A 103,957-nucleotide genomic window follows, 5' to 3' on the forward strand; every position below is an offset into this window, starting at 1 on the left:
CTTGTCATGGGCAAAAATATTTTCCTTACTCACAATGAGCATTAAATGACTTGCCAAATGTAATTCATATAATTTCAAATGCCAACTCGTTGTTTATTTGTTTGCTCTAGAAAATCGATTTCCGTAATAAAGAGCATAAAAGCGTAACATAAAATTTGTGTGGATATAGTTAAAATAATTTGTGAATGTAATTCAGAGTGGCGGCGTGAACGAGTGGTGAACGAGTAGGACTGGTAAGCTAAAAAAATGCTGTCCGCGTGAGTTCAAACCCCGTCACGGTAAACCGTTTTTTCCATGTGCAAGAAATTTAACATTCATTGCTTAGTACTTGTTGGTTACAGGAACGGATTCGAGAATGTTTTAATAAGCTTACAAGGTTTCCAATACAACTAAAATAAATTAGTAGGAAGATAAACTAAATAGTTTGTGTATGTTTGGTCCAAATGCTACAAGTACTGTTAAATAAAGCGTGATTATAAAACCACTTTTTTAGATATACTTATTATAGGCGGGAAATTTATGTTAATGTAATGTAAATTATACCAGTCTAAAATGTCGTTCCAGATACATAGATCTATTAAAATATTTATTATTACTATCTGTTGCATGTTGAAATTAAAAATATACTATGGTACATATTGTATATATGAGACAATTAATTAAAGATTATATTGAGAAACGTCATTCTATATTGATGACAAAACAAATTTCAGATCAATCGACTTATTGCTCCTGATAGTAATAGGCAGCATAAAAATGTATAATTATGTTGACATAAATTTGGCTAGATATGTTTGAATCAAGAAAATTAATTAAATTGGTATCTAAGGCATATCAATACTCAGTTTTGTCTAAAATCCATTAAGATTGAAGAAGAAAGTGGATCGCTCTTAAAGTAGAATTCCTGCTTATTATGCCAATGTTAAACAATGTAGGAAAACCCAATCAAAGCACTTTTTTTAAAATTACAGGTCGTGCTTTATTCTGTCAAGTTTAATTGAATTAGCTACATACTCTAATAATGACCATTGAAATGTGTTTAATATACGAAATAAAAACAACCTTAAATATAAAATTCGAATTTTTCTATGAGTCACGTGTCTTATGGATCATACATTAAGTAGAATATAAAATTTAAAGTGGAAATTTATTTTTACTTTATCTTGCACACTATCAATGAATTCCTTTTGGATGAGCATAGTGCTACAATTTGCTATTATAATTACAAGGTGAATTTTACTTCATATGAGTGTCAATCTGATTTTATTAATACACAAACAATATCAGACTTACAGTTATGTTTAAATTCAGCTAATTTTAATATTATTCTAATATATATATAATTATTATAACATATTGGCCAAGGCATGTTCGACATTTTTGTAGATTGGGTGATGTCTTTTAACTATTTGAAAGCCTGGCTTTTATTCAAACATTGTAGGAGAAAAACCATAATTACATTTTAGAATCACATTTGGACACCACGCCACTCTTTTTAACAGAACGTCCGTCAGATTACAATTTAAAGTACGTCATTATATGAACACTGCATAGTTTACGTTAATTGCCTATAACTGAACTCATCGGACAACTGCTATTTCATTTTCCATTTCTATTTAGTATACGCATTAAATTCATTGTGTTTAGATAAAAAGATAACGTACACGGGAACCTCCTAATGACAAAATATAATTGATGTATTGACAATTAAATGGAAAGAATATCTAATGGGTTAAATTGGAAAATGAAACAATAAGAAGGATTTATCAATGCTTTGAGTGCTTTTTCAATTGAAATCTGAAACACGTATATACATGCGTTGTTTTGTTTATGTCAGTGTTTCATTCACTTGATTCTGAATTTAAAGGTATATTTAAAGTCACTAACTGTTCATGATATTAGGCTATGTCAAGTCTGAAATGTAAGAAACAAAAGTTTGATTGGATAATAGCGAATAGACAGCAAAATATAAGTGATGTGGTTTTTATCAAATAAGATCTAGTTCTAAAACTTAAAGGAAAAATATATTTCAACTTTTTTCTGTCTCATTGTATATCAATCATCAATATTCCAAGATCCTGCTTATTAGGAAATATTTTTTTACTAATGCATTGAATGTATTTGCAAACACAGACTTCTGTCGTTTCTCGCGTGGATGTTCTCGATGTCTTTATTGTTATACGTCGCTTTTCATGGAATGGCATGAAAGTGTCACATTGAAGGTTCCATGATAACCGCCGTATGAACACATCTGCAATTTCAAAAGTTCACCATTACCATGATAAAATGTTGAATTCTGCTTTAGCCCTAGGGGCATGGAAGGTTACTTGCACTTTCCATGGCTCAATCAAACCGAGCCTGCAACATTTTCAATTTTGTCGTTTTGTGCGTTCTTTACGGATTATTTTGCCTCAATTTTATAATTGCATCACTATAAATATCGGAGATGATATAGATATATTGAAAGTAACACATTATGAAAGAACGAACAAAAGTAATTACTACATTTTCATCCAGATACATTACAAAATCTGAATAGATCTATCAATGCATATTTCCATTTACTAATTCTGCTGTATTTGATAAGCTGTTTATGGTGTCCACGTCATCTTTACATCATTATCAAAGCTTCGACCGTTGATCCTCATGTTTTGTTACTGAACACTTTAGATAAATTGTTTTGAAATTAAGTGTTTCGTACCACACAAATTTGTCTCAACACCCTTTTGCAACATTGCTTAGATATCTGGAATGCTTATTTATAACTTCAGCAATATTTAGACAAAAGCTTACAATTTTGTCATAGATTTTTTCATAACTATTCTCCCTGTCACATTTACAAAGACTGACGTTTTTTGTACATTTTCAAGCACTGACAACTTTGGAGCATGTATATAGCTCTTATTCTTGTTTATGAAAAATATGAAAAAAAGCTTTTAAAATTTCATTATATGATTTACTACAAAAATACAATAGTGTGTATAATTGATTTACCTTATATGATCAAAAGTTATAATTGTTTTGATCAATAGTTTTAAAATGATGGGATGACATGTGTTTAGAACATAACTTGCTGGTGATGTATCACAACATAGCATTTAGCAAAAATAAATCGTGGTCAAACAGGTTTTGAAATATCTTTAGGTAGGAGTTTTGTTATGTTTGTATATGATAATTAATTATTAATGTTTATGAGTAACATATCCACATTGTAAATGAAGATAAAATCTTTAGGTATTTTACATATACGATTAATATATTAGAAAATATTAGAATAAGTTTTCATAATTGACTTTTTCTAGAAACTAAATTGACAATTATTTTGCAATCATTATTCATTGTTCTTTGTGAGGGATTAGATTAACTGTTAACCAATTTGAAAAAATACCGGTATTCTACTTTAAGTTGTTTTGGACATTTGTTAAAATACTCTTACAGTTATCTAAAAATTTGTACAGTTTCAAATAACATTGACAGCTAAGAAGTTATACTCCGGACAAGCATATTCTAATATATGATTCTGATTCATTGAGGGAGATAATTAAACAGTAAGCAAGGTAAAATAATAGTTTTGGTGGTCCGCATTTCTTATTACTAAGTAAAATATATCATGTATGTATGAAGTTTATGCTTGATGAGGGCCCATTCCGCCCGGTAAGGCACAAAATGAAGCTTTCGCTGTCGAGTATGGACCCCGGACATGCTCACCAGTAATGCCATTGAAAGTTAATTTTGAAGCACAAATTGGCGATAATATATTTCCATACAATTTCCACGGAGTATTAGCCAAAGATACGAATTTTGAGCCAAATGTAGTCACTGCACGGCGGTCAATGAGTACCTAATTACACAGTTAGTTACCTGAGACAAATATGAAAGGAGGTAGCCCTTAAAAGGGCTGTTGGTACCAAGCAAAGGGTATGCATTACAAGCTTTCATTCGTACTAGGGGCTCACGCACCCTAGTACCTCATCCTCGTCGACTCAGAGCCTACTTTGTAGGGCCACTCCCCTCGGCTTTAGTCAGAACACCAGCAGTTAACTTCATGCAAGCTAAGTCGTACCGCCTTAAACGTTACCATGAGCTGTAGAAAGCATGCGAACTTGCCGTCGTACACGTAGCATGGTTCTACACTCATCTGCCGATTTCCAGTGTCTTCTCAACGACGTACACGTACCGACGGAGAGAGAAGTAATATATGTCACTTTTTGAAGTGTTAATCACTTCCCAAGTTATTCTCCAGACAAGCATTTTTAAATACAATAAAAGGAGAGAATTAAAAAATAACGCATGGTAGAGAACTGCACTTCACTAATATCTATCACCTTCAAGGTCAAGGTCATAAAAGACCCAAGGTCAATTTGAGTTATACATGCAGGTCTTATCCTAAAGAAAAGTGTGTTTAAATATGAGACCAATCTATTCAATAATAACGTAATAGCCAGTTACAACAAAAAATATATTGTTGTTATGTTCAAGTATAAATCCTTTCCATAAATAAATATTATTCCACATGTCTGGTTGGTCACAAGTGTTGTTTTGTCCACAGATGAATCGAATCCGTACATAAATTATAAAATTATGTTAATTTAACCAAAATGCATTACTCATTTGAGTAAAAGTCATTTTACGCTCAATGTCAAGTTCAATTCAATCTTTTAGAATGTCTTGTTTAACAGGTTGTTTTGTCCAAGTATGAAACATATCGATTGATAAATTACAAAGTTACAGCCAATTATATAACAATAATAAGTAAAAAATAAATAATTTAACCTTCAAGGTCAAGGTCATACATTAATCAAGGTCAATTTGAGATTGATATACAATGAAGGCCCTGACCTAAAAGATGTTGTGTTAAAAAGTAAATCAATTAATAAATAACAAAGTTTTAGCCAGTTAGAGAAAAAATAATGAAAAAAAATCATTAATTTGACCTTACTAGCCAAGGTCAATTTAAGGTCAAGGTCACAACTAAATTATTCAATATTTTGTTTGGTAGCAAGTCTTGTTTTGTCCAAGTTAAAAAAAAACAACAATTTTATGACAATTTAACAAAAATTAAATAATTTGACCTTGACGTTCAATGTCATTTAAAACTCAAGGTCAATGCCAGTTCACATTTTTGAAGGTCTTGTCCAAAATGTTGTTATGAAGTAATCCATTTATTAATTACAAAGTAGCAGTCAATTATAGCAAAAACCAGTGAAAATTTAATAATTTAACCTTCAACGTCAAGGTCATTACAGATCAGAGGTCAATTTGAGTTTAATGAAGGTCTTAACCTTTTACCCCATGAGTAGTTTGCGAAAAATGGCCATATTCATTGAAAAGCCTCCTGTAACAAGTTCAAACTGCTATGAAACTATGAAAAATGCTTCAATACTGATGAAACTTGGCACAAATGTTGACTAGATCATAGCCTCTGTAACAGCATGCTAAATCGTAAAATTTCCTGTTACCATGGCAACGGGGGGGGGGGCGTCTCAAAATTGCCAAAAATCACTATTTTGCATTGTTTTTTTCCATCAAAACTGATTTCAAAGTGCTGCAACTTCTCAATGAATTGAGATGGAGTAAAAGGCTTTTCAGCGTCGGCTACTTGTTACCCTAAGATCGACCTGAGGCCATTTTTAGCCCGTCACATGTCCAAAATTTTCTTGGCGACGAGGGGGACTACCGCCCCCTTTAGACCCCCCCCCCCCAAACCGGGGGGGGCACATCCCCCTTCTCGCAACGCCCTCATGTAATATTTGGATGGGGGCGGCGCCGAATAAGTGGTCACTTTTTTAACAACATTTCTCAAACGAAAAACAGTGATTTGGGCCTAGATAGGGCATTTTTTTCACTGTTTGAGGCCTCAAAATGGGGGACAAAAAGCCGTAGAAACACGTCTATATAAGGGAAAAGGTTAAAGAATGTTCTGTTATAATATAAAGTCAATCCAAATCGATTCAATAATAAAGTTATAGCCGGTTACAGCATAAAGAAAATTTAAAATGTCAATAATTTGACAAAGTCATTACTGATTGAATGTCAAGATCAATCAGATTAACTTGGAGATCTATCCTAAAAGATTATTATGTTTAAATTTGAAGACAAATCATTCAAAAATATCAAAATTATTGCCACTAATTGCGAAAAACAAGCATAATTTAGACATTTTGACCTCGAAGGTCAAGGTCATTTATGGATGAAGGTCAAGGTTAGTCTGATCTACTTAACGGTCTTGGCCCAGGGGTTGTTATGGACAATTTATGAAGACAATGCATGAAGACTTTAAAAAGTTAAAATCAAAATACAAGTTTTTTTGTTTTTGATGTTGTTTTAAGTCGAACTAAAATCATAACTCTGACAAAAATAATTTAACCGGAAAATACCGACGATATGCATTAGACTTGCTGTAAAGTTTGGATTAAATTGCAGCAGTAGTTTTCAAAAAAGTTGTCCGGACAAGTTTTGTGACAGACAGACCATGGCGAAGAAGTGGTCTCTGTATGTCGCCACGACTCTGTACATGCGATACAAAAAACAACAACAACAAAAAAAAAAAAAAAAAAAAAAAAAAAAAAAAAAAAAAACGGGAATCATATTTATTCACACTGTTCAATTTTGACTCGTTCAATATTTTATTTATTTATTCGTATTGAATTTTAACTACGAAGATATGAATAAATAACTTATTATACCGGTAGTCAAATCAATTAAGATATGAAGTATAGGTAACATGATACCTCGTCGCTATAACATTAACATAACACCGATTTTATCAATTAAAAACATCATTTTGGAAAACTAAAAAGCTTGTTAGATTTTATAGTTCTTATAGTTCTTATAATTTTATAAATAATGGAGGATATTGAAGAACTAGCAGAAAGTAAAGACTATGAAAACTACAAAAGTGTTGATACAGCATTGAGCTTAATCGGTCAATGTTTAGAACCATATACTGTGCAAATACTTCAATCTGTTCATGATAAAATCAAACAGAAACTTGCAGGTTATCATCAATGTAACCAGCGATGCAGTGAACATTACCATTACCACAGGTATGATTATTTAAATATATCAAAATTTTTAAATGTTTCTTTCATTGTATTGGCTTTTGTTTAAAATTGAACAGGTTAACTATGATATATTCACAATACCTGTCTCATACAGCAGCTTATTTTGTTTTGATATTTCTTTGTAACTAACCATAATTCCGTAGTTAAACTAAGAAAAAGTATGACAGTCTGTTTCTCTTTAAAGAATTCTGTCAAATATTTACATGAGCACAAGTATTGCCCAACAATATTGACATAGCACTTCATTAATTTTCGTAAAGGTCACTGTAAAACACAAGTATATAACGAATGTACCGATATATTTGTTAACTTCACACAACAAAGAGATGTGGTGTATCATAAATTGGTATTATAAACACACGACGCCAGTGTTAGTGAGAATGCGTTTATTAACGGGAAACGTGAAACGTGAAACGTGAAACGTCAAACGTGGAACGATTCTCTGTACAAAAGAGAATAAAAATAAATCATTACATAAAATACAAAGATAATTACATGTATATCAAAACATAAAAATAAACGTACGATCATCAATCAAAACATTTGTATTTACCTCTCAAATAAACTAAACATATTTTACTTAAATAGAGCTCTAATTACAGTACACTTAAATAATCTTATTTAAGATACATTCAATAAAATCCTAATATAAATTATCATTTTTAAACAAATAAATAAACATACCAACTATTGCGGCGTTTTAAATGTATCGTCGTGATGCTTATAAACTGTATGAACGTGTTTAAATTTGTTATGATCATTGCATTTCCGCCCAGATAAAATATGACGTAACGCGGCGTCTTAAGCCGCGCCAAACGTTAACGTTAAATTTGGTAACAAAAAATATCACTAAATAAGAAAACGATATTATGTGAATAAAATAGATGTAAGAAAGAGAAAAAATGTAACTATGTAACACAATATATAATGTTAATCTTAATAAATTCAAAGAAGAATTTAATAGGTATAGTTGCTGGACTACTGATCTGAAATTCTCTGATTCAATATCTAATCAACACCAGGCATTTTTTATTGTATTTTGGAATATACTAGCAAGAATTAATTTGAAATCGTTTTACTACATCCGGTTTTAAGATACCCTTTAAGAAGTGTGTTTATACAGTTATTTTTTTTATTGCATTACATTATCTTTTATTAATAAAAAGGACAGCGCGTTAATAACTCAAATTAACTAGAACTGTCACTGTCATGGCGTGAATACCCCTACATACCACTTTGTCAGAATCAACAGTGGACATTCAGAGCTCAAGGACAACCTCCCTGCCAAATCTGAGGTTACTAAGCCAGAGCATAGCTAGGTTATGTATTCTACATGTTTCAAATGTAAACATGTCAAAATCAATACACTGCGGACAGGCATTCTTGAGCATTTGAGCAGACAAGCTTATTATAGTAACAAGAGGACCCAGATGACCCTGAATCGCTCACCTGAGAAATAGGTTAAACGGTCAAAGTGGAGCCCCTTTTCACCCCATGAGAAATAGCGCAGAAAAAACACGCGAAAAACACCAGAGTTCTTTATGGAATTTATTTCTTTGAACAACTTTGGTAGACCTTCATGCAAGTAACATCCCTGCAAAGTTTCATCAAAGGCCAATTGGTTCAGGAGAAGAAGTTGTTTAAAGAAATTGTTGACGCACGGACTCACGCACGAACGGACGATAGACGACAGACAATGGGCCATCACAAAAGCTCACCTTGAGGACACTGTCCTCAGGTCAGCTAAAAAACCATGTGACCTTGATCTTTGACACAGTCACCAAAAAATCAATAGGGGTCATCGCCTAATCATAAACAACCTCAATACCATATTAAGACTGTTGACCAAAGCATTCTTAAGCAATTGAGCGGACAAGCTTTTTCAGTCAAGGCCCCTGTGACCTTGACCTTTGACCCAGATGACTTTAAAATCAACAGGGGTCACCTAGTGGTAATGATCAACATTTACGCCAAATATGAAGACTGTGGGTCAAAGGTTTCTTAAATTATTGGGTGGACAAACTTTTTGAAGTCAGGGTCCCTGTGACATTTACCTTTGACCAAGTGACCTCAAAATCAATTGGGTCATCTACTAATCATGACTAACCTCCATGCCAAATATAAAGACTGTGGTTCAAAGGATTCTTAAGTTATTGGGCGGACAAGGTTTTTTTAGTCAAGGCCAATGTGACCTTGACCTTCAACCCAGTGACCTCACAATCAAAAGGGATCATTTGCTATTCATGGCTAACCTCATTGCCAATATGAAGACTGTGGGTTAATGGAATCTTACGTTATTAAGCGGACAAGCTTTTTTAGTCATGTCCCCTGTGACCTTGACCTGGTGACCTCAAAATCAATAGGGATCATCTATTACTCAAGACCAAACAAAATATGAAGACTGTTGGTCAAAAGAATCTTAAGTTATTTGGTGGACAAGCTTTTTTTTAGTCAAGGCCCCTGTGACCTTGACCTTTATACCAGTCACTTCAAAATAACTTGAAAACACCCAATGGTCATGATCAACCTCCATGCAAAATATGAAGACTGTGGGTTAAAGGTTTCTTAAGTTATTGGGTGGAAAAACTTTTTAAAGTCAAGGTCCCTGTGACCTTGACCTATGACCCAGTGATCTCAAAATCAAAAGGGGTCATCTACTAATCATGAAAAATATCCATGCCAAATATGAAGATTGTGAGTCAAAGTTATCTTAAGTTATTGAGCGGATGTTTTTTAGTCAAGGCCCATTGACCTTGACCTTTGACCCAGTGACCTCAAAATCAATAGGAATCATTCGTTAATCATGACTAACCTCCATGCCAAATATGAACACTGTGGGTCAAAGGAATTTTAAGTTATTAGGTGGACAAGCATTTTTTAGACAAGGCCCCTGTGACCTTGACCTTTGACCCAGTGATCTCAAAATCAATTGGGGTCATCTTCTAATCATGACTTACCTTCATGCCAAATATGAAGACTGTGGGTCAAGGGAATCTTCAGTTATTACACGGAAAAAGTTTTTGTAATCAAGGCCCCTGTTACCTTGACATTTGACCTGATGACCTCAAAAACAATAGAGGTCATCTATAATAATGACCAATTTCTAAATACAAAATATGAAGACTGTGGGTCAAAAGAATCTTAAGTTATTGAGCGGAAAAGCTTTTTTAGTCAATGTCCCTGTGACATTGACCTTTGACTTGATGACCTCAAAATCAATAGGGATGGGATCATCTGGTTATCATGACCAATCTAAATAGTAAATATGATGACTGTGGGTCAAAGGAATCATAAGTTATTTGGCGGATAATAAAAAACCGATGGACGCCGGTCGGCCGGACGGGGTGACGGTCGAACGGCCGGACGGCCAAGCTGATTCCAGTATACCCCCTTACAACTTTGTTGTGCGGGGTATAAAAATACTACACAGGTAAAATACACGTAAATAACTCAAAACGTTTTGCACGATTGTAGAGAGAAATGGCAATTTTAAAATTAAAAAAAAAGGAAAAGAAATTGAACCAGGATTCGATCCTATATTTTCTCGAAGTGAAAGATTTTACCGACTGGGTTAAGCGGGATTTGTTAATTAAGACCATTTAACAACTGCAGATCTATTTACGGAATTTACCAACTAAAGGGTCAATTGCAAGAGTGCTAGGTCAATATTGTTTGACAATAACACATACTTGAATCATTTACAAAATGTTATGTATCATAAACTAGCCAAAAATAGAACCCTTAATGGTGTCTATGGTGGCATATTTGTTTTGTATGAACTGTTTCAACGTCAGATAGCCTTTAATTAACCTTAAATTATGTTCTATAGAAGTACACCCTTGATATAACAAGAGCGATCAGTAATCACATGTGTCGCCTCATGATGGCCAATTTCATGTTGGGACAAAGTTTGTGACAGACGGACAGACAGACGGACAGTGCACAACTAGACTTGGTACTGATCATTCCTGTAAAGTTTGGATAAAATTGCACCAGTAGTTTATGAGGAGTAGTCCGGACAAGCTTTTGCGTATCTGGCAACACACAGAAAAAACACCTTTTTATCAAAGGGCCATAACTCGGCCAAAAATCATTCAACCGGAAAACCCGTGCAATATGCGCAAGGACTTGAGCTACTGATCAATCCTGTAAAGTTTCATTGAAATTGCTTTAGTGATATAAGAGAAGTAGTCTGGACAAACTTTAAAAATAACAATTATTAAAGGGCCATAACTCTGAAAAAAATCATTGAACCGGAAAATGCTGATAATATGCACAACTACCCTTGGTACTGATCATTCCTGTAAAGTTTAGATGAAATTGCACCAGTAGTTTATGAGGAGTAGTCCGGACAAGCTTTTGTGTATCTGGCAACACACAGAAAATACACCTTTTTTATCAAAGGGCCATAACTCGGCCAAAAATCATTCAACCGGAAAACCCGTGCAATATGCGCAAGGACTTGAGCTACAGATCAATCCTGTAAAGTTTCATTGAAATTGCTTTAGTGGTATAAGAGAAGTAGTCCGGACAAACTTTAAAATTAAAAATTATTAAAGGGCCATAACTCTGCCAAAAATCATTGAACCGGAAAATGCTGACAATATGCACAACTAGACTTGGTACTGATCATTCCTGTAAAGTTTGTATAAAATTGCACCAGTAGTTTATGAGGAGTAGTCCGGACAAGTTTTGTGACGGACAGACGGACAGACAGACGGACGGACAGACAGACGACGGAGAAGTGATCCCTATATGTCGCCACTACTCCGTAGAGGCGACACAAAAAGCATTATTTATCTTCTTTTTGTAATGATTGTCATACCCATGTCTTAACGGTAAAGGCACGTGTCATTGAGCACACATTGTATTGCTTGTATACTATGCTCAACATGTTTACCATATCGTCAAAAAGCAATTGTTATAAAAAGATTCATCATGATCATTATTAGATCGTTTAAAACATTACACACCTCCTCTATTGTTTGTCACAGGTCTATATTTTTTGGATAGACCTGTTTAAACAAAAGATAGTCCGTTATGAGGTATATCTTTTGCACGTGCACTGGTCTGTTCTAGTCAGACAGACTAGGGCCCGTATTCAGAATCGATACTTACACTCACACTCAATGAGTAAATCCCATATAATTGCCTAACGGTTAAGACAGTCCTCACCTTTCTGTAAAGTGGTATTCAGATTATAAAGTAAGCGTCGAGTGAACTCAGGAAAGTTGAGAATCTGTGAATTTAGGAGGGGGCTACCTTGAGGTGTCCTCAATTAAATAATACTGAATACCACTTAGTTTTAAGTATTGATTTTGAATTTATTTTGTCCCATAAACATTTAAGTGCGTCAAATACGCGAACTGACAGTATTTTAGAAAATAAATGTTGAAAAACAGATACTTAGGAATAGAGATGATCCCATTAAATTTATATCAGAAGTTGAATTTTATCAAATATTTTGATTTTCAAAGGGGTGTACCCAGTGTGATACAATTAGTATGAACAAGAGTGTATTCAGCTCGCGGGATACCAGTACTTATGCCAAAAAAGAAATTAATTGATATAATTTCAAATTGGAAATTTCTTGAATTTCCTTTTATACATGAAAATGACTTTGCATGTGTTTGTCAATGTTACCAACAGTGAGTTTGGATAATTTGTCGTATTCTTCTAAATATAGGCATATGTATAACAGTTAGATACAAGTTATATCACCCTGTTTGAATTTTGGGATTGACATAGAATTCCCAATCCATATATGTTTGAAGAAATTTAAAAAAAATGACAGAAAAAACAATGGCATAAAGTGAGCGTTGACGTCCGTCTGAGTATTTTAATTAAAAAAACAACAATCAAAATCCAGGTAGCAAAACAATATCTTGAACATTTGTTTAGCATGATTTATGTAAAATACACTTTACTAAACGAGTATGGTGTTTCATTACTTAGATCCAGTTTGTAACTTTAATAACAGCTGATAATGAATTACCGCCCACAGTCGTAAGGTATTCCAGCATCACAATCAAACAGGGTCGTCTTGTTTGTTTGTTTTTGTTGTTTTAAGGGGGGACTTATGTATAAAATCATTGACTTTTGATTCAAGAAATTAAAAAGATTAGGATTATATCTTGCAAATACGAACAACAGTCTTGTTAAAAGCACGTTATGCATCTTTCTATTTTAATTCTTTAAAAAAATAATCAAAAACTATTTATAGTTGCACTGAACGTGCAGTAATGTGTTATGATGGTAGAAAAATGTTAACAATGTAGTATTTTGACTTTAATTCAAAATGATAATGCAATAAGTTATACCCTTTGCAAAAGTTGAAATTTTGAAAATAAAAGTGATAGAATTTCTGAGGCATAATGGGCCTTTAACATGTCATAAGATGATTAAAAAGGGAAACGTCACTGTGTATTGCAAACAAAAATTGCATTGACATAAAAATTGGATGCTACTTTTAAAATAAATGTAAAGCTATTGAAATGTTTTTTGTTTTTTTTTGTTTTTGTTGTTTTTTTTTTCAGTTCTAAATGCCTGTCATAAGCCTTTCACTACTTTCTTAGCTTTTTTTTCGTCCTATCTTTCAAATTTTCCAACATTATTTTGCTATTTTGGCATTTTTTGCTATTTTACTACTTGAAAACATTTAAATACTCTTTAAATGTCTCTGCATGCTTTTGTTTTATCGAACACACGTATAATTATTTAAAATCGTTTTTTTTTCTTTTCTTTTAAATTAAGATTTTTAATAATTAATTCTTTAACAAAATTGTTCGACTTCGGTGAAATACACTCTTTTAAACGACATGATTACACTTTTACAATGTATAGTAAGTGATGTTATGCAATAAAACCGATCGGTCAACTTTTGAAGTCTCCCTCACGAGAGAACAAAACCAATACCACTTTACACATTGTGAGTTACCTACCATATGTCTACTCCAGCGTTACTTGAGGCGACCTTTCGTGAGTTTGAGTCGAGATTGAGATTGAGTATCGTTTCTGAATACGGGCCTAGGTCATGAAATGCACGTGAAAAAATAGACCTGCCTATGCGCAGACAAAGAAAACATGAAATGCAATCAAAAATTAAAACCCTTTTAACTAAGCAATCATTCGAGCACCCCTATATTAGATCTTTCAATAAAAAAATGGATAGCATATCAAAGTTAAGAAACAATTAACATTTATTCTTTTTAAAGTAATAGTAATTCTGCCATTAAGTTCATAATATAACACAATGGATGCTTAAAGTTCATATCTATGAAACTATATAGCAGAAATCACAGCATACTCATTACAATTTTAAAATGTAAATAAAGTTAGTAGTGATTTAGTTTAAAACATTTTATGACGAACGATCATATTTTATTCTAGAAGATCTATATAATCTGCTATATAAAATATAGTATCTCACACTTTCCAACAATATACATATGTAAGTCTTTCGTGGTCTGCTGGGTATCCACACATTACCGGACAGTTGCCCCATCGAAAGTTTGCTCTCTTTCCTTTTTGCAGTGGCGGTCATTTGCCACCTCATATCTTTGGAAGGGGCGGACATTTTCCCCCTCCCCTCCCTGTTCTAAAAATATTTATTGTTGAATTGTTTGCTACCACAATTCATCGCCTATTTTCAAAATTTCATTGTGCTTAAATACACAAAAACTCTCGCGCAAATTTATGAAAGTCAAAATAGCATCCATAAATAAATAAAAACTAAAATGTTTCCATTGGCATACAAAAAAAATCTATACACGAGATGGCAAGTGACAAGTCACAACGGCAAAAAAGGGGGCAAACGTCCGGGGGGGGCAACTGCCCGGGGGCAAATGTCCTAGAATCTGCATTGTCTGATACGAAATACTATAAACATAATCATTCATTCTTCAACATACCTTTTATTACAGATCTATTAACTTTATTATTGACAAATTGCACATTGAGACTTTTTTAAAGTGAAGGCAAATTTAATTGCAAAATATATATATTGTATTTTTATTTTATAATAAGCAGAACATTGATAAAAGCTTACCTGTATAAGCGTTGTGTTAAAGATAATATTTGTGCATTTCATCAAATGCTTTGGATCAGCCATTGCTCAAGCCAATATAGTTTTAACGGTGTGTAAGTTGGATATTGACCTCGTACATCGATCTTTCTGTTCAGGAAAGGCCTGGTCACGAATTTCATGAAACACACGAAATTCGTGACCAGGTCTTTCCAAAACAGAAATATCCCGTACTCGGTCGATATCCTATACAGAAAATGTATACAGTAGATGTGTATGTTAAACTCTAAATCTTCATATCTAGTGGAAATGTTTATACATTGTTTGATATTTGATGACTACTAACTTGAAAATCGAGATGGCTATCGATATTGAACCGTGTCTACCCGATTAAACGCAATTTATATCATGCATGCGTTTTTGCTTGTGTCGTGTTTGGTGATCCTATCAGATTTTCCCCTGTTAACTTATTTTTTCTGAAGTTTTTCACAAAATTATTTTTCTCTCCCGTCGAATTACAGATGGTGTCCAACATGTTCTGCGTGGAGGACAGAACTAACCAAATTCTTACAGAATCCTGGAGCTAAGATTAAATGGCGGAACATGAAGAGTTGGAGTTGGCCAATAGATGTCCAAAATATCTCAGAAGTGTTTCTACCAATTTCATGGAAAAATAATGCAATTCATCTGAAGGATATATCAACAGCTTTAAGCATTTGGACAAACTGCTCCGAGTTTCCACTTTCTATTGTGCTTGACATCAACCCTATTAAAGAACTAAGAAACGACTTTGCTCATAAACACAAATCAAGCCAAAAGATTGGAGCTGTAGAAACTGAAAACATATTCATAACAATGTTTGACACATTGAAGGTTCCAGACATTAAAGCAGTCATTCCTATGTACACTCAATTAAAACAAAGTCTAAAGAAGCTGCGAAGGCATGGAATGAAATCTAAGGAATTTATTGAAGCAGTTAGTATAATGAAAGGGTTATTGAAGGAAAAAGATTATGAAAAAGATATGAATTCAATAAAGAAAGACATGAGTCAAATTCGCGAATACATGAAATTGATACTGGTTGTAATTCTAAGCATAATTGTAATATTTCTGGCTGCCATGGTTTACCCATATAAAGAACGCTTCCATTCAATCATCCATGCAGGCGAACCAGTACGGCTTTACAGAGCAACAAATAAAGGTATACAATTATAGACTTTATTAGCATCTTCTGCGAAATTTATATTTTAGTTCATCAAATAAAAAATAAAAATTATATATAGTTTTATGTAGGAGTGTCATTGCGACATAGATATATCGTGGATATTCAACAGTCGATTCAATATCGATTGAGAGGTTAAGAATATCTATACAATTAAGAATCCATTTCAAATAATCTCTTTATTTTTCTGAAGAAAATAGTCACTTCTGAAGAAAATTGTGACTTTTTCCACCGTTTCTTGGCTGGTTGGGAACCTGGATTTATTTTTCATTGAGGTCATTGGAACTCTATACCAAGAAAATATATACTTTCTATTAGTTCTGTAATATTACGTTACATAGTTGTGATTACTAAATCAAGCATATCTGACACCATGGTAACAGTTTTAGTAAGTATGTATCTCCAAATACTTTCCAATACACTAGCTATTTAATTCGATAAATCGATATATCGTTGATATTTGGCTTCAGATATATCGGTTAAAAATTCCCATCAATGACAGTCCTAGCCAGTTCTATGGTAAGATTGCTAATTTCAAAATATTTATTAATACAACTGTAGTTATAATTTATTCATTGCAGGTTGTCTATCAGATCAGCCATACCCCTTGTTTCCCGAGGCGATTCGGATGCATGGGTACATTTCAAAACATTCAAACTTTGTTGGTCGTGAATGGTTATTTGAACGCCTTGAACGTAGAATAGAAATTAATAAAACTATTAAAGGTGTATTAATAATAGCTGACATGGGTTATGGAAAATCAGCGATAATGAAAGATATAATTTGTGCCTCATCTGATCATGCAAGTTACAATTTAAAAAAACAATTAGCGGCTTATTACATTTGCCGATTTGATTCGTTAATCACAAAAAAGAAGCACATTTTCATCCGGCGATTAGCATCGATGTTTTTCGTGGAACATACCAGGCTTTTCAGACGTTCTGCGTGAGCATGAAAAGATTTGTATAGATCTTTTTCGCCCGGATAAATGTGAGGAAGATCCTATTGGATGTATGAATCATTGTTTGATATCCCCTTTGATGAGTTTACGTGCTGAACATAACGCTTCCTTTTTGATTTTGGTCGACGCTTTGGATGAATGTGATGAAAACCACCATGATGGTGGCATCGCTTACTTGTTGAAATCAAAGATGCATTTATTTCCAAGCTGGATACATTTCATACTGACTTGTAGGAAAACATCATATTGTTCTCAACTGACCAATCAAATGTATACTTTGAGTCTTAATTCCAATGATTCAGAAAATCAAAATGATTTGAAAATGTATTTTAGCACTCACAAAACTTCAAATGTTCGAGAAAACTTTCCAAATTTTCTTCTTGCGACGTTTCCTGTTGATATGCCGACAAAAGATTATCTCTCATTGGATATATTCTATGAAGAACAGTTTAGAAGACATTTTGGCGATGGCTTCGAGAGTGTTAGAGAGATATTAGAGATATTATGCGCATCCTTCGAAGCTTTAGAAGAACGTGAATTACAAAAAATGATTTCTCATTTCAATTCATACAAAACCAGCAGTTATGAAGGCTTGCTTTATAATTTATCAGAATTTATACATACAATCAAAGGAGAAATTCATCTCTGGCATTCATCTTTAAAACGTTGGTTGATAAATACAAAATCGAGGTTTAAAATAGATGTCGCAAAGGGTCATCATTATATTGCCAGCTACATTTTAAGACAAAAAGAAATAGAAGGGGATATGATAGATTTAGTTAATTTGGTACTTCATGCAGCTCTTGCAGAACAATTCAGTACAGACTGCCTTAACACGTTTGATGTAATGAAAATCAATGAAGATGTAACAAAACATAACTATCCTTTGCACCGCCTTGCCCGCCGTTTTGACAACTTTCTAGCAACAAAGCATCTTATAAAGCACTTTCCAAACTTAGAGCAAAGAGACAGCTTAAATGTTACACCGATATTTGTGGCTGCTACACATGGCAATCTAAATACACTAAGGGCACTAGTTCAAGCCAAATCCAATACAAATTTTAGGACACACTCATATATGCATGTTATACACCTTGACCTAGCTATAAAAATATCATTGGAAACACATCACTGGGATTACGGTATATTAGACATATCAGCGCAAAACGGGCATCTGGCAGTGGTAAAGTATATTGTCGAGAATTTGAATTATAATTTGATAAAAATGAATGGTATGAACCTGCTGCCAATTCATTTGTCTTGCAAGTATGGTCATGTTGGAATCGTCAAGTACCTGTATACGAAACATAATTGGACGATAGATACATTGTGCCTTTACTTTGCATCTGAGAACGGACATGTTGAACTAGTTTCTTATCTTTTAGAGATTGGTATCGAAGATAAATGTAAACCATGTAAAACATATCTTCATTTCATCCCAAGAGGAAAATCTCGAATTCAAGGCACCGCGATCATTTCAACTTCTGATGAAGAGTATCGACACAAATACGTTTTATATGATGACTGGAATCAGATCGCGTGTGAAACAGCGCTGCATGTAGCAGTTCGGAATAATCACTTTCATGTCGTAAAATTACTTATGAAAGACAAGTTTTCTAAGAATACTTCACTATGTTTTGATAGGGGTGGAAGGACACCGCTTATGTCAGCGCTGCAATACAACCGTTCTGATATTGCAAAAGTAATATTTGAAAATATGAATGTAAATTTAAGTTCAAAAAGTAGAAAACCAATACATGTAAAAGATATTACACAATTAAGCGGTGTGGAAAGAAAGGAATTAAACACTTACTATATTTGTGATAGATGTACAATAATACATGTAGCTGCATACTTTGACCGATCGTGGTTTGTTAAATATTTAATCGATCATCACACAGAACTACCTGATGTTAAGGATAATGCAGGATGTCATCCAGCTCATGTGGCCGCCTGTGTCGGAAGCACAAGTTTTTTAAATCGTTTGCTCGAAGTTAATTCAAGCCAAACATTACAGCAAAAATGTGATAATGGTTCAACACCCCTCGAATCAGCTGCCTCTTGCAATTCAATTGAAACTTTTAATATTCTTATGAAATCAACAAAACAAAAACATGCACTTTTAAACAAGGAGATGAGACAATCTATCATATTTAAAGCTTTAAATGGAACTCGGCATGATTTGCAGTTTGCAAATACGCAAATAAATGAAAGCACTCCAATAAATGAAAGCTTTGCATTACAAATTTTAGATGCAATTGAATTTTCCGAAAGTGATCTTGATTCTAAGAACATGCTTCATCAGAACATATTGCATATTGCCATGGAGAGTGGACAAATTGCTGTTATAAACAGATTGTTCTCTAATTATCTAGACAGGTCAAAGCATCTTATTACAGAGAAAGACAGGAATCAAAGAACCCCGATCGATCTAGCTATTGAACGAGTACTTTTCACAGAAAACGTTACTTTCCTAAAACATTATAGTTCTATTGAAAATAGTTTGACTCCTGTTGACTATGTAATATCCTTATCTCTGGACTTTATAGAAAAACATAAGCTTTTTACATACGAGTATATAAAACAACTTCTCCTTAAACTTTTGAAAAAGAACTGCAGTTTAGTAGTAAACAAATATTTACGAACTGATAAAAGATTTCACGGCGACAATGACTTTGTAAAAGATGTTCTTCAACAGGATTCAAGTACATTTGTGTCATCTTACATACTTATGCTGTGGTATTCTTATAGAATCGAGAAGCGTACGGACATTTCCATGTGTATTAACAATTGCCAGAAAGTAACGCAGCAATGTCACATGCATACCGTTGCACTAAAATATGGGGAAATAATTAATATATATAAAGAAATAACAAACGCTGACCTTTCAAAAAATATTGAAAACATAATTATGATGGATTTTAGATTAAATGCTCTTTATCCAGATATGCTCAGTACATGTAATGACGAAGAAGGCTATAATGTTCTAGAAAGGTCAATTCAAGGAAGAAGTGTCGAGCTGGTCAAATTCTTGCTGGGTATTGGTGTTAAAAGTTATAAAAGAAACGTTACAGATTTAATCAAATTAGCAATATATACGAATAAAGCAGATAGAGGTGTATTGGTCCTTTCGTATCCGATTGATACAAATACATCGCTCATTAAAGTAATTAGAAAATCAGGTTTGATGACAGTACTTAAAAACTCAAATCATGTTGACTTCTTAAGAGTAATATCTGAAATAAGCACGAAATATAATAAGTTTAAAAGAGATGATTCAGGGGCATATAAAGATGTTGACATTGTTGTCTCAACACTTGTCAATCATTATCATGGACAATTACTTCCAAAAAACATTTGTTCCCCCAACAGCACACAATTTTCATTGGTACATATAGCTGCAATGCATGGTCTTACATTAACCCTTTCAAACATTTCAACTTATTTTGGGGTTCAAGAATTACTATGTCCAAATTATCATTCTGTAACCCCACTCTTTTTGGCTCAGTTATTGAATCAGAAGGCAGCTGCGCATATGCTATCAAGTTCAGGGTCTCTACGCAACAGTTTTGATATTCATTTAAAGAACTTTTATTTTCATTTCTTTCTCACATTCTTAAAATCAATACACAAAGAAAGAAATGTGTTGTGTGTTTTCCAATACAACAACTTAATTCCTAGAAATATGTACAAAATGCTTAAGGCTTTAATATGCATACGCGAAACTGCTAGAACCTTAAAAGATCGTTGGTCACTTTCGAAAAGTTATTACATGATGAATCTTTACAATCTGTTTCAAATGAAGCAAATTTGTTCAAGTATATGCAACGAAATGGCACGTGAAAAATATATTGAATATAATCAAATTAATAACAAAACAAAGTTTACAAAATATGCGAAGAAAATGGACTTTTATATGCAAAGACTTATGGTGGATAACATACAGATACAATCTAGTTTTGGCAGAGAAATTTTAGATTCTATGATCAAAGAATATGTTTATATAAATACAGAGTGGAATATTAATCCAACACGCATCGGCGAGTACTGTCATAAATATTGGGACAACCGTTGTGAAGTTGGTGAAAAGCTAAGAGAATTCATAGTCAGAGTGCATAAAACATTTGATGAAAGATACACTTTTGGTTTCTTGCGAACCTTGTTGAGGCAATTTTCTTTTCGTATTAAGGTTGATATTTTAGTAGAATTCATTTATATTTCAAGTGGAACCTTCTATCATATAAATTATTTTAACGAGGAGTTAACATCTTATTTTAGCTCTTTTCGATATAAGCCAGCATATAATTACTTATCTGAAATGAAGCAAATGCCATTTTTTCAAGATGCGTTGAACTTGGGACTTAAACATATCAAAAGTAAAGAGGGGTTTTATATCATTCATGAGATTGTAAAATCACTAGAATACATGAATTTTAGCAGGAAAGCTGATGACATTAAACAGGAATACGAGAAGTTTAAACAATATACTTGATCCTTTTTATTAAATGTTCTTGAAATTTTGTCACAAAAATCATCACTTTACTATTAAGTTTATCAAACTTTACTACACTAAATATATTGCAATAAAATTGTTTACATTTATTGCATTCCATATATAAATATTATTATATCTTGATGTTTATCCTTTCTATGTTACCTATTGAAACTGCAACATTTAGACCAAATGTTATATGATCCTCAATGGTTACCACAAAGAATGTAAATAAAATATATAAATATTAACACAAAATAATGAATAAACTTAATATACAATATTGTGTTTATTTTCATTGCATGTATAATTGTGATTAAGTTAAACCAGATGTGTTACTAAAGATGACATATGCCCCTAAAGATTATGCTATGCAGCACAGTCTATGTTAGGTTCAAAATGTTTAACATTTGAGCCACTTGCGGAACTAGACAGGAAAGTAGACATGACCATTCTGCTGCTTTTTTGTTAACAAAATTGTGTAGTGAAATTCTTATTTTATCCACTTATCTGATAATTAGAACTAGAACTCCGCAAGTCGGATGTGTCGCCTTGTGAACAATATAGTTTAGGAGAAATGGCCAGGACAAAAATGAAATACGAAAACTAACAAAGGGCAATAACTCAAAAAATAATAAGTGCAGAGCAGCAGTTTCTATATGCACTGCACTTCTTATCAATAAGATCTATCATTCTATGAAGTTTCAAGTCCATATCTTTTATAATTTATGAGAAATGGCCTGGACAAAAATAAAGTATGAAAATATATAAAGGGTAAAAACTCAAAAATAAGAAATGCAGAGTACCGGTCCTTGTACACTGCAATTATTTTTAATGAGATCTATCATCCTATGAAATTTCATGTGTATAGCTTTTAAGGAAAAATGACCTGGACAAAAATAAAGTATGAAAATTAACAAAGGGCAATAACTCAAAAAATAAGAAATGCAGAGTACTGGTTCTTGGGTACTGCACTTCTTCTTAATGAGATCTATCATCCTATAAAGTTTCAAGTCCATAGCTTTTATACTTTTGGAGAAATGGCCCGGACAAAAATAAAGTATGAAAATTAACAAAGGGAAATTAACTCAAAAATTAGGAAGTGCAGAGTACTTGTTCTTGTGCATTGCACTTCTTCTTAATGAGATCTATCATCCTATGAAGTTTCAAGTCCATAGCTTTTATACATTAGTAGAAATAGCCCGGACAAAAATAAAGTATGAAAATTAACAAAGGGAAATAACTCAAAAATTAGGAAGTGCAGAGTACCGATTCTTGTGCACTGCACTTCTTCTTAATGAGATCTATCATTGTATGAAGTTTGAGGTCCATAGCTTTTATAGTTGAAGAGAAATGGCTCTGACAAAATTAAAGTATGAAAATTTACAAAGGGCAATAACTCAAAAATTAAGAAGTGCAGAGTACCTGTCCTTGTGCACTGCACTTCGTGTTATTGAAAGAAGCATGCATACCAAGTTTGAAGTCAATCCAACTTAAAGTGACTGAGTTATGCTCCAGACAAGCTTTAGGGGACGCTGACGCCGCCTACAAAAGTAATCCCTATATGTAACCTTTTCAAGGCGACACAAAAAGTCAAGTCAGGGATCTATGCATAGTATCAGATCTAGTGCCTGATGCAAGGATGCATGCTGGTTAACATTTGTTACAAGTAATTCAAACAAGAGGGTCATGATAGCCCTTATTGCTTGAGCAATAAACCATTTAAACAAGCTTTTAGACAAATTTCCAGGATAGCCTGGCTATAGACTTAAACCTAGTTTTAAAACTCATATGACCCTTATTCAACTTGCTCTAAAAATTATCAGAACGACTCTTATGACTTCTAGAAAATATTTGGGCTGAAAATACATTTTGAGTGTTAAGTAGGTCTGAAGATTGATGTTATATGCAAAATTTCTACCACGGATATTCGAAGGGCCACAAATCCATCAAATTCCAGCCAAAGCTATGATCGCTGATCATGAATTTTGAGCATTTATATTCAGTCAAAATCCTTGTTAGAGTGGTCATGGGTAGTGGACTTTAATTATGACAAGCAATAATCATAGTAATGCTATCAATCCAAAAGTCCCCTGCCGGTTAGCACCCCAGCAATATTAGAAAGGGCCATTGGTCATTCAATTATGCCATGAATGAATGAATGAATGAACATAAATCTTTTGAGTTCTTAGTTTGTCTATATCTTAGTAATGTGATAAGTTTCCATGCCTATATAAATGAAATTATGTTTATACAAGAGATAATCAGAAGATTCAATTTTCTCAGGATGAGTATTTATAACTAATGTGGCATTGTTTCTCTAATTTAAGTAGATTTTATGGAAAAGTTCTTTAAAAGTGATCTCAGGAAACAGTTTTTCAGAACAGACAGACAGATGAACTAACAGACATTCTGAGGGTAAATCTTAATGGAAGCTAGAAGTTTGAGCAAAATATAATGGTTTCTAGCAAAATATCTAAGTTCAAGGGGGATTCTGGAAATAAGTCAAGCTAGAGCACTGAACCTTCTCCTTAATAATTTGAGAGATAATAATACACATATATATATATGAAGTTTGAAGTATATAAATTAGGAAATGAAGAAGTTTAAAAAAACAACATTTTTTTTCATGAAATTTCTAAGTTCAAGGTGTGTAATTCTAATATTGTTTGTGCTAGAACCTTGTCACATATGTGGTTTATGATCAGAAACATAAATTTGAAGTAAATATCTTAACAAATAAAGAACTTATAGTGAAAAAGCGTAAAAATCTTGATGAGGTGGCCAACGCTTGGTGAGTAGAAACAATATACTCCCTATAGTAAAGATCAACATGATGTGTATTATATCCATACTGCCATCTTTCCATATTTTAAGTTTCATAAAATGTTTTCCATACTTTTTAAGTAATCACAAAATTGTTATTTTGCCATATTTATAAGTTATTTGTTGCCATAGCAACAAAATTTTTCAACATAGAAAGAAAAGAAAAAGATGTGCATATTCTCCAGACTGTCATCTACTCATATTTCAAGTTTCATTTAAATATTTTGAGTACTTTTTGTGCTATCACTGGATCCAGTTTATGTGTTAAATTAGCATATTTTCAGTCTATTTGTTGTCATGTTGTCATAGCAACCAGAGTTTTCAACATAGGATGAAAAGAAATAGACTTGCATAATCTCCATATTGCCATCTATCATTATATCAAGTTTCATAAAAATATTTTCAGTACTTTTTGTGTTATCCCGGGATCCAGTTTTATCGACGGACGACAGACAGACGGACGGACAGAGGGTAAACCTTAAGTCCTCTCCAGTTAAACTGGTAGGGGAATGATAAAAAAAATGTTTTAAGTGAATAGCTTCTACAGTTCTAAAGATTGATGTTGCATGCAGTTTTTGTTTCATTGACAATGGGTCATAATTCAGTAACAGAAATCGCTCACCTGTATAAAGGCCCCAAGGGTGGGGCCAATTTTAACCCATGGGCTTTTATTTGAACAAACTTGGTAGACACCCATTTGAAGATGTTTCATGATACATATCTAAGCTCTAGCTCTAATAAGACTTTTTAAGTTTTTACTATACACATATAGGGAAAAACAATGACCCCCCTCTGGAAGGGCCAATTTTGTCCCCAGGGCTTTCATTTGAACAAACTTAGTAGACATTCACTAGAAGATAATTCATGCTCAATAACTAAACTGTAGCTCTTTGGTTTTTTTTAACAGAAGATTTTTTAAGTTTTTACTATATACATATAAGGAAAATCAATAATCCCCGAGGCGGGGCCAATTTTAACTCCAGGGCCCTTATTTGAACAAAACTGGTAGACACCCATATTGCTAAATATCTTAGCTCTAGCTCTAAAGGTTTTTTAAAAGAAGATTTTTTAAGTTTTTACTATATACATAAAGGGAAAAACAATGACCCCCTGGGGCGGGGCCAATTTTTACCCCAGGGCTTTTATTTGAACAAACTTGGTAGACACCCACTAGAAGATGTTTCATGCTTAATATCTAAGCTCTAGCTATTTGGGTTTTTTAAAAGAAGATTTTTTAAGTTTTTACTATATACAAATAAGGAAAATCAATGACCCCCCGGGGCGGGGCCAATTTTGACCCCAGGGCATTTATTTGAACAAACTTGGTAGACACTGACTAGATGATGTTTCATGCCAAATATTTAAGCTCTAGCTCTTTCGGTTTTCTAAAAGAAGATATTTTAAGTTTTTTCTTTCGGTTGCCATGGCAACCAGAGTTCTGCTTGGAATTAAATTCTTTGAACAATTTTTAAAGTTGACTACCAAAGGAACATTCCTGTGAAGTTTGGATGAAATTGGCTTAGCGGTTTATGAGGAGATTTCGTTTAAAGTGAAAGTTTACGGACGGACGAAAATCGATCACAAGAGCTCACCATGTCACTTTGTGACAGGTGAGCTAAAAATAAAAGACAAGAGTTATGAACCTTGGAAAGTGACATCCAATTATGATCTCACAGACATGTGTGAAGTAAAAAAACAAATTTATTTTGTGACTGACAAGATATGATATCGTACATGAAGTTGCACATAAACTTTCAACCAAATTGTTATATAACAGTTGAGGCTCAGGTAAGAAGGACAGCGAGACTAAACTTACGCTATTACACTTTTGTTTTATTACTCTCATCATACACTTTAAACCACAAAACACCTTATGAAAAAATAGCATTGAAAAAAGTAACTGTTGCCTATTGTTATCCACTGTGGCAACCCAAGTGACTGTTTCTACATACATACAGACAGAAAATGCTTCTCTTCAGAATCTGTGCATCAAATTTAGTTTCAATGAAAATTACCGAGTCTTTTTAAACTAATAATAATGTTTTACAGTATTTTAAATGTATAAGATCATCAACACTTATTTTACAGTGATTTTTGCAGCATTTTTATCTGACACAGAATACGAGTCCCATTTCTTCTCAGGATCGTATGGCTCCCATCGACTAGCAGGAAAAATGTGTTTACTTCTCTCGTACCAACTTCTTATACAAACTTTTCCAGCATGAGACTCTTCCTTCTCTACAGAAGCATCATTAATTATCCGAATATCATCCTTCACGTTAAAATTAAAAAGAGGTCCACTTTTACCACGTGCCTTTGTTACAATGAAATCATAAAATGTGTAATGATGAGGAATGATCAAGTCTTCTTTTACGTACATTAGCTGATCAACTGTCACTGCTTTTAAATCATTAAACTCCCGACGAAGAGTTTCCAAACATTTCTGTAGGAACTGCTGAATACTGTTCCCTTTTTTCATACGTACTTGTCTACGATGGCCAGAGCCATCCCAGTAACTATATGTAATGTCTATTTCCTCATTTTTTACGTGCTCTTGTTTCTGCATCCATTCCTGTGCTATCTGTTCTCTGCAATAATTTCAATATTTAAAAATTAGCTGATAAAAAAATGCTTACATATTAGTTGTAGTCTGGTTTTCTGGGGGTTTATTGTGCTATGTTTCCCTCTTACACACATCATATTTTAAAATCCATTCTACACAAAACAACAAACTTAAGCCTTACAAATTGGTAAAAATATCCACTAATTTCAAATTATATTGTATATAAATTTCCCATAACCTATATTTAGTATACTTTCTGTCACATGAGAGATTTTTCAATTCTGATATTATTAATTGACACAATAACAATATGGTGTCTCATATACATGCTCATAAGGTCCATAATCCTTAAACTAAACAAGCAAATTCGTTGAATTTATATCCCCCGCCGAGTACTGGTTATTATTAACACAACAACTGAAGACATAAGGCTTTATTTATATATTAATCATGGCATAAACAGTAATATTCTTTGAACTTGATAAATATTCAGGGCAATAACAGAGCCATAACTTTGTGTTAAATAGTAAAATCTGGAAATGCCAATGAGATGTATGCAAACTACATAACTAATCAAGGGCCATAAATATGAGTTATAAGTATCAGACTGGAACAAGGCGACTACATGCACATCTCCTCTTAGTATCCCATAAAGTTTCATTGAATTCCAGCCAGTAGTAGCTGAGAAGTAGCGAGGAAACAAATATTTTTCTAGATGGATACTGCATAAGTAATCAAGGGCCATAACTCTGAGTTAAAGTGTCTGACCCGAAGAAGCCGACGATATGCGCATCTCCTCTTGGTATTGAAGGTTCCCATAAAGTTTCGTTGAATTCCAGCCAGTAGTTGCAGAGATGTAGTGCGGAAACGATTTTTACTCTATATGCATACTACATAACTAATCAAGGGCCATAACTCTGAGTTTAAGGGTCTGACCGGAACAAGCCGACGATATGCACATCTCCTCTTGATATTGATGATTCCCATAAAGTTTCGTTGAATTCCAGCCAGTAGTTGCAGAGAACTACTCCGGAAACGATTTTTACTCCATATGCATATTGCTAAACTAATCAAGGGCCAACTCTGAGTTTAAGTGTCTGACCCGAACAAGCCGACGATATGCGCATCTCCTCTTGGTATTGAAGGTTCCCATAAATTTTCGTTGAATTCCAGCTAGTAGTTGCAGAGAAGTAGTGCGGAAACGATTTTTACTCTATATGCATACTACATAACTAATAAAGGGCCATAACTCTGAGTTTAAGGGTCTGACCGGAACAAGCGGATGATATGCCCATTACCTCTTGATATTAATGATTCCCATAAAGTTTCGTTGAATTCCAGCTAGTAGTTGCAGAGAACTACTCCGGAAACGATTTTTACTCTATATGCATACTACATAACTAATAAAGGGCCATAACTCTGAGTTAAAGGGTCGGACCAGAACAAGCCGACGATATGCGCATCTCCTCTTGATATTGATGATTCCCATAAAGTTTGGTTGAATTCCAGCCAGTAGTTGTAGAGAACTACTCCGGAAACGAAATTCGGACGGACGGATGGCCGGACGGAAGGACAACGCCAAAACTATATCCCCCTCCCGATTCCATCGGCGGGGGATAATAAATTAGAAGTAAGCTCAAAGGTGTATATGTATCAATTATCAATACAAACAATAATAATTACAACAACAAGTAAATCAAGAGGAGAGAACACACGATAATAGTTACAGTATAGTTCTCAAGAATGAATCAAACATTAAACACATCTAACAAATGAAAAGACATTATTTAACTCAAAAATACGCTCAGTGTATAGAAAAAGAATATTGCAATGACATCAACAATTATGATGAGTCTCTAAAAACAATGTCTCAGTCCAAATCTGCTGATAAATAATTAAGCTTTAGGTATATTTTAGGTATATTTTCGTAAATTTGACCCATATGCAGGTTTTTTTATTTTAATCTCAGGCATCAGATGTGCCAATGAAACCAATCTGTTCATAATGAAAACCATACAGATTGTCAAAGACACAAGGTCTAGTTTAAGTTTTGAATGGGCCATATTCCATTAAGTTAAAATATAGCATATAGCATATGGGTAGATTGTGTCTAAGTAATAACACTTAAGCTTACAGAATGAATTTTTCACGGCCAAGATTAAAAATATGATAAGGAATACTAACAGTCAGGCAAGAGAAAGACATGCCGATCTATGTCAGTCAAGATATAAAACAATTTGCTCTATGCAACCTTAAATGATGTATTATCAAGGTGATAAATGTTCATATTACTACAGGGCATGTATTTCTAATACTAGAGAGACAAGTGAGACAACCATTTGTTACCCAGTAATTCTCATACAGTAGGGTAGGATTTTGATTAGTATTGATAAAATCCGTAACATTAAAGGAAACTTCTGAAATGCACATTATCAAACATAATAATATTTTTAATATTTATAAAGAAATTGATTGCTAAAATTCTTCCATAATCTTAATGGAAAAAAATGTTGCATCAAATACCCAAAACTCAAATGTACTTCTTTCATAATTTAGTAATAAATTATATACATGTACTTGTAGTATACCTGAGTTTGTTTTCTGCCTCCTCCCTGTCCCTATCTGGTAGGAAACTGGTGTCTACATCAGGATTCATACCTTGATAGAAAAATAAAAGTACCTGTAATTTTGATAATGTTTTGGCAGTTTTGGGTGGTTCTTTTTTGTTTTTCTCTCCCTCTTTTTTTTTTTACAAAATTCCTATCAGTTACATATAGTATGTTTTTATTGGATGGGAAGTTACACCTTTGTATCCTGCATAATAAGCTAAATTTTCCCACAGGTATCTGAAAGTTTCTCAGCTAGAGTTACTTAAATGAATAGTCTAAGACTAATAACATTAGAATATTGTTGGGTGGTACTTAATAGGCCATATGGTGTCATCAAAGCTTTATTGGCAAAGGAAGACCTAAGATGCTATTGAATCAAAGGCCCTCAACCAAACACACATAGCAAATATCATGATAAGAAAATGTGAATTTAAGTCATAATAAAATCAATGTTACCAAAAGATTTCACTCCTGAATTTGTAGACTGAAAAAAAGAGCACCACACAAATACTGTATTCCTGTATATACCGGACACGGCGCTTGAATGATAAAATGCTGAAATCTTGCATTTTTACCCAACAGAATGAACTTTAAAAGGTCCAATTCATCTTTACACACTGATTTATGTATGATAATGAATGAAAAATTTGAAAATCCGGGAAAAATATGATATTTGTCTATTTTCTGATAATAATTTCTGCAAGTGTCTAGAGGTACTGCTCAAATCCTGTATTGAGTTAAATCGGTATAAAATATCTTCTAGCCACAGACATAACAGAATATACATAGATTTGTTATTGACAGACTGTAAACTGGAAGAGAAATTTTCTGTCATAATTACTGATAACAGCCCAGACAGTGAAAATTCATCACCTCTGTCAACGTGTCTTTAAGCCTGCTGTATCTAATGATTCAATAATTGTAAAAAATATGAAATATTGAATAATTCTCCTACCAAGACGTTTCTTTTTATTTAATATATCAACTGGTTCTTTTTCCTCTTCTTCTTCTCCTTCTTCTTCCTCTTCATCTTCCTCCTCGTCTTCATCAGGGTCAAATGATAATGCAGCTATCTGTACATAAAATGAGCCGCGTCATGACAAAACCAACGTAATGTGTCTGCGACCAGCATGGATCCAGACCAGTAAAGTAAACTTATAACATGATATCAAAAGTACACACAAGGAACATAAATTTCTGTTCTGGAGATACATTTATCACTGATGAAGCAATTATGATATGCTAATAAAAGTAATTAGGAATGAAGATATTGTCAAAGTCATTTTTTAAATATCAATTTCAATTCTTTTCTAAATAAAAATATATCAAAGAGCATTAGAAAATTGAATTATTCAACAAATGCCATAATCTAAATCAAATTCAATAATTCTTTTGAAACTTGACAATTAAAAGACTCTTTGAGGGCACTGTTGAAAGTCCATTAATATGTGTAGGTGGAAGGCATTAAACAAAGCATATAATCATCATATAAGGTAGAAATGAAGGTTGTCTGACAATTACTTATCTTAAAACTATAGTTAACATGCTTTGCTTCAAATTCAGAATGCTAATTCTTAGTTATAATTAACAGAACAACAAAAGTAATAAGGTCCAAATTCTGTACAACTTATAATAAATATTGGCCCTGTTCAATTGCATAGAACCTGGTAAGGTTGCATGATGATGTGAGTAGATGAAAAATAAGATGATCACCCATCTCTTCTCAGATGACATTTGATTTTCAATATCACATCTAGACCTCAAAATCTTACAAGTTACCTTCATTTTCTCTTTACGTTTTTTATCTTCTTTCTCCTTCTCAATCAAACGTGCTTCTGCATTTTTCTTTGCTAGTTGTTTCTCTCGCTGTTTTATCAATGTTTCTTGTTTGGCTTTCATTTCATCCAGTGTAACCAAACCTTTGTGGAAACAAAGAAACATGACATATTACAAGTACATGTATCCTATATTGTAAACTCAGCATAGTTGAAATATTATATGCCATTGAAGAGCAAATCAATTGGATGGACATAGAGATAACAATAATTCACATTTACAGCTACATGATACTGCTTAACAACCGATAATGATGATAAATAGCAGGAGAATGTTTATGATCCCATATTACCAATTCAAGAAGAATTTTGCCAGTTTGATAACTCTAGTCAGATTTTTATAAAGGTGAGAGAAACAGGTAATTCTAATAAATGAAAATCTGCAAGATCATGAGACTAATTTCTTTCTTAGCCCTGTTTCCATCATCACACAATTCATATGTTTGAAGTTACACTTAAATGAAAATAATAGCATTAGTATGGAAGCACACTAAAATTCTTTTGTTTTATTATTCGATAATTCCTGAATGTTGAAACATACCAATTGTGTTTGATTTTAATTGCTGTTCAACTGCATCATAATGACTGGCAAATTTGTTTTGAATACTGCCCACACTAAGATCTTCCTCTATCTTCTTTCTCTTCATTTCCATCTCTTCTTGTTCTTTCTGTCGTTTCTTTATCAATATCTGAGCACGACCACCCTCAGACGCAGCTCCTTTGTAGTGAGCCATTTCCTCTTTGCTCAATTTAATATTTTAATCAAATATTAAAAAAAACCTGCAAAGTTAGATAATTTTTGTCTATCATATATAGGGCTGTCATTGACGGAAATTTTTCTATCGATATATCGAGAGACTTTGACAGTAGATACAATGAACAAGAAACATGGCAATGCCATGAAACCAGGTTTTCAATTATCACCATTGTAGATAAATATGTTGTATTTGAAATACAAATACAAGCAACAAACAATGTAACTATGTGCAATGTAAAACATGAATAATGAAGGAGGAATTGCGCACAGAAGAAGTGTTCACTATATATATTCTGTATAAGGAAAAAAAACAAAGGGCCATAATTAGGTAAAAAATTATTCAATCACAAAACCCCGACAATATGTGCCAGGGCACTTGATGACAAAGCTTCCGTGAAAGTTTGAACAAAATCCATTGAGAAAAGTAGGAAGAGTTCAGCACAGAAGAATTTGTTCAATTCTGTATAAGGAAAAAAAACAAAGGGCCATAATTAGGTCAAATATTATCCAATCACAAAACCCTGACAATATGCGCCAGGGCACTTGATGACAAAGCTTCTGTGAAAGTTTGGTCAAAATCCGTTGAGAAATATAGGAGAAGTTGCGCACTGTAGAAATTGTTCACTATATATTCTGTATAAGGAAAAAATATACAAAGGGCCATAATTCGGTCAAATATTATCCAATCACAAAACCCTGACAATATGTGCCAGGCACTTGATAACACAGCTTCTGAGAAAGTTTGGTCAAAATCCGTTGAGAAATGTAGGAGGAGTTGTGCACAGAAGAAATTGTTCACTATATATTCTATAAGGAAAAAAAACAAAGGGCCATAATTAGGTAAAATATTATCCAATCACAAAACCCCGACAATATGCGCCAGGGCACTTGATGAGCAAGCTTCTCTGAAAGTTTGGTCAAAATCCGTTGAGAAATGTAGGAGGAGTTGCGCACAGAAGAAATTGTTCACTATATATTCTATATAAGGAAAAAAAACAAAGGGCCATAATTAGGTCAAATATATACTAATTGCAAAACCCTGACAACATGAGCCAGGGCACTTGATGACAAAGCTTCTGAGAAAGTTTGGTCAAAATCCATTGAGAAATGTAGGAGGTGTTGCGCACAGAAGACATTGTTCACTATATATTCTATATAAGGAAAAAAAACAAAGGGTCATAATTAGGTCAAATATTATCTAATCTCAAAACCCCGACAATATGCGCCAGGGCACTTGATGACAAAGCTTCTGTGAAAGTTTAGTCAAAATCCGTTGAGAAATGTAGGAGGAGTTGCGCACAGAAGAAATTGTTTACGCCTGTCCGCCCATCCGCCCGCCCGCCGACATACCTCAATCTAATAACCAGTTTTTTCCTTCGGAAAACCTGGTTTAAAACCTGGTTAAAAACATGTGTGGAATCATGGTGTTATGTATGCTTTTCTTAGACATTACAAATACTTCAAACTAACAAAAGTTTGTTTTTTTTCTGTTATTTTCGTCACTGACATTATTAAAAAAAGTAGTTTAAAGTTCAAGTTAGCGAAGAGAACTTGAAAGAATGTGACTTCTCTTCTAGGTAAAATAGAAAGGTATATTCACAGTCACTCGATATTTGAAAGTGTGTATCAATATTGTAGCGAACAATGAATATCGATGATGAGATGTTCAATGACAGCCCTAATTATGTATTGCTTTTTACAGATAAATTCAACACATTTGTTAAATATTATACGTGGAATGCCCAAGAGGGCTGTAGCACTCTTAGATAACATGTATGATGTGTGTAAGTTAAATTGAAATCACATTAAAATCAATAAAAAAATGTATGTACAAGTGTAAGACCATTGCTTTTGTAACAACATGCTCAGTCTTAAATTTCCTGTTACCATGGCAACTAGGGGACATCTCAAAATTGCCAAAAATCACTACTTTGCATCGATGTTTTCCATCAAAATTGATTTTCAGCGTTGGTTACATGTTACCTTATGATCGACCTAGGCAGGGATTTACCAACCCTTTTTATATTTGGGGTCCATTGGACGCAGGATCTATGAAAACAGGGGTCCACCACAAAATTTTGGGGGTTCTTTCCCAGACAATTTTCGAAATTGCTGACTGCTCACAGAAGAAGTACACTAAGATTGCAATATAAATGACTATTGTAAACAATTTTAGATTTATTTCTCAAACAAAAACAAAAAACAACTTTTTAGTATTTTGACAAGAAACATTCGTTCATTCGAAGTTCTTATCACTTGTATCTATCTAACCAGACAGACCGGAATGTTGTGTCACATTTCTGTTTTGTGGATTGTTAAGATGATGTACTCGTTCAGTTACAGGCGACGAGACAGGCTCATTGTCATCTCATTTTTGTTTCGGACCACCCCCACCCAAAAACTTCTTAAGTCAGCCTGTTTTGCCATCATTTAAAGTACTGTCATAGATAACAGCAACAACTGAGCGCTCCGACTGATAATAATATCCGGGACACGTGGGTGCTCACTAATGATTGGTTGGTATTTTAAATGCGGAAATTAACTAGCCAATAAACTGATGCGTTACTTTAAATACCAATTGGTGATTCCCATGACCTTCACCACTAACCAAAACATTTTAGATATCGTAAAAATACGGAAAGGAGAGTTACTCTAAACAATTTTTGTGTAATTATTAAAAAATATGGAAATGACAGTTACTTTAGACAATTTTTCTGCGTCCATGTGTACGCAGAATTTATTTTTTGTGCGTACAGGATGGCATTTTATGCGTATATGACGCAGGATCCTTGCTAGGGTCATTTTTAGCCTCTCACAAGTTAAAAATTTCCTCGGTGATGAGGGGGGCTACCGCCCCCCCTTCAAATCCCCAATCAGGAGGGGGCATACACCTTCTGGCAACCCCATGATGTATCTTTTGGATAGGGGGCAGCGCCAAAAAAGTGGTCACTTTTTTAAACAACATTTCTCAAACAAAACAAGTGTTGGGGGCCTAAATAAGGCATTTTTTTTTAACTTAAAAAGGCGTTTAAAGTGTGTATATCTTGTAATGGGTTTTTCAGAGACACTCAGTGTTTCCCACCTAACTAGACGTGTACTGGTAATAAATCAAGTTAATCCTCGCATGTATCAGTCCTATAAAGTAAACTGGGCATGTAAAAGAACCAAGGGGTCTTTTCAATAAGAGCTAGGTAGGGACTGGTTCCCGGATTCCCTTGTAAATCAGCTTTCTCTGAAGTAACTAATCTAAAGTCATGCCCTAAAGTCATGTCTACGTCCCCGCGAGGGGTTTGACATTAAAATTATGGAAGATAGATAGATAAATTAAATGTAGAACAGCTTTCCGCATCAAAGGTAGTACCTTATTTCATATATATATATATTTGTAAAAATATAAAGAACCAAACACTATCATATCAAAATCTATAATTCTGTGGCGTCTGCATCTCAGATGCATCTAAACCACCACATCCTAATTCTTATATACAAATTGTGTGCGTATCCGAAATACGAACAAATATCACATTCCGATTCAAGTTATTCAGGAAAAATGATCAAAGCCAATTTCTTTACAGCTTGGTTACATTTTTTAAAAGAAATATAAAAGTTTTTTAAAATAATCTATGTATACTTTAATTAATGTACATTAAAGTAAAAAAACTTAAAGAAATTAAAAATCGCAATTACCGGAAATTAGGATATTGTGCAAGGATACCCGAAAATTATACTTCCGTAGAAACAAATATGGCGCTCGCAACGCGTCTTCAGCAACCAATCGAAGACAAATCTCCAAGTGACATAACGTTAAACCTTTCATCATTGCAGTTTGAAAGTGCATTAGATCAAGATGAAAAGGAACTCCAATACCTCAGGAAGCGGGCACATGCGTTGACAGTGACGTCATGCGCACAGGCTACTTATCTGGTGTCCATTTTACATGAAGCAAGGTGTTTCTTTCATTTCTTTTGACTATTCATGCGCAATTTTTAAATGAATCTAAATAAGGATATACCGACACGAATATAACCCTTTTACTTGATTTTTCAATCTGTTTTACGTCTGTCTTCCATTTAATAACAAATATATAATATGAAAAAGGCAAAGCCTCAAAGCGAGCTCGATGTACTTTTTACGTGAAATAGCATAAATAATCGCTCATTTTTATTTTAAATGCAGTAACGAGTGCGTGTGACGTCATACGTACTGTGTTAAATGTGGCTCCGCCCCTGTCGTGAAATGAATAACGAGTTTTGAAAACGTTGATAAAACTTTGTTTATTTTCTTTCACTCTATAATTTTTCAAGCGAAATAAAGATTATTTAAAGTGAAATAAATGTAAAACTTAAAACGTTTGCGACATTAAAATAGCGTACTTGATTTGTTTGTTTTGCACGTACTGTTTGGCGCTACATTGTGACGTCACGTAAACAATACTTTAAACGTCTGTACAGCGTTAGCGACTGAATAAAAGATATTGGTGTTCGGATTCATTTTCTTAGTTAGACCATTTTCTTTCATTCTAGATAGTTTTCACAACAAAATTCGACAAAAAAATTGTTGTTTTTTTTTTATCAGATTTCAAGCAAAATGGCGCCTTCGATTTTCATTTTTTATACACAGCTTCCGTTATTCTGGTTCCCTGTCCAATTATGGTTCCCATAGACGTGCGCGGGTGACCAGTCTACACATCCGTTTTCAGTCAGAATTCCTCAGTTTTTATCGTTATCTTTAAATTCGAAAAGTTGCGATGTGTCCAATTCGGTACTTTGGTCGAAAATTTTCAAAACCATCACTTAGCAGGTACTCGCGTTACCGTAAAGCTCGCTTTGCGAGCAGGCCCTTCGGGCCAGCTCGTCGAGGTCGCTATAATATTCTAAATCGCAAAGATTCTTCAAGGTTTATTTTATACCATTAAGATTCAATTTACTCACAGACGCTAAAATTGGGGGTCAGATCCTGTCCCTCAACTTGATACGCCCCTGTAAACACTCTTTCAAAACTATTTTAATATATTAACACGAATGGGACATCTATCACAACAATAAAAATGGTTTTCAAACAATTTTTACATATTTGAAAAAATACCATATACCATCAAGTCTCAATAAAGTACAGGGGCGTATAACATTGAGGGGCAGGATCTGACCCCCAAGCGTCTGTGGGTTTACTTTGAGACAACCTATTTTTGAATTTAAGCATTTGATTTGGCCAAGGGTCAAGGCAGTTGAATGACACAGGCCTCGACTAATCCACTCACCTGCTCACATTTGCAAGTGATAGTTCAGTTCGGGGAGAAAAAAATTTATCAAACTTGCCCGGCAAGAAAAATTCTCCCAATCCAAATGATGTTTTTCTTAATGAATGTAAATGAAGTTATTCGGTAAATCAACCAAACTGCAGATGCCATTTCAATTGCAATACTGGTAAACAAAAACCTGAAATGTCCCTATGATTAAAGTCTAAACGACCCTATGACTAAGACTAAAACAATACCAAACGTGTATGATGAATGATTCTGTAACAACAGCAGCATTCAACAATGTTTTACACATACGCATTTGGTAATGAATTATATTTAGCCATGATGTTGATATTTTAGGCGAGTGCTTTAGAATTTGAATAAAGCTATGTCAAAATTTATATATCAAAAGAATGAAAAGTATTATAATCAATATGTATCGATAATTGAATAAAGTAGATTATACCAATATAGACTGGTAAATAGTAAATTTGAGTCTTGTGTTTTTGATCTTAACAAATTTTGTCCGTCAAAATTTAGGGCAAGTCCATTTTATGAAGGGCAAGCAAGTTTGTATGGTCACAAGGCGTGCAGGGCAAGCAACCCTACATAAAAACATTATGGCCTATGTCAATCTTAATTAGGCTATTGAGAATAATACTTCAATTACCAATTCTGTGTTAATTGTCATGCATGTAAATGTGGCAGGACTGGTGGTGAATACAAATAATACAGATAATAAAAATAGATCTAGATCTACATGTACATGGAAATGTTAAAAATAAAATCATTATTGTTATGAATCTGGTAGTGATGTGATTATGATGATTGGCAAATTTAAATTAATATACATTTGTATGATGTTTACCATGACTTAAATTATGTATGCCATTCATTACAGACAATTAAAAACCTGTTTAAAAAATCCACAAAAGAGATCAACTAGAATTTTACAAGATCAGAGCTCTAGGGATCCATTAAAAATTGGCATTCTAGGATGTGGTAGATTGGGAAGTCAGTTAGCTCATAGCTTTATAACATATGGGAACATTAATCCAAAAGATATTAAGATCTCCACAAGAAGACCAGAAACATTAGGTAAATATATTTTTCTGCCATGTTCTGATTTATGCTATTCTGTTCCGTGTTGTTAAATTTTAGATGTTTGGTAATTGTAAGAACTATAAAGGGACTTGTAATTCAAAGGGAGAGTAGTGACTTAGTTGTTAGTAGTTGACTTAGTATGCCTTTTAAAGCAGGGATTGTGTCTCACCCATGATTCCTCGTATTAATCTAATATTGGGATCGTCAATATTGGTTAGTTCATGGCAGTGTTACCTGCTACATCTACAATTTCCTGCTAAAATTGAAACAATACTGTTTAAACTGTGGTTATTCTACATGCTTTACAGTGAATTTATGTTTCTAATTTGATTATTTGTCTTAGTACCATCAATTTTAATACTAATTAAAATATTGTAATCTACTGCTTTGTATCCCCATTTCACTATTTCGAAAGATCAGAGAATAGTCAACTTTACCAAGAAAGAATTAGTTCACAAGCTAATTTATTGCAATGAGGCTAAATAGATATTTTATCTGCACATATCGGAGCAGCTGACAATTATTAGTCAGTCAGAGCAAGCGTTGCTTAAAGAGAAGCATGAATTAATAGTTTGCCTAAACTGAGACATGTAAAATTTTGAGTAAAATTTTACTTAACAAGGGTTAAAATGCATGGTTGTTGTTGGATTTTATATACATATATACATGAATATAAATATATAATTCATTTGTCAAGAATATTTTACTCTTTTTCAGAATATCTGTTAACAAAAGGAGTTGACTGTTTCCATGACAACATAAAACTAGTGACAACCACACATATTGTATTTCTGTGTGTATTACCATCACAAGTACCTGCCATTGCAGATGAAGTAAAAGCAGAAATTCCACAAACTTTATTTCTATATAGCTTTGCCAGTTCTATAACGGCTAGAAAACTGCGGCAGTTGTTTGGTACAACAAATATTATTCACCCGGACTATACCTGGGATCTAAACAGTAACAATGATGACTGGGACTTTTCAATAAATGTGAACACTGCACTTGAAAATATATCCATAGTTTCAACAACATGTCCTCTAAGAAAACAAAAATGTAAGATATTTAATTTTCTTAGATTTCTTTTGTTTTCTTTTTGTATATTATTTTTCATGCAGTTCATTTACAAATTCTATGGCATGGAACTTCTTTTGTCACTATAACATTAACCTTGAAGGGAAAGACTAGGAAATATAAAGTATGGTCAGGAAATCAAATCATTTATGTTACAAAAAAATATAAACCCTTTCAGTGATAGGTATTTGTCAGTACATTAGGTAGTATACCCATCTCATTCAACAGTGCAGTCTTTACATGAAATGTGTTAATAACAACAAATTGAATAATCAGAATACGTTACAAAAATCTTTTAGGGGCGAGTGGCAATAACGCCTGGCCTAAAGGGACCATCAATATATAGTTAAGCCAGCTTGGACAAGCTTGCAATTAGACTAATCCCTTTCTATAGTAAAATTTTGGCTGCTAAATTTTATATTTTAAGTATTGAATTACTTCACTTAAAACATGCAATTCCACATTTCAACAGAACAATTCCATTACACAATTAGGCAGGTTTATAACTTCAAATTAATTTAAATTCATCCTGGAATATTCTTTTTCTCAGCTGTGATAACAACAAGTCCAAAGGTGGCAGAGCTGATGATATTTGTGTTTGTAAATATGTGTACTCACCTCAAGTTGAACAAACATGATGTTTTGGAGCTATTACACATTGTGATGTTCAACAACACACCAGAATGTCGCCTAGAACTCAATGATTTCATCAGGAAATCTGCTGACAAAGATGAGTATGTCTGCATATTTGCAAAAATCTTTGTACTTTAATAAGAAAATATTAGATGATAAATAAATTACTTCTTATAACAACTTAATCTGACATGTCTGCATGCTTTATTAGATAATTTAATTGTCAGAAACATAGCACATTTAATCATTCAGTACTAGTAGTTAGTTACCTTTCTAATATGATGCAAGAGTCAAACTGTGATTAGTTATTTTCAAAGAAGTTGACAATTTATCAAGCAGTTTCAAACAACACCAGTATGTGCCATCTTTCAGGCTGGTATTCCTGGTTTCTCACATATGTTAATGGTTCAAGGTCTAAAACTTATGGCCAGATGATCATGGGATAAAATTTTAAATAAGTTAAGATGGTAAGGGAAACTGGTCTTTGGTTACCTTCAGGTTACCTCATTTATATGCAAGGAGTGTAAAGCAAAATTTGATTGAGAGCTGTATACACTTTATAGTATCAAATTACCAAGAAAGGTCACCTAAAATACTATATGCAGATTAATTGCAGTTTTTCTGTCCAGAAGTGTCATTTTTTTTTCATATTGCAGAAGTTCAGTATCAAATCAGTCTACTCTCATAAGCATCACCATTGATTGAAATATTATATAAGTTGTTCATGTTTAGAAACAATAGATCTGGATACAGATTGAAAGTAGTCATGTTAACGAAATGAGTTCAAATATTTCACACATACATATGATCCTTTAATAATCAATTTGAGTAAATATAAGATATATTTTCTAATTTCAGAATGTTCCCACCGTTTGATTTGCTTAAAGTATTAGAGAGCAATACAGCAGTTTTGAAGAGGTTGAACCAGTATGAGGGACTTTATGATGCATTTGTTAACAAATACAACCATATATTTGAGGACTATTTGAAACAAAAACTTTACAATGAGATGTATGGAACATAGTCCTGTAATTTACAATTTTATGCAGGACACGAAAATATAACTTGTCCATACATACAATGGAATTTAACATTGTTTTTTCAAATACATATATACAGATGTAAAGACTCTCGTTAGTTAAGATGTTAAAGGTAAAGTTTCACAAAGACCTGAAATCTTGGATTATTTTCTGAATTATACTAAGGTCAGTGGCTTTGTAAAAGTCAAAATGTTTGTTTATTCTGTGCATTTACCAACTCACAATGAGCTGAACAATATGTGAAAAGTAACTTACACTTATGTTAATTCTGTTTTAGAACATTATTTTAAAGCTTTTAACTCAATAGGAATTTGTTCCTATCCAATTTATGCACTATACCTTTTTTTAAGCCCCATTTGGAAATAATAAAATGTTGACATAAATATCATGATAAACTTTGCTAAAATATTGATGCAAATGTTATAAAATATATGATAAAATCAAGAGTCAATGTTCTTTTTTTTTTATTTAATACCTTATTGCTTTAGCTATGACTTTTTCAAAGTGTTGTTTTACAAAGGAGTAGCAACCTCAACATTTTTTCAGTTCTAGATAGCAGACGATTTTAAGTTTGAAGTAAATATAAAGAAATTTAAAAAAAACAACAGCACCGCAAAGGGTGAGCAATATAGTGAATATATGCCCGAATGTATTGTGAAGTAATAAAAATTAATCTCAATAAGGGTAGAGACCCAATGAAGAAACTTGTTTGAAAAATATCATCTTCATTATCATAGTGATACTACACGACATTCAAGGTGGAGGCATTTTTTACCCCAAGTGCATGATTCCTAAAACTTTTATAGAGGTCTACTAGGCAATGTTATATGCTAAATATAGAGGCATAGTATTTACCCACAAAAAGATATGTTTTCTATACCTTATTCTACATAAAGCGTGACTGCCAGAGCAGGGCCAATTTTGACCAAAATAAGACAAATGTGTTTTCCTATACAAAACTAAATTAATTAAAGGACACCCTGGTTGGAGCCATTTTTGACCCAAGGGGCATGATTAATACCAGTTATTTTGCGGTCTACAAAGTGATGTAACATACCAAATATCTAAGCTCTGGGCATGTTGTTTTGCACAATAAGTTTCATATGTGTCTTTCCTGTTTAAGTCTATACAAATCAAATGACCACTGGGGTGGGGTCAACATTATACATAATAGTTATAGTATATGAAACGAGTAAGTTACGAGGATATAACACTGGCTGGGGCGACATCAAGGGGTGTTTCTGCTAAAACAAGCAATTATCATAGTATTGCAAGCAATCCATAAGTCCCCTACCAGTTAGAACCCCATCAACATTCTGAAGAGCCATTCACTAATGTTTCAACTTTTCTCTATTTTAAGTAAATTTGTTGGAAAAGTTCTTTAAAGTGATCACAGGAAACAGTTTTTATGAACAGACGGACTGGAGGACACTTTAAAGTTAATATTTGAAACATCCCTGTTGCCAAACTATAACATTTTTAAAAGCAAAATTCTTAAAGAGGAGATATTGAAAATGCAATTTCATAAAAAATTTCAGCTCTTTTTGACTAATCACAAATTATTGTTATATTTGCCATGTTTTAAGCCTATTTGTTGCCGAGGCAACCAATTTTTTTTCAAAATAGGAAGAAAAGATAAGACATGCATAATCTCCAGACTGCCATCTACCCATATGTTAAGTTTCATGAAAATATTTCCAGTACTTTTTGAGTTATCACTGGATTCAGTTTATGTGTAAAATTTGCCATATTTTCAGTCTATGTAACCAGAATTTTCAACAGGAAGAAAAGAAAAAGACGTGCATAATCTCCAGACTGCCATCTACCTATATTTCAAGGTTCATAAAAATATTTCCAGTACTTTTTGCTTTATCACTGGATCCAGTTTATGTGTAAAATTTGACATATTTTCAGCCTATTTGTTGCCATAGCAACCAGAATTTTCAACTTAGGAAGAAAAGAAAAAGACGTGCATAATCACCAGACTGCCATCTACCCATATTACAATTTTCATAAAAATATTTCCAGTACTTTTTGCGTTGTAACTGGATCCAGTTTATGTGTAAAATTTGCCATATTTTCAGCCTATTTGTTGCCATAGCAACCAAAATTTTCAACATAGGAAGAAAAGAAAAAGACGTGCATAATCTCCATACTGCCATCTACCCATATATCAAGTTTCATAAAAATATTTTAAGTACTTTTCAAGTTATCGCGGGATACAGTTTTGTGGACTGACGGACTGACAGACGGAAGGTAAACCTAAAGTCCCCTCCGGTAAACCGGTAGGGGACTAAAAATGGCAAGGCCGTTAGGCCGAGACAATTTTTTTTGCAGAAACATCCCGAGATGTCCCCCCAGCCAATGTTATATCCCCGTAATTATTGAGTTTCATATACTATAACTGTTTTATCGCAATGACATAATGTTTTCTTTTTTTGTAATAGAAACAAATAAATAAATCGTTAGCTACATTACAGTTATTTATGATAAGGCAGTTTTTTCAAGTTGTTTTCGCTGCCGCAAAAAAAATATACAAAAGACATCCAATGTTAGAGGCGGATTGTAAACTGTTACCAAGATTGATTCAAGATTAAAAGATTGATTCAAGATTAAGTAATATTTCTTTATTTTCTATCCATTCAAAAAATGCAGAGCTGACACAATTTGAAATTGATACAACAGGACTAAGTGTGACCTTGATCTGAGGAAGGTTAAACTTGCGCTCTGCACATCATTTTATCATGGTTAACATTTAAACCAAGTAGGTTCAATTTCCTTTCACCGGTAATCAAAATAATGACCAGATACGAAAACAAATGGACGACCAAGTGCATACAAATACACCAAAATTTTTTGGGGCATTTAAAGTTTAATAGTTATGCAAAATGTCTTTCTATTTCAAAGTGAAAGGGGCATAGCTCTGCCAAAATTCATTAAATCATGACGTGACCTGTGCATTCCTTTGACATATTCATATGTCAAATTTGAGTTTAACAGCACAAATGTTGGTGAGATAATGAACAACAAGAACTGTCGGAGGACAGTAAAGCTCGACTATTCGAAAATTTGTCACAAGGGTGTTTCATTGAGTATAATAATGCTTACCTATATGAATACATAAAATTGTCCGAAAAGGTACAAACTCTTCAAGTTTCAATACATTCCCTTCAGTAGTTATGGAGATACAAGCTTACATACAAAAACTTAACCAAGATTTTCTAAGTCGAAAAAGGGGCATAATTATGAAATAAAACAATTCAGAGTTATGGGACTTGTACCAATCACCTTAGATAATCACAGAGACCAAGTGTGTGAAGTTTCAATCCATTCCCTTCAGTAGTTATGGAGATACCAGCTTACATACAAAAACTTAACCAAGAATTTCTAAGTCGAAAAAGGGGCATAATTATGAAAAAAAGCAAATCAGAGTTATGGGACTTGTGCCAATCATCTTAGATAATCACAGAGAACAAGTGTGTGAAGTTTCAATCCATTCCCTTCAGTAGTTATGGAGATACCAGCTTACATACAAAAACTTAACCAAGATTTTCTAAGTCGAAAAAGGGGCATAATTATGAAATAAAACAATTCAGAGTTATGGGACTTGTGCCAATCATCTTAGATAATCACAGAGAACAAGTGTGTGAAGTTTCAATCCATTCCCTTCAGTAGTTATGGAGATACCAGCTTACATACAAAAACTTAACCAAGATTTTCTAAGTCGAAAAAGGGGCATAATTATGAAATAAAACAATTCAGAGTTATGGGACTTGTGCCAATCATCTTAGATAATCACAGAGAACAAGTGTGTGAAGTTTCAATCCATTCCCTTCAGTAGTTATGGAGATACCAGCTTACATACAAAAACTTAACCACAGGGACGCCGACGCCGACAAATGGGTGACTGCATTAGCTCGATTATTCTGCGAATAGTCGAGCTAAAAACTGGAAAGTTATTTTTTCAAAGTGAAAGGGGCATAACTCTGCCAAAAATCATCGAACCAAGACCAAATTTGAGCTTGACATGCACATTCCTTTGACGTATCCATATGTCAAATTTGAGTTGAATGTGTGCAACCCTTGAATGTGTAATATTGTTGGGGAGGTAATGGTCGGAAACTGAAAAATTTCATAAAGGGGCATTAATGTCAAAAATCATCAGACCATGACCAAATTCGAACTTTACTGAGTTGAATGTGTGCAACCCTTACCAAGATAATGAACGGAAACTGATCATGATGGAAGGGCGGAATGACGGAACAGGGCAACCCTATATGCCCAGGCCAATTTATGGCGGGGGCATAAATACCGGTATATCTTTTTTTTTAGGGTTTGCAATCCATAACATGAATTTTTTCCCAAATTTCATGAATTTTCACGACTGTCTCAAGACTTCTGGAGGGCACTGTATCAATCCATTGACTTACAAAAATTTGCCCAGTGCTGCATTCATGTTGTCCATTGTTAGTTTTGTTAAGGGCATTTTTCTGACAGACAAGACTTCTGAAAGATTTATCTATAGATTTGGTGTTATTTTCACATTCTTCAAATTACAATATATACACAGTGAATTATTCCAAGTTTGAAGTGAACAGCTCTCTTGGTTTTTAAGAAAAGGACCTTAACAAAGCTTTAGCTTAGTGAGCTTGACCTGAAATTGAATGCAACAGGTAATGCTTCTCAAAGTGCATCTGTTTATAACTGGTGTTACACTATGTGTGATAATATACTTTGTCATCATATAAATATACCATGGTGGTTTTTAAAAAATAAACTCTGTAAGTAACAGACATCTTACAAGAGCCAGTGCCGCATGATAATCACACTTGGATATATTTACTAAAAGCTGGTTTATTGCCCTTTCCTTTTTCATGCCTTATGTAACTAACTGGTAAACTTTGAAGGCTTGGAACTTTCTCATCAAAATGAGACTGATTTATGAGTTGATATGCCAATTAAATTGTCAAAGTTTTTACACAAGTCCTTTCTACTTCCACTTATTGATTGACTTTCTCCTGTATCTCGCATATCTTCATATACAATTAACCAGATAGTTTTCAACCTTAGTATACAAAGGACCACATAGCCAAAGTTACAACCAACTTATTGCTAAAACAAGATTAAGACTAGAACTGTGTCCAAAGGACACGGATGCCCCCACTGACAATTTATATATGGTATATAGTGAAAAAATCAACAAAGGGCCATAATTCTGTTAAATTTGGTCACAGCAAAAATTCCTTCCTTTACTACCATCTACACATTAAGGTTGATCATCCCTGGAAGTTTAAGCAAACTCTGCCATCCGGTTTAAGAGGAGTTGCGTTCACAAAATTTCTATATGGCATATAGTGAAAAAAATCAACAAAGGGCCATAATTCTGTTAAATTTGGTCGCAGCAAAAATTCCTTCCTTTACTACCATCTACACATTAAGGTTGATCATCCCTGGAAGTTTAAGCAAAATCTGCCATCCGGTTTAAGAGGAGTTGCGTTCACAAAATTTCTATATGGTATATAGTGAAAAAATCAACAAAGGGCCATAATTTAGTTAAATTTGGTCGCAGCAAAAATTCCTTCCTTTACTACCATCTACACATTAAGGTTGATCATCCCTGTAAGTTTAAGCAAAATCTGCCATCCGGTTTAAGAGGAGTTGCGTTCACAAAATTTCTATATGGTATATAGTGAAAAAATCAACAAAGGGCCATAATTCTGTTAAATTTGGTCGCAGCAAAAATTCCTTCCTTTACTACCATCTACACATTAAGGTTATTCATCCCTGGAAGTTTAAGCAAAATCTGCCATCCGGTTTAAGAGGAGTTGCGTTCACAAAATTTCTATATGGTCTATGGTGAAAAAATCAACAAAGGGCCATAATTCTGTTAAATTTGATCGCAGCAAAAATTCCTTCCTTTACTACCATCTACACATTAAGGTTGATCATCCCTGTAAGTTTAAGCAAAATCTGCCATCCGGTTTAAGAGGAGTTGCGTTCACAAGATTTCGGGACGTACAGACGGACGGACGGACAGACGTACGGACGGACACTCGGACGGACAAGTGCAACGCTATATGCTCCCACTCTGTGGGGGCATAAAAATATAAATTATACTACAGGATCAAACACAACAAATTGTCCATTGAGTAGGAAAATACTTTAATTCAAAGTTTTTGGTTGAAGTCAAAACTTATGTCTATTATAAGAAAAATGTGTTTAAAATTGGCTTAAAATCACCAATATTTATACCTTTAAATTCTTCAGTCTAAACATCAATAATTCTATCATTTAAACTCATTTTCCATTATGCAATTATATATAAAACAACGAGAATGTTGTAAATATGAAATAGACAATAACAAGTTAAAAGACTAAGGCAAAACTTGCATGTAAAGAAACTGTAAAATCATGCACAATGTAAAGAAATAAAATGAAAAAATTTACAACATATGTACAACGGTTTTTACATATATAATACACAGACCTATCTACAGGGTTAGATACTTCATTTACTTTAAAACTAAAATGTAAAATTATTACATGTATAATGCTTTTTAAATAAATACCATTAAAATCTAAAACATGATCACCAAGTTGTATTCCATCAGTTTGTTTTTTTATAGTTTTTTAGTATATATTACATTAAGCTTAGTTAATCTACAGACAACTGCTTCTATCAAGTGCTCTTTTCTCAAGTCAATAATGATTTTTAAAAACATGGAATTGACAGACATAAATAGGAACCAATGATTGTCAAAATTTGTATTAATGAAATGATGCAATAAAAATGAATTTTGATTATAAGTGCTAAATGTTTCTTAAAGATGTTTGTTTTAAAAAATTTGTGAAAATAGCCTTTGATAAAAATAGTATTAGAGAAGATTTACAATTTTACATAAAACATAATGAACAAATCAAAATTTAAAATACTAACTAATTACCATATTTTATGAAAGTTTCCTGAGTATCTTGCCTTTCAAGGAATGCAATACGTTACTAAATACTGAAAAAAATTGTCTCAAAAATGCTCTATTCTATTCCTTCAAAAACTCAATTTGATATTATGAACAGATATTTAAAAAATTCTTTTCTTTGAAGTTAAATGTTTTCTTGAAATATACACTTTACTTTCAAACCCTCTTGAAATTCAGCCAGAATAATTAGTGTATATGCACAAAAAGTGTAGAGCTATTTAATACTAAATAACAATCTCAACAAGATAAAAGTTTACACTTCTTTTTTAATCATTTTAAATAATGAGAATATAAATGGAACAATACCAATTAATTGAGATCATAACTGTTTATTTTTCTAAACTAACTTCAATCCTGCCATTATTGTTTAAATCAAGCACTTCCTTTGTTACATTATAATACCCAGATGGAATGGCAGTGTTAATGTATGTAATGTCAGTATCTAATAAATTCCAGGAATAATCCTATATTTAACCTTCTCACAATAGCGGTCCCAGCTAGCCCCGTACTTCTGCCTACACAGAGCATCATCTCTACGTTCCCGGTGTACAAGCAAGATGAAGAAGTAGATTGGATAGAAGTAAGGCATTATGGATGTAAAACCTGTACAAGAAAAAAGGTTTGTAAACTTCAGAAATCCCGTAATTTTTTAACTTGAATTTTTTTTTTAAAAATTGCCTTAAATACTACTAATCTTAAAATAAAGTTTCTACTACAAAAATGGCTCAGCATATAGCCATTTTTTATGTAACAACTTCTTACAGTCCAAGTATTACTGTAAGAATTTGTTTAACTATACTGAACTCACTTTAAAAAGTATAGGCATGCAAATATCATATGATCATTATATAAAGAAATAAATTTAGTATTTAATAAATTAATCAATTTCAATATAACAACAGTCCATATACAATGTATAATATCGTAACAGCACTTACCACATGGAAGGGACCAAGCTAATGACATAATTATATCCCCAAGGTAGTTTGGTTTCCTACATAATCCCCACCAACCAGACACAAGGAGCTTCTTGTTGGTTCCAGTGCGTATTGTCTCTAGATCTAAAAAGGTAACCAAAGAGATTCAGAAACTTATTCATCCCTTACACTGTTCAACATAAAAATATACCATCCGGTCAGAACAATAGATAGAGCGTTGGAATGACTGGGCTAGTCACAACCCGGGTTTTATCCCCAGACAGGACAGGTCACTTTTGTTGTGATTAATCATGAAAATCTTTCTACTGTCATTCGCACTGTACCTCTGCTTTGGCATGTACAGAAGTGACCAGCTCTTTCAGTCCGTCATTGCATAAGTGAAACTAGTAATCTGCTTGACAGCCTATGCTGGAAACATGCAATAGCTGAAAAGTGCTCTGGTTAATTAAATGCCGCTTACTGGCATGATCCAGAGGGTTAACTACCAACAACAACCACCTCAACGTCAAATTTTTTTTAGTTTTCTGGTAAAAAAAAAAAAAATTGGATTAGAAATGTCTACCCAGAAAAAAGTCTGCCATATAATAATTCTTACAAACGTAAAGCACTGCTTAAATTGTTTTCTGTATTTTTCAGCAAAAAGTAATATTTCTACTTACGTGCAAGAGCTGGGTCATTTGGATTCTTTCTGAAATCATTCTTCTGAGAGTTGCTTCCACGGAATATGTAATATCCAATGACTGTAAAAAAAATGTAAATAGTACATTAATGCAAACAACCTATGATAAATAATAACTTCCACAGCATATTACAACATCCATGCATATGATCACAAATGCTATTTATTTGTTTGCAGCTTATAAATTTCAAAGAGTAAATAAAAATGCATCACATTAATTTAACTTTACCAAAGGTAAGGACAGATTCTTAACAATTTTCCAATGCACACTGAATTCACTTGTTCATAATTATCTTCTTCAATTATTAACTTTTATTAATATTTGCCAAACTTCAACAGTAAAAAAAATCATGCATTAATCCAGGTACTGGAAATTAAACTATCATCATTCAAACAGCAACTCATATGACAGAAATCAACATACCGGACAGGATTCTAACTCACAGAAGTCAGCATCAATGAACACACAGATACAGAAGTTTATATATGAGAGACAGTACATGATTGACTGTCTTTGCCAAATCACTGAATGACTGATAGATCAGAAAACTACATTAATACTACTATATAGAAAGAAAACAGCAACTTACAGTTCAAGAGGGCAATACTAGCTAAACAGTACCAGGGCATTGGATTAGGATGTTCTAGGAGATAGCGACCTTGTAGGCAATACAGAAATGGCACCCAAGCTAGATCTCCTAAACTCAACATGAATCCAAAGCCTTCATAGATGATATCCATGGTTGTCAAGATGGCATCCTGAAATAACAAAACATGGATCAACATGTTATAATGAACTAATCTTATCTGCAGGATTTCAACATCTGAATCTTTATAAATATATTGCTATATTTATATATTAATATATAAGTACAATATGTGCTAAAATGTTTAAATTTGTTAAGTGCTCCCATTAATAATAAGTTGTTTATTAAACCATGAATATCGTAACAATAAATTCAAACTAATAAAAGAGAAACACACACCTCAAACCATAAAGCATCAGCTACATAGAGAGTTTGAAACACAGCTACAGCAACCAAAGCATAATCCAACTGTTTATCCATCTGATAGTCCTTCACAAGGAAAACAAGGTTAATCATCACCCAACCGATGAGGCCTGGTCTCATTTCACAAAAAAACTTGAAATCAAACATTCCAATCCTTGGGTTGAGTTCATGTCCCATGAAGAAGTCGTAGAAAATGTTTCCTGTAGATTTGAGAAGTATATAACAGAGAATTAATCTTGTAGAATATGGCCAATAAAATTTACTGCTCATACTAAGACTAAACATACTCATGTTAGAACAAGAAACATGGCAATAACACGAAACCAGGTTTTCAATTATCAACATTGTAGATAAATATGTTGTATTTGAAATACAAATACAAGCAACAATGTAACTATGTGCAATGTTAAACATGAATAATGTAGGAGGAATTGCCACGAAAGAAGTGTTCACTATATATTCTATATAAGGAAAAAAAACAACAAAGGGCCATAATTAGGTCAAAAATTATCCAATCACAAAACCCCGACAATAATGCGCCAGGGCACTTGATGATAAAGCTTCTGTGAAAGTTTGAACAAAATCCGTTGAGAAATGTAGGACGAGTTGCGTACGGTAGAAATTGTTTACTATATATTCTGTATAAGGAAAAAAACAAAGGGCCATAAGGAAAAAAACAAAGGGCCATAATTAGGTCAAATATTATTTAATCACAAAACCCCGACAATATGTGCCAGGGCACTTGATAACCAAGCTTCTGAGAAAGTTTGGTCAAAATCCGTTGAGAAATGTAGGAGGAGTTGCGCACAAAAGAAATTGTTCACTACATATTCTATATAAGGAAAAAAAAATAGGGCCATAATTAGGTCAAATATTATCCAATCACAAAACCCCCTACAATATGCGCCAGGGCACTTGATGACAAAGCTTTTGTGAAAGTTTGGTCAGAATCCGTTGTGAAATGTAGGAGGAGTTCAGCACAGAAGAAATTGTTCACTATATATTCTATATAAGGAAAAAAAAACAACAAAGGGCCATAATTAGGTCAAATTTTATCCAATCACAAAACCCCGACAATCTGCCCCAGGGTACTTGATGACAAAGCTTCTGTGAAAGTTTGGTCAAAATCCGTTGAGAAATGTAGGAGGAGTTGCGCACAGAAGAAATTGTTCACTACATATTCTATATAAGGAAAAAAACAAAGGGCCATAATTAGGTCAAATATTATCCAATCACAAAACCCCGACAATATGCGCCAGGGCACTTGATAACAAAGCTTCTGTGACAGTTTGGTCAAAATCCGTTGAGAAAAGTAGAAGGAGTTGTGCACAGAAGAAATTGTTTACGCCCGACCGCCCACCCGCCCGTCCGCCCGCAGACATACCTCAATTTAATAACCAGTTTTTTCCTTCGGAAAACCTGGTTAAAAATAGTTCCTACAGAAATTAAAGCAAAAAAAAAAAATCAAGGACTTTTGAAGGACTTTTCAAAGGTCCAAAATGTACATTTAAGCATACCAGATTTAACAATAAGATTCCTTGTTCTTTGTTTATATACACTGGAAGTTTGAAAAGTCAGTTTTAATTGTTCATGAAAGGAAATTATAGTTTGCCTTGCCATTCAAGTACTGTGGGAACTAAGTGAAATGGGAAAAGCTGAGACTCAGGAGGATTGTTCATTTTGGATTTTTAAACAGAAATAACAGGATTGGCCTTCATTTCATTCTTATTTCTATCATTATTGTTCCTATCAGTGTCGTAACATTTTCACTTTCAGCTTTTCAAAAAATGTGGTTTGAGTTTTCTGACAACTACTGCAGATTCATGTCTATCTGAGTTGGAGTCAAATTTTATTGCTGACAAGCACGATTTTACCAAAATCAATATAGTTCTGTCAGACAAGGGACACAACTTACATTGCGTCTATTACTGTTAACACAGCAGATCCATGGGTATTCACTCATTCATTTCAACTTTATCACACTTTTTCCTATCATTAAATGTACTAACTTAATGTTGCCATTAGAATCAAGCAGTTAAACAATGACTGACTGAAATATACCCAGTGCCCACAGTTACAAAGAAGTGTTACCACAAACAAATATATAAGTACAGAAATTGTCAATCTTCTGTGTCAAATGAAATGACAGTGTATAGTTTTTGTATTTTCCAGTGTAATGTGTACATTTTTGCCTATTAAGAACCAGCTGCATAAAATGATTCAAGATGATGATCCCAAAGTTTTTTTTCCAACACAACTTTCAAGGGCTTTTTAAGTCCAAGTTCATTTCAGGTTTTGTTGAAATTTAGGGACTCTTAAAGCCTATATAAGACTTAAAGCCTGTACACACCATGTGAAACATGTGGAGTGGACTTAAAAGAACTCCACTAAGGTCCAAAAGCCTCAAATATATAATTTGAATTTCTTGGTGATATGCAAAATATCATAAGGAAACTTACCCATAAATAAATTGAAAATCATATTTTAATGCTATTCTTAGCCTAATTTGAGTGAAAAACATTGCAATTTTGGGTCATTTTTCACATTATTCTAGGCTGAGCCAATGATCTGAAATTTTACATGTTATTTGTCTAGACCATCTTCTAATGGAACATTAAAGCGGTTTTAAGCTTTTAATTTCCCTTAGAAAAACATTTCTGTGTTGCAACATATCACTGTTAAGGCTTCTTCAAAACAACGTACGAGAGCTATTTATGAGTCAATGATGTTGTTTCTAAAAATAGAAGACCGGAAAATGAGTTGTCCGCTTAAATAATTTAAATAGAGAGAGGACTGGTAGATTAAAACTATTGAGGAGTTACCTTAATGTATATGATTTTATTGACAGCAAATTTCATTTTCCACCGTAATTCTATTGACTTGACAATTTTATGAAACGATTTATCTAAAAATAACATATTTAACCTTAGAAAAGAGGAAAGTCGCTTTTAAGAGATTCCAGTAATGTTTTTTGACATGACCAATTCCAGTAAGGTTTTTTGTCATGACCGGACTGGAATTTTTTTTGGAGATTCACATATCAATCAATCAATGAAGGTCTGGACCAAGAACATGCAGGGTTGTCATTAACTTTTTTTGCAGGTTTGTTTTGAACTTGAGGCGGTCATTTCTGTCTTTATCATGCATAACAAAGAGTGTTTTCTTAATTTTGAGGCGGCCCATAATGCATTATAATGACAACCCTGAACATGTGCAAAAAAATTTAAGCCTTCCCCTTACCCTGTTTTTCCAGAATAATCATTTTTATTGTGCAAAATGACCCAAAACTGCGATGTCATCATACGACCTCAACAGCATGAATTAAATTATTATAATAAATTAATCCTTACCAGTATTGCCAGGAGGTGCTAAGTTTTTAATTGGTCCCCTTCTTGCCTTTATGTACATAAATACAGCCAAAACAAAAGAGAATATGATTGCAGAAGTCATAATCTGCAAGAACTTGTCATACACAATGGTAACAGGAACTTTGTAGTAGACTGCTGCAGCAAAGGCCAACAAACTTACAACAAATGCAAAAAATCCTGGAAGAGAAATAGGAAGAACATCTTAAATTTATGAATTATTACTTTTTCCTGTGCAAATGCTTTATGTTCAAAAATCAACAAATTACTATTTCACAACTTTATTAAAGTAACTTTTTCTTAAGTGTCTAGTGGAAGAGAATTTCAGTAAAATATCAAAGACTAGTCACTGTTATGAAATTATGTACCAGTTCAAACTTCAATTAAGTTACAATCCATATAGAACAGTAACTGTTAAATGATTGCTTTGTACCAAGTTTTTCAAACACTGTTTCAAAAGCAAAATTTTACATTGCGTCTGTTTTTATCTGTTTGGGTTGTCAGACCAAACAAATAATGGTAGCGAAATTTCAGAGCCAATGCTGTTAATTGCAAATGCCTAAAGTAGTAATCCACTTTTTTGAAGCGGTTACTTCCCTTTTTATGTACACTACCACCGAAAAATTCAGGGGAGATCAATGCGTAAAGATTTCAAATGACAGGCGCATTAATTTTCAAGCAAAGTAGTTCCCGAATGGTCGAAGATTTCTAATATTGTTTTATTCTTTATAGATATACATGCTTACAGTAAGCTCCATGATTATTTACATCTGTGTTTAGCAGTAACAAACCCTAATTTAGAATAATATGGTTTTCTTCGGGCTCTTAACATATAACTTCACCCTGGCCGAGGGGTTTGCACGATTGCTTATGAATCGAGAGGTCTCGAGTTCAAATCCCAGTTGAGGCAACTCATTTTTTAATTATTTTTTTTTAAGTCAAATAAACATTGAATTGACTATCAGTGTTGCAATTAGTCTTATAGCCAATTTACTACAGTTAAAACACTAGTTATCCTCTGCTAGAACATTAATATTTCCCCAAATTAGGACTGCAACAATTGACCAGATGTTCGATTCGATTTAAGGCACACAGATTTGATTCATCATTTTCCAGAAATACAACACTGTGCTCCCATGACCAAGTTGAATTAGCCAACCACATGTAGCATAATTAAATTGTAGACTAGTAAGAGAAGTACTAAAACACACATTTTATCGAATCAAATCGAAACTGTTATAGTTGATATAATCAGAAATCGAATTGGTGCCCATTTTTCGATACATCTGAACAAATCGTTGCACCACTACCCAAAATTTGGGTGCTTCTTCTTGTAAGGAAATATGTTTCTTCAACAATAAACAGAAAAAATGTAAACATGGTTTTTCTTACCATTACACCTGTAAGAAAGTCTCTGATTATTTTTGATAGGTAGACCTTGTACTACCTTACCAACAGGAATCAGGGACAGAACAGCTTGAAAAATAAACCATCCAACAAATATAAGTGCGGCTTGTACATCAAAGAAACTAGACCATTTCCCAGGACAGTTGTGAATATTAGTTATGCTGCACTTCTTCTATAAAGACAATAAAGAAATTTCAACATAAATGACATTTGTGCTTTTTACCTGTAATCATATTGTTCACCTTTAGCTATTTACAATATCATGGGTGCAAGTTGAAAATTTGAAAAAACCTGAAAACTGTAATTCATAATCATTTTCCTATATAATCTTATAGTAAAACATGATGAAATTTGTCACAAAAAACCTGAACTTCAGGCATATGCCTGAAAACTTGCACCCATACAATATGGAAAAACTTGACGAAATAAATATAAATACACAAAACAAAATATGAATTCTTACCCAATAATGAAATTATCGGATAGAATAACTTTCTTTGTAAACTTCTTGACCGCCTGAGATGTCAGAATTAAGAGTCTATAATGGAAGGTGCCTATATGTTCACATGACACAGCATCACTTTCATTTTAACCTTACCTTGCTAGAACGGTAAAGGGTCAACTCTGCCCTATACCAACTCGGCACGGGTCAACTCGGCCCACTATTAAAAAACTATATAAGGATATAGATTGTTTAGTTAATAAAAATTTTAAGGAGTAAATTACTATAGAATTATTCAGAAGTACGATCACTTACAAACAGAAATTGAAAAAGTTGGCAGTGTACCTGTACGTATTGTTTGAAGAAAGAGATATCAAGACAATATATGTTAAATATTGATTCATTATTAAATAGAGTTTTTAGATTGAATTTTTGTGACAATAAATGTAATTGTATTTAATACTGTTTGTTCTTTAATACCACCAATGCTGTTTTAACGATATTTTTTTACAAAAACATTTGGAGTACTGTAGGCCAAATATGCATAATAAATTGTAAATTCTTCCTTCCTCTACAAATTCACCTACAAATTGTTATTTTCATCAATAAAACATTTAACTTTCTCAATATCCTAGAGTAGTAGTCTGTTACTGTGAAAATGTTAAACACTGAAAGTTATGATGAAAACATAAAAAGTAATAAAAGAAGTAATAAAAGTAATCATTAACAGTAATATATAATAATGGGCCGAGTTGACCCGTGCCAAGTTAACTCGGGCCGAGTACGTTTTAGGGCCGAGCTGACCCTGATTCTGCTAGAACCAACTGTGATTTGATTTAGTCATCAGTATGGAACTAGCAAACCTGCAGTCTAACAAGTTTCTATATTGTTGGCAAAATAAATCCAACTTTTATTTTGATAGTCCTGACAAGTCCTTTAACAAATTCAGCAGGTTATGGCTTAGGTAATATTGGGGTGTTATGTGAGAGTGTTCAATCTAGAGTGTGCCATTGTTCCTATGGCCCACTAAAAACAAGTTAGCACAATTTATGAACTATATGTGGCCTTTTGCACAATATCTTCGAGTTTTAAAAGGAAATAACTAAATAAGTAATTAATGGGATTTCATAAGGGTACCGTTTCATAATATCACTGTGACGCAGTTTCAAGTTCAAGACTTCTTGTCCCATGTGTTTTACATTAGCAAAGGAAATTAGGAAACAAAACTTATATATTTTGTTTAAAACATACTGTATTAATACTAGACAAAGTACCAGTCAGGAGTTTCAAGTGTGTGTTCTATTCATGTCATCTTCTAAAGGAACATTAAAGCGGTTTTAAGCGTTTTATTTCTGTTAGAAAAACATTTCTGTGTTGCAACACAAACTGATTGAGAATACATTGTATGCTGTTTACAAACGATTAATGCATACCACATTTTACAATATTAACTAGTGGGCTCAATACTGAATATATCCATGAAATCATAAAATTATAAACTGCAATACTGGGAAAGTCTTAAATATTGATACATAAATTACAAATAGTAGACAGTACAAACAATTTTTAAATTACCTTAGAACAAGCCATATTAATGTAATATAATGTGGCTGGTAAGAAGAGCATCATCATGAAGGTTCCAAAAGCACCACCAAACTCTGTGTGCCCTGTCTTTGCATTTTCTTTCTTTTCACTTCTCTCTGGACTTTCAGATGCTCGTTTCCCCACTTCCTGATAATTCAATAAATATTTCATAGCAAACAAGATTATAAGATTCTACAATCTGTCGAAAAACAAAACATCAATCAAAAACAAATAAATTTTATAGTGATTATTTATGATTATTAAAAACCTCAACATCAGTTTTCGTATAACCAGGGCATCCTTAAAAACTTATGAATTTGTCTCTTGTGGATACTTTGTAATACAATTCACAAATGTCAACATTCAGGTTTAAATACCATAAAAGCAGATATTTTTTAAAAATTTGTAGTTAGCATTTTATGTGAAATAACCATGTAGTTCCATTATGCTAAAAATAAATCTTATCTTACTATACCTCATTAGATTTAGATGCTAATCTTGCTGACATTCTTGTTGGTGTTGAAGATTTTGATCTGGCAGTCCTGTTTGGAGTTGCTGCTTTAGGTTTTGTTGTCTTAGGTCTTCCTGGACTCCTTCCCCTTGATCTACTTCTACTACGGCTGCGACTTCTACTCCTAGTTGATCTTGATTTTGAACTTCTAGACCTTGATCTTACCTTTATAATAATAAACAAACTATTAACAAAGTCAGTAAATAACTAGCTGTTTAAGCATACAAAAAATAAAAAAATAAAATTTAAATGTTTTGTACATGTAGTTTAATTCATTTTTAATATCTCAGAGAAATTATGAACACCTAAGGAAGTTACATAACCGTAAGCATGGGGTGCAATCTAAATATAGAAATTTAAATTTCTAATAATAGATCTATTTTACAACATAATTTCATTTACCCCCGATGTCTTCTTCAACGCCATGATGACAGGAGAATTCTCCTCTTCTACCTAAAATAATAAGAAAGAAATAGTTTGCATTTGATTTTTATATTTTTAGGTACGATATATTTAATTTGTACTTAGTTCTGATTCGGAATATACCCCGTCGTGAGCCCCTTAGTAAAAGTTTGTTCAAAACACGGATCAAACGACTGAATGTTCAAACACGGATCAAATGATTGAATGTTCAACTAAGTGTTCTGTATTAATCTTTTTGTAAAGTTCATATAAATCAAATGATATAACGAATTCTGTGTGAAAAAAACAACAACAAAGGCAATCGTATGAAAATCTAGCGTACAAATTTTGTCATCACATTTCGCGCCCAATGACATTAACACCCAAAATGAGAGCGTAGAATCAAGTAAATTGCAGTTAATTTAGACAGATAAATGCTTTAACAAAAGTAATTAACGAAACATTCGATATTTTGATTTAAAGACAACAATCTAAGAATACATACTTGGAAATCCCTTACGACAAAACTAGTTCCGTACACAATAAGCGACGCTTGACACAGTTGGCGGGCAAGATTTTCATTGGTCGGTATCGCTTTCTATTTAACTGCTGTGTTTTGATTGGATAGTCTTATTGGAACAGCCAAAGAGGGCTCCCACGGTGTGACTCATCGGGGTAAATAATAATTATATAATATTGAGTAGCCTCACTGTGTACTAAATAGAGGATATTCAAGTGTTTTCTATAAATACATGATTTATTTTCATCGAGTGGTATGAAAATAAATATTTCATGAGTGGCGGTAGCCACGAGTGAAATATGGTAATTTTCATGCCACAAGATGAAAATAAATCATGTATTTATAGAAAAAACTTGAATTTTCTGTTTATTATATACATTTTTCTCTTTTTTGCGATAAAATTTGAAAGACTTTCCCTTAAATTTTGTGTACTGGCAGAATTTAACAGAAAGTAGTCCGGGAAGACACCAGTGAAAATACGGAAAATATGTTTCACTGCAGTGAAAAATAAATTTTTACAGTGAAAATACGGAAAATGAAAATACGCATTTTATTTCATCAATATTTCTCTATATTTCATTTAGAATCTATAAGTATATAATAAATTGATATTTTATTGTATAAATAACAAGGTCAAACACATTTTAGGTCAAATCAATGCCACTAGCACCTGTGACACGACCCGCATTTTTCCCTATTGAACATAGAAGAACCGAAAGTGTGTGTTTTTATGCTATAAAATCACTGTTTGACGTTCTATATTTAAACATGTGACGTATTCATTATACATGTGACGTAACCACTATAAAATCCGACGCGCTGACAGTAAGTACTGTACGGAAACAAATCAGGCGCAATTTTGCTTAATATCAGGTACGGCAGCATTTATTTGTTGATGTCGTGTTAGAATCGAAATAATATATCCAAATCGGTGAATTTTTCGCTGGATACATCACTGTTTGTCGTTCGGATGTGCATCAATCATTATATCACTCGGGCTACGCCCCCGTGATATAATTCCTGGCATCCGAACTCCAAACAGTGATGTTATTGAGCGGTAAAATCACAGTTTGGGATATATTATTTCTTAAATGAACTACTGCATAAATGAAGCTAAGATATTTTAAAAGGATCTTACGCATTTTCGGATTTTTTTTGCTTATTTTTGTGTGTGTGTGTGGGGGGGGGGGGTATCAAGGAGCTATAGGGGGTATTATATAGTACTATCAGGGTCTTCTATTTGAAAGCTACTGTCAATTTATAATTTATATCAAAACGAAGCACGACTATATCTAATGTATCGATTATTTTAACAGTTTATTAATTTAAGTTTAAATTTAAGCTTTGCTAAAAAGGGAATATATTTATCTCGAAACAATTTATATAGATTATCTTATTCCGTTTGATTCCTTTAAAGAAGATATTTATAATTAAGGGTGTGCATTTCTTTGCAAAGATTCCAACTCGGATATATATATCATTATATGATACCACCTGAAGTATCATGATCATGATGATGTATATATAGATATAGACTTAATTATTACTTGTTTTTTGTTTGTTTGTTGTCATTGGGCTTTTTTGTTGTTGTTTAGTGTATTTTAAATAGTGTATTTTGACAGGCGTTCTCGATTTTACTCAAACCTTAAATGACGACATATACTCTAAGATTTTACGCGAAACGTAATATAAAACAGATATCTCCGACAATATATCAAATTAAAGATGATTATATAAGCTGTTTTCCCTCCCACTGTCCCTCCGTACTTAAACATTTCCCGAGTTCAAAAGTGCGTGAGATAAAGCTACAGGCACGATCAAGATCTTGAAAGAACGTAGCGGAAACTGCCTGTAATTACTTATGGCAGAATGTAGCATGTTCACATAGAGTTAACAAGACTTTATTGCACTTATTTCTGAGAAAAGGCACGTAGAATCCGAGTATCAGACTAAAGATACAACAAGCTTTTGCAGCCCATCATCACAATATAATTTATAATGATAATATCATTACATGATCATTTTAAATATTTCGGATATGCATTAAAGATTCTTTTGTAAAGTTGAATTATTTGTCAACGTACGTACATACGTTCAATTTAGGCTAATATAAAATTTCATTCATACATATAATTCGATCAGGTCATATGTTTAATGATGTCACAGCAAAATATGTGCACAGCCGTACAATACCATTTTAACGGCACGGGTATGTGATAAAAGGTACTCTCATAAAGCACAGCCAATTCATTTTGTCTACTACATGTACATGAATTTCTTTGTTGTAACCGTGCAAAAAAATACTTGACTGTGAATAAACGTTGACTTTTAAAACTTACATCTTACAATTTCAAAGCAGAATAGATAGATAAACGTGTATATTACCTTATTTTTTAGTTGATAAGTAATCCGAGCCAATATAGTACTACAGGCAAATAGTTGTAACACATTGTCAGTGACTCTGATACACTCTACTATTGTAGTAAATTGTAGTAATTCGGTCGGAATGTTTGACTTTTACATGCTATCTTAACCCCATATTCATCTACGAGTTATGCTTCATTCATTGAGAAACCTTATCCATTGCCCTATATAACTACGATACATGTATGAAAAGAATGGTATTTTTACCATTTTTTTAAAAATTTAAGATGATTGACATGTTAATTATAACAGCTGTAACGCATATCTCATAATGTAGGAGTTACGTCAGTGTCGCACCGATCCATCGATGTGGGCACTGGACTGGTCACTGACCTTTCACGAATTAAATCGTATAGCTCTAACATACATTTTTTAGTTCTTTAAGTATGACTTTGATTATTTTACTGACTATAGATAAATATAATATAGCATGGTATGTAAGCTGTTAAAATTTCGATGACAGTACGTTTATGAAACATTCAAAATGTCTTGGATTTTCCATACACTCAATCGTCTCAGATTTTCATCATTCTGTTCCATATGGCTTTATAGGTAGACAATGTGTTGACTCTATTTTATTTAAATAACAGTTTTTCATTGAAATAAAATGTATAAATAAAAGAAAATCAGCATAATACGGATCTGATCATTCTGTACATTTAATGGTTTAAAATGTATTTTGTCCAATGATATATCGTTCCATTTTTCAAATTCTCTGACATGTACATTATTCATTTTGACTTGTCCTAAACTGATTCCATTTCATTAATGCTGACTAACAAACATTAATTCACCTACAGTAATTAATTTGAAGTAAATGACACATATCCGGGGTATCTGATTTTGTTAACGACTGGGTGAACTTATTTAAGAAAAATGTTCAAGGCATTCATTCTTTATCAATAAAACATAAAATGACATATTAAAGTCTTTAAGTGCAATAACAATGCATGTAGCAAAAATGAATAGCATTTTAAAGGGCTCGCAGTGGGCGATCAGAGACTATATTCAAAACTGCATGAACATGAACGAGATCAACCATTGTTTTCCCTTATTTCTACCATAAACATTATTAATATTTGGATTCTATTTACTATTTCAAATATCTTTAATTATCAGCATAATTTACATTATTGGGTTCTTTAAATGGATTTCAATTTTCGTCCGTATCATTTTTTGTATTTACAAATGTTAAATGACTAATGAATTGACAAGTTAAAAGTTAAGACGACAATGTTTATTGTAATCTATAATAAGGTCAACTGAAATGACAAGATATATTTGATAGTTTTATAATTCACCCCAGGCACAATTATGCCTGTGACAATTGACCATTTAAGTTGTAAATAATGGTTACTGATTGTAACTGATAAAATCCTTTAATTGTCAATCTGGTGCCTGGCCAAAAACGTTTAATTTTCAAAAATGATCAACGTAAGATAAAATAAAATATTGTCCCATATAAGTTCATGTCAAACGTCTCGTACCTTGAAAGTTTAGTGTAGTTAACGAAGTACTAGACGATTTTATAAGTCCGTCAGTTTTAAGTTTTCACTTTTTTCTTTACATAAATTTTCGTGTCCATGTTTTTTTTAAAAATGATTTTTATCCCTTTCAAAGGTGGTTTATTTGATTATTTGTAATATATGTACAATATAAGTGACTACAGTGGGAGCAATCATTTATTTAATTTCTTTGTCCTATTTTCTTTACTTCTTCGTTCGCATTTTTCTTTCTCATCTGTACATGTTTTTCCTTCCTAATTAATAGCAATCTATGTAGAAGAAACTATATTTCATATAAAGAACACACGAGTCAAATGATACCTTTCGGAAGCTAACCAAAAGTTTGCCAATTCTTTGAAGTTTGCATGAATAAATGTGAGTGGACATAGAGATGTTTGGACTAACACGGTCAAGTAAACTAGTTCAAGTGCTCTTCAGACTCAAGATATTTTCAATCCTTCCTATCACTTTAATATCAGATACAAAGACATCGCATTTTATGTACCATGTTTTCTTGTCTCACCATTATAGTTGAGCATATCGGGACTTGTTTTAATGAGTTTATATCTGGTATAGAACATAAGCAGACTTTTCTGTTTTTATGGGAGCAAAATCGGAAACGTTTTGAAAAGATCGAAGGAACGTTGCTTATCTGCTGTACACAGTACTGTTGATTTACAACATATTTTACAACATAAAGGCACATGGTCCATAAAAGTCAACTAGTATAGATAAGATGTCAAGGCAATATTTATTCACTCCAGATTTCAGAGGGCAACCATCTTGAACAAAATCATATCTCCGCCTTATATTGACCATTTCCATTTACACCAATTGACGAGTTAATGAAAAGTAACTCGTTCAAACAGCTCCTTTTAAATCCCCTTCATTTTATAAATGTGACCTCTCAAAGTGTCTTCATAAACAGTAAATGATATGATAAAAACGCGTATTTAATTAAAAAGGGGAGGGGGAGGAATAAATTTATAAATAATGAAGTATTTTTCAACATTGAACATATTACAAATAAAGATAAAAATAACTTTCCGATCGTTTCCGTCATACTGGTAACCAGTGACTTGTATCAAGCGTACTTTTTTGACAGGAGTGCTTCTCCAATTCTTTAATTGAATGATTTAGTTAAATACATGTATATTATGTGTTATTGCAGGGACATAAATGAATAAATTTCATATTTCTTTGTTATACCCCTCATCAACCGTTACTTCCTTTATATTGCGAGAAACAAAAGCACAAACGGAAATAAGTCTTTATTTTGCAACTACTTTAGGAAATTCCTAGTATCTGAATCTTGATTTTACTTTAAATAAAATACACGCACGCACACACGCACACATTTCGTATTCCTCATTCGCGCTATTTCAAATCCGAAACTTTCCAGTGTACCAGCTAATTGTTTCTCTAATATTGATTTCAATACAATACATAATTATGTATCATTTTGATTATGATATTTTGCATATGATTTAACCGATATTGATAATTAAGGTTGGATACATTATATCTAATGCAAACATAGCAATTGTAAGTGCCAAAACCTGCTATAACATCCTAAATAAAAGAACATTAGCAATCATAAAATACCCTGTCTTGTATATGTCATATATATTGTCCTAGTGTTACCGTAGTATATTGTTTTGTAAAGTTTCCTTGTTAATTTTAATGTGCTCCGATTTGATAAATCACACACAATTATTTTACAGCCATGTTTAAACTGTGGAGCATTTTGTTTTGGCATATTATTATACTTCAATCCTTTTACATCTTGTTTTAACATGATTAACAAGGATACTTTTAGTTATTTTATCTAATTATGTAGATATAAAAGTGAAATTTGTAGCTAAGGGAGATAAATCTTCAGTGCATAAAACAGTATAGTTACATCTGTGTTATGGGCTGGGGAGTTGTCACCCTTAGAAGTTAACTGTCTCCTGTATTTCCATTTAGAATGGCTATACATGTATATGTTTCTAGTGTATATTTCTATATATGTGTTTACATGTACAGACGGGAGTCTAATCAACAAATTATAAAATATAATGTACAGTGCGCAAATCAAGTTTGCAGGTACATGTATATGCCTCAAATTTGCCTATTGTGGATTTGGTTTTTGTTCAGGAATACAAAACTATACAGTCGTTTTCTTCAGATAATGAAATACTTAATGTATATAGTCGTAACCACTGCTGTTATTCTAAGAATGGTTATGGATTTAGTAAATGGATAAAGGAAGCAGTCTATTGACAGTACGTAGTCATGCCATTTCGAAGCTTATGCATGGATAAGCCTGGATTACGTAAATACAACATTTCAACTATATACCGCGTATTATTGTTTACAATTCTCTCGGATTTTCCAAATAAAATTTAACAAAAGAAACAAATTTTGATTTTGTTATAGTTTTATTTGAACAAAATTACATAATTGTCCATTCTTTGTTTCATATTAAATGATGTAGCAAAAACATGCCGTGATTCGAACAATTCCAAACTACAACCACAGAAAATATCTAATTACACATAAACCAGTGCGAGCTGCTCTCTGATATTATATCACAACCTCGTCTTAATAAAGTCAAGTTTTATCAATCAAAAGTAGCCAAGCTAAAAGAATCTGATATGATTCCATTTCTCCTTATAAGATCATTCGCCATTAACTATGGCGAATTATAGCAAGCTTGCATTATAAATCAGAACATGGAAAAAAGGAATTTACAAAAAGAATTTTATACAACCACAAATTGATATACTGATTTCAATTTGTCTTTACTTTATTGCTAGATCCTTCGACTATGAAATTTGTACGAGCTGAGCTTTTTTCTTTTAGCACAATTGAAACTACTATTGAGATGCTAATTTCATCTTAAAAGGGTAAGTAAAAATGCAATAACATACTATAATTATGCAACCAAGACCTGGATACATATGTAAACATCTATTACATGCACATATAGTATGAAAACGTAAACGGAAATCAATCAAGTTTCTTCATAAAACATGCAAGTGACCATGATCTTTCAAACTTAGTACCTGAACATTATAATCAAAACATTTAATGACGATTGACTTATAAACAACCGGGAACTTTGCTTGCAAGCTTAGTGATACATACACGGAGGCAGGAAAATCTATGATATGTTGTAATTAATAACATTACTAATGCAGTCATTTCATAATTTCTGTTCATAATTCCGTTTCATATTAAAGAATTTCTAGGTTAGATTGGTAAGAAAGGAATACCCACAATATAGGGAAACACGACCAGGGAGAAAAATTTTGACCGTTTTCCCCCGTCATGTCGGAATTTTCTACAGTTTTCAATTATTCAGCATTAAATATCAAACAAGAGAAATCATTGGCTTTATTCCTGAATAAAACAAATAAAAACAGAAAAGGTAACATTTTCACAATTTATGCATCAACAATATTACCACATATCAATCTTCCTTTCCAAATTTATTCAAATGCACATGTACATATCAACGAAAAATGTAAGCATCTACTTTTACTTTTTCTCACAGACTAGAACAAAGCTATATATTGAAAAACATACAGAATAATCAAAATGTTACAGAAAACATTTCGGCGAAACTGTTATGGGTACTGTATGGCAAAACGTTCTAATCGTTAAAATCGATTAAAAAACTCTTTAAAAAATATTTAAAAAGACAGCATGAAAAAAAACTTAAATTTTGGCCAACAACAGAGATTTTTTAAAAATTTTGTTTTGTAAATTACAATACCTTTTATGGAAAAGAAGCCAGACTGCTTTGATTATGACCGAAATCACGTTCTTCACAATTTATTCAGATACAATTCAATTAAAGTAACACAACTTTATATAGACAAAAATTGGCATTAAAATATTCATACACATTACACAGATCAATGGGAAATATATCGAAATTACTATTTTAACTTACAATAACAATTACACCCATCCGCATATGTTTCAGCCTAATGTAAATGAGCATAATAATGGATGGATTATGTTTCATGTAAAATGATTTTGCATATAACCTTTAACACAACATGTACTAGATTTTATACTGTTCAGTCGTATTTGCTTTGACATTTTTCTACAAGAGCAGACCAAGCCAAATCGTCTGTATCATTACACTGCATCTCCTTGCCGATGCCCTGAAGCTTGTCTCTCAGTGCTTTCTTGCTAGATGAGTAGATCATTTTTTGTTTAATTCCCAACTGGTTGTCAGGGAGCCTAAAATACAAGGCAAGAATAACGTCAGACCATTGTTTCTTAAATACAAAACTGCAGGGAATAAAGGAATCAAAAGCTATACGTTTTCATAACGTTTAGGTCTTTTATTTTCAATCCATCTTAACACACAGAATATTAGCGCTAAATCTTAAATACTAGGGATCAAACCTTTTTAAAGACAATTAAGCTAGACAAATGTCTTGTTTCAAATTCTAGCTCATCTGTGTAAAAGCAAAGCCTGTAGAATATTAAGAAGATCAGAATTGTCATAGTTTAACTATTTTAAAAATATCATGGAATATACTTATGTGCATGTGTATTGATATGAAAAGCATTTCCGCACAGGGCCAAATTTGGGACCTCTTAAATGTTTTTTTTCTCTATGCAAATTTGAAGTAATGGCAGCTAATTGATCAACAAAAGTTGAATCCAAAAATTGAAACATAATATGTATTAATGAGATACACACTCTGACAAACTAAAGACTGAATCAAATTTATCACCTGTAAAGAGTAAATATAGTATTTGACCATATAAGAGAAATCAGCATCTGTGTTTATATGTAATACCACAACCATGCCTTTCTTTCTTTTTAATCAATGCTATAAAATTGGTAAAACAGCTAATTCCTTTTACATTGTTTGACATTAAAGACATTCAAATGGAAAAATATGGCATATACTACTTGTACAATATATTCATATATTCGGATATAATTCAGAAAAGAATGTTTTATAAGTAAAGCACTGAAATTTCTTAAATAAATTTAGAAAGATAAATGTACCATGCGTACACATGTACATTTTTTCACGTTTTTGACTCTTTTTTTATTGAATTCGACAGTATGAATTTCGAGAATTATTCATAAACTAAAACAATGAACTTTACAGCGGTTAACAATAAGTCTTGAGACTTTCTGAACTTTATAATAAATGCACCTTCTTATGCTCCTTTCTAACACTATCAAGTACAATGAACATGTTATACCAACAGGGATACCTACCACATCATGAAGACAAGTTTGCTAGCTTTACCCTTCGCATATTCGCAATCCATAACAGCATATCGCCCTTCTTTGTTATTACCAGCTTCAATTAATTTTTCACAGAAACTATCGTATGACTCGCCTGCAATATATCATTTATATAAATATATGATTAAATAAACGAAAAGTTTAAGGGGTATCTCACAAGAAACGTTTTGTTATCTATTCATCATTTATTCTAAAAAGATTTTTGGCCTCACTAATTGCGATAAATATTATAAATGGGTTCCACCAGGATATCCAAGAAACACACGGAATGTCGACCGCTGGATAAACTCAGAGGCCTGTTCACTTTTTTTCCAGAACGTTATTACAGTTTACTAAATAAATAAGCATAAATATGTGATACAAACAGTAAAACAAAAAGTTTAACATACCAAGGGCGCCAACACAGTCTACTTCTATATTTTTCAAATCCTTGTCAATTTTATAGATGATATAACTATGTTTGTGGCCTATCTTGAGTTCATCAAATCTGTCCTTACATTCTTCCTTTACTTTGATTCCTGATGACTGCAAAGGAGAGAAAACACCATTTTATAAATTAACCAATACAGATAATAAAGTAATGAATACACAAATGTTTTGTGAAGATTATGTTCTTCGTGTCGCAAACTGAATTGTTCGTTTTCTACGCCGGTGTTAATTAGATCAATCTTCTCCTCCTTTTCCAACCTCCTTCTATTGCAAGGAAGCGTTCCGTAACTTTGAAAATAATGTTTCTATACAATGTAACATGCGTTTCATTTTTGTAAATAACTTGGAAAGAAAACATCAACAGAAAAAGAAAATGCTTCAGGAAAAAATCAAATAAAGGGCTTAAACGGAATAAATTTAATGCCAATTGACAAAATCTATTTTTTTCTTGGCCTATAGCCCATGCAAAAATAAATCACATTTATCTTTTACACAAAATATAGTATGCATGCAGTGTATATAAAGACACTTAAATTATAGACTAAATATTGGTATCATACATAAACTTTCTTTCAGTATTACGATGTAAAGTGATTACTATGATACAATTTCTTGCTTTTCTCATAATTCATTATTCTGCACTTGGATGCTCCCTCATGGTGCGGGAGATATAAATTTGCCTGTGACTGTCCTTTTGTAAAATCACAAAACAGTGACATTTGAACATCTCCGTGTACACATTTCAAGTTTACAATAAATTAATGTTTTATTAAATATCTTAAGAATTTTTACCAATTCTTTGTGGCTTTTTATAGTCCTCACAATCAGTTGCATGTATTCGACTGTTCGTCAGCAGATGGGGGGCATCTGCACCCTATGAATTACCATTGTTTTAATTATTAAGCCTCTTAAGAATTTTAACAACTATTTTATGGCGCTTTTGTATGTCCTCATATTCTGGCAGGTATCTGGCACGTTCAAACTGATGTCTTCTGTTTGGCATATAACCCTCTATAATAATCTTGTTCAACCTTAAAATTTAATAAGACAGGGAACAGCAGTTGCCGGCGTCCTATGCGTTATGTTTTCCTGGTTCTAACGATGAAAGTGCTCGCACCCCTCTTTTTTGTAAATAAAAGCTGTCATCTTGGAAACCGAAAGGTATATTTTGTCTAATATCGTTTCTGTAAAAAAATAGCTGACACGCAAAAAAAAAGCTGACACGCGACCATCAGTGCAAATTTACTTTGAAAATCATTACGGTGTCCTGTTTTAAGCAATGTCGCTAATTGACATACGATATTTACATAACAATGCTTATGTCGATCTTCTTTCAAAAATACAAAATAGATAAAGTGGAGACGATACTTTAGCGACATGTAAAGTTTAATTTACATGTAATATATTCGCATCTTTGGCAGTCGGAATACTCAATAGCGCTTAAATTGCTATAGAGAATGTTTATTGTCGCTATTTGTCAATTTGTGTTTTTCTTTCTTTTTCTTTCCTGTTTTGGTTCTTCTTTGTATTATTTTGTTTGTTTCTTTGAATTTACGTCGCACCAGTGTAGGTCATATGGCGACTTTCCAGCTTTACTGGAGGAGGAAGACCTCAGGTGTCCCTTTGTGCATTATTTCAGGCACAAACGGGCACCCGAGTAGAACGACCAAAGTTCCATAAGCTAGCTGGATAGCTTTCTCACTAAGAAAGATTTCGAAGATGTTGGCGAGGTTTGAAGTAATCGATGTTAACCACTAGTCCACGGACACCCCTCTTTATATAATGCTGAACAGGTGGCATATAAGGGGTAAAAGATTTACTCAAGTCTAAAGTGGTCAACTTTGATGATCAAAAATATTACGAAATTTGCAATTGCCGGCGGCATGGATATATCATTATTACTCTCAGATTATAAATATATGTATATTCAGTTAACGATGCATGCGATAATATTGGAGTTTGCGCAGCACTTAAATATATAAGACACTGATAAATATACTATAGATATATATATATTATATTTAACATGTATTCAACATCATTCACCAAGATATGTAAAGTCATTAGAGCGACTTAATACATTAAGTAATAACCATGTTACTGAGATATATTACTTACAGATGCTTAAAGCATATGTGACTAATCATTTGCTGCCATACACACAATATGGTCGTTGAGACCTGATAAGTTGATCGTTAGTGTTGATCCGTATTATATTCTCGAGGAGCTATCATTGAGGAGAAGTAGATGACTAACCGTCAATCTGATTAAAATTAGCTACCATAAATCTACAATGTAAGGATCTGTATAACATACAAGGTCAGAGTTGCTGTTTGGTCAGAACGTTGTATTCGCTCTACTAATTTTCTAGATCTGCCTTGAAAAGCAGTCTTATCTTTATTTGAACAGAAACACAACGTACCACAGTAACAAGTATAAAAGAGTACAGCTAGGCAGTCGACGAACAAAACGAATCATGAAATGGTTTGGCGACTAGCTGTATCCAGACCCAGACCCGCGCAATAAAAGCAGTCTGGATCAGGACAGCCGTTCCGCCATAACAGTTCCTTTGCTATAGGAGTTTGTAAGATAGAAACGTATGCAATCACACCACGCGGGATGCGCAGGCTGGTCTAAACACGCACTACAATGGTCATGACGACGGCTCAATCTTATCTCAAAGAGTACAGTCGTTCCAACACACGTGAGGGCCGAAAATTTCCATCATCAAGAGATCTATTATCACAAGTAGGAAAAAGCCGCACAGTTGAACTAGACTAAATTTCGCCTAGTCCGATTCCACAAGTGACTGTCACCAAGCATGTTGCAAGCGACATGAATCAGTTTGCAGTTATGGCGCTCCAAAAAACGCAAAAAACAACGAGGGACAATATCCACCCCCTTTAAAAATTTTTAAAACACAATATTGGGGAATTTAATATGGTAAAAAAATATCTCCTAGTTGTAACAGGCAATGCTTCTTGCTCTAAGTGGACCTAGCAATTTCCTGGTTGGAACCTTGTTTCAGGGTAAAACTTATTCAGGACGGTATCAATCTTGACTATATTGGTGATTCCAGGTAACTTGAAGACTTTTATAGTTTTATACATTTCGAAACCGGATAGTCAGTATTGCATTGTATTTTGTTGCAAATAAAGAGTTTTATAGACTTCTTCCTCGTTTCTCGATTCCCAATAAAATGTCCAAACAATGACGAGATTGTCCGCTAGTTGTTCGTTCCTCTGAGCACATCAAAACCAATAAAAATATCTATGAAAAGTGTACAAACTTGCATACAATTATTTCGTTTTTCCTTAAACAAAATAGTTAATATTTTACTTCAAATTATCGAAACACCACCTGTATATGGATGTTTAATCATCATACGTGTGTACTACAGAAAACAAATTATTTTACTTGCGAACATTTCTATAAACCACGTAAGTACCCGTGTGAACTGAACGCCATTCAAAGTCTATTATTTTTTTAAATAAAGTGAAGAGAAATATTTTACGGTTTCTACAAACTGTGTAACTTGTACTTCATTTAAAAAAGAAGAAAAAAGAAGTTTAATAAGTATTGTCGACAATACTACTTTTAAGCGTCCTTTTTATCAAATAGATGGTGATTTTTCAAGCAAATTAACCGAGCTAATTAACATTATTGTTAACATTATGGAAACAAATATCATTTAAAGTTTTAAACAAAAACCAGGCTTCGGACATACATGGAATACATATATTATTTTATTAAAGATACCAATTTTTGGTGTTAGATATACATGTACTCAAAATGCATGCTATGTTAGTAGAAACTGAAAATGCATCCAATTCCTAGAGACACTTAACTAAAATGAAAATAGCTAGGACATAGACAGCAGGTGGCTGGTCCTTGTGACATTTATCCGGTGGTATTATGAATTTCAGCACTCAATCCAACACATAATTGGTCAGAATTGTTATCTTAAACTTGTTTTTACCGGTATATTGTTTTTACACATGCACATGACATTTTAAAACAAGAGGGCCAAGATGGCCCTAGATCGCTCACCTAACCCATCGAACTCATCCGAGCAATTGCCTAGACAAGCATACTGACCAAGTTTCATGACAGGTGAGTCAAAAATGTGACCACTAGAGTGTTAACAAGGATTTTTCATATTTGAGCAGTTTGACCTAGTTTTGACCCCATGTGACCCATACTCAAACTTGACCTAGAAATCCTCAAAACAAACTTTCAGACCAATTTCCAGGATATTGTGATCAAAATAGTAGCGACTAGTGTTAACAGGACTACTCTATTTTTAGCTCCTGTGACCTAGTTTTTCATCCGAGATGATCCATGAGCAATTACCTAGACAAGCATCCTGACCAAGTTTGATGACAATTGAGTCAAAAATATGACCACTAGAGTGTTAAGTAATAGTTATAGTATATAAACGAGTTAGTTACAAGGATATAACACTGGCTGGGCGACATCAAAGGGTGTTTTCTGCTAAAAAAAAAAGAGTCGAAGCCGTTAGGCAGAGACAATTTTTTTTTCCAGAAACATCCCGAAACAAAACCAGCTAATGATTTCGTAAGCTACCTTACAGCTATGTATAATATAATATTGTATACTTAAGGTAGTACACCCCTAATGCACTGTCTCCACTTTGAAGAGTATTCAAATAGGCTAAAATCACTGTAAAGTGTATTGAAACTGAGGGGGCGTGGGTTCAAACCCCAGAAGGGGCAATTTTATTTCTTTCTTTATTTTCTTTTTAACATTTCTATTAATCTCTCAGACCCCCTATGGAAGAAAAAAGTGTTTTATTTTAATTATATAATTATTGTAGGTATTTATTTACTAAATAATGCCAAATTTAATAGCAAATATGATACCAGATATTTTCAAAGTTCGATAAAATAAAAACTAAACGGTAAAAGTATTTTATATTTTGCAAGACCAACCAATATACATTAAAGAAAATTTAGGCAAACTTTGAAAATAGCCCCTCATTTTGGAAAATTTTAGAGATATTTTAAATAAGGCTTTTAACATAGGGAAATGGTCAAATTAGTGTTAAAAGTGGGTGGGGTAGGGTTACATTTTTATACATATTAAAAACATTTCGTTTAAAAACAATCATTTTGCTTGGTTAATTTGTTACCTATATGTCATTATTTATTTCTTAACAATGAGCAAAAGGAAAACATTTTTCATAATGATGATATTATAGATTATTTAGAGTTTCCTCATTTCTGAAAAAGTCCCTTCTAATGGCAAAGTTTTAGTTCATAAAAATGTCTATAACTCATAAACCACACGGTAAATTTTGTTTAAATTTTGCATACAGGTGGCATTTAAGGCATATAACTGTCCTATGTTGTCAAATTTACAATTCCTTATAGTGCCCATTAGGGGTGTACTACCTTAAAACAACGTCGGATTGTAAACTGATACCTTGAGCAAGTTATTCGGATTCAAGATTTAAGGGCTTTTTCAGTGGAAATAATTCATACTATTTGCTACTGGGAATGTTCGTTACCGTTGCCCCATTGCAGTCTCAGTGAAAAAAACTGATATATACAAGGTGCGAAAAAAACTTTTTCCCCATATGAATCAATGAACAATTTGTACTGCTATATATCAATACAGTTTTCAAATGCTCATTGAAAGTGTACCCAGTATAATGGGTTAGTAAGAACAAAGAAAAAGTTCCAAACCATGCGATAACGAACATATGTGGACGGACGAGACATTCAACGATCCCAAAAACTCACCCTGAGCTAGCTCAGGTGAGCTAAAAAAATGAAAAAATAATGAAAAATTTTGATTTTCTAAAGCTTATGTCATGGGACCAATTAAAAAGGTCTTTCTAAAACACAAATAACATTTGACACATTTTCTAGTTTATTTTTTTTTACTTTACACTTTATTTATATTATGTAAAAAATGTCAAGAAATATCCAAGTAATTAGTGCAGGCAGTTGAAAGCAACATATCAAGTATATACATTTACAAAGCTTTCGGAATGTTGAAAGAATACTTTTTTCTGGTAGAAATGTGTATAAAGCAGATTCCTGACTTCATGACATGTTTTTTAAGGTAAAGAAATTTAATTAAGAAAGAATGTTTCATAAATACAGAATGTATTTTTGGAAACCCCAAAAATGAAGATTTTAGAAACTGAATGCCGAAAATGTAATGCCTAGACACCTGTACATCTGAAATTCAATCACAGTTCAAGTTGATAGAAAGTGGGCATGAAAATAACTTTGAAAAAAAAAATCTTTTTAGATCTATCTTAATGATAACAGGAAGGATATGTTTTGAATGCCATCTTAGATTGTAATGGTCATAAATTTTGACAATAATTGATTGTGTAACTAACCCTATATATGGAGATTTCAAATCATAATAATTTCTTTCAAAAGATTTGCGAGTGTTCTAACACGAAGAGAGAAAACTTAACAGTGATATCAGCTCAAGCATAAATTTGAATACCATTTAATATTTGATCTTCAATGCCAAAAGGTTTCATTCCACACACAAAAAAAAACCCTGTTATTTTGGTCCCAAATTAAAGGATTTATATTATAAAATAATTTCTTTAAATCGTCATGAAACATGGTTACATCTCCACATTTTCGTTCCCATCTTAACCAAATAAGAATATCTATATAAATGTGATGGCAAATATCTAACATTGAACAATTCCATTTAAATAATAGCATGATATACATCATAACATGTACATTAAACTAAAATCTTAACATTTATTAAGTTCTATTCTATGAAACAATATCTTCAGAGCATTTGATGCCAAAATAATAGCTTACAATTAAAAACAAAACTGATAACCTATCTTATTTAAGAAATTAATGAAAAAAGTCTTCCTGGTATTGCCTATATGAAACTCAAGTTAGGCTATCTTATTTCTTAAATTTTGATTGCAATTCGTCCAAAGTAAGATCAGCCAAATCGTTAACTTGGAATTCTTTCTTAAAGCCAGTACAGGCCTTCTTTAGTGCATCTTTTGAGCTTGAATACAACATTCTCTGCTTGATGGCACATTTGTCATCGCTGCACCTGAAATATAAATAAAAAAATTAGCATTTATCACTTTTTAATTGCTTTTACAACTGCCAATGCAATTTGCGAAAAAAGTAAAACCCACACACATGTCCTATTTAAATAGGGAGACGGTTTTATTTTTGTTAAACATTTATTGATAGAACATTTTAATGTTGACTTTATGAAGAAAGTTGTCCTGGAATCACTTGACCAAAATCCTAAAATCTTATACATTACAAATACAGTTCCATTTTGAATGAAGGTAAGACCATCCTAACGGACACTATAAGGAACTGAAAAATTGACAATATAGGTCAGAATATACCTTGAAAGACACCTATTAAACAATTTTTACCATATGAAATAGAGCTATGGCCATTCCTTTGGACTTGAGCTTGGATGAAGCGGGCCTTTTTTCAGAAATAAGGAACCTTTAACCCTTTCCCCCATGAGCATATTGTGAAAAATGGCCATTTTCACTGAAAAGCCTCCTCTCACAAGTTCAAACTGCTATGAAACTATGAAAAATGCTTCAATACTAATCAAACTTGGCACAAATGTTGACTGGACCATTGCCTTTGTAACGACATGCTCAGTCTTAAATTTCCTGTTACCATGGCAACGAGGGGACATCTCAAAATTGCCAAAAATCACTTTTTTGCCTCGATTTTTTCCATCAAAATTTATTTCAAAGTGCTGCAACTTCTCAAGGGATTGAGATAGAGTCAAAGGCTTTTCAGCGTTGGTTACACGTTATCTTATGATCGACCTGGGGTCATTTAAAGCCTCTCACAAGTCCAAAATTTTCTTGGCGATGAGGGGGACTCCGCCCCCCTTCAAACCCCCCAAACAGAAGGGGGCACATCCCCCTTCTGGCAACCCCCTGATGTAATATTTGGATGGGGGACGGCGCCGAAAAAATGGTCAATTTTTTTAACAACATTTCTCAAACGAAAAACAGTGTTTGGGGCCTAAATAGGGCATTTTTTCACTGTTTGAGGCCTCAAAAAGGGGGGGGGGTCAAAAAGCCGTCGAAACACGCTTATATAAGGGAAAAGGTTAACAAAAAATGATGAAAAACATTGGAACCACCCAAAATCTAGTTTTTCCATGTTAACATTTGGTCTTTTACCTAATTTTGGTGAAAAATCATTGTTTTGTAACATTTATAATTTTTTTAGTTAACCCTTTCCCCCATGAGCATATTGTGAAAAATGGCCATTTTCACTGAAAAGCCTCCTCTCACAAGTTCAAACTGCTATGAAACTATGAAAAATGCTTCAATACTAATCAAACTTGGCACAAATGTTGACTGGACCATTGCCTTTGTAACGACATGCTCAGTCTTAAATTTCCTGTTACCATGGCAACGAGGGGACATCTCAAAATTGCCAAAAATCACTTTTTTGCCAGTTTTTTACGTTTATAATATTAATGAAAACTTACATTTCAGTAGTTTTCGAGGGGACTCAATGTTTTTTGTGTATCCTACAAAATGCGTAGACTACTGTTTTTATATATACAATATAATAGGTCTATTACAATCGATTTCCAGAGACAGCCCAGCCAATCATTGGCCAACGGAAAAGGGTTATTCCCCCACTCTCTTCCATTTTTAAATTAATATGCTTATTTCTTTCTATATAAGATAGTAGAGGGACATCTCAAAATTGCCTAGTATTATTAAGGTTGTCGAAAATTAGAGTCTAACAAGGTAGAGTTATAGTTGCCTTTGTCCCGGTTTTGGGTTAATGTTGGATGCTTTTTTCAAATTAAATGATTTTCTTGGCGTTTTAACTTTGTTTTTACGGTTTTTGATCGAGATGTTTGTGTCTAGATGTTGCGATTACTTGTTTAACATGCGGCTGGTTTTTAATGCCTCGCAAAAAATAATCATACTAATTCGAAAGAAAAATAGAGCATATTAATAAATGAAAAGAAAGACCCCTTTGCCGGCCAAATGTATGCCTCATCATTTGTTTAATATGGACAATTATTATTGTATAACGTATTTTGCCTAAGCATTTATGATACAAATAAATATCGGAAATTACTCGGCAATTGTATGTTTCTTAAATTTTATTAACGTAAAAAAACTTCTAAATAATGATGATGTATTTACACGGCATGCAAACGCGCTGTTAGATATCTTTAAAAAGTACACATTTCCTCGGTTTAGAAGGCAGCATTTAGGCTCAAGACAACTGTACACATTTTTCGTCCACTAAATGTTGTACTGTTTTGAAGGATGTTTAGATTGCTTTATTAATGCTTGAAAAGTAAGTAGCAACAGTTGCACTGATTTTAAAATTGTTTGCATTAAAGTAGCAAATGTAAACAAAGTAAATCACAATACATTGTACGGCTTTTTATACCTAATTTAATGAAAACACATGCACAGAGCAAAAGTGGTTTAGGTAATATTGGCTATTTTGTATTTATATTTGGAACACTCTTACATTAGCATTCGCATGCTCGCTGGTTACAATTTAGGTGCTTGGGATTTTTGGCTAAGCATGCTGGCTTATGATTGATTTGTATTTATTGCCATAGGTTTAGTTCGTTATATCGGTTGGATTCTTGTGTTATAGGTTCCTCTATTGGGCAATTACAGTTGTCGATTCGGCAACTGGAGTCGACCAAAATATGGCTGGGCTTCTTGTTCCCGCGGTGTCAAGTTTGGATTTTTCTTCAATTTGTATATCCTTGTTTAGTTTATACTTATATTTATCTAGAAAAATAAATACATAAACTGTATTTTACTCGATATGGGATGACTTTAAGGTACTATACGCTTGGTAGGATATTCTTGACATCTTCGGTAAATGTGTTATTTTTGGTGTGGAGGATTCCATGTCATCAAGATGTGTTAGTTAAGAGCTATTCTTGGGTGTTTGTTTGTTCGAAGAACCGGTTAATTTGCCTTTGCGGTCCAAGGGCGAGGCGGTTTTGATGAGCGGCATACGGCGGTTTCCACTTGTATTCTGCTTCCATTGACGGTAGTCTAGCATGACATTTGACTCATGTACACAGTTTTAGTTGTAAAAATTGACACTTTGACTAGATTTTGATGATGTGAAAACCTACTTTCCTTGTCGCTTTGATGACAAGATATGCAATGTTTTTGAACACATGCGGTGGCATAGCATTTTCTCAAATATGCAGTCTTGTTTGTTGTTTTTTTTCTTAACAAAGGAGAGTTGAGGATTGGACACGCGCAATGCAAGTGCTCTTGCTTTTCTCTAGGATTAAAGAGCTTTATCTTTCATTCATTATTTGTTACTGTAAATTGTATTGTGTTTAAAGCGGATGGCAGAGAGGAACAAACGTTTTCCGAGTTGGAGTGTCTCACGAGAGATGGAGTCGGTGAAACGCGGTCGGCGGTTCGGCTGGTCAATGGAGCAATGAGCGATACGCGCACTCGGCAAGGTGGCGTGAGATGGAATACGGTACGCGCGGAAAAATGTAGATATCTGCCTGGGGGAAGTGTATCTGGCTGATTTGCTATATGCTGGTGTTCTTTGGCTCTATCATTGTTATTTAAATTACTTTATTATTATGTCTATTCATGATGAGGCTTTATTTGGCCGCGCGGTCAAGGGTTTTCCTTTTCATTTCTTAAAATTAATATGCTGTATTTCCTATATTGAATCGAATAAGTGAATGATTATTTTTTGGCCGCGGACATTAAAACTACTTTAAGCCCAGCAAATAACCAACACACGTGTAAACGCAAGGAAATCATTAATTTGGAGGCCATCAAAATACAAACGGACAGGCAATTATTAACTACCTTTTTTTGTAGTCTATTCTTTCCCGTTCACTTATAACACCAGACAACGACAATCACAACACACTCCCAACCACCACCATTAAATAAATTAGTTGTTAGTCATTATATGTGGCAACTTATTTTTTTTCACAAAAACAAAAGGTTTAATTAATTTACATTTAAAACATTAATCCTAAACAATTTCTGGAAAACTTACACATACTGTAATGTTAAATAATCTGACAAAGGCTCATGTTAGTGCTTTACCGTTATCTAGGGCTTTCAGATTCAGACATTAAATAAAGATCACTTGGAAATAGGTAATCATTTAGTATGTTTTTTTTTTATAAGATAATGCTGTTAAGTAGTTTAAAGGGGAAGAGGAAATATGGTATTAGAATTGGATAGCATTCATAACAATTTCCTTTGCATGTTATATGCGTGACTTTTAATAAAGGGTATAGGATTACACATGTATACATCAGCACGGTTTTTAAAACATTTTGGGAATGAGCGTTAGCAAAAGATGAGTCAGGGTCTTAAATCAACAGAAGATACACGGCATTAAGTGTATTTGTAAATTTAACTTATGTTAATACCATGTATGCCTGCATGTAGGTATAATATTATTTCGAAGTGTATGTAAATTTGATATTCGATATCCATTTTTCTGGGTGTTGATTTTCATAGAACAAAATTAGATACTACATGGTAACAGTCAAATTCGTTCAAGGTTTAACATATAGACGTTAAATCATGAGAGTATCATTGATAATGGAAGTATATTGCCATGTTGTGTTACAGAGTCTTTTCATTATTCTTCTTCCAAATACCTATATAATATTAGTATTTGGTTTTCGTTAAAATGTAAAATGAGGCAAGCACCTGGTTATTTAGGTTAGGGTTAAAGTCTTTTTTCGAAGTCGGTGGTTAGTCACTGATAGCGCATCAGTAATCGGAACGTGCCGGGGGTTTGTCTCACGTGTGTTGCATTCGTATTATGACTGTGTATAGTTATATGTGTTAAAGCGGAGTGTAAGAGAGGAAACGTAGGTCGTGGGGAGAGGACATGGATAAGATGTTTGATAAGCTGGAAGAATTTACTATAGGTCCGTGCTGAACAATTTGTCAATGCAATCACATAGACTACTATCAGGTTCGTGACATCAGCTTAGGCTTAGTAGATCAGATCAATATATGATTTATGTAAATAACTTTGAATTCTATATTTTTGTTTAAGATTTCCTGATCATAACGATTATATTTTATCGCACCAAGCTACTTGAGCTTTTACAGTATATGGTAAAGTTTATATTTATTATAATCAAATAATACACTTTTCCTTTATAACAGTCATTTTATGTTATTTAGCTCAAGCCCCGTATGGCCCGGTTTTTCTTTCAAATAAAGCCTGACACTTTCTGTAAATCCAGACACTCCTAGTATCTTCCTAAACGGTTGTAAACCATATAATCGCTAGCGTCTTATATGTCATCACAAGAAATTATTGACGGCATGTCATCTGTTTTTTTCTCGTTAGAAATGGTTTTTGATGAATATAGACATATTTTTTTTAGAAATATAAAATCTTAAGCGCGATGCTTAACAAACTGCATTTCAGTCATTATATGTTGCTTCTAATCATACGATATGTGTTTTTATGAATTTATGTGGTTTGCCTGTTGAAAGTTTTTTTATAAGTATCATTAATATATATATCATTAAAAGATTTGAGCGATAACTTGACAAGTAAAATGTTGTGCTTTTAATTTAAAAAGCGCCGATACTCCCAGTTTAAAGTTATAATCTGAAATATTAATATATAGAACTTTCATAATGGTGTAATAAAGCTCGCATTTGATAAGTTTAATAAAGATAAGGCTGATTATTGCCTTGTAAAAAGTGTATTCAAATGTACTTATTTACAATTTTATAAGGATTCATTGTATATATGTTTAAATTAATTGCTTTTCTTTTGTTGAGGTTCTTCTTTAATTCGCAGCCATAACAAGAAAAAGTTAAAACAGCAGTCACCAATAGTGAACATTATAAATGTGTTGAAGAACAGTTATTAAAAGGGTGTGGTGAAAGTGGAAAAGCCTTGTACGTACAAATTCTCCTGTCCCAGTAACAGGGCTCATTTGAACGATTGGGGCCAATTTTTTTCAAATTTTTTTTGGCGCACTCTAAATGTCTTTAGGGATCCCGTTTCCCTCTCTTTTTTTTAGAATGTTTATTTGCCTGCTTGGTTTATGTGTTCTGTTGAAACCGTAACAAGTCAAATACAATGTTTGGCTAAGACGTCTGTTGTTTTGTTATTTGATTCAATAATTAACTTTTGGATCCAATATAATAAGCTAAGTAAAGAGAGCATAAGATTTTTTGGGTTTTGCTGGGGAAATTACAATGTTGGCCGTTAGGCATCCACCGGCGCGAAACATGAACAGTACCATGGGACTGTGAAAACAGTACGATGGTGACTAATACAAAGAGAAAGATGGCAGAAGCCGTTTATTTTTTTTTAAAAGAACCTAAGTCTTGCAATATTGTTGATTTTTATCTGATTGGTATTTTTAAATCTGCTTACATGCATTTTTGATGTGACTGTATTTTATCTGTGTGTATATAAGTAATTTAAAATGCTGTCGAAATTTTTATAGAGACATTATTGTCATATTGTTTATAGCTCCTAAATCTGTATTATCGGCGCAACTTCTTATTACCCGGACGGAAAACCCTCTCAAGTATTTTTGCCACTGGTGACATGCATACGGTGAAGTTAAAAAATCTTTGACCTTGTTTCACAATTTCTGTATTAAATAGTAATTTGTACGATTGATTAATTAAATTCATTCCAAGAGATTCAATGCCAGCACATATAGGAACGTTTATTACGTCGATTTTACGGAAGCTCATGCGTAAAAAGATAGGCATCAATTGGGCGGAAAAACAATGTTTTTTCCACAAATCAATAGGGTACAGATTACTTTCTGGATTTCACCAAACCCGGGACAAACACAAATTTTGTTATAAAAGATATTGGAGTAATACAAGTCTTGGGAATGAAGACAGTTTTTTTTTTACATTTATATCGAATCAAGATTGAAATAAGAAATTTAGATAGACATTGCACTTGATATATATTAAATTATTTATAGTCCTTTTTTGGTATAATTAATTCCATCGAAAATCAAGTTAATATTTCATTAAATCGGGGTAATTGTTTGAAATCCTATTTGCTTGAAACTTACAATATTGTACATTGATATATGAAATAAGTGTTTCATCTAGTTGTTTAAAAAATAATAACTGTTTAATTTGGGCTTTTCACAGATACTTTAAACAATGCATCGTTATAGTTTTTTGGCGGTGGCGCCACTGATGCACTTTTCAACGATACAACACACTAGCAAAAACAAGCCGTGTGTTATTATGGGAGGATCTGATAAATAAACCGTTAACATTAATTGCAAAATGAAACATGTCTTGAATAAGATTTTTTATTAAATTAATTCTTTTACACCTTCTTTGACTAAATAATTAACTCGGGGTATTAAAATATTTTGGTATGTTAGAGCTTTAACGATTTGTGCTAAGAGAACCTCCCATGTATTATACCTCTACTCTACTCGGCCTGGAGAATATTTGAATTTGGGTACTTTCTTCATGCTTCCTGAACCAACAACATATGATTATAGTACAAAGATCAAAGGCACATGGTTGTTAAACTGGTCTAAACTATATTTCAGATTGTGGAGAAGGGTACTCAAGCGCATGAAATAGTTATGTTGATTCAAACCATTATATTTACTATAAATAGAAAGCAAATCATATTGAAAAAAATATTGAAAAAAGAACTGAAATATAATAAATATGTAGAAACGCATGATTTAAAAGGAAACGTGATGATATTGGTTTTTGTGTTGTTTTTTTTTGGTTCATGAGTCATCCACTAATATAGTAGGAATAAAGGTCTGTTCATCAATCTTCGCTGGGTTAATGTTAAAAGATTTGAAAAAAGCCGAAAATGCTGTTGTGTTGATATACATGATATTTTACTTGAAATACCTAGTAACTGATATTATTTCAATAGTTCTGTAAGGTTTTCAACGTTTTTTTCTTTTTTATTATACATTCGGTGTACATGGTCGCTAGTAACAGATACTTTTATTGATATAAAGCTCTGTGCTGATACTTGGATATCTATAAAATGAATCATGTCCTCTGTTAAGATATTTGAATGTATGTTGTCGTTCATTCAAAAGATTTCAATATAAGTAAGAAAAAGACGACATTCATGCAATAAAAGTCCAGAGTCCTATTGAAACAAAAATGCATTCGCAACTATAGGGAGCTTTTTTTTAAACGCGTTAAATGATATCTGCAATAATTGCTTTTCATGTTATTCGGCTGAAAATCGACCTGAAAAACCTCTGACAACACTGCAATAAAAGACTAAAAACGTTCAGGTTAGGTTTTTAAACCCACATTGGTTTTCATGAAACTGGTGTGTTTCACTTTCAACATATAATTAAGGTCTGTCTGCTTCATGATTGTTATATAGAAATATACACAATATATTCGAAATATGGAATAATTACTTTACGGGTTGGTTCTGTTTAGCTTTAAAAGGAAAGCCACCTAATTTTATTATTGGACTTGCATAGGCATGTGATATAATTTCCTTTTGCAATTGTTAGCCATGGATTAAAATAATGGTTATAGATTGGTTATGTCAATGTTATCTGCCGTTGTTAAATATGAATGGACTGTCAGCAAAGAAAATGTATATTAAGTTTGTTTAAATAAAATGCAAGATATGCATAAGGTTATTTGCCAAATATTTATATTACTATGTTCGAAATGATGTAATAGTTTCAATACATGTAATTGCTTGAAATTTGAAAAGTGCAGATTTGTTACAAATTGTAATTAGGTTTGTATAAAGATCTGTGTAAAATTGTTCTTAAAGCTATTATATGGTGACCGCTGCTTTGATTTACATATCTGATAGAAGTTGATTCAAAACCATGCATTCTACATGGTTGGAGATTAATCAAGGAGTAAACAATATAATTTAAAAATAGAAAGTTACATCATCTACAGTTACTGTAGAAGTCGCTGTTCTCTACATTGTTTTATAAATTTACTTAACGAAGCACTGTTTACTTTTTAGAAGCAAATACTATTAACGAGGGTTGAAGTAACTATTTTTAGTAGCAAATACTGATTGACAAAAATTGTGTAAGAAATAACAAATTATAATTGCACTTGTTATAGCTGTCAAGCTATATACTATATGAAGAAAAAACCAGCTCAAATCTCAAAGAGTTTATGCAAAATCAAAGTAAGATTAGTTTATAAAACAGACAGTTAAGATAGGATTGAAATGTGTCATGAGTAACCAGTTTGTCATATTGTCAGATTTTTGGTTCCCTTGACTGCAACGTTTTTCCGACAATCTGTAAAAATACTGTTGTTTTATCGGTTGAATAGAAAAACAATCAACTATAACAAGGATTTATTACTTAAAAACATGATTAATTGCAGGATCAAGATTGCTATATGATAGATATATTTCTCAAGTTGTTCTGCTTTTTACAGTGAGATTGAGTGCTCCCAATTTGACATTTGTCGGGATATAATTATGTCATGTATAATGTCAGAGCACGTTAGCTAATGTGACAAATCACATGACCTAGCAGTTTGTCATTCATTTATTGGCTTTAAACGCCAATATATGACGGAACTATACTTTTGTGTTTAGATACAAAATGATATTGTTTGCAGTAAAGAGACTATCATATTATTGAATCAAGGAACTTTTTTTTAGGTTTTCAAGTTATCATTTTTAATTAATAAGGCATATCATAGAACATGGTTTGTACACTCCAATTATCATAATGTAATACTAATCAAAATACAAGGGGAAGAAAAGAAATAAGATAAGAAACGTAACGAAAAGGAAAGGCGAGAACAGAAATTAGAAATGACACTGATAATCCCTCAAGGATGAACATACAGTGATGTCTTTGATATACCCATTAGATTGTAGCTATGAGTGCATGCAATTTAGAATGGAATTTAAAATATTGTTCAGTTATCATGATAAAGTCGTTCTGTAAAAATTTTACTTGAAATTACTGATACGAGTTATTTAAAATGAACGTTAATTATCAACACGTATCATAAAATACATGGATACTAGTTAACATTGAAAAAGAAATTGCATTGCATATAAATCTGATAGTTAGACTATCACGACAGAAAAATCTTTTCGTGCTTTTCTGTTGTTTTTTTTCTTTGATATTTTCTACATATAGCTTTCTTTATTTTTTGTGATACATCAGTGCGAACGGCACGCTTAAACACTGTTATATCAGGGGTCTAATGACTTTGGGGGAAAATTTAAAAAATAACACATTTACACATGCCGACACTTTTAAATTGGTGAAAATGTTATATAAGAAATGTTTGGTAAAAAAACGTTTGAACAGTTACAGTCTATAAGATTCATTTCCTGTGCCAACTTTAATTGCTTGGATAAACATGTCGGTATTTAGCGGGATAATTAAGATAGAAACAAACTACTTTTGAATTAAAGGAGCAGATCCGAGCAAGATAAATGGTGTGACATGGTGTTGCTTGATCAGTGCTTTCATAGATTTCATCTAAGTAGATTTTGTGATAACTAATTAAATAAAATATAAACTTCACAAAGCAAAGACGGAAAACGCTTCACTGTGCGACATGGTATGAGATAAATTAGTGATTTCAAAGACTTCAACACTAAACAATTCTCTTCCCTCTTTCAGTAAGCATTACTTGTGAATTTGGTTTGTTTAATATCAACAATAAGCAAAAAAAAACTTATTACAACATTTTAGTTGATGCTGCTCATGTCGTCATTAGAAGAGTTTTATTTTACTTTTTAAAATACGGTTCAGTAAAAAGGCACATAGCAAATGAAAACATCACATGACACCTAATGAGCATACTCAAAAGACGTTTTCGGACTGCAAATGGTGGAAGTGTCGAAAATATTTCTACGTCGAATTACTATCATCTTACGAATATTCGCAACACAAATAAAAGTAAGCTTTGTTCGCGGATAACAATTGAAGGCGTAAAAAATAATCAGAACTTGCATAATTATCCGCTAAGCCCCACGTATTTCCTTTTTTCTATCAAAGGTTTTATTGTCCATTTCTCATTCGTGTACTTACAATTTTCTTATATTCATGATATCAACAAAAGGTCAACATGATATTTTACAGATACCAACGTACAAGGTTTTTGAAATATACGCACTTATTCCAACATATACATAACACAAAATTCCCCGGAGCTCGTCAAATTATTTTTGCATTTTGACCGCATAAAGGACAGCTTAGTATTGGACCTCGTGTTGTCACTTTGTTAACCTATGCAACGAAGCAGAACAGTTAAACAACATATCACAAGCCCACTTTTTTTTACAAATGGCGAGAAGCAAAGTAATCTGCCAGTAGATAAGTGGAACAAAACCGAATAAGATCCATCTCCATCATTTTCCATTCGCCAAAGGACGTGTTACGGGCTGAAGGAATGTTCGATATTTCGAGGAATTGATGTTGCCACTTTTAAGTGTTGCAAATTGGGTAACAAACCGATACTTTGGGGATGTGATGGATGTTACAATTTTCATTATCCCTAATGCACAGACTCATTCAAACCGAGTCTGCAAAATTTTTATGTATTTTATTTTGATAAATAGTTCCGAGTAATCAAATTTTTCCAGATTGTCATAATACCTATAAAACATAAATTTCAATTTGTAACGAATGTCGCTTAATAAATCACTAAAAAAAATCATAAAAACAGACCAGACATTTTAAGATTCTATTTAAAGGAAACAGATATTATGATTAAATTCAGAATATTATATACAAAATACAATAGATCTAACAAAATATTTAAATAACAGTAAACAAAAACCTACAGTTTTATAAACACAAGAGTAATCGTTTAAAAATGTATGCAATACTAAAGATATTTTCTTTAAATTATACGATATAAGAGCATTGTTTTAGTAAGCAAACCCAAAGTTCATGGGTTTTTTAACCCTTTAAAAAAGTTAAAATGTCACATTACAAAACACCCTGTAAAGAAAGCGGGGAAGTGTCAAACCAAATAGCTTTTAAAAGACATAAATTTTTATATGATGAACTTGTTTTTTTAAAGTTATATGTACAATTAAGCTGCTTGATGCCAATTTATACTTACAAAAAAACAATAAATGGGTGAAAACGAAACAGCATTGCTGGATATCAATCAATCTTAATAAGGTCTAGTTTTACTTAGACAGAATGATAGCGGTGTTTCCTCCCATTAAAAAAGAACAATGATTAGCCGCGATAGTGAGTACGTCTACGGAGCATTGTTTATATGAATCTGAATATATTTATAGAACTTTCAATATGTCTCTAAATAGTATAGTCATGCAGACTTTGTGTTCAATATAGATTGAATATTGCTCTACACAAAAAACGCTTGTCAGTTGATATCATATCAAACATAGTGGAAAAAATAGAGTCTCTACAAGAAGGACCAAAACGACGAAATTGTAAATCTTGCAGGTCGGATTTGAATTCCAGCCTGGTTCATCTGACGTATCCGGAAAGCAAGTTCCGCCGTTACCCGTCTCCGCTCGGACACCGGGCTTCAGAAGAATTCACACATTTAACACACAACGCTGTCATTTTGATCCAGAAGACATTCGCGATGTGTTTCATGACGCCGGTTAGTCATACCAGAACCTTCTATGTGAAAGTAGTGCCATTGAGTAGACGAACAAGACGGTCACACAAGGCGAGACGGGAAAGGACAAACGCAAAAGCAAAGGTGGAAGAGAGCGCAGTAACAATCCTATGGATGATTAGTACAGAGTATTCAGTATGAATAGATAGGCTGGAACACGCGGCAAGATGAAAAGGTCAAATTTAGGAAAACAACAAAAACCATGGTACAGCACAACAATAATGCCCAGTCGATGAACCCAATTTCACAAAGATCGAAAATATAACATCTTTGATTATATTACTTATGTATGAATTTTTTAAACAAAACTTAATGCTGCTTTATTTATTTGAAAATAATATCACATTTTAATGATATTATAATTATCTGATGGCGTCTTTTAATTACTTGTCTCTTGCATGCATGAGTGCTAACAAGGATTAAAATAAGGTTTTTGATTAAAACCTATAGAGTTGTAACTTTGTTAATAAAAAAGTTGTGCGCAAATTATTTGTCACACCTCAAAAGACAAGCGTGGTATTTTTCGTTAATAGCGCATTAGATTAGTGTAGGACTAGCAATTACTAGCTTAAATCTGTTTGGTGGAATATTCAACTGCTCTTTGACATGTAACTGAGTATCTGTTTACAAGAGAATCATTACTAAAACATTGTTGACTTACTTTCCGTTTTGTGACACAATAGCCTGAAACCAGGCTTTTTTGTTCTTCAGAACTGGTTTCTGCATCGTTCAAGACGGATTTTTTGTCAAGAATGTTAAATGCCGGGCATTCTTGCATCGATATACTTTTTAATAAAGAGGAAACTATGTTTGGCAAAAACTGCAATATATCAACTTTATTAACTCAAAAAATGTTTAGTAATAGATGTAGTAAAGCAAATGAATGAAATCCAAAAAACGCCTATGATAAAGGATAAATCTCATAGCTCCACCCTTGTCATTAAAGCAATGTTTACACACGTTTCAAAAACAATTAAAACCCACTTACCCAAGAGAAATGGGAGCATGTGTTTATACTTAATAACACTTAAGGTATTTGTAGTTACTGAGAGTGATATCTCAACTGTTATAAAGTAATAGTTAATCTGTAAAGAATTGTAATAGAAATGACATTCTGAATAGCGTCATAGAGGTTTGACGATCAATAATCGGGTCATGCGAGTCTTCCATTCATAAAAATTAGTAGAGCTAATTGGTCCAAATGGAGCGCTCTGTGACAAAGGAAATCATCATGGACCATCGTACTTTCGAGTTCTTGCTCAATCTGGTTATCCAATAATTATTGTCTTACGAATAGAAACCTTAAAATCGAGGTACCATGTACTGGCGGCTCTAAATCCGGGGAATGTACATTGAATCAGTGTAGCGGAGTAATCAACCATAGCAACCAAATGAAACAGCGAGATATGGCCAATCGCGGCCAACAGTAAGATTAACTAAACAAAAGAAAGACATCATCACAGTTCTTTCCAAAAAGCGTAAGCATGATTAAACCGATCTCTGATGGATATTTAGGTATTGACATTAATGATTGTGATATTTTGAAAACAGTTATAGAAATTACTGAAAATAGTATTGTTTACACAACACATCTCAATCTCTGCGCGAAAACCAAAAATACTCTAAATTCTCTAAACGAATCCAAAATATTAGAAGACTTCAAAACGTAAACTATTTGAGATGTGTACAAAAAAAAAAAAAAAAAAAAACCGTTTTGTCATGCAAATACTAAAACTAGAGTCTAATTAATTGCACTTTTGAAGTATGTTCTGTCTTTATTGTTCCACGTAGTAATGGTTCTTGTGAAACAAATCTGGTGCACATTAACTACCTTTACGTATTTTAGTTTATATAAGTAAACATTTAATACATATTTAAGATTTGTGAAGTTTTAGTGCCAATGTGGTAATATACCCAAATACGGTTGCAGCATCATGTTTAAGTGCATTTATGGCTATTCAATATTTTTTCTATATCACGAACTATGACGTAATTAGTATCGCATGTATTTCCGCTTTAAAGTAATTGTTAAATATTTTAACAAGGTTATTTTTTTCAAAATTTTTATATTATAAGTGAGAACACATTTATAACTAACATATTATTTTCGAAACGCTATTGCGCTTATGAAAAAGAGATAAAAGATCAAATTAAAAAGATCAGAGTTTTTCAACAACATGAACATTTTTTTAGGAAAGTTCAAGTCAGTGATAAATGTAGAATTCAAATATACAAGGATAAATGATAAATTTGTAAAATACGGGTTTTTTTGCGCAGATTATGTGTTCTTTATCTGAAAGTAAAAAAATTAGTTTAATTAGGTAAGCTGTGCTAAAAATACAGGACAAAACACTCCTCTTTTACCATGATAGAATCAGTAAAGCCACGCCTCATTTTTTTTCAAATGAAAATTTAAAATCTTGAAATAAAATATATAAGAAACCACTAACATTGCAGGTATTGTTCTATCTAATGCCAAATTCTCATCATGAGGTACACTTAAATTCAAACAAAAATTGGTAAAGGTACGTTTCATTATAAAGAAAATATAGGCTAGCGGCAAAGTGGTAAAATTATATCGCAAAATATTGTAACAGAACGTATTTCATCATTTGGTAAAAGCTTGTTTCATTATTATTAAGAACATAATTAAATTTAGGGAACGAATCAACTTGAATAGAGAGATGAAAATGTTGAAGATCTCCAGCTGAAATAGTTAGAGAATACAATTTCAGAATACAAATTTAAAATTTAAGAGTTTACTTGGATACGTGTTTGACATCAGACTACAAACGGCAACTGGTATCATCTTTAAAGATATATATTTCTAATTGGTGTTTATATAGTTCTGGCTTCCAAAACTTTATAAGCCGCTATTTAACATTTTTGTTTTTCATCTGATGCGGCATTAAAGTTTTGGATTAGACCCGTTACGAAACCTAACCAGAATAACATAAGATGATTTATTCTTGTTTTTTTCTTGCAAATACACTTGACCAATCAATTCTTGTGCATTTTACGATAAAACAATCATTTAAATATCGTTCTATACCAGTTAAAGTATCAAAACATTAATACCGTCATTAAAATTGCCTATTTAACTGTAAAATATCAATTTACGCCGACTACAGTCGGCCATGACATTCAGGTGCCACGCGAGACCTCGTATGACGTCATTCGCGGGAACAGATTTGAATAGAGTCGTGTACTATATTTAGAACTTTTTTGTTGACATGATTTCGATATTTTTATTCAAGATAATGTTTTTATTTATTTTCATTATTTTTTAGTACTTAAATACGATTTTATTGAATATAAAAGTCAGTAAATCACCCCTTTTCAATATCTTTAAAAAAAGTAATTTATAAAAAATATTGGAGGCACATGTGTTCATAAAGGTCAATCTCGTAATCACGTGATCAAACATTTTGGCAATATGGCGGCCAAGTGCCGAAAATTTACCTGTCGGAAAACTATTAGGTAGTTTATGTTCGTAATAAGATTTTTATTTATCCATCCTTGGCTTATCAACAGATTATATATAGTTTTATCAAGGTATGCTTCACTTTACTTCATGGCATGTTCGATGAATAAATACGAGCGTGTCAGATTCCTGGCACGATTATTGGTGGACTTTCCCTACGGGGTTATCTTCAGCGTTCACGTCATGTCATAGTATATAAACGGGTACGCTGAAGACCTTAAGCTAGTGTTTATATTGAATCGACTTATATTTATATTTTGTCATCATACCGGGGTAATCAAAAGTAAAGTTAAAAAAATGAGTTATGAACTTTGGTTCTGTTTTCATTGTTCTACTTCATTATGAAACAGATAGATGTATCACTAAGTGAATAAATAAAGCACAAACTTAAACAGTTTTTTAACGTTTAAGCTTAGAAACATCACCAGATATGTGAACTTCTAAGCTATGTTCATATGGCAATTATATTTATAAACTTGTAATGTGACAAGTCCTTGCCATTCTATTAACAACGGCAAGTACGACTAAAATGATGTGTTTATAAGAAAACAATGGGCGGAACTAATTAATTTGGAATTCAAAACAAGGATGCGAGGTTGAGATGCATATTGCATACAAGTCGTGAAAGATAGCAACATATCCTAAGGGTGACTTTATATTATGCAAATAGCAACACTGGAATCCACAAGAAGAAATAAATCGAATATAAACTTAAAATACCACAAACACAACAAAAATGTTTTGTTGAACGATCTTCAAGGATCAGACATATTACTTTTCTGAATGCAAAATAAAAATAAACACTCAAATAGCGTGTCTTTGTTTTTAAATATGTTTAGTATTAGTGAAAGACCGCATTGCTTTTGTTACAAAATTACTTTCTATTTCTACTTAAATTACTATAAAGTAAGTATGTAAATGTCTTATTTGGTTTCGTGTATTTTTTTCTTTTTTCAAAACCTTCTTACAAGTATCTTCAATACATGACAGCTGTCAAGATAAAAAAGAAATATGTTGATTTGTCTTTGTTTTGAAAATATTATAAACTTGTTTTCCTTATCATCTCATTTTGATAAAGTAACATTTTCCTGTGATACAAAATAGAATATTGAAACGGATTTCCCTACTTACCTTAATAGCGTAACTTTCTTCAAACAAATTACCTATGTATCTTTTCTAGACAGGTCACGTGTCTCTGATGAATTCGTATTACGATTACAATGTCTGATTGTAGAGGATTTAAAACTTTAAAGATAATTTAATCTTATTATCATTTAAGAAAATCGTAATGACGAAAAACGTTTCCTCAGTGGATACATCGCATTAATGAAAAACTTACATTGTGAATTATTTTCTTATTTTTGAAATACATGTATAATACGAGAGCATTTCGACGAAATAAAAAAAATGAGCATAAACAGTCTAATGATTATCTTCTGTACCTTATTGGTCAAAGTATCAGACACTTTTTACAAAACACCAACAAAAGTGACTAAAAATGATCCATTTATGTGTTATTTAAGTACCACCGTGCATCTTTAAAACTTAACATCAATGTACTTGTTAAACATTTCTAAAATACAAGTGATACTCTTGATACTCTGAACACTTTTTAAGTTTCACAAAATCAACTTTATACATGCTCGCAAAACATTTTAATATTTACAAGAACTTACTGTACTTTTCACATTTCTTACGTTTTTTTTTTGTGACATTTTTTTAAATGATATTGCTCCTTACAGTACACCGAAATATGTCAATAATCTATATCTTTAATAATCTAAAAAGAAATCTAGATCTTTTAGTTAACTTGACATGAAGATTTTATACCATCTAAAGCTTGTATAATGTTTTGAAAATGTTATCAATAAAACTTTGGGTCGTCTTTTAGGTCAAATTGCATGTTACAATATTTACTACGTGTATAACGATATGTGTATGACAAAAAAAAACAAAAAACAAAAAAAAACTGGAAAATATTAAATATCTTTAAATCACCCCTTCATATTTATTTCTCAAAAATACTTGTTTATACAAAAATCTTTTTAATATCGCTAATTGAATCATGTCAAGAGTGTCTAATTACATCGCATGTTGAAGTGTTTTTATTTATCTAAAGTTACTTATTTATCTAAAGAAATAGTAAGTTGTGATAATTTGATAAAATAAATCAAAATGAAAAAGTGGCGATGACTACAGGTTATTACTATAGATTTAGTAAATAATCAGCGGATAAAACTTGATACATAAAATTATCAATTTATTTTAAACTAGCATTAAGTGTGCAATTAAGATAAAGTCGCCACGCATCTATAAAAGAATAACAACATCTGTTTTATCAGTTTCATTGCAGCATAATCATAATTTCTTTTTGTATATTAAACAAGATTATTTAGTGTGTTCAGCTGATAATAACTAACATCAACTCTTATAATCCGTATGTATCTTTAGATATTACAGCGTATTCAAGGTCTACCTATTACAAGTATTTACTAAATTAGTATGTGATGACTTTATCTAATTTGTATCTGATTTATAAATGTTCATTGTTCAAGAACAAATAATTCTTATCTGTTAAAATCATACTTTTTTTGTTGTTGATGTTGTTGTTTTCACTAACTGTTTATCAAGAAGTGATTCTGACATATAATTTTAAACATTTTATAAATATGTAAATTTATCACATACAATGGATTAATATACAATACTTTGTGGTATATTTACAAAGAGTACTATGTGACATGCAAAGAAAACCATAATATTAACACTTTCGCTGCCAGAGGGTTATTGTTTTATTGATCACCTATTTGCCAGAGGTTTTCTAAGAAATTAACTATATTATTAATTAATATAATTATTATTATTTGCTATTTAGTGTTATAATAATTTATATGTTCCAAATCTGTGAGTATAATAATAATTATTGTCGATGGTATAATTCCTTTATATTTATTTTATTATTTTTATTATTATTATTATTAATTATTATTATAACTATTATTTATTATAGAAACGGCTAAAGCCGTTCATATGGCAAATACACCGAAAATAACAGGGACGGCATAAGCAGTGAAAGGGCTAAAATAGAAAGCACAACTTAAAGTTTGTTAAAATCAGCGAATTATAGTCCAACAATTACAGATGCTTTAAATGTGTTAACTTTATAAATAGTTTGTACTATATCCATATTCACCATAATTCACATTTCATCATTGAAATTATTAATCTGCGCATCGTTCGAAAGTTTCACCACAGTTGACATGTATCTGTACAAGGGGCAGGACGTGAAGTAGTTGCACACTTGGTTCAAGCGAGCGAATTGGTTGCAAACTTGACAAAATGGCAAACACGGCGTCATTTTTTGAAACGGGTGAACGAATTTTTGCCAGGCAAGTAGGTTTCTTTGTTATTTTGAAGTTCATTAGTATGTCTATTCCATAATGCAATATATATACCACACTCGGTTTAAGATTTCAGCATCCTAGATCCTGTTTTGACGAAGTTATTGAAGATATAAACTGATCATGTAGATATTTTGAAATTTGACATGTGACTGTTCTGTTCGTTTTTTCTCCTAATTTATTCGAATTTGTAAGTTTTGAACTGCAGTTAACAATAACAAAATCTGTTTCTGCCAATGCAGTACAAATGGTTTAGTTCGCAAGTCCGAAGATAACGTTCAATACACAAAAATATCTTGTTCAAGCACATTTTGGTTGCAAACTTATACTTCAAGCATTTTTGGTTGCAAACTTATTCTTATTCTATTGAAATCCATTAGTAAAACTTTGCAAAAGGATTGTAGTAGTTTATATTTATTAACCTATTTTCAATGGCAAGTATTGACATTTATGTTCTTTTACTTGTTTTTGTTATAAATGTTATTTATACTTTCTTCTTTTACAACAAGTATGCACTTTATGTTTCAAATTACATGGTTCTCAGTTCAATACTATAATCATCAGTAAAAACCTGCAAACAAAATAATAGCACATACATGTAGAAGAAAAATATCTATTGATACTTCAATTCTTAAATATGTCATCATAAGTAACATGCAAATGAAAACTACATACAAAACAAACGTATGTGAGAGTACTGCTGTATGTAAGTGAATTATTTTCATCATAAACATAAGGAAATGTGCACACATACGATGTTACTCGGCAAAATTTCCAAAGTTTATCAAAACCACAATAAATGTTATTTTGTTTGTTTCATATGTAAAGATCAGCAGTTGCTATGGACATAAAGTATGTAAATGTACTTATAATCCAAAAGTTAAAACGACATGCTTGTTTACAATATTTCGGATTTGATGTACATATCATATATGTCAATTGGTATTCTAAAAATTATTTTGACTATTAGATTATAATATAACTGATATACGATTGGTAATCTACATTGACTGATATGTGACGAAACTACTTAAAGTCATTGTTCGAGTTAGGGAATTTGGAAGATGTTTCGATTGATCAATAATAAGGAACAATTTAAAGAAACATGTGAATAATGCCCTTGTGTCAATGTTAATATAGTTTTTATCCACTATATAATCAAATTTATTTCAAATCTCAAAAAAAGAACAATAATGAAAGCTGTTTGTTGCTATTTTTCTCTTCTTTTCCTTTACTGTTAATCATGCCAAGATAAAAAAGTCCTAAGACTATGTAAAAAGAAAAGAAGTATATCGAGGAGAAAAAATGATGAAGATAAACACAACTGAACTTCAATTTAGCATATTGTGTTTTATATATATGTGTATTTGAAAGACCCTGTGTAAGGATATATCTGCACGCATGCACAGTTTGTATATATATTTCTTATTCGATGAACGGGTATAATTGCCTTAATATTGCTAATTATTTAAAAAAAAAAAGATAAGTTATTCCTCGCTAAAAATATGCATGCCACATTATTGACACAGAAGTTTGCAACCAAAAATGCTTGAAGTATAAGACTGCAACCAAAATGTGCTTGAACAATATATTTTTGTGTATTGAATGTTATCTTCGGACTTGCGAACTAAACCATTTGTACAGTATTGACAGAAACATATTTTTATATTGTTAAATGCAGTTCAAAACTTACAAATTCGAATAAATTAGGAGAAAAAACGAACAGAACAGTCACATGTCAAATTTCAAAATATCTACATGATCAGTTTATATCTTCAATAACTTCGTCAGAACATTATCTAGGATGCTGAAACCTTTAACCGAGTGTGGCATATATATATTGCATTATGGAATAGACATACTAATGAACTTCAAAATAACAAAGAAACCTACTTGCCTGGCAAAAATTCGTTCACCTGTTTCATAAAATGACGCCGTATTTGCCATTTTGTCAAGTTTGCAACCAATTCTCTCGCTTGAACCAAGTGTGCAACCACTTCACGTCCTGCCCCTTGCTGTAGTGATTGCACAGAGTAAGCTGCTAATCGAGCGTTGTCGTTTGGAACTTTATTTAGGAATTCCATTTTACTCTATTTTAATTCAATATACATCATATTACAAACGTTGTTATAATATTCATATGCACATTATCATCTCAGCTAAATACTTTTTACTGTATCAATATTTTTTAAATATTCTCCAAGCTTACTTTAGAAAATGATTTACTAAACAAGTCAGTCATTTCTCGTTACGGTGATTTTCTCATTACTCAAACAAAATTTAAGATATTTATTCCAAGAAATGTATCAAGAATAGCAACACTAGTTACAGGAGGGTTTAGATGTGGACGTGACATTGACTATGTTTATGACCATCCACAATCATAATTAATATAAACAGCACATCTATCCATGAACACAAACTTGTTTGAAGTTTTTATCTCTGTGAATGCACATGTCTGATACGCCCGTGTTTTTGTCACGATTGTGATGAAACTATCTGATAGCGGAATCCATGTCCAACTTTAACATTCATATATACAAAAAAGAGCTTTCTTATGAACGGATTATAAATTCAAGACGTGCGTCCAAACATGTTATTTCTTAAATATCTGTAAAAACAAATGTTACCTCAATATCATATAAAGTATACCGCCTCCGTGGCCGAGGGGTTGGAGTCGACGACTTCTAATCCAGTTACCTCTCTGGCATTGGTTCGATCCCCGGGAGATACTTTGGTAGTTTAGCGCGGAGGAAGGTAGTCTAGTACTTGTGTAACTCTCCAGGAACGAGGGTTAGGAAACTACCCGCCTATATGACTGAAATACTGTTGGAAAAAGGCGTAAAATTGTTTCAAACAAACAAAAAATATCATATAAAGTAATATAAATAAAAGAAAATAGTTTGATATTTCATTACAATTCAAAAAGGCAGTGAAACAATTACAATATACTGACATAAACATCTCAGACGCTTTACTAATTAAAGTTAACGCGCTTAACATTTTGGTTAGAAAAGTTCAGATTTAATGCTATATGCGTTCTATTGTGTTCGAGAAATTAAATTAAATGTAGCAAACAATGAATATATTTGCTGTTTTCAGTGACATTTACTTTTTCATATTTGTCTTACTTTTGCACGCGAACTTAATAAATTGAATAAGACAAAATAACTGTCCATGGCTATTTGATGTTTACAATATATACACACATATAACATTTAACATTTATAAGAATTCAACTTATCCAGATTTATTCAGATTATTCTTAAAAAACACATCCACTCATTAGAAATGCCTTTTTCTGTTGCCGGACCAATTTATCAGAATTTCATAAACAGTTATACAATCAAATTATGCAAAGTTAATTAAATGACCAAGGAGAGGTATTTGTATTTTAAGATTTTACATCAAATATATTGTATAAAAGAGTCCTGAATGTTGTTTAAATATCAAAAGTGTTCTTAAGTATAAATCTAAAAGGTTAGAATTATTGCAAATATTAAATTAGCCTTCAAACCTAAAGCCGATTATTTACATAGTGTTTTCCCCTTTAAACAGTTAAAGTGTCTGCTGTACATAAGAATATGCTTCGCTACTTTTTGTCAATCTAAAAAATAACATTACTTTATTAGAACCTCTATATGTTGATCCTTTTCGAACATTTAGTCCTGATACTTTTGCAATATTCAAGTGAATTTTTAATCAATGTATTTGAGTGTGACGCTGTAGTGAAAGGCATTAATTTTGTATTGCAAGCTTTGATGTATTAAAGAATGTGTAGAATAAAAAATCTAAATAATTGACACTGAAAATATTTTCTTATAGACATATCATAACAGTTAAAAAGTAGTTTTAAAATGACAAACATTACACAGCAAAGAAAACGAGCTTTTCGTAGAATACATCTATATTCTACCAAGAAAAACAGTTATGGACAGATGTCCTAGAATAAAAAAGGTAACATTACTTTATATATCAAGTTGTAAAACTCAAGCGGAAGTGTATCGTATCATCTGAAACATAAAAGTTGAAATATATCAATGCCTTACATTCCAATATTGTGTAAAATAGAGAAATAACGGAATCGATAAAGAACCCCCAATACGACACAATTGTAAAAGTTACAGATTCAGTTCGATTAAGCCTATTCGTGGACGGTAATGGAAAAATCAAACTACCGTCCACGCCCCCCGGCGCCGGCTTAAGCAGAATTAATTATTTAGACATTGTAATGGAGAAATTTAGAATTTAGAAATGTCCGCAGATGTGTTTAGACGGTAGTCATCATGTTAGGTTATATGAGCCGTGTCCCGACAAAACCAACATAGTGGGTTTGCGACCAGCATGGATCCAGACCAGCCTGCGCATCCGCGCAGTCTGATCAGGATCCATGCTGTTCGCTATCAGTTTCAGTAATAGGATTTGTAAGCGAACAGCATGGATTCTGATCAGACTGATAATTTTCTCTAGAATGACACATTTTGTGTTGATATGCATGACGCACACGCATTTGTATAATTACCTAATCATTTTTTGTTACATACTGTATAAAATTACCTATTACCGTGGCTTGTTTCAATGTACATTTCAGTTTTTTAAGACCTAGTGAGCTTTTCTATAATAGGATGGCATTTAATAAGCGTTGAAACCAAAAGAAATAGATAGCATAAACAAGCATTCCGTAACGTACACGTAACTACAATTAGCTTAACTTTCTTTTTATGTACCAGTTCGAAACAAAATAATTTATAAATTCTCATATGATATTAGCTTCATGATGTAAATTTACAATACATTTTGCAGTTAAAGACTGCCCTGCCTTAAACTTGGTTGATATTGATAAAAATCAAATACTGTTTTATAATATTTGAAGATATAGTAAAGAAAAGATCCCACAAAAGCAACGAAAATAACAAAATTACATAAAAATTGCAGACTCGGTTCATGAGGGATACTGGAAAGGTGCGATGTCCTTCATGTTCCCTAGAACCGGCTCCTGGGCTACTTGTCACTGGCTCTTGTTGCTGGGTCGGGTGGGGGTTGCGTTCATTGAACGCCGCTTAACCTTGTTGATCTTGTTTATCATATTTTAAGCGAAATGTTATCTTCAACACTTAAAATGAATTGTTTTCTCATGACACGTTAGTATTTTTAAACATTTAAGTTCTTTTTGGAATAGTTGTTTGATAGAATATCATACAAACATGCAAATCATGATCATAAACATGATTCTATGAAGATCATTTAAATTTCCGCCTATATGACTGAACTACTGTTGGGAAAAGGCGTAAAATGAAACAAACAAGCAAACAAACAAACAAACAAACAAATAATTTAAATTTGCATCATGATGATTTAATGTTTGTGACGTAAATATAGAACAGGAAGTCGTAATTTTGCAAATCTGACGCAGAAGATTTTCTTAGAATGTGGGAAAATCTTACTTAATGTTTTTGCCTTAATAAAAAGTAAACATGTTTATATTCGCTTATAAATAAATCATATTGTGTAAACACTGTCATGTCATCTTGTTTATACACTAGAGTTTTGATTTTGATTAACACTTGTGTGTTTATATAAATCATGTAGTAAACCATTTACGAATGGGATATCGTCTTTGGCTGTTTACTGTTAGCATAATGAAATGCATAAAACCAAAAATATACAACTAGTCCAGTAGTTACAATTTCGCAAGTTCGACCTCATCTGCTTCAAAAAGAATAATTGATGTAGTATGAAGTATGGTGGCTGATTTCTGCCATTTCGTGGTTTCGTGTTTTGCCCCGAAAGTCGAAAGGCGAAGACACGAAAACATACCTATTTGACGTTATTTCGACTTTCGCCTTTCGGGGCGAAGACACGAAAACACGAAACATTCTAGGCGAAATAACGACACTTTAACACGCGAAGGGACGAAAAATATTTCATTGTTTAAGTTTCCTTGTCGGCGGGGTGAAATCTTTCGTGTCCGCGCCCTTTGTTTGTCGTGTATTCGCCTCGAAACGCAAAGGTTGAAATAACGAAAATACGGCAGATTTTCGTGTTGTGATTTCGCCCCGAAACGCGAAAGTCGAAGTAACGACAATGACAATGTGTTCAACAACTTTTTTTTATCAGATACAGTAAATAATTTGAAAAGTAAACTGTAAACATATAAATGCTACATTTTTAAAAAAATAAATGAGTCTGATAATGTTTAAATTAATGTAATATTCTTCCATTTCTTTTTCTTAACTGTAGCATTGAATTTACATCTACCTGAACAAGAGCGAAATTTAAAATATGAGTTGAAAATATCAAAGATTTTAAAGAAATCATCAATATAGAGAGTTTTTAATAACTATCAGCTACAAATCAGCTGTCTAGATAAAAAATATTTGTAACTACAAGTCCTATACAAATCATGCAATGATACAATTTGATTATTAAGACACAAATGAACAATAAACATTTTGAAAAGAATAAACTTTTACTTCGTATTTAATATATACGTATAAGTAACTTTGAAGCGTTTTAAAAATGTAAAGGATTTTGTTTTTAAAGATCACCTATTTCATTAAATTGTTATAAACATTTAACTGTTAAAACAAAACCTGTGCTCAGCAGCATTTTCGATGAAGACGTTAAATAGTAAACTATGTTAAGAATTAGATTCACATCCCAAATTTGAAGAAAGTATTTGATAATTTGACCATGTACGCTTAATTGGATTACAAAGTTATCCTCATTTCAGTTTAAATATCAATATTAATATATCAGTATTCAGAGTCAAATTCTTCTTACGGGTTTCATACAGCTACAGATATTCCTATCTAGACATTAGATTTGTCAAATCACAAGCTATTGCCCAAACCAAAATGTTAAAAGTTATGTTGAAAAAATATATTTAATTGACTTTTAAGTACCAAAGAGATAGGTCAAGGTAAAAACCATCTAAAGTAACATGGCATTTACATGTATAACTTAATTTAACTTAGCTTGATTTACCAACCCTGTCGTAATTGAACATCTTTCTTGCATTTTTAGGTTCAAAACATAACATTACATCTGTATCATTCTAAGTCAAATGGCTCCGATAAACTGAAACATAATTACATATCTGCAAAGTCGTTTAAAGCTATATATTTCTAAAATATTTCCAGAAGTTTCTTTGTCAAAAAATTGTTGTCCCAAATGAGACTACCTTTCGTTATAAGTATATAAAGATAATATGTCAAAACTTGTCAGTAACCTATTGTGAATATCTAACAAACTTGTATGTAAAGTAAGAGAAAGAGAGATTTATGAAAATATACACATGAGGCAAAAACATAAATGAGAGAAAACAGAGCGTAGAATGTATATAAAAATATCAACATGATGTTTCGTTAATCTAAATAAACATTTCAATTTCCATCATTTATTAGTTTTAGTATCAATGATATACATATACCGGAAAGTTTATTTTTGAAAATGCACAGTTTCGTTTTGGTACACGAAAGGTTTTTAACTTTTTTACATTAAAAGTTGTTATTTTTAAACGCCCGCGGGGGGCGCCACGATTTTGGGGAGCTATTTTCCTACACCATTGAAAAAATTTAATGAAACTGCTAGAAATTTTCACAACAAAAAAGCTGCCTGCCACATAAACCAGGTTTTAGGTCAAAGGTCAAGGGCCAAAAGGAATTTTAAAAAAGCGCCGAGCAAAGCTTCAATGCTTGAGAGACTTTAATAAACACAAATTTTCATCTTGTAACGGGGTTTGCATACAAAATTTTGGGCCCCGCCTAATGCAGGGCAACAAGCGGCAAAAACGATAAAAAAGAAAAAGAGGGGGATAAAAAAAGATTTTTTCCCCCAGCATTTCCTGCACATTTGAGTATCTAATAAAATTCAAAAATTTTTCACACTAAAATATAACTTGGGGACAAAGCAAAAAATTAAATGATTGTCAAGGGGCCAGCAAGTCAACCCTAGACAAAATTCAAAAAAAATAGGAAAAAGTGATTCGGGACTTTGTCATCATTTATTGGGATTGAAACCAAAGTCATTACATTACTACCATTAAAATAAATTGTTCCCTTACCAAATCAACCTTTCAGAGAAATTTTGTACGGGGGCCCTTTTGATCATTTTTTTGATACGTAAACAAATTAAAAATACGGACACAAGTGTACAGCTAAAAGTATATTTTTAATCAAGGCACTACAATAAAAATCCAATTTTCTTAAAAAGGCAAGTTATCTCCTATAAGCAATATTAATGCCACTTTGACAAAAATTTGTAAAGGGGGGATTTTTCACAATTTTTTTTTTCGCTCAAAAAAGTTTCTGTCATCATTAATTTAACAAACATGCCAAAAATTTAAGAAATTCTATTGTACAGTTTCGTCCTATATGAAAACATCCCGAAACGTCTTAAAGTCCTGTTTGTGAACGTTTCAGATATAAACATGAGTTTTAAGAGAAATTAAAAGTGCTTATCTAATCACATTCATGTTGTTTGTTCGTATACGTTATGTTCAAACAGAGAAAAAAAGAAAGATAGAAAAATCCG

General features: G+C 32.6%; 5 protein-coding genes across 8 annotated transcripts; 2 read left to right on the forward strand and 3 right to left on the reverse strand.

Moving 5' to 3' along the window:
• The first annotated feature begins 6,839 nt into the window (after positions 1-6,839).
• LOC132720068 (uncharacterized) lies at positions 6,840-22,154 on the forward strand. Its single transcript, XM_060704054.1, has 5 exons — positions 6,840-7,046; positions 15,609-16,288; positions 16,891-17,058; positions 17,237-20,836; positions 22,084-22,154. The coding sequence occupies exons 1-5, from the start codon at positions 6,847-6,849 to the stop codon at positions 22,152-22,154; spliced, it is 4,719 nt and encodes a 1,572-aa protein (XP_060560037.1). The 5' UTR covers positions 6,840-6,846.
• Positions 22,155-26,400: 4,246 nt separating this feature from the next.
• Positions 26,401-36,158, reverse strand: LOC132720074 (protein FAM50A-like). Of its 3 annotated transcripts, none has more exons than XM_060704064.1 (6): positions 36,040-36,158; positions 32,137-32,375; positions 31,540-31,679; positions 30,716-30,833; positions 29,740-29,809; positions 26,401-27,176 (listed from the first exon to the last, which is right to left on the reverse strand). In XM_060704064.1, the coding sequence occupies exons 2-6, from the start codon at positions 32,327-32,329 to the stop codon at positions 26,666-26,668; spliced, it is 1,032 nt and encodes a 343-aa protein (XP_060560047.1). In that variant the 5' UTR covers positions 32,330-32,375; positions 36,040-36,158; the 3' UTR covers positions 26,401-26,665. The 3 variants fall into 3 exon arrangements, with proteins under 3 accessions (XP_060560047.1, XP_060560045.1, XP_060560044.1); XM_060704062.1 differs by lacking the exon at positions 36,040-36,158 and adding an exon at positions 34,633-34,831; XM_060704061.1 differs by lacking the exon at positions 36,040-36,158 and adding an exon at positions 34,624-34,830.
• On the forward strand, positions 36,097-41,888 carry LOC132720073 (NADP-dependent oxidoreductase domain-containing protein 1-like). Its single transcript, XM_060704060.1, has 5 exons — positions 36,097-36,299; positions 38,493-38,689; positions 39,413-39,751; positions 40,320-40,503; positions 41,261-41,888. Exons 1-5 carry the CDS (start codon positions 36,097-36,099, stop codon positions 41,424-41,426), a joined length of 1,089 nt encoding a protein of 362 aa, XP_060560043.1. The 3' UTR covers positions 41,427-41,888.
• A 5,699-nt stretch (positions 41,889-47,587) lies between these two features.
• On the reverse strand, positions 47,588-59,368 carry LOC132720075 (delta(14)-sterol reductase TM7SF2-like). Of its 2 annotated transcripts, none has more exons than XM_060704066.1 (11): positions 59,263-59,368; positions 58,758-58,808; positions 58,320-58,520; positions 57,836-57,991; positions 55,804-55,990; positions 54,397-54,591; positions 51,023-51,246; positions 50,627-50,795; positions 50,017-50,097; positions 49,358-49,480; positions 47,588-49,022 (listed from the first exon to the last, which is right to left on the reverse strand). In XM_060704066.1, the coding sequence occupies exons 2-11, from the start codon at positions 58,779-58,781 to the stop codon at positions 48,862-48,864; spliced, it is 1,521 nt and encodes a 506-aa protein (XP_060560049.1). In that variant the 5' UTR covers positions 58,782-58,808; positions 59,263-59,368; the 3' UTR covers positions 47,588-48,861. The 2 variants fall into 2 exon arrangements, with proteins under 2 accessions (XP_060560049.1, XP_060560048.1); XM_060704065.1 differs by lacking the exon at positions 59,263-59,368 and adding an exon at positions 59,101-59,127.
• Positions 59,369-65,610: 6,242 nt separating this feature from the next.
• LOC132720069 (uncharacterized) lies at positions 65,611-69,027 on the reverse strand (the record flags this gene model as incomplete). The annotated part of the gene is made up of 3 exons (XM_060704056.1): positions 65,611-67,445; positions 68,449-68,572; positions 68,868-69,027. Coding segments are annotated over 3 exons (450 nt in total), but the record flags the coding sequence as incomplete, so codon positions are not given.
• Positions 69,028-103,957: the final 34,930 nt, after the last annotated feature.

Source organism: Ruditapes philippinarum, unplaced genomic scaffold (assembly GCF_026571515.1).
Source record: "Ruditapes philippinarum isolate M1 unplaced genomic scaffold, ASM2657151v2 ctg1073_1_1_1_1, whole genome shotgun sequence".
In the NCBI taxonomy this organism is placed as follows: Eukaryota; Metazoa; Mollusca; class Bivalvia; order Venerida; family Veneridae; genus Ruditapes; species Ruditapes philippinarum.

Bases quoted from the DNA above. Each gene is read 5' to 3' on its own strand.
- LOC132720074 (XM_060704064.1), bottom strand. From the start codon at position 32,329: ATGGCTCACTACAAAGGAGCTGCGTCTGAGGGTGGTCGTGCTCAGATA. The intron at 29,810-30,715 runs GTAGGAGAATTA...TTTTCTATCAAG, and splicing joins AAATAAAAAGAAACGTCTTG to GTATGAATCCTGATGTAGAC. The intron at 27,177-29,739 runs GTATACTACAAG...AAATTATTGCAG, and splicing joins GAGGCAGAAAACAAACTCAG to AGAACAGATAGCACAGGAAT.
- LOC132720073 (XM_060704060.1), top strand. From the start codon at position 36,097: ATGGCGCTCGCAACGCGTCTTCAGCAACCAATCGAAGACAAATCTCCA. The intron at 36,300-38,492 runs GTGTTTCTTTCA...CATTCATTACAG, and splicing joins TCCATTTTACATGAAGCAAG to ACAATTAAAAACCTGTTTAA. The intron at 40,504-41,260 runs GTATGTCTGCAT...TTCTAATTTCAG, and splicing joins AAATCTGCTGACAAAGATGA to AATGTTCCCACCGTTTGATT.
- LOC132720075 (XM_060704065.1), bottom strand. The intron at 55,991-57,835 runs GTAATTTAAAAA...TTGTCTTTATAG, and splicing joins TTAATATGGCTTGTTCTAAG to AAGAAGTGCAGCATAACTAA. The intron at 54,592-55,803 runs GTAAGAAAAACC...TTTCTCTTCCAG, and splicing joins ACTTTCTTACAGGTGTAATG to GATTTTTTGCATTTGTTGTA.
- LOC132720068 (XM_060704054.1), top strand. From the start codon at position 6,847: ATGGAGGATATTGAAGAACTAGCAGAAAGTAAAGACTATGAAAACTAC. The intron at 7,047-15,608 runs GTATGATTATTT...GTCGAATTACAG, and splicing joins GAACATTACCATTACCACAG to ATGGTGTCCAACATGTTCTG. The intron at 17,059-17,236 runs GTTATGGAAAAT...GGAACATACCAG, and splicing joins ATTAATAATAGCTGACATGG to GCTTTTCAGACGTTCTGCGT.